Source organism: Pelobates fuscus, chromosome 4 (assembly GCF_036172605.1).
Source record: "Pelobates fuscus isolate aPelFus1 chromosome 4, aPelFus1.pri, whole genome shotgun sequence".
NCBI classification, from domain to species: Eukaryota; Metazoa; Chordata; class Amphibia; order Anura; family Pelobatidae; genus Pelobates; species Pelobates fuscus.
Genome location: NC_086320.1, coordinates 63,639,140 through 63,783,318, shown reverse-complemented (window position 1 = coordinate 63,783,318; position 144,179 = coordinate 63,639,140). Strand labels below are relative to the sequence as shown.

Below are 144,179 nucleotides of genomic sequence, written 5' to 3'. Positions count from 1 at the left end.
TTACCTCAGCACAAGGGAAGCTACACACTCAAGCCCGCCGCCCTCGTTTCCTGTCAGCCAGTTTTTGCCATTTCCGGTCTGGTCTTGGGTGTGTAGCACTCGGTGGGCGGGGCTCTCGCTCGCCAACTGTCGGTTATCTGCGCAGCTCGTGCGTGCCACCACTTCCTCCTAACCCCGCCCCTCCCCTCCCCTCCCCTCTCTGTGAGAAGCTGAGGGCTGGTCATGGTGGTCATTGTGATGAGGGCTGTCCAAATTATATAATACAGTCTGGTAACAGCTCACAGATAGAGTTCAAACTGCAAATGAGGCAGTAATATGGTTAAAGGAAAGTTCTAGAAGACAGTAACCCTCCCTCCCTCCCCCCCCCCCCCCCTGCCCAGGCTTGCTGTTGTGGTTATAGTACTAGGAGACCCTGGGTACATTGGGCACTTTCTGACAGTAATCTCTCAAACATTAGGCACTGACTGTTCAAGACGACCTAATGTGGGACTGTCATGGATGCTTAACCCTACCCACACTGACTTCTCTACATTTTATTGTCCCCGTTAGTCACTGAAATACCTCAAGGTCCCCCATTTCACCTTTTTTGACTGCTTAATGTCTTCTCTGGATCTATGCCCTAGGCTTTGTGTTTCTGGATGAAGTGTACCGCAGGGCCTTGATCTTCCCACACTAACTCGTGCTGTGAAATTCCCGCACATGCCCATTGGAGACTTGGGGCATTCGCTTTTGACCAAATTTCTCACCGGACCAGCTATAAGACGAATAAAAATTACAATGAACGAAAAAAAAATACTGAATTGCAATTCGGTCTATGTTTGTTCGATTCGCTTATTACAAGCTTACTCATTTAAAACTAAAAATATTATGTCAGAGAGTTATGCTCCCGCCACTTCCTAAATCCCCCCCCCCCTCTCACTCTATGGGAGTCAATATGACCCCCATACTAGCATAATGGGGGTTAAAATCAAGAGTTGTCAAAAAGACCATCCCAATCCAATAAAGCTGGAACTATCTCTCTCCAGACGCATGATTAGGGGCTATAGTGTGTGGCCCCTCAGCCTCCAACCATTAGCAGTGGTGGGGGCTGTGGGGAACCAGCCTCGCCACTGGGCATTGGAGAAGACTGATTGCCAGCCTCCTGCCATGTGACTATGGCGTCATTGAAGACTTTTCCATTTTTGAATATCCAGTTGAGGAAGCTGCTACAGCGAAACGCGTCCTGGGAAGTTGGAGATTATTTGTCTTCATGGAAATTGGACCTTTTTTAATGCCTAGTTAAGTGTTTTTATATGTTATATAGTTTTATGTAATAAAGTATTTATATATTTTTTAAACACTACTGGCATTGTTCCTGCTACTTTTATTTGCACAAAGAAGGTTTGTGGTCCTTAACCACATATGCTCCTGATCAGAGCCGATTTGGAAGGCTCTGGGTTTGTAAGTACCCATTTTATTTTATCCTTTTGGGAAGTTTATATCTAAGGTACTGCACCATATACCTCTCCTGATTCTAGAGACCAAGGAAGAGGAAGAATTCCCACCAAAAGAAGGGATTAGGATCGCCTTTACGGATCCTACAGGCGATTTTATTGAGCTATATCTATTAGCTCTCAAAAGTGTGAGTGGGAAATCTATTTCATTTTATATACCTTTTTTATATCATAGGATACACTATTTTGTTTTATTTGTGTTTTATTTTAAGGTACTATATGGCACTTATGGACCTGTATGTATGAATTTAAGGTATTATCCTTGTATTTTTATACCTCACATTGTTTAAAATATCAGCGCTTCACTTCACGTCTCACTGTTTCATGATAGGAATTATGTATTTTATGTGTTTTTACTGTTGTTGTAAATGGAGATATTTTCTGTATGCTGGAGATAATTGGCTTACCACACCCAAGCCATTCTTGCAGTCGGTCAAGAAGGGATTTCCAACTAACTTTTTAACCACTGGACCAATTTGTATGATTTTGACATATGTTTGTATTTGGAGTATGCTGATTCTGAAAATTTATGCGAATGTGATGTATACTTTGAAAGTTACGAATATTGTGTAAAATTGTGTATTTTCCTGCCTGTGATAATTACGTCAGCCTATTGCAGGGGTAGGCAACCTACGGCACTAGTGCCATGCACGGCACTCGAGGTGTTTTCGCACGGCACTCGAGGCTGCTAGAACCAAACAGGCTCTGGCCTATCAGGAGTCCCAGTAAAACTTCAGATATCTGCTAATACGAAGAGGTGGTTAAAGACAATCCTCAATTTATGCATTGCAGCACATAGAGATCACTTCACAGCACATCTGAGATCACTTTCTCCCAGCACTTGTGAATGGGAATCCACACTGTAGTAGAGCAGCCCGCAGCTGGTACTGCAGCTCCTGTCCTTGACCTGTACCTGGCCAGCCTGGTCCCTACTGGAACCCAGGGAAGCCACCCACACTGCTAGATATACACAGAAATGCAGAATAACAGCCCACACACAAACATACACACAATACCCACAAACACAACACCACAAACAATCCACACACATACACACAACCCCACATGCAGGCTCTCACATGCAATACCCCAAACAGCCCCCAGACACTACCAAACACACAATATGACATATCCATCCACACACAATTCCACAAGCAGCCCTCATACACAGCCCACATTCATATGTATCATACACGATACCATAAACTACTAATGAACATTGTAACGGACCGTTTCAGCAGAAAAGGGGTAAAAATCCGTTTAGGCGATAATCCCCTTTTCACAGACAGGCACAGCTTCTGTAAAAGCACCAAAACTCACGAATTTGGATATAAATGAATGCACCAAACTCCCGAACGGCATACAAGGGAATGAGGTAGCACTCCAACTGGAACCTCACGAATAGCTGCCAGCAGACGAACAGGAAAAGCATACATCAGCTTACACTCCTAGCAATCAATCTCCAACAGCATACAGTGAATCCCCCCAAGAACGAGACAAGGCTCCGTGTTGAGGGTCAAGCAGTGGTCTGTTTATTGAGGGCTACGTGCCCCTGTATTTATGCAGGTCTCCCACCTGGTGGACACTCCCCTGGGGGACCAAATGGAAGACTGTAACACAGACAGACATGTATCACATTACAGACTCACAGAAGCAAAACATCCTGGTTTCCTCCCTTCTGCCCTGGAGATAATTGGAGAAGTAATCCAATTATCTCCCAGGACAAAGGAAAAACTCCATTACACACGTGGGGACCCAAATACAGCAATATGCTTTAAAATACTTAAAGCCACTTTTTATACATCAAACATATACATGTCACATATCCCCAGATAGCTCAGGTCTGAGTGCACATTATTAGGTGAATGGCACTCAGACCCCACGAATACAGTTTAATCGCCATGGAGCCAAAGTCTTTAATCACACGAATAGGCTCCATGGCATAGCTATCTGGGTTACTACAGATTCACACAAAACAAAATACAGAATGAACGGCTGTTCGGCTACATCCCCACGAACAGGGACCAGGAGACGGATGGCTCAGCGGTGTTCGTGCAAATAAGTGTCCGTTTATAGTTCCATAGTTTAGGTGCCGAACACCGCTGGCCGTACAGTACTTGTAAAATGGCCGCCGCCACGTGTTCGGTCGATGAACAAAGACCACCCTGCCTTCGTCAATTAAGCTGCGGTTAACCGCAGCTTCAGGGTGGTCAATTGGCGGCACACTCCAGCTCCCACGGGGTCGTGCAATCGGTAGTTTGTTCGGTAGATAAAATCTACCGAACACCCCGGCAGAAAAGGCACGAATAAGCCTTTCTGCAGGGAAAATAAGTCTTTTAAAGTCTGGTCCATAGTCCAAAGGCAGCAGGCGGGCAACCAGGCTCCTCCAATGCAATGTGGCGAGATTGGTCTCGTCACAAACATATACAATATAAAAGGCTCACATATGCACAAATACCACGATACAAAGCAATTACAATAAAAATAACAAGCAGAATACGGCAGCATACACACCTCAATTTAAAAAAATAGGATCGGCACGCTACAGGACATCACAATCCTATATCGGCACAGTGCTGCTAAAAGGTTGCCTACCCCTGGCCTATTGTGTTTAGTAATTATATCACAGGCAGAGGGGAGGATTTTGTGTGTAATTGCTGGGAGTGTCTGAGTGTATTGTACATATTGATTGGTTGTTCTGCAAAACCCCGTGGGCAGTACTATGTGTGTAAAATGTGCATAAAAGCAGAGTGTTGGATTAAAGCTTCAGTTCTACTTCACCCTCAATTTGGAGTTGTCAGGGTTTCTTTGCTGTTTTAAACAGCAACCCTTTTCTGTTTCAGTGATTGAGTTTTCAGCTGCAATTACTATGAGCTCCTTCTGCTTGTTGCCACGGTTACTCACCTGTGAGTAGTAATCAACCCTGCTGCTAATCAGTTCTGCCTATTTAAGCAGCTAAGCCCAGAACCTCCTTGCCCTTGCGTGGTTTCCTGTTTCCCAGAAGTCTCCTTGTTCCTGTGTTTCCTGTTTGTTCCTGGTTCCTGACTCCGGCCTTGTTCCTGACTCCGCTGCTCTCCGTGCTCCTGATCCCTGGCTTGTCTGACTACCCGCTCTGGTGACTGACCCCTGCTTGATTCCTGGACTTTGCTTTTGTTATTTATTTGTTATTTATCAATAAAGGTGTGTTTGCATCTAGTTCCGTCTCTGTCTGGTTCCTGGTCCCTGACATTACGCAAGGGCCATGAATACAGATGGTACAGGCAAGACACCTATACCTAACCTACTTACCTGGTGGGACCAGCAGAACCACCATTTGGACCAGCATGCCCATCTGGATCCAGTACCCGGCCAGCCTGCGATTGCGGCCGCCTCTGCCTCACTTCCTGTTCTAGCACCGGTTGTAGCCTCCAAACCTGTAGCGGCTAGAGAAATGATTGGGTCTGTCCCGCTCCCTCAGTATTTTGGGGGCAACCCAGCTCACTGCAGAGAATTTATAAATCAGGTTAAAGGATACCTTGAAATCCTGCCCCAGGCATTTCCTACAGACAGTGACAAAGTTCACTTCATGATTTCTTTGCTGTCTGAAAAGGCCCTAGCTTGGGCAAAACCTCTCTGGGAGGCAAAGAAGCCTATTATTTACAATTACCCTGAATTTGTTGCGTCCTTCAAAAGGGCTTTTGATATTCCAGCTCGCTCCACCCCTACTGCCGAACTACTCTTGTCTAATGCTCAGGGCACAAAAACTATTGTCGAGTATGCCAGTGAATTCCATACCATGGCAGCAGAGGGTGGCTGGAACAACAAGACTCTCGTGGCTGCCTTTGCACAGGGTCTCCGATGTGTTTAAAAATGAGATTGCAGCCAGAGAATTACCTAAAGGTCTAGAGCAGGGGTAGGCAACCTACGGCACTAGTGCCATGCACGGCACTCGAGGTGTCTTTCCACGGCACTCAAGGCTGCTAGAGCCAAACAGGGTCTGGCCTATCAGGAGTCTCAGTGAAACTTCAGATATCTGCTAATACAAAGAGGTAGTGAAGGACAATCCTCAATTTATGCATTGCAGCACTTAGAGGAAGTGATCTCAGATCACGTCCTCCCAGCACTTGTGAATGGGAATCCACACTGTAGTAGAGCAGCCCACAGCTGAAGTTGCCGCTCCTGTCCTTGACCTGTACCTGCCCAGGCTGGTCCCCACTGGAACCCAGGGAAGCCACCCACACTGCTAGATATACACAGACCTGCAGAATAAGCCTCCCCTCATACAAATACTATGAACAGCCCACACACAAACATACACACAATCCCCACAAACGCATCACCACTAACAATCTACATACATGCACACAATCCCACATGCAGCCTCTCACGTGAAAAACCCCAAACAGCCCCCATACACTACCTAACACACAATGTGACATATCCATCTACACACAATTCCACAAGCAGCCCTCATACACAGCCCACATTCATATGTATCATACACGATACCATAAACTACTAATGAACATATACAGTATAATAGCTCATATACGCACAAATACAATGATACAAAGCAATTACAGTATAAATAACACAAGCAGAATACGGCAGCACACACACCTCAATTTCAAAAAACCTCAATCTCGCCTTCTCCTCACCCCCTCCCTGTGTTCTCCTCATCTCCCCTTCTCCTCACCCCCCTCCCTGTGTTCTCCTCATCTCCCTTTCTCCTCACCCCCCCTCCCTGTGTTCTCCTCATCTCGCCTTCTCCTCACCCCCTCCCTGTGTTCTCCTCATCTCCCCTTCTCCTCACCCCCTCCCTGTGTTCTCCTCATCTTCCCTTCTCCTCACCCCCTCCCTGTGTTCTCCTCATCTCCCCTTCTCCTCACCCCCTCCCTGTGTTCTCCTCACCCCCCCTCCCTGAGTTCTCCTCATCTCCCCTTCTCCTCACCCCCTCCCTGTGTTCTCCTCATCTCCCCTTCTCCTCACCCCCTCCCTGTGTTCTCCTCATCTCCCCTTCTCCTCACCCCCTCCCTGTGTTCTCCTCCTCACCCCCCTCCCTGTGTTCTCCTCATCTCCCCTTCTCCTCACCCCCCCTCCCTGTGTTCTCCTCATCTCGCCTTCTCCTCACCCCCTCCCTGTGTTCTCCTCATCTCCCCTTCTCCTCACCCCCCTCCCTGTGTTCTCCTCATCTTCCCTTCTCCTCACCCCCTCCCTGTGTTCTCCTCATCTCCCCTTCTCCTCACCCCCCTCCCTGTATTCTCCTCATCTCACCTTCTCCTCACCCCCTCCCTGTGTTCTCCTCATCTCCCCTTCTCCTCACTCCCCTCCCTGTGTTCTCCTAATCTCCCCTTCTCCTCACCATCCCCCTCCCTGTGTTCTCCTAATCTCCCCTTCTCCTCACCTCCCCCTCCCTGTGTTCTCCTCATCTCCTCACCCCCCTGTGTTCTTCTTACTCCTCCCCCTCCGTGTTCTTCTTACTCCTTCCCCCTCCCTATGTTCTTCTTTCTGCCCCCATGTTCTTCTTACTCCTCCCCCCTCCCTATGTTCTTCTTACTACTCCCCCCATGTTCTTCTTACTACTCTCCCCCTCCCCATGTTCTTCTTACTCCCCTCCATATGTCCTTTTTACTCCCCTCCCACCCTCCCTGTGTCCTTCTTGTTCCCCTCCCCCTGTGTCCTTCATAGTCCCCTCCCCCTGTGTCCTTCTTACTCCCCTCCCCCGTGTCCTTTTTACTCCCCTCCCCCATGTCCTTCTTACTCCCCCGCCTATGTTCTTTTTACTCCCCCCCTCTCTCCCTCCCTATGTTCTTCTCACCTCCCCTTCCCTGTAGCGTGGCCGAGCTCAGTGTGCACTTCCTGTCAGTTCGGCCGGGAACAGGAAACTAAATCTCCTGTACCGCGTGGTACCCAGCCGGACTGACAGGAGGAAGAGGAGCTCGGCCACGCTACAGGGAAGGGGAGATGACGAGAGAGGCAGTGCTGCAGCCGCCTGAGGCTCTCTATGGAGCGCTCAGGCGGCTGCAGCCTTATAGAAATGGCCGGCCCTGCTTGGGGGCCCAGGCCAGCTCGGGGCCCCAAGCAATTGCTTGGTTAGCTTGCCTGGTAGCAACGGGCCTGAGGATCGGCACGCTACGGGACATCACAATCCTATATCGGCACAGTGCTGCTAAAAGGTTGCCTACCCCTGGTCTAGAGGAACTGATATCATTTGTCACCCTCATTGACATCAGACTCCGAGAGAGATCCTCATCCAGGGAGCGCCTGCGGAGGCCTCTTGTAGATTTGGCACAAAGCTTTTCTAACCCACAGAAACCTCCCTCACCTCCCATGCCTCCTGGTCCTGAGTCCTCTGTCTGTGTGGAGCCAAGGCGGTTAGGCTTCTCACGCCTCTCGGTCGAGGAGAGAGCCTTTAGGAGGAGGGAGGGTCTGTGCCTATATTGCGGACACCACGGTCACATGTTAAAGTTTTGCCCGATTCGTCCGGCAAAGGGCCCGCACCCAAGATACTGTCAGGGGCAGATCTTGGGTGGTCTTTCTGCAGACCCAGAGATATGTGTGGGCAAACCCTTGGTGCCTATTATCCTCTCCTGGCCTGATTCATCCATTAAAACCCAGACATTTCTTGATTCTGGGGCCGCAGGCTTGTTTATAGATTGTGCATTTGCATCAAAGCACTCTATACCCTTACAGTCTCGCAACTTTCCACTAGCCTTCGAAGCCATCGATGGCAGACCAATACAGCCAACCCACGTGACCCAAGAAACCGTGCCCATATCTCTGGCTGTAGGGGCTCTACATCATGAGACGATCCAATTCGAGGTCATTTCCTCTCCATATTACCAGGTTGTTTTGGGATACCCTTGGTTACAGAAGCATAACCCCACAATTGATTGGCGCAAAGCTGAGATATTATCATAGTCCCAGCAATGCACAGTTTCCTGTCTCCAGAAACCGGTCAAAGTTTTGGGCGTATGTTCTGCCTCTTCCTTACCTGCTGAGTACCAAGAATTCCAAGATGTATTCGACAAAGGTCAAGCCAGCGTTCTGCCACCACACCGTCCGTATGACTGTGGTATCGAACTCCAACCTGGTGCCAATCCTCCCCGTGGCCGGATTTACCCACTGTCTGTAGCAGAGAATCGAGCCATGGAGGAGTATGTTACCGATGCACTGTCTAAAGGTTTTATTCGGAAGTCATCTTCTCCTGCCGGGGCCGGCTTTTTCTTTGTAAAAAAAAAAAGATGGCGAGTTGAGACCCTGTATCGTCTATAGGGGTCTCAATCGCATTACTATTAAGAATGCCTACCCCATTCCATTAATCACGGAGTTATTTGACCGCCTCAAGGGAGCAACGGTCTTCACCAAACTTGATCTGAGAGGGGCATATAATCTCGTCCAGATAAAAGAGGACCACGAATGGAAAACCGCATTTAACACCAGGAGCGGCCATTACGAATACCTAGTAATGCCCTTTGGTCTTTGCAATGCTCCGGCGGTTTTCCAAGAATTTATAAATGACGTCCTGCGAGATATGCTGCAGCAATGTGTGGTGGTTTATCTTGATGATATTCTTATCCATTCCACATCTCTCGAGAACCATCACGCAGACGTTTCTCGTGTTCTACAGAGACTTAGAGAAAATAATCTGTTCTGCAAATTGGAAAAATGTGAGTTTAACTGCAAACAGGTCACATTCTTGGGATATGTTATCTCAGATGCTGGATTCTCTATGGATCCTGAGAAACTTTCGGCTGTACTAAAATGGCCTCGACCTACTGGTCTTCGCTCTATACAACGTTTTCTGGGCTTCGCCAATTATTATCGGAAGTTCATACGCAACTTTTCTTCCTTGGTTAAACCTCTCACGGACATGACCAGGAGAGATGCTGATCCACAGCATTGGTCACAAGAAGCCATTACTGCCTTTGAGTCTCTCAAAGTCGCCTTTGCTGCTGCTCCTATACTGGCACACCCTAACCCTGCCTTACCATTCATTCTCGAAGTCGATGCGTCTGAGACAGGAGTAGGCGCCCTCCTGTCTCAACGTCCTAACCCTGAGAGCCCCAGGCATCCGTGCGGGTATTTCTCGAGGAAATTGAACCCGGCGGAATGCAATTACCAGATTGGTGATAGAGAACTTCTAGCCATAATTCTAGCTCTCAAAGAATGGAGGCACCTTCTTGAGGGTACTTCAGTGCCAATCCTCATCCTCACAGACCACAAGAATCTTACATATCTTTCCGAAGCTAAGCGGCTTTTCCCCCGGCAAGCTAGATGGGCTCTATTCCTATCAAGATTCAATTATGTGGTTTCTTACTTGCCCGGTACTAAAAACATTCGGGCTGATGCCTTGTCTCGACAGTTCTCCCCTCCATCTAGAGAGGAGATAACCCCTACTCCTGTGATTCCTCCGGACCATATACTGGCAACCATCCGTACTAACCTCACCTCACCCCTATGCGAGGAGATTCTGGCTGCACAAAGTAATGCTCCTCCAGATAAACCTTATGGCCGTTGTTTTGTACCTATTAACCTCCGTACGAAACTATTGAGTACATACCACGACCCCAAAGCAGCTGGACATCCAGGCAAAAACCAGTTAATCTGGTCCGTCTCCCGGCAATTTTGGTGGCCTAGTCTCCGTTCGGATGTCACCGCTTTTGTAGCTGCCTGTCCTGTGTGCGCGCTCAAAATAAAACCCCACGACGCCCTCCAGTGGGTCTCCTGCAAACCATACCTAATGGTGAACGACCCTGGACCCACTTGTCCATGGATTTTATCGTAGATCTTCCGGTCTCCCGTGGCAATACAGTTGTTCTCATGGTTGTTGACCGATTCTCGAAGATGTCACATTGCATTCCCTTGAAAAAACTACCAACTTCCCAGGAACTTGCAACAATTTTTGCTCGGGAGGTCTTTCGTTTGCATGGGTTACCCAAAGTGATAGTCTCAGATAGGGGTAGCCAGTTTGTGTCCAGATTTTGGAGAGCTTTTTGTACGCAAATGGGAGTTCAGCTTTCCTTCTCCTCGGCGTACCACCCGCAATCCAATGGTGCAGCGGAACGAGCTAACCAAACACTGGAACAGTTTCTGCGTTGCTACATTTCTGACCACCAGAACAACTGGTCTGATCTGCTACCCTGGGCGGAGTTTGCCCACAATAGTGCGATTAATGCCTCCTCCCGGCTATCCCCATTCTTGGCAAACTATGGGTTTCAACCGTCCATGTTGCCTGATACGTTCTTGCCACAGGGGATACCGGCATTGGAGGAACATCTCAGGGAACTCCGTTCCACTTGGGTGCAGGTTCAGAATTCTTTGCAACGCGCAATGCAGAACTACAAACTCCAGGCCGACCGCAGACGCCTTCCTGCACCTACCTATCAGGTCGGAGAGAGGGTCTGGCTGTCTTCCCGCAACCTACGCCTCCGTGTTCCCTCACAAAAACTGGCACCCCGATACGTTGGGCCATTTCGTATACTTCGAAGGGTTAACCCTGTAGCTTACGCACTTGACCTTCCTGCTAACATGCGCATCTCAAATGTCTTCCATGTTTCCCTCTTGAAACCGTTGGTTTGTAATCGCTACACCACCTCAGTGCCACGTCCACGTCCTGTTCTGATTGAAAATCATGAGGAATATGAAATACGCAGCATCATTGACTCACGGGTCTTCAGAGGACAGATCCAATACTTGGTGCACTGGAAAGGATACGGTCCAGAGGAACGCTCCTGGGTTCCAGCCTCTGATGTCCATGCACCATCCCTCCTTCGTTCCTATCACGCCCGCTTCCCCATGAAGCCCGGACCCACCAACAGAGATGGGGGGAGTCGTTGAGGGGGAGGTACTGTCAGGGTTTCTTTGCTGTTTTAAACAGCAACCCTTTTCTGTTTCAGTGATTGAGTTTTCAGCTGCAATTACTATGAGCTCCTTCTGCTTGTTGCCACGGTTACTCACCTGTGAGTAGTAATCAACCCTGCTGCTAATCAGTTCTGCCTATTTAAGCAGCTAAGCCCAGAACCTCCTTGCCCTTGCGTGGTTTCCTGTTTCCCAGAAGTCTCCTTGTTCCTGTTTGTTCCTGGTTCCTGACTCCGGCCTTGTTCCTGACTCCGCTGCTCTCCGTGCTCCTGATCCCTGGCTTGTCTGACTACCCGCTCTGGTGACTGACCCCTGCTTGATTCCTGGACTTTGCTTTTGTTATTTATTTGTTATTTATCAATAAAGGTGTGTTTGCATCTAGTTCCGTCTCTGTCTGGTTCCTGGTCCCTGACAGGAGTGCCGTCTCTTATAGGGGGAATCTGCTACAAGGGATTGCTATGCTTGTCATACTACCTTGCTAAATCACTACTAAGCTCTTGTAAGAGCTTGTTCCTGCCTTACTCTCAGGAGGAGTCTACGGTGGTTATGGTGTTGGCTGGAGTGCTTGGAGTCCTCAGGAAGCGCCAGGAGCCTCCATCAACGGAGGTACCCAGTCGGGGAGCCCGTCGATCCGTTACAGGGGCCATAAGGGAGGGGGATGTATTGTCAAAATTATTAAAAATACCTTGCAGTACCTATGGGTCCGCAAGTAAAAAACAGAGCAGACACTATCTCCCAGAGCTCCTCGTATAACACTGCTAAAAGCCTGATTTTAGGAGATTATTCCACACAACTGGCAAAACTGTCGGTACTTACCTCAGAACACCTACCTGCACTGTCCTATGCCGTTTTTTCAGGCTCCCAAAGTGAAACGGTAGAAATGCAGACCCGGGGCCTACCATTGCCCCCCCAGACTTGACTGGATTAATTTACTTGATGGGCTTGGGACTCCCGGAGCGTCCTGCTCGGGCACAGCATCCAGAGGCTCACAGCCGGAACGCCAGTCCAATATGGGGTGATGATCCCAGCGGACACAATCAGACCTTCCCTCGGGATTGAGGGATATTGGAGCTCTCCTCCAGCAGCAACACCAGCATTAAATGGCGGTGCCGGGAGATCGTGCAAAGCCAGATGACTCCCAGGGCCCCACACAGGCCGAATCCACCCTGGGGACTAAACCAGCTGAAACAGAACGAGCACTAACAGACATACAAGACAGGTCAGCCCCGGTTACCAAACAGGACTTTCACAATCTAGTGGTGGAGATTAAAATCCTACTGGCGGCTGATGTGGCGGTTTTCAAGGCCGACATACAGGCAATTACCTCACTGTAAGAAAAATAAATAATGGAATAAAAGTTAAGTTTGTATGTGTTAGCCAAATAGCCAGTACCCTATGAAAAGCCTTTTCCAATGAACCAGTCAGAGGCCAGAATAGTGGTGGTATGGGATCATGTCTTTATTTCAACAGAAGAGAATATACACATGATATCAGTGAAAGAGAATTAACCCCTTAACGCCGTTACGACGTACCATGCCGTCCCGCATTAAATGGGCTTTAAAGCCTTTGTGGCGGCATGGTACGTCTTAACGGCTTTAAGCCCCTGTTGGAGAGGTGTACTCACCTCCGCCGCGATCCTCTTCTGGGGGGCTGCCTGACAGCCCAGGCAGCCCCCCTCCAGCAAATGAGGTCCCCGGGGGCCATGTGATCGCTCTCAAAGAGCGATCACATGACCCCCTATAGCTGGCTATGGATCTGCCAGCAGGAGGACTGTTTGAAATATCAGACAGTCCCCCTGCTGGTGGGAAAGGAAAAAAATATATATTAAACATGTGTAAAAATAAATTTAAATATTTTTATATATATATAATATGTATATATAATATATATATATAATATATATACATATTATATATATGTAACGTCATACAAAGTGTATTTTAATATTAATATAAAAGTATATATATTAATATTAAAATACACTTAGAATGACGTTACATATATATAATATGTATATATATTATATATATATAATAAATGTACATATATATTATATATAAATACGTATAATTAAAATAATAAATAAATAAAATAATAAAATAAATAAAATTATATATGCATATGTAATTTCATTCTAACTGTATTTTGTTATTAATATATATATATATATATATATATATCGGTAACAAAATACACTTAGAATGACATTCTATATATATCTATCTATATATAAAATACAAATAACCGCAAATATATATATATATATATATAGATAAATACATATAATTACATAAAAGATTACATTAGTATACACGTAGAATTTAAATACCTATAAATGCATATATATTAAAATTCTACGTGTATATTTAAATAATATTTTAACGTAATTATGTGATTTGATGAATTAAAATTTGATTGACATGCCTGACAACACAGGCAGAAAGTGCAGAGAATTTAATTCGCAAGCACTATATTTGACCCTGTAACTCTCCAAGACACCATAAAACCTGTACATAGGGGGTACTGTTTTACTCGGGAGACTTCGCTGAACTCAAATATTAGTGTTTCAAACTGGTAAATTGTATTACAACGATGATATTTTAAGTAAAAGTGACGTTTTTCGCATTTTGTACAAGCGAACGGCACTTTTATGGTCTATATTATTGTTGTAATATGTTTTACTGTTTTAAAACACTAATATTTGTGTTTAGTGAAGTCTCCCGAGAATAACAGTACCCCCCATGTACAGGTTTGATGGTGTTTTGGAAAGTTAGAGAGTCACATATAAGGCTTGCATTTCATTTTTTTCACATTGAAATTTGCCAGATTGGTTATGTTGCCTTTGAGAGCGTATGGTAGCCCAGGAATGAGAATTACCCCCATGATGGCATACCATTTGCAAAAGTAGACAACCCGAGGTATTGCAAGTGGGGTATGTCCAGTCTTTCTTAGTAGCCACTTAGTCACAAACACTGGCCAAATATTCGTTTTTTACTTTTTTCACACAAAAACAAATATGAACGCTAACTTTGGCCAGTGCTTGTGACTAAGTGGCTACTAAAAAAGACTAAACATACCCCACTTTCAATACCTTGGCTTGTCTACTTTTTCAAATGCTATGCCATTATGGGGGTAATTCTCATTCCTGGCTACCACACCGTCTCAAAGGTAACATTACTAATCTGGACAATTTCAATTTGAAAATGGAATGTTCTATATTTGACCCTGTAATTTTCCAAAACAACATAAAACCTATTAATGGGGGGTACTGTTGTACTCGTGACACATCGCTGATTACAAATATGTGCATTTTTTTTGCAGTAAAACTTAACAGTATTATGACATTCACAGTTAAAATGTCAGACGGAAATGCAAATTTTAAAAAAAATCTTATTTTCTCACATTTTTTTAAAATTTTATTCATAATAAATTATGTTCCATATATGAATAGTTAATGATAAATTAAAGCCCTGTTTCTCCTGAACAAAATGATATATAATTGATACCGGAGAAACTGACGGAAGCCAAGCACAGAGAGATGGACACAGGTTTCTTCAGGAAGGAAGAGATTCTTTATTGGATCACCGATCGGGACTCAGAGGGACTAATGTCACCAAAATACAGCAAGTTCTGAGCCCCGGACAATAGTGCAGGCTCCTTATATAGGCACATAACTCCTCCCATATTAAGCTCCACCCGCACATTCTCTTGACCAATCAATACAAATAAGAATTAACTTCCTGCTTGACCGCATGGCCTGTCCAGCACAATGGAGGAGGGGAATACTATATCCTGTATTCTTGCACATGCTCCGTAAACTACTGATCGTATCTTGCCTCGTGCAACCAACTGAGCGATACGTCAGCATATGCACGTACACATGCCACGTGGTAATCTCGGCCTACTAAATTTATTTTTACCGAGATTCCACCACATTCCCCCCTTTGATGCCTCTTGATATTTCACAATTACTTGAGGCATCACTTAACCTTGGTTTGCATACACCGCAAGTTACCTTGAACCAGACCAGACTTATCTTATGATGTGAATCTTCAACACTCATCTTCCTGCATTGGTTCTCCCTGATCTAGAGCCTTATATTTATAAATTGCCATTATCTGTGCAGCAGCCTTCCTCTCTGCTATATTTTCTATCAGGCTTTGCACAGACCTAACTACTAAGGGTATAAGACACGGCAGGAGTAGACACAACATTAAAATCAGTAGGACTCCACCTACCACTGCCTTAAGCCCTCCAAACCACTCATACCAGCTACCAAACCAACTACTTGGATTATACCCTTTCCATACCTGAGTAGGCACATGCGCTAGTTTAACCATATGGCTAGTAAGCTCAGCTATTGCTTGCCCTTCGTCATCTATTTGAAGACAGCAATTGCTCAGGTTAAACTTCCCACATACACCTCCCTCTACTGCCAAAAGGTAATCCAAGGCTAATCTATTTTGGTATACTGCTGTCCTCATCCTGGTATTATGCTTCGCTAGAAGATTGAGCGCTTGTGATGTCTCGTTAGTAATGATCTCAACCACTGCCTGTAATCTTATAATACGGTTGAGCATATAAATTGGGGTTCTATAACCAAAGGTACCGTCCTCTGCCCACGTGGCTGGCCCATAGTAATCTATAATACGCTGGGAAGGCCATTCATTATCTTCCCAGGCGCCTATCTCTATGGGTCCCCTTTTCTTCCTATGATTCACATAATACACTTTAACACCTAAAGTCTCACCTGTTTCAATAGGTAACAAGAAGAAGGATGGTTTGAGCATACCCAACACACATGCCCCTTCCCAGTCCTGTGGCAACTCCGAATAGGCTTTCTTACCACAGATCCAGTACAAATTTGCTGGGGCTCTCCAGGTAGATGTGATGGATAGATCAAACCACACATCCTTTAAATTGGCGTATCTTGCAAACGGGTTAGATGGTTCTGAGACATTTGAAGCCGACCACCAAGTTGTATTCTTTGTATCATCATCATAAGCTTTTTGCCCTAGACAAGTTAATTCTCCTACAGAAGTATTATACATCATTCCTTTCCTCGCTATGCAAACATAACCTATGATGGAGGTCTTTAATCTCCACTCAGATTTACCTCTAACACTCATATGATAATCGGCTTGTGTAGATATTAATTGGTCAACTGCCTCAGAACCGGACATTACCTCCTTTGCTTCCCAAGGCCATTGGTCTCCCATGTTAGTACCTCCACACACATAGCAGTTGGTAACATTAAGACTACCGGCAATACTTTCGGCTAAATCAATAAACAGGTTTTTAGCATTATGGGGGATCTTATTATCTATGCTCATCTCTTCATAAAAGGAATGGTATACATGATGAGTCTGGGAGGATACCGTATCAGTCTCTATCCCTATAAACAATACTGTCCCAGGATCTAAACCCGTCCCATATATTTGAAACCCAAATAAATTACCATATTTATCTAAGAACTTGTCGGGGTTATTTATAAGTATATGGACTGGATTGCATTCCATAGACTTACAATATGGGCTGGTAGGCAACTTAGTCACAATCATGTCCTTGTCTACTGTCTGTCCCCAAGTTGCCCACCCCACACAAGACCAATATGGGCAAAAGTTATAATCTCTATTTGGGCATCTAGGACTCACATATTTATTTTTACTACTGGGACAAATATATTTATCGTTAGACCCATACGTCCTCTCCCATCTAAGATCCCCACATACATTCCACGGCTTTCTACCACTTGATATCGCCTTACACGCATCAAATAGCAGAACACCTGAAGAATGTACGGATTCTAATACCGTCTTATTAATTAGGGTCCCCTGAGGATCTCCATTCCTGAGAGTCAACCAAATTGTACGAGGTTGATACTCTGGACTGAAGCACTCAGGTTCTCCTACTCCTAAATGGCACACACTATATTCTATATTTAGGTATCTGCATCTTGATACATCTCCTTTACACTCGTATTGTGAATGCCAAATTAGGGTTTGGGAAATATGGTTACCTGTTCTTGTAGTCTTAATGCATACCTCACAGCTAGGAGTGTCGGTACCTCTACCTTCCTGAATATAAAAATACACATATAAAAACATTATTAAGAACACATCTTTCGTCGTCATCCTCAGTCTTCGTCCGTGCGAAGGCACCTCAGCTTCCAGGATGTAAGGGCTGCAGGGAATGGAGTTCTGCTCGTCTTCACAGGGGTCCCTTTGGGACTTTTCCTGGCTTATACACTATACGTCGGTGAGCGGACAGGCTTTATTATGGCCTTCTCACTCACTTACCAAATCTCTGAAACAATAAAATTTGTAATCCACAAAGTTCCTCGTCACTCCGACTGAGTCGTGCGCTTTAACCGGATCTTGCAGGGATTCTCTGGATCTACTGTAACTTGCCAAGAATCGACTGCTGCTGGTTTAACCCTGGAGTGATGTATCCACGGAGTCACTTCGGCTACTTTTATCGCTGTAGGGGTAGACAAAAGAACAACATAAGGACCTCTCCACTTGGGCCCTAACGGTACATTATTCCACTCTTTAATCCACACTTGGTCTCCTGGGTGGTAACTATGAACTGGGGGATAAATATTCACAGGTAATCTATCTTGTACCCATTTCTGTACCTCCTCCATAGTCTTACCCAACTCTACAACCTGCTGCCGGGTAATTCCTTCTCCCAACTGACTCAAATCCCCCCTTAAGTTACCAAGTACGGGAGGTAGTCGCCCATACATGATTTCAAAAGGAGAGAGGCCCATCCTTCTGGTAGGTGTACTGCGGATTCGCAATAGAGCTATGGGCAAGAGAACGTTCCACTTAAGTTGGGTTTCCTGACACATTTTAGCCAACTGATTCTTAATAGTTCTATTCATTCTCTCTACCTTACCAGAACTCTGGGGTCTATATGCCGTATGAAGCCTCCACTTTATACCAAGCATATGAGTCAGTTGTTGTAGGCACTGATGAACAAAAGCTGGACCATTGTCCGATCCTATAGAGCAGGGTAGTCCATATCGGGGTATTATTTCTCGTAACAGGAATCTCACAACTTCTCCTGCTTTCTCCGTACGAGTAGGACATGCTTCTACCCAGCCTGAATAGGTACACACAACTACCAGCAGGTAGCGATGTCCACCAGATTTAGGCATCACTGTATAGTCAATTTGTAAATCGGACATGGGGAGTCCCCCCGTAAACTGGACTCCTGGTGGCTTTACTGGTCCTTGCCTTGCATTATTTTTAGCACACGTTACACATCTTCGTACAATGGCCTGAGTCAAGTTGGACAATCTTGGTATGTAGAAATGTTTTCTGAGAGATTCTTCTGTGCTGTCTCTCCCAGAATGTGTCCCGTTGTGATAGTTCTGGACAATTTCTACCGCTAGTGATGCTGGAATGACTATTCTTCCATCTTCTAACTGATACCATTTGTTCTCCAAATACTTTCCAGGTTCAGTCTTTAACCACTCCTCTTCTTGAGCTGTATAAACTGGAGTGCATTGAGACAGTGGAGTTGGTATAAGAGCAGCTATATGCCCCACATACTCTTGTCTTCCCGATTCAGCGGCACGCTTAGCTGCACTATCTGCCATCCGATTTCCATTTACAGTCTCTAAATGCACTCTTGGGTTTTCACACAACATTGCTTGATACTTGGTCATACGGCTGTTACTAAACCAATGATTTCCTTTGTAATCCAACAACGTCTGTACTGCATGTGGGACTCGTACATAAAGTTCTTGACCCAGAGTGAGTTTATCGGCTTCAGCTACTAGCAGGGCGGCTGCAGCTACGGCTCTTAGACAAGGTGGAAGTCCGCTGGCCACTGCATCCAGTTGCTTAGACATGTAGGCGACAGGTCTTTGCCATGATCCCAAGTACTGTGTCAATACTCCCACAGCCATTCTTCTTTGCTCATGTACATACAGGTAGAATGGTCGTGTGTGATCAGGTAGACCTAATGCTGGGGCACTCATCAAAGCCTTCTTCACATCTTCAAATGCCGTTTGCTGTTCTTGAGTCCATAAGAAGGGGTCGTGCTCTGTACCTTTGATAGCTGCATACAGAGGTTTTGCCAGTATCGCGTAGCTGGGAATCCATATCCTACAGAAGCCTGCTGCCCCCAAGAATTCTCGCACTTGTCTTCTTTTCTTGGGTATCGGTATTTGGCACACAGCTTCTTTTCTCTCTGGCCCCATAATTCTTTGACCTTCAGAGATATGGAATCCCAGATATTTGACAGTTGGCAAACACAACTGAGCCTTCTTTCTAGACACTTTGTATCCTGCCTTCCAGAGAATGTGTAGTAGATCGTGCGTTGCTTGCTGACATATTTCCTTTGTAACTGCTGCTATCAACAAGTCATCTACATATTGTAACAATACACACTCTCCTGGGATGGACTCGAAATCCAATAAATCTTGACTTAGAGCTGAACCAAATAGGGTAGGTGGGCCGCATCAACGCGGTGAACATGACTCTTCTCCCAAAATTCTTATTTGTTTTCCAAACCGTACCGGTCGCGGCACCAAACAGCTTCTTCACATCCATCCAAGCGGCAGTCAGGCACTTCATCTGGAAAGGCAAAACCCCCCGAATAGCCCACTCCCAATTGACTCTCCCGAAACTCAAAGGGGGCCTAGCCCTCCCTGATTTCAAGAAGTATTACATCGCAACCCACCTCACAAGGATCATTAACTGGTCAACCAAGCCGCGAGGAAAACCATGGATCCAACTGGAAGAGGACAGCACTAACTGCGACCTGCGAGCCCTACCCTGGCTCACTAAGGAAGCTAGCCGACACGTACAACACGTGAACCCGTTTGTGAAGACCACACTCAGGATCTGGCACCAGACAGGGCCCAAATTCTATCTTACGACGGACCCGAGTCCCCTACTTCCCCTCAGAGGTAACCCGGATTTCCCAGCAGGGGACATGGGCCCAACCCTGCAATCAGGGCTCAATAACGCGCTGCCTCGGATAGGAGATGTGCTAACATCCACGGGCGCAATACACCCAATAACCACCCTATTTCCGGACCAAAGACATACCCTATTGCACACTATGGCGCGTGAACAACTACGGCGCTACACACGCTCAATCCCCCAACAACCGAGCCTTATACGGGAATGTACGGAGTTCGAAACCCTATGCAGAATGGACACACCGCCCCCCAGGGCGATCTCTCAAATATACACCTCGCTGGCAACCGGACGGTACCTCCTGGCACCGCCATGCATTAGGAGATGGGAAGAGGACCTTGAGGAGCCACTCACAGACACAGACTGGGATAAAATAATTGCACTCATCCAGAAGACCCCCGGCTCAGCGAGGCTCCAGGAAACCTCATATAAAATATTCACGAGGTGGTACGTCACTCCAGCAGACATTCACACCAAAGACAGCTCAAAATCAGACACATGCTGGAGATGTGGAAGAGAGGCCGGGACGTTCTTACACCTCTGGTGGGACTGCACTCTCATTAGACCATTCTGGGAAACGGTGGGACGAGTGATCACCGAAACTACGGAGGAATGCCTCCCAATGACGCCGGCCCCCTTCTTGCTGCACCACACGACGATGCCCATGCAGGTATATAAACGATCAGTGATACCCAGGCTCCTCAATGCAGCGAAAACAACAGTCCCTATCTTTTGGAAACAACCACGCACCCCCCCACTCTGACGATGGGTGGAAGAGGTGGAGGACACCCGGAAATATGAGGACTTGAAGGCAACCACAGCAGCGACAAAGGAAAGGTACACGAAGAGGTGGTTCTACTGGATGAAATATGTCACCTCAGACGACTTCGTAGCCCTTTTGACTACATCAGACTCTAGGGAGGAGCAGACAAGGAACCAAGGAGAGCCGGCCACCGGTGATGCGGACGGGGCGGGGCGGTCTGGGGCGGAGAATGGGGATACAGATAGGCGAGGCGGCAGGGATGCCCGCACGCCCTGATGTCACTATCTCTTCCAGCCCCCCCCCCCCCCCCCACATGCCTTGCCTCCCTACTTCACTATGTTTCTCGACCCATCCCCTTTCCCAAATCCCAGACCCTCACACCCACAAACACGACATAACTTGGACTCACATAGCCACCCAGATACTGGAATCGGAACCGAACTCTACGACAACTATGCTACGTATGATTAAGGCACACACACAGACACACACAAGACAAACGTTTCTCATTTTGTTTATATAATGATCACCTATAAGGCTCTTATACAATGGCAAGTTTCAGAATACAAGTACCTGACTCTACCTGTGTTGCTCACTAGAGGGGGCTGAGAGAACACATGCTCTCGCGCAACCTATGCTCAAAGAGCTTTTACTACTAACTTCCACAGCATTGTCATCAGCCAACATATGATTGTTAACTGTACAGAGTTCACTTTGTTACCGCTTTGTTACTGTTATATTGTAACTGTTGATTAGACCTGTTGCACTGGACGGCTCACCGTCATACAACGCTTTTCCATCTGAGCTAAGCCTCTACGTAGGCATACACAGTCATAAATGTAAAGTACTTGACTATACGCACTGTTCACAAAAATAAAAACCATTTAAAACAAATAGGGTAGGTGAATTTTTAAACCCTTGGGGCAGTCTTGTCCAGGTCATTTGGCGTTTCGAGCCCGTTACAGCGTTTTCCCATTGGAAAGCGAAGATACATTGACTTTCTGCAGCAATTCGGAGGCAAAAGAAGGCATCTTTGAGGTCTAGGACTGTAAAGTAAGTAGCCCCGCCCGGAATTAAAGCAAGCAGGTTATATGGATTGGGCACAACTGGATGTATACTAACAACCGCATCATTGACTGCTCTCAAGTCCTGCACAGGTCGATACTCATCTGTACCGGGCTTTTGAACAGGCAGCAATGGGGTGTTCCAGGGGGAAGTACAGAATTTTAGGATACCATACCGTATGAACTTATCCAGATAAGATTGGATGTTCTTCTTAGCCTTCTGCGGGATGTGATATTGTCTTAGGCTCACTGGATAAACCCCAAGTTTTAGTTCGATTTTAATAGGTGGAATATTGCGGGCCAGTCCTGGTGGGTTGTTCTCTGCCCAAACTCCTGGTATGTTGAATAAGGATTCATCACTCCTAGGGTTTTGGCTAGTCAACGCTGTATAAAGTCGCCACTCTTCTTCCTTTGGTACGGATAATGTCATAATACCTGAAGGTCCATTAAACTTTAAGGATGTTGTTCCATTTGGTAGGAACGTAATCTGCGCTTGTAACTTAGATAGCATATCACGTCCCAGCAATTGGACTGGACATTCAGGCATATAAAGGAATTGATGTTTTACTACGTGGCCTCCCAATGTACAGAGTCGACTTTTAAGAACCGGTTTTGCAGCACTTCTTCCAGTTGCTCCTATTACAGTAATAGTTCTTCCAGATGGAGGAGCAACTAGGTCAGTCACCACCGAATGTTCAGCACCAGTGTCGATCATGAACGCACTCCTTTTTCCCCCTATTGATACATCGACCATAGGCTCCGCTCGACCAAGAGGGATGGAGCCCGGTCGGTATCAATAGTCCTCCATGACCGTGTCAGCCAATCCTACAAAGTCCCTACCTTCTCTATCGCGGGACCTTTGCGCTGCTGGATAGTACCTATCTTCCCTTACACATCCTCTGTTCCCATTACTCCCTCTATTACCATTGCTCCCTCCGGGGCCTCCTCTACCTCTCGCTCTGCCTCTAAAGTTTCCGTAACCTGCCCTGGGTCTGTCTCTCTCATACTGTTCTCTTCGCGGACACTCACTCCTCCAATGCCCTTCTTCCCTACAGTATGCGCACTGATTTCTACTCAGAGGTTCCTCATTCCACTTACTATCGCCTCTATCTGGGCCCCGTCTATCTACGCCTGCGATCGCTACCGCTAACATATCAGCCTTTTTACGCATCTTGCGCTCTTCCTCTTTCTTAGTCTCTGTTTCCCTGTTCATATATACTTTATTTGCTACCTCCATTAGTTGGGTGATAGACATTCCTGCAAACCCTTCTAACTTTTGTAGCTTGCGCTTAATATCTCCGTAAGCTTGGCTGACAAAGGCGGAGTTCACCATTCGGGAATTATTTGCGTCTTCCGGATTAAAGGGGGTATACAAGCGGTATGCCTCCAATAATCGGTCATAAAAGACACTGGGCGCTTCATCACTTTTCTGAATCACCTCAACTGTCTTCGACATATTAATAGCTTTCTTTCCTCCGGCTTTCATGCCAGCAATTATAGCGTCTCTATAGGCTTTAAGTTGGACCATATCTGCGCCATTAACATTCCAGTCGGGATCGGTGTTAGGATAATGTGTTGCGGCCCATGCTGCCGGATTGCACGGGCTCTATCCTCTAGCGCTTTAATGGCCGCTTGATTAATCCTTGTCCTTTCCTCATTATTAAACAAAGTCATTAATAACTGCTGGCAATCAGCCCATGTCGGATTATGTGTCTGAACTATCGAGGTGAACAGATCGGTCATAGCTTGTGGTTTCTCAGTGTACGAGGAATTGTGGGTCTTCCAATTCAAGAGATCGGTAGTAGTGAACGGGACATATACGAAGACTGGGTCAGCATGTGCCATTTGACCTGCGGCATCGAGATAGGCTGACCCGGGATTCAGACGAAGAGGCATCTGATAATGTCTAAGTTGTTGGGTACCGGTCAGTTGTCGGGTTAGTATATGGCTACGTGGAGGGGCGTCAGTTATGGGTTCCAGTCGGGGGGAAATAGGGCATGAGGATGTGGGAGCTTGATTTTGGGAAAAGTTGGTAAATAGAGCTAGAAGAAGCTTGACCGGAAGTTTGAAGTGGCGCCAAATCAGGATATTCAGATCTAACGGGGGTTGGTTCTGGTTCCGGAAGGGGAGGTTTAATACGAGGGGGGGTGGATTCTGTACTGGAGGAGGAAGCGGAAGTGGATGAGGGCAATGAGGGGAGGGGTATAGAACTTCCTGCACTCGCGTCACCTCTTCCTGTAGGGAAGTAAGGGGGCGGCAAAGGGATCTCGGACTCAGGGGGCGTGTCCAAAATGGGCCTAACCACAGTCCTAGTGGACAAACAAGTCCTGGCCACCATGAGGCGACATTGCTCCTCGTGGCATATCTGAATCCATTTTGGCGAGTCGTTTACGGCCTGTCTCCAACAATCAATATATGGAAACTGTCCGTAAAGTTCAGGCCTACCTGACACAGCCACGTGTACACGCTGTATCAGGGTTGGATCCAAACTACCACGTGGCGGCCATGCCGCAACCAAAATAGGCCACTCCCTAGTGCACAAAGTGACCAAACGTACAGGAGACATTTTAACCCCAAAATCACATGTTTTAAATCCCTTTTTAAAATGTTTTACCATACAACCTAAGGGATCCAAAATCGTTGACTCCGACGCGCCCATACTTATCAATGGAACGTCGTTGACAACGAATACTATGCACGCGTACTATTCAACAGTCACACCCGTTTCCTCTGGCAACAGCACCACGTGGTACGGTTACCAAGTGAAACGTACACAATAACACAATAAACACTCAGGGAATTCCCGTACACACACAGCTGTTACACCAGTCACTAAATAATCAATATTATGCCCTTTGGCGAAACTATACAGTCACCCACGCTATAATTCTCTATATACGAATTACCCGTCTATAACACACCCCAGTAACATCGTCTTTTACAAATAGCGGTTACAATACGGTTAGCATAGGTCAAAGCACAATTTAAGGTCACAATACAATTATTAGTGGTTATGGTGTTAAACATGCAATGGACGACAATGATTAGTACTTATATACAGTGTCAGTAAATATACAGGGTTATGGTACCGTGCACTATGATACAGCAACACACTATTAACACTCTCGCTAGACGGCTGAGCTCGCGCTATCTAACAAGATATACACGCTACTAAACAATCTTTAACACATTTACAATCCCAACTAAACTATTGGCCAGTACCTTGAATGGACTACCTAAAACTATCTACATCCGTTTTGGTTAGCCACACTGCCCAAGCACCACATATAGCGAACTAGAGGACCGAATTTACACAGACGCCTCTTAGTCTATTACTCTATCAAAAATCTAGTGGGTTCCAAATTTACACGCCTTCCCACTTAGCCAAGATAGGTTGAGAGCTAGCGGACCGAATTTACACAGACGCCGCTTAGTCTCCCGGTCCCTCCGACCTAGCGAACGAAATATACACCCTAGAACGCTAGTCTAGACAAGACACCGGTGTCCGGCTAGGGCTATTTACACAGAACCCCGCCTGACTCCAAACCAAATCAAACGGTCTTACTAAAGAGCGTTCGATTGAGCGGTGCGCCTTCGCTCCTTCCCTCCGACAGAGGGGGCAGATTCCATACACAATTCAAACCCCTTATGGGCCTACCGCACAATCGGTATACCCCTAGTGGGTCTGCCGTCTAAAACAGCAGTCGTCTTACCTCCTCGTTCCTGAACCTGGGTTCACACTCATCGACGGGGACACCCCAGCACTTCTTACGTAGAGGCCGATGATCTCCTGGACAACAGACCAGTGGCGCCGAGACGAAGGGAGGTCCACGCAGAAGTTCAGGGGTGCAGCCGTAGAGAACGTGGGCAAAGATAGACCGTCTCACGCCTCTGCCTCTCAGCTACCGTTGAACGATGAGCTTCCCGGCCAATGCACCAAATGATACCGGAGAAACTGACGGAAGCCAAGCACAGAGAGATGGACACAGGTTTCTTCAGGAAGGAAGAGATTCTTTATTGGATCACCGATCGGGACTCAGAGGGACTAATGTCACCAAAATACAGCAAGTTCTGAGCCCCGGACAATAGTGCAGGCTCCTTATATAGGCACATAACTCCTCCCATATTAAGCTCCACCCGCACATTCTCTTGACCAATCAATACAAATAAGAATTAACTTCCTGCTTGACCGCATGGCCTGTCCAGCACAATGGAGGAGGGGAATACTATATCCTGTATTCTTGCACATGCTCCGTACACTACTGATCGTATCTTGCCTCGTGCAACCAACTGATCGATACGTCAGCATATGCACGTACACATGCCACGTGGTAATCTCGGCCTACTAAATTTATTTTTACCGAGATTCCACCACATAATAAGTGTTGGTGCATATAATTTGAAAGAGGGGAACTACGGGTGAACAGACATATAGCGCAAATTCTAGATTTTGTTTACGTTTTGTTTTGATCAGAACGTGCACTATTGACTCCGTCCTGAAGGGGTTAAATATATATATATATATATATAGCATCCTGGACTTGGGCTATCAATCTGTTACTGGAGTTTAAAGGAGCACTATAGTGCCAGGAAAACAAACGATTTCCTGGCACTATAGGGTTGTTAGGTCCCCCCCGCCCTCATGGCCCCTCTCCCGCTGGGCTGAAGGGGTTAAAACCCCTTCAGCCACTTACCTTTCTCCAGTGCCCTGACAAACATACCGACACAGACACACATTAACAGACGTAACAGACATACTGACACACAGACATACACTGACAGACATACTCACACACAGACACATACACTGACAGATATACTGACACAGACACTGGCAGACATAGTGACAAACATACACACACACATAGTGACACAAACACACACACACTTACATATACATACTGACACCAGTTTTCTACCTGGGAGGGTGGTTTCCCCACTGTCCAGAGTCTGTTGGGACTTGGGGTTTGGCTCTCCAAGCCCAGCCCAGCCCCCTGCCTCCTCCATTTCTCCCGTGCGGCTCCTCTCCTTCTTTGTGGGAGGAAGTGACTCTTCCTTCCAGGCTGCCGAAAAGCAAGGGGCCCGGTTGCGCTGTTAAAGGGTCACAGTGTGCAACCGAACTCCAACTTACAAATGCCCACTACCTGATGGGCCTACTTAGTGTGCGGGCCACAAGTTGCATCGGCGGGCCCATGGGAAAAAAATGTGGAGGGCAGCAGGGTCCTCGGGGCAGCTGCTTTGGGCTCCCCAAGAGTAACTGGGCCTGGGGCAGCTGCCCTGTTTGCCCTGCATTAAAGACGGCCCTGACTGACAGACACACATACATTTATTGATAAACACACACACACATTCTCTCACACACACCCGCAAATTATAATTTTTATTTAATTCTACTCAGCCTCCCTACCTTTTTGGAGAGCTGGAGTGGATCCTTTCCCTGGGGTCTAGTGTAATCTTCACGCTCGCAGGGCCAGATAAAGAGCCCAGTGGGCCTGGTGCTGACAATTATGAGGGGCCTAATTATAGAATCTTATCGACTAAAAACACTAAAACAGTCATACCTATCAAGCGTTATGTATCTGGTGGAGATGGTGCCAGAGGGAAACTCATAGGATGCAGCTATAAGAAAACGCAGATTCTCTTAAAATATGCTAATCTCTCTCTAATTAATGCTTTCATCTTTCAAGTAAATCCATTCCCCCTAACAGAAGTGTCCAGTGACGCAGGAAGTAAATGGGTGGTGTAAAAGGGTGGGCCACTGACACGAATCACGTGACTAGAACTGCCAAAAGGAGCAAAAATGACCAAAAAGGGGGCATGTCTGCCCAAAGAATTGGAAGGCCAGCCTGGCATCAGTGTCCCTATGTATCACAGTGTCAGTGTCCCCTTGTCACCCAGTCCACTAGTCTCCCAGTGTCTGTGTCCTCATTGCTCCCAGTGTCCCCATGTCTCAGTGTGTCCTGTGTCACTAGGATACTAAGGGACACTGAGAGAAATGGGGACACAGTGAGACATGGGGACACTGAGACACTTGGGGACACTGGGAGACATGGAGACACAGACACTAGGGACACAGCGACATGGGGACACAGACATTTGGGGACACTAAGACACTAGGGACACTGAGAAACATGGGAACACAAACACTGGGAGACTAGAGGACACTAGGAGACATGGGGACACTGAGACACTAGGGACACTGGCTGGGAGGCATGGGGACACAGACACTTAGGAACACTGTGAGACAGGGGGACACTGAAACATTTGTGAACAGTGGGAGACATGGGGACACTACAGATACTGAGAGACATGGGGAAACTGAGACACTAGGGACACTTGCTGGGAGACATGTGGACATTGGGAGCCATTGGGACACTGGGAGCCATAGGCGCACTGGGAGCCATGGGGACACTGAGAAACTAGGGACACTGGCTGGGAGACATGGAGACACTGGAAGACATGGAGGCACTGTGTCATTAGTGTCTCCGTGTCCCAATGTGTCTCTCAATGTAGACAGAAGAAAAGAAAATGGGAGAAAGGAAATCCGCCCACTAAAAGTGGGTGGAGTCCATTCCCATTTGCTGACTACTCCCTTTAAGTAAAAAAGTCACATAAATATGGTAGTAAATCTTTATTCAAAAAATTAAAGTAATGATCGTTGGTAGCAAATCTACCCGAAAAAATAAATAAATTTTAATAGTAAATACACCCTACAAGTGTTTAAAGTGAAAATAAAAAACCACCTATTAAAAACCTGGGAAGTTGCTCCTATATAAACCCCCAAATATGTATAAGGGAGCAAAAAAATGGATGGGTATAAAGAGACCTTTAAAAAGGATCAAATGAGCGACGTCGACATCTCCTAAGTGGGGTAAAAACACGGTCTAATCAGGTTCTAGCAAAAATAAGAAATTATTAGAAAGTAAATAATATGGATACTTGCTGCAATGGCAGTGGGTAAAGTGTGGAAAAGTGGGATATGCAGTAGTTGCTTAGTCTGGACGTACAGGAGAATTAGAAATAACCTACTGTGAGTCTGTGAGGTTACCCCTCCATGTAGTGAACATCACTAGGAGAAAACGAAAGAAAACCTCCCAGCAAGGACTAAAGGTTACAAAGTAGCATGCCTGTAAACGCCCTGAAACTAACTGTCTAGTCCACCGTCAGCTGAACTGCTGCTTCGAGGCAGCTTAATAGTATCCCTCAAAATTGCATAATAGAACCGGCATAGACATCGTGGGAGCCCAGGTAAGTAAAATAAGAAATGAATCAAAAAGAATGCATCGGCAAAAGTAAGCCCACACGGTCTAATCAGGTTCTAGCAAAAATAGGAAATTAATAGAAAGTAAATAGTATGGATACTTGCTGCGATGGCAGTGGGTAAAGTGTGGAAAAGTGGGATATGCAGTAGTGGTTTAGTCTGGACGTACAGGAGAATTAGAAATAACCTACTGTGAGTCTTTGAGGTTACCCCTCCATGTAGTGAACAGCACTAGGAGAAAACGAAAGAAAACCTCCCAGCAAGGAACACTTGGGAACACTGTGAGACAGGGGGACACTGAAACATTTGTGGACACTGGGAGACATGGGGACACTACAGATACTGAGAGACATGGGGAAACTGAGACACTAGGGACACTTGCTGGGAGACATGTGGACATTGGGAGACATGGGGACACTGGGAGCCATGGGGACACTGGGAGCCATGGGCGCACTGGGAGCCATGGGGACACTGAGAAACTAGGGACACTGCCTGGGAGACATGGAGACACTGGAAGACATGGAGGCACTGTGTCATTAGTGTCTCCGTGTCCCAATGTGTCTCTCAATGTCCCTATGTCTCACAGTGCCCCCTAGTGTCTCAGTGTCCCCAGGTCTGCTGTCTGAACTCTCTGTGCTGTGTAGCTGCTCCCACGCGGATCAGTGAGTAGAGAGAGGCAGGGGGGGATGTAACGGATCCACTGGCACCCCGACTGGGTACCTCCGTTGCAAGATGCTCCTAGCGCTTCCAGAGGACTCCAAGCACTCCACCAGACACCATAAGCACCGCAGGCTGCAGCTATCTCCCTTCAGAACGAAGCAGGAACAAGCTCTTACAAGAGCTCAGTGATTATAGCAAGGGAATATGTCTAGCATAGCAATCCCTTGTAGCAGATTCCCCCAATAAGAGACAGGACTCAAGTTGAGGGTAAAGATAGAACTCTCTGGCTGCTAGCTTGCAGCCCTTTTTATTAGGTGCTCCCATGAAGGGGAGGGACACACACAGTACATTAACCAATCACACAATAGTTACATCCCACACATAGCCCTCCCCTCTACCTGTAAACTAATTATCTGTACACACAGGAAAATACAATTATCATAGGTAGGGAAAATACAGTTTTTACACAACATTCATAACTCCCAAAATATACATATTCCCAATCAATCCATTCGGGGGAACAACATACTCAAAAATCATACGAATTGGACCAGGGGTTCAAAAGTTAGTACAAATGTTCATTTGACCTTCTGGAAGCATGGTTTTTCAGCTCAAACGAGTTCCCCAGAATCCTCTATCCTGGAGACAATGGAGAAGCTGATTTAATTATATCCAGGGACAAACACAGCCTCCATTAAGCACATGTTACCAGCAACCACCAAAAGACATAAAAATACATATCTCCTGTTATACTAAACAGAACCCCCACATTCAACCCATCCCCAGATGGCTTGGATCTGTGCGCTCAACATATCCAAACAGCGCTCAGATGCCACAAACACAGTTCAAACGCCATGGGGTTTAAGTTTCGTATGGGCTGATGAGAGGGCCCATAATCCTGGGGCAGCCCAATAACCCACAGTATGCCCAAATACCGTGCATAAAGGGCCAAATCGCCCAGGGACCGTAGTCGCAGGGTAAGAGGCGGGCAAGCAGCCCCCTCCAAAACACAGTGGCGAAGTGGCTTTCGCTACAGGGGATATGCTGTAACTTTCTATCCCTGCCTCTCTCCACACACACTGGCCCCTATTGGCCGGCGCTGGTATTGCAGAGTAATCTCTGTTTATACTGAGAAAAATATCTGCATTTGTATTGCGATATTATTGCAATACTGGCACGGCCAGGCAGCCTCAAATACCATCTGGGCCAGTAAAATACCTGTCAGGAGGAAAACCTAAGAGTAGGGTGTAAAAAAAAAATTAAAAAAGTAAAAAACATTTTTTTTTTTTTTTTTAAATGGGCCTATTCCATGGGCCAGGGCCTGGAGCTGCAGCTCCATCAGCCCCTATGTTAATCCGGCCCTGCACGCTCGTCCAGAACGACTCCCTCACATGCGAGGGAGCAGTGCTGGAAGAGCACAGACATCAGCATTCCACTGCTGCCCACCTTCATTCCCCTCTCCAGACACAGCACAATTGTGAGCAGGCACCTGTTTCAAGCCACATCTCCAAGCCCTCTGCTTTCGTATTCTCAGGTGCCTGCGCGAGTAATTGCTCCCTTGCATTCCTGCGCTCTCTAATGAGTCAGTGCGCAGTCTCCAGGATTCTCATACATTCTGACCCCCCACCCTTGTAAGCAGTCAAACTGTTTTAAAATGGTTTTACTTATTACCTTGGGTCCACCAGGCACCGCTCTTGGCCTCCACTTACCCACCACAGCAGCACAGGATTTAACTCAAGAGAGTTACTGCTTAGGAGTAGTGCAGGCGGGAGCGGCGGCCGTCAGGCAAGAATTAAAACCATTCTAACAGTTCAACTCTGCACAATGGTGGTGAGTAGCACAGTGGTTATGGTGCGTGGAGAGTTCTTTTAAATTATATTTAGAATTTTGTATTATATACGTATATATATATATTTTTTCTGATTAGTCATTAAACTCTCTGCATTCATACAGTACTCCCCATCACGTTGTAATGTACTATGTAATAAGATGCCATTGGATGTAATGCGAGCAGACCAGCGGACACACTGTGTCTGGGCTCACATTAACCCCATTAATAGCGGCGTCACACAAGGCGGCTCTGCGCATGCGCACAGCGGCCGCCAACTCCGAGCGCTCGGCGCCATTTCTCCCAGTTCTCGTCGGAAGAGGGAGGCGGCGGTTTTTGCTCTCCGTGGAAACGAACATCGCTCAGTTGGAAACAGACCGGTTACCGAGTGTCGATCGTTCCTGGCTGGTAATACACCTTGTCTTGTTTGTGGGGTGGCGGGGCTCGCTCCCCTCCCGGGGGGGAAGGTGGTTTGTCCCTCAGAGCGGGAAGGCCTGGGGCCTGCGAACACAGCGGCCTTCTGTGGGGGTGGAGAGATGGGAGGCCGAGGGGCCGACACGGGGGCTGCTGTGGGCTCAGGCCTGCTAGGCCTCGGGATCAAGGGAGCATGTGTGTGGTGATTCGGGGAGCATGCAGCCGGCAGTGTGCCTCCATTGCCGGACCTACCGTGTTATGTGGTGATTCGGGGAGCATGCAGCCGGCAGTGTGCCTCCATTGCCGGACCTACCGTGTTATGTGGTGATTCGGGGAGCATGCAGCCGGCAGTGTGCCTCCATTGCCGGACCTACCGTGTTATGTGGTGATTCGGGGAGCATGCAGCCGGCAGTGTGCCTCCATTACCGGACCTACCGTGTTATGTGGTGATTCGGGAAGCATGCAGCCGGCAGTGTGCCTCCATTACCGGACCTACCGTGTTATGTGGTGATTCGGGAAGCATGCAGCCGGCAGTGTGCCTCCATTGCCGGACCTACCGTGTTATGTGGTGATTCGGGGAGCATGCAGCCGGCAGTGTACCGTGTTATATTGGACCTACATCATCCCCCGCAGCATAGAAGTGCTGCCCTGCAGTATGTAGATATTTATTTTAAATAACTCGATTCATTATTTCTTCCCCCCAGCTTTTGAATTTCTAGATACTGCAGGTTTGTATCTTATTCGTTAAATCTTTTACCACCAAGAATAATTTGAGCTCTCACGTTCTTCTAATATATCGTAAAGCATGGCTTAATATGTAAAGTACTATGCTACTTGCCAGGTATTTTATATTAGTATTATGATCTTTTATATATCGCCAAATTATTCCCCGGCGCTTTAGGATATTATAAAAGGGGTAAGTAAACAGTGAGTAATTTGGAAAATGTTAAAGGGGCACTATAGTCACTAGAACAACTGCAGCTTAATGTAGTTCTTATGGTGAGTATACTAGTTCCCTGCAGGCATTTTCATGTAAACACAGTGTTTACATTGCCCTAGGGACACCTTCAAATGGCCACTCCTTAGATGGCGACTGGATGGGGCTTCCTGGCTCAGGGCTGCACAGTAAGCATTTTCCTCATAGAGATCCTGATTGGCAAAAACGGCATTTGGCCCGGCCCTGTGCCGATTTTAGCCAATAATCGGCCATTTTGATGTCACACAGGGGGCAGACCCACACGGCGCTGGAAATAAGGTGAGTTTTACATTTGGGGGGGGGGGGGGCGCAGGAATACATGTTTGTGTTCCTGACCCTATAGTGATCCTTTAACATGAACTATAGATTGATGAGAACTTTGCTCAAAAGAGTTTACGGTCTAGAGGAGGTTGGGTATAAAACTCGAAAGGAAGGGCAGTGTGGGGCATTGCCGCCCAGTAACAAGGTGGAAAAGTAGCAGAATTGGAAGGTGAGAGTGTAGTGGCGCTTTAAGAGGGAGAGCGGGAGACAGGTTTGTAAAATACAATTTGCTCTTGGAGGCCATAGGCTATTCTGAAGAGATGGGTTTTGGTGGACTTTTTAAAGGAACTACTTAGTCAGAATTAAGTAGATATGATGCAAGGTTGTCCCTGGTGCATCCTTACTTGAAGGGGCCAAGTTTGCCTCCAGCTCCATATCCCCCATCCCACCAGTAGCTTCAGGCATCTGCAATTGACTTTGACAAAGCAAGGAATGCTGCCAGCCATTCATTCACCTTTTTTATCAATAGTGAGCTACAGATTGGCTGAGAGTATCAGCTGATCAGTCCAGCCAATCAGCAGTACCCCTGCCGAGTGGCATTTTGCACTTTCTGAAAGATATCTACAGAAGCTAGGTGTTGATGGGGGCAAACAGATCCAGGGCTGGAGGCATCCTTTGGGGTTAGACGGCTTAACCCCTTAAGATAAGAGCCAGGGATATCCTGGCACTGTAACAATGTAATTTTAGTGAAGTTATGGTGCCCAGCATGTGCATTTTAAGGAACTAGAGGAAAGGCTGATGGTAGAAGGCAGGAAGTGGAGCACCCCGTGAGGAGTCCTGCGTGCGCGACTTGGCACAAGCCGACGCCAGGCGAAGGACTCTGGCAGAGCGGCGTTACTAGGAAGGCATGTAACTACAAATTAGGGAAGAAATGTAGTGGGGAGTACAGTTGTTGAGAGATTTATAGGTAAGGGTTATTATTTTAATTGAATTCTTTAGGATACATGAACCCAATGGAAAATCCACCTGGCATCCGCATTCCTTACGCACTGTAGTGAGACAGTATGGTTACTGGGGAGACCAATTGGGAGAAAATTACAGTAAGCAGAGAAATTACAAGAACCTGAACAATTTCTTAGTAGAATTATGCGTAAGAAAAAGTCGGATGCAGGCAATTATTTTTTTTTTTTTTATATGGTGGAACTGGCATGATTTGTCAACAGACTGGATGTGAAGCCTAAAGGTTAGGCTAGAATCAAAGATGGTACAAAGAGAGAGAGCTTGAAAGGATGGTCTGGTGTGTGCAGGGAGAGTGAAAGACGAGGTTAGTACAGGACCTGACAAATCCCAGGCGCCGTGACGATTAGGAATTTTGTCCTGAGGCATGGATGTTTGTCATCCCGCTCAGCACTGGCCACCTTAGGGACCCCTTTTGGCAAGAGGTTGTGTGGAATAGATGCTGCAAGGGAGCTGTTATCGTCTTGCTCTGCTCCCTCGCACGCCCAGCTGTGATGCCGGGAGCCAGAATATGACGTTGCCCCAGCATCACTAAAAAGTGCGCAAGGGAGCAGAGCAAAAAAAGCTGTAAGATTATGGGATCACAGCTGCCACACTACCCACTGGACCCCACGAAGAGGATCCACTCCAGCTCTTCCAAAAGTAGGAAGGCTGGGTAGACTTAAATTAAAATACAACAAATCTTAAGAATTTGTGTGTCTGTCAGAGTAATTTTTTATGGTTGGTACTTTAATTTTCAAAATTACAAGGCATGTTCATAAAAAACAAATGTGTTTAACTATTTAGGTAATTGACCCACCTTTGATCGAATGGGAAGGGTGTTTTTACTCGCCTTTTTGTTCCCCACGCCTTGCCAAGGATGGCCCCCATAACTCTTGATGATCTTCGGTTCAATTCCCAGCAGTGTTGACTCAGCCCTTCATCCTTTCAAGTTAGATAAAATGAGGACCATTAAATTGGGTAATAGTAACGTGCCTAGGATGTTGGGCAAAAGTAGCATCTCCAACATGTAATTGGAAACCAGAGAAATCTGAATGTACATTTCCTAGTTAAAGGAACACTATAGGGTCAGGAATATAAACCTGTAGTGTTAAAACCACCATCTGGCCCTCCTAAATATAGTAGAATATTACTTTTGTTAAAGTGCAGCTACTGCCTCTCCCACTGATCTCCCTGCTTTGCTGACATCATTAGAAGTGATTCTCTGAGCCAATCACAAATCACTGAGCCAATCACAAAGCCTTCCCATATGATTGGCTGAGACTGTCAAGGAGGCAGAGCCAGCACAAGCCAAACACAGCCCTGGCCAATTAGCATCTATTTATAGAGATGAATTAAATCAATGCATTTCTATGAAGAAAGTTCAGTGTCTACATGCAGAGGGTAGAGACAATGAATGGCAGAGCTGCACACTGTGCAGCACTGCCCCAGGAAGCACATACTGCCATCTGAGTGGCCGCCAGTGGAGTTAGTCCCTATGCTATAATGTAAACACTGAAAAAAACAGGTTTACTGCAAAAAGACTGAAGGGAACAATTATACTCACCAGAACAAATACAATAAGTTGTAGTTGTTCTTGTGGCTATAGTGTTCCTTTAAAGAGAAATTATAGTGCCAGGATAACAAACTTGTTCTCCTGGCACAATAGATTACCCTCTGTCAAGGCCCCCTCCCGCGGCGCTTAAGGGGTTAATAACCCCTTAGGTCACTTAACGGAGTTCAATGCCGATGTCCCTTACCGCTGGGTTAGGTTCTGTCATGTCGGCGCGGGATGCCTAATGCGCATGTGCGGCAATGGCTGTGCTCGCACTAGGATTTACCAATAGGAAAATCTGACGCTAGAGGTCCACACACACAGCTTAAGAACGTCCATCGTCCGTTAACGGACCAAAAGTCAGTTTCCAATCAAGAAATCCCTCCAGTGGCTGTCTGCTAGGCAGCCACTAGAGGAGGAGCTTGCCCTCAGAGGTACCGTATATACTCTAGTACAGGGGTAGGCAACCTACAGCAATAGTGCCATGCACGGCACTCAAGGCTGCTACAGCCAAACAGGCTCTGGCCTATCAGGAGTCCCAGTGAAACTTCAGATATCTGCTAATATGAAAAGGTGGTGAAGGTCAATCCTCAATTTATGCATTGCAGCACATAGAGTAAGTGATCTCAGATCACTTCCTCCCAGCACTTGTGAATGGGAATCCACACTGTGGTAGAGCACCCCACAGCGGATATTGCAGCTCCTGCCCTTCACCTGTACCTGGCCAGCCTGGTCCCCACTGGAACCCATGGAAGCCACCCACACTGCTAGATTTACACGGAAATGCACAATAACCCTCCCCTCATACAAATAATATGAACAGCCCACATACACACAATCCACACAAACGTAACCCGCTAACAATCCACATACATGCACACAACCCCACATGCAGCCTCTCACATGCAATACCACAAACAGCCCCCACACATACACACACTACCAAACACACAATGTGGCGCATCCATCCACACACACAATTCCACAAGCAGCCCCCATACACCACCCACATTCATATGTATCATACACAATACCACAAACTACTCCTGAACATATACAATATAATAGCTCATATACGCACAAATACAACGATACAAAGCAATTACAGTATAAATAACACAAGCAGAATACGGCAGCATACACACCCCAATTTAAACAAAATGGGACCGGCACGCTACGGGACATCACAATCCTATATCGGCACAGTGCTGCTAAAAGGTTGCATACCCCTGCTCTAGTATAAGTCGAGTTTTTCAGCACATTTTTTGTGCTGAAAAACCCCAACTCAACTTATACTCGAGTCAATGTCTGTATTATGGAAATTTACATTGCCATAATACAGACAGGGGGCTGTGTAGGAGGGGGGCTGGCAGGAAGCTCTTACTTACCTCTCCTGCAGCTTCTGTCAGCTCCCTCCTCCTCCGTGCCAGTCCGGTCAGCTCCCAGTGTAAGTCTCGTGAGAGCCGCGGGGTCCGAGCGCGGCCGCGGGACTTACACTGTGACTTGCAGAGGGAGCTGACCGGACCGGCGCGGAGGAGGAGGGAGCTGACAGGAGCTGCAGGAAAGGTAAGTGAAAGCCCCCCTCCCTGCCATGTATCAAGCAGGGAGGGGGGACGAAAAAATATAAATAATAAAATATAAAAAAATAATAATAATAATAAAAAAAATTAAAACAAAATAATTAATATTAAAATAATTAAAAAATAATAAAAATGCCCGCCACCCACCAAGGCTCTGCATCACACTCTGCATCACTCATACACACACGCACTCATACACACACACACACACACTGCACTCATACACACACTGCACTCATACACACACTGCACTCATACACACACTGCACTCATACACACACTGCACTCATACACACACTGCACTCATACACACACTGCACTCATACACACACTGCACTCATACACACACACTGCACTCATACACACACACTGCACTCATACACACACACTGCACTCATACACACACTGCACTCATACACACACACGCACTCATACACACACACGCACTCATACACACACACGCACTCATACACACACACGCACTCATACACACACACGCACTCATACACACACACGCACTCATACACACACGCACTCATACACACACACGCACTCATACACACACACGCACTCATACACACACACGCACTCACACACACGCACTCACACACACACACGCACTCACACACACACACGCACTCACACACACACACGCACTCACACACACACACGCACTCACACACACGCACTCACACACACACACGCACTCATACACACACACGCACTCATACACACACACGCACTCATACACACACACGCACTCATACACACACACGCACTCATACACACACACGCACTCATACACACACACGCACTCATACACACACACGCACTCATACACACACACGCACTCATACACACACACGCACTCATACACACACACGCACTCATACACACACACGCACTCATACACACACACGCACTCATGCACACACGCACTCATGCACACACGCACTCATGCACACACGCACTCATGCACACGCACTCATGCACACGCACTCATGCACACGCACTCATGCACACGCACGCATGCACACGCACTCATGCACACGCACTCATACACACACGCACTCATACACACACGCACTCATACACACACACACGCACTCATACACACACACACGCACTCATACACACACACACGCACTCATACACACACACACGCACTCATACATACACACACACACGCACTCATACACACACACGCACTCATACACACACACGCACTCATACACACACACGCACTCATACACACACGCACTCATACACACACGCACTCATACACACACACACGCACTCATACACACACACACGCACTCATACACACACACACGCACTCATACACACACACGCACTCATACACACACGCACTCATACACACACACGCACTCATACACACACACGCACTCATACACACACACGCACTCATACACACACGCACTCATACACACACGCACTCATACACGCACGCACTCATACACGCACGCACTCATACACACACACGCACGCCCTCATACACACACACACGCACGCACTCATACACACACACGCACGCACTCATACACACACACACACGCACGCACTCACTCATACACACACGCACGCACTCACTCATACACACACACGCACTCACTCATACACACGCACTCACTCATACACACACACGCACTCATACACACACACGCACTCATACACACACACGCACTCATACACACACACGCACTCATACACACACACGCACTCATACACACACACGCACTCATACACACACACGCACTCATACACACACGCACTCATACACACACGCACTCATACACACACGCACTCATACACACACGCACTCATACACACACACACACACTGCACACACACACACACACACTGCACACACACACACACACACACTGCACACACACACACACACACACACTGCACTCACACACACACACACACACACTGCACTCACACACACACACACACACACTGCACACACACACACACACACACTGCACTCATACACACACACACACACACACTGCACTCATACACACACACACACACTGCACTCACACACACACACACACACACTGCACTCATACACACACACACACACACTGCACTCATACACACACACACACACACTGCACTCATACACACACACACACACACACTGTACTCATACACACACACACACTGTACTCATACACACACACACACTGCACACACACACGCACTCATACACACACACACACTGCACTCATACACACACACACTGCACTCATACACACACACACACACACTGCACTCATACACACACACACTGCACTCATATATACACACACACACACACTGCACTCATATATACACACACACACACACTGCACTCATATATACACACACACACACACTGCACTCATATACACACACACACACACACTGCACTCATATACACACACACACACACACACTGCACTCATATATACACACACACACACACACACACTGCACTCATATATACACACACACACACACACACACTGCACTCATATACACACACACACACACACACACTGCACTCATATACACACACACACACACTGCACTCATATACACACACACACACACACACACTGCACTCATACACTGAGGCTTGTGCTCCATATTTTGGAGCCGAATTTAGCTTAAAGGGATACTACAGTGTTAGGGATTCAAATTTGTATCCCTAACACTTTAGCGCCCTCTGATCCATCCTCCCTCATGACGCCCCTTCCGGAAGATGAGGGATTAAAAAAAGCTTTTTTTTTACACAACCTATTCCAGCATCAATATCCTTCTATGATGGGGGACCTTAATGCGCATAAAAGGCATGCGCATTAGCCCTACCCATAGGAAAGCATTGTTTCAATGCTTTCCTTTGGGGATTTCACTTACGCTGGATGTCCTCATTCAAAGCTTGAGAATGTCAAAAGTTGTTTAAGTCTTAGTACTGCAGGGTAATTATTTTGATTACATTGTAAGGATAAGTGGGACAGAGACACTGTACCCAGACCACTTCTATGAGATGAAGTGGTCTGGGTGCCTATAGGATTGGTGAGATGACTGAGCTCTGCGCAGCTTGCCCAGAGCCTTTTAAAATGTCCCCAGCTGACTTGCAGGAGCCCCAGGTATCTGTTAATGTCTGAGGTTAGTGGTATTAACCCTGCTCGGTCCAATCTCTCTAGAGGCATTTAAATGCCTTCCTTTGTAAAGAATCGCTTCCAGCGGTGCAAGTAGCTCATCTAAAGGTCTGGGGCCAATAAAAATGCAGACAGACCGGAGCCTATGTAGGATAGCATAGAATGCCAAACAGAGTTAAGAGGTTTAAACAAACTGCCTGCTACCAATTTTATCTATTTCTTGAGTTATTGATAAATAAAAAGCTTCATATATTGCAAAGACCCCTACTGATGACTACTCTGCTTACAGCGCAGTGGCTGGGGGTGCAGGGTATGGTATGTTCTACTTACCTGAATCTGTCTCTCTCTGCCTCCACCTTCTTGATCCAGTGCATTCTTTTTAACTCCTGGTACTTCATCTGCCAGGAGCTAACATCAGTGCTGTAGTCTCACACAAGAGCAAAAGTGCAATACTGTCTATGGAGAACACCGTGGGAGTCTTTATAGACTTTTTCCCTAGTCTCTTCCATTTTTTTCAAGTGTAGGAAAAATGCATAAGACATAGTACTTTATCTTATATCTTTTGGTTGGGATATAATTCCAGTGACATTCCAACACTGTTTTTATGAGAGAAAATCTTTATGAAATGTTCATTGGGAGCTGGGGGGCTGACAGAGCCACTTTTAATAATTATTTGTTTAAAAACATGGGAATTCCTACTAGATGTGCTGCATTTAGTTAAGATTTGGAACACTTTTCCATTTATATCAGGTGTACATATGTTTTTTTTTTTTTTTATGTATTGTCTGTTTATTTTTTATTTGAGATTTCAAAGTCTTATTTTTACTGTCATTAGCACGTTGAGTGTAGATCTACATGTAAAAAGAAAACCACATAATGATGTAAACCATTATAGCATAAGCTTGCAGCATAAAAATATAAAGGGTTCTGCTTGTAGTGTGTGTGTATCTATGTATGTTCTATTTTTTTCCTCAATGATACAGCTGTATACAGGGAGTTTCTACATTTTAAAACTGACAATTTAAATTTAAATTTCCAGGAATCTCATGATGTGTCCGTAAAACTGTGCAAGGACTTGCATGATGAGCTCTCTGGTGCTAAATGCTGTACTGGTGACAATGATTGTTATCAAAACATGCATTTTATAGTACCAGTCTGGTCCTATCTACTGGAATGCTGTGTTCTACTCTATCATTGGCGTGCTAAATAAACTCTGAAATACTTTTGATTGCCATCATTTTCCTTAGAATGATGTTGCATACCTATTTGCAATACAAAATGCAGAATGTTCAGTTTGTCACGTTAATGCATTGTTATAATCAAGGTAAATATATTAATTTATTTTTCTTCTTCTTCTTCTTCTGTAGGTAAACTGTGTTTAGCACAGACTTAAAATGACGGTATTTGTCCGGTTACGTGGGCTTCCTGTTGTGGCAAATTCTATGGATGTTCGACAATTCTTTTTTGGACTGAGCATCCCCAGAGGTGGTGTTTATATAATTGGTGGAGTATATGGTGAGGCTTTTATTACCTTTGGAAGTTTTGAAGATGCTCGGTGTGCCCTAAACCTTTCTGGCCGACCATTAAAAAATTCTATTGTTCACCTCTCACTCAGCAGTGAAGCCGAAATGAGATACGCTTTTGAAATAAACCGAATAACTGCAAATCAGCCTATGCAAAGCATTCCATACCCAGGCTTTGGTAACGGAGCAGATAGAAATGGGATCCATCCATATTCTCGTTTAAGAAGTGAAGAAAGGGCTGGGCCTTCATATTTATATTTACATTCGTTGCCACTTAAAGCTACAAAAGTTGAAATCAAAGAATATTTTAAGGAACTTTATGTTGAAGATGTAATTTTCTTAAAATTTCAAAATGGTGTTCGAAATGGAAATGCTGTGGTAAAATTTAGTAGGAGTAATGATGCCATAGAAGCACTTCAACGGCCGAGGCTTTTCATGGGTTCATGTCAAATTAATATGATGGTATCAGATGAGCTTGAGTGGATCAGAGCTGGTGGAATTCGTAAAAAAGAGCTTTCTCCACGCAGGTCTCTAAGTTCTGGAAGAAAGCGGTCCCGTTCCAGATCTCCAGTGAGAAAGAGACGTCATGCTGTATACACTAATGAGTTTTATGTGCATCTTGTACACCTGCCTACCAGTGCTGCGAAAAAAGATGTGCAGCAGCATTTCTCTTTTGCTAGTCTTTCAGAGTCCCAAATTACATTCCTAACTGATAAATCGGGGAAAAGGACAAGAGAAGGTTTTGTGATGTTCAAATGTGGAAGGGATTATAAAAGAGCTCTTGATTTGCACAAGGAACCATTTTTGGGACGATCCTTATCTATATATTCTATCCCTAAAAGAGCTATGCAAGACTTATTATCCCACAAAGAGGGCAAATCTTCCAACTCTAGGGAGCGCTCAGCTCAAATAGATTTTCCTAGAAGAAATGCTAAAGAGTCTCCCAGTTGGAAAGCAAACTGTGTATATTTACGGAACTTTTCATTTGATGTAACCAAAGCAGATGTTCAGAAATTTTTGACTGGGTTCACAGTAAAGGAAGAAGATATTTTTGTGTTAGTTGATGATAAAGGAGTTGGTCTAGGGGAAGCCCTAGTAAAGTTTGAAACCGAAAAGGAAGCCGCTAGTGTTGGAAAACTCCACCGTGAAAAGTACAATGGTACAGAAATCCTGTTAAGATGCATCACTGAAGAACAGATGAAAGCTTTTGGAGCAGGCAACAGAAAGCTGAAAGATGCAGGGGAGGCGATTGCTACGGACGCCGCAGCGGGGGAGCCTGCCACAGACGCCGCAGCGGGGGCGATTGCTACGGACACCGCAGCGGGGGAGCCTGCCACAGACACCGCCGCGGGGGCGATTGCTACGGACACCGCCGCGGGGGAGCCTGCTACGGACACCGCCGCGGGGGAGCCTGCTACGGACACCGCAGCGGGGGAGCCTGCTACGGACACCGCAGCGGGGGAGCCTGCTACGGACACCACAGCGGGGGAGCCTGCTACGGACACCGCAGCGGGGGAGCCTGCTACGGACACCGCAGCGGGGGAGCCTGCTACGGACCCAGAAGAAATTGAATCCATGGAGGTAACCACAGATACTCAAGTACCTTCACCAGACCTTTCTCAGATGGTCGCTCCATCTGACGTAACAAATATTGAGGATGAATCCGCTTGTGAAGTAGATAATAATGAAACAAATGCTAAAGAATCTTTAGAGGAAGAAGGAACCTGTGAGAATAGTCATGATGGAAAACAAAATGAAACCACTGTATTTATTCGAAATGTGCCCAATACTGTAACTGTTCCTGAAATTCAGGATTTCTTTGTTGCTTACAAAGTCTTCTCTGTTAACCTTACCCAGATTGATACAGGGACTGCCACAGTATGTCTACAAACATATGAGGAAGCGCTGTGTGCTGTGAATGAACTTGATAATCGACCAATTGGCAACAATACAGTGACTCTTAGTTTAGTTTAAATACTGTGTTGTTGTTTACCCCTTCCCCCCCCCCCCCCCCTTTTTATTTTTTTATTTTTTATTTTTTTCATGTTTTGTGTCACAGCCCATCACCTTTCTGTTGAAGGTATGGTAGGAAAAGTCTTTGGTATTGATGCCTAATAGGATTTCTCCTGTTTTGTAAATAATTACTTTGTATATTGTGCAAGGATCTTTTAGTAATTCAAAAACTTGGCAATTTTTTCCCCCTGTTTGTGTCATGTTGCTTGTATACATAATTCTCCTAATATGCATTTAGTACTGTGCTAAATGTTTCAGCAGAAATATGTGCTTAGAATCTGACACTTTTCACAAAATTTACTTGAAATTAAATTGCATTAACCACCATACCATTTTGTTTAAAACCACACAATAGTTCTGTTTATCAGATAGAAATCAGTAACAATTGATTTATTTAGACATAAAAAAAAGTAATTGCTTTCAAACTAGGTTCACCCCTTTTCATAGAAAACAAAAATGTGCAGAAACTTTTCTGTAGCAAATTACCTTTTGTAAGAAATGCCTTTGAATGAACACTCTCTGATATAATTCTGCACAGTTTGAGTGCTTTTCATGGTAATGCATTGTCCTAATTATAGGACAGTGAAGCACTTGATTTAGAAATGTGTAGGTGTGACATGGAAGACTGAGACAAAATGAGTGCATGGAGGAACCTGGTACATGCTGACACGACAACTAGAAGCGTTGGAATGCCACAGCACTGTTATTAGTTGCATCCAGTAGACTTTGTGCAGTCTGATGCAGTGCACCTTACAGGTATTTAGGGAAGTAATGGTAGAATTACTGGAGTCCTGCAAACTAACAAATTCAGCAGATTAGGATGGGGGTGGTTATGACTGGAAAAACAAAAGATTAAGATTTTTTTTTTCCTTTAACACAAATGTAAGGGGGTGACCTATAATCCGTAGATATTTTCAAATAATCACATGCTTCTATGTATGATTGAAGTTGTGTATTTAATAAAGAAATTATTCTGAATTTTTTTAATTTTTTTTTTCTTCTTCCAAATTTCCATGTCTTTGTTTTATGCTTCTTTTATCTAATCTTGGAGCAGTTAAATCACTTACTGATGGAGAGTGATAAAATCAATTTTATTTTATTTTTTTTAAATGCAGCACTAACCACACCTCCCCTGCCTGTGAGTTATACAGCCTCCCTACACATTTCCTATAAAGAGCTCTAATTTTAAACTTTCATTACTGCACAGTATGTTTAACAGAGCATGAGCGAAGACACTCTAAATTAATCACCTTCTAGAGTATGCAGGAGCCTCAAATGCTTTTAAGTTCAGTTGACACCTTAATGTAATTAGGACATGTGATTACATATTCAAAAGAACTTGCTTTAAGTATGTTAGGAGGGAATGTCCTTGCACTCCCCCTCACTCACACAAAATCTGGCAACCAAAGTAGTCACCCAGGATCCAATCGCAGTGGTCTGCGTTAGATGATTATAGTTATAGCCTATAACTGCCATCACAGATTTCATAGGTCAGCCAGTACATTTCAACATTGGTGGTTCATTAACTGTCAATAAATGATTTAAAACTTTTTATAACTGACATTTTGCAGGATATGGCTGCTCAAACCAGTATGTATGGCATCCAGTGTCTGTAAGCTAGTTGAGGTTCATACTTAATAGAAATTAAAAGTGTTTTGGGTACTTATGTTATTGGTAATATAAAAAGGAGAAAAAAAAATGCATTCATTCTTACTGACAAAAGCACCTCATTCTGGCGATCACTTGATCGTAACCCAAAGCTGGGCTTTGTTCCCCATGTGCATCAATGAGAATTGGGCACCCATTACCCTGATGCAAGTTCACCGGTTGTCCTTTCTTGTACCACTTTTGGTAGGTACCACTGTATATCAGGAACACCCCACAAGACATGCTGTTTTGCATTATTGCAGTTTTCACAAACACTGCACCCTTGCAATTTGTCCTTAATAGGTTTACTGTAATAAAACACCCATATGTTCAGTGATATCCCACATGTACAACAATACTTTTTTTGAAAGTAGACAACACAGGTTATTTCAAACAGGGTACTTTTAATTGTTTGGTGTAGTCACCTGATCACAAATACTAACCACATTTAGTTCTTTCATTTGTGGTTTTCATACTCATGAATTCCATTTTCACAGGGCATTTTATAATCCTGATGTGTTATTGTAGTAATGTACCAATGTTTTTATTTAGCGAATATAATAGTGCCCCCCTCTGGCTCAGAAAGGGCGTTCCACAGTTGGCTGGTGGTGAGATCAAAGATCTCACTTATCTACCAGGCCACACTAATAAGGACAGTAGGGGGGAGAACTTGAGCTGAACCAACTCTTTCATTTCAGTTACAAAGTATTGTTGAGAGTTGCCACGGCAACAATCTAATACTTTCCCACTGTACCAGCCAGAAGTAACTGTCTATCCATTAGGGGTGCAGAGAAATCACTTATCCTGCTGTACCACCAGGGATCAAGATCTCCACTTTTTGGTCTAAAGCAGTGGTTCCCCACCCAGACCTCAAGTACCCCCTAACAGTCCAGGATTTAGGAATTACCCAGTTGTGTCTAAGGTGTTTTTAGAAGAGAAAAAAAGTCAGACACAACATGGTAATCCCTAAATCCTGTACCGGTAGGGGGTACTTGAGGAATGGGTTGGGAACCCTTGGTCTAAGGTAAGCCTCTTTCAGGGGGTAAAAACTGGTTAATAGGCGGGGAGGGGGTTGGTCTCGCTGTACTTTTTCTTCAGCCCCTACCACCAATTTCTGTCCATTTCCCACACACTCAGTTTCTATTACACCACTACATCCTGCCACCAGTGCAATAAATGTTGGTGGAATGTAACTGAAAACACCAATTGATATTTTATAAATGCTCACGATTACAAAATAGGTACGCCAAAGTTTGCTGTTTAGGTTTACACTTCATACGGCTGCTGTACAGCTTTTGTTCATGGAAACCGGAGTACTTTTATTTGCATCTACCGTATGCGCCACGAACCAGAGACCAAAGACCTTTTGTATCACAGCGTAACTGTACCTAAAGGAGAGTGTTTGTTTATTGTTGCTTAATTATAACCAAAAACTATTGTATAGAAATATTGATATTGTTAGTAAAGCATTTATTGCAGATCAATAGCTCCTAGCATTTATTTAACCCCTTAAGGACGGTTGACGGTCCTGAACCGTCATAACGGAAATAATTACTTACCTGATCGCTGCCGTTCCCTCGCCAGCAATCGGCGTTGCTCCCGGTCTGGTGGGGACTGCTGGACAGCCCAGACAATCCGCTTTGAGAATTAGGCCCCCAGGGCCATGTGATTGCTCTGCAAGAGCAGTCACATGGCCACAAAAGGCGTCCGTGAATCTGCCTGAACTGACAGGCAGTCCCCCTGTTGGTGGGAAAAAAACCTAAAATAAAGTTTATAAAAAGCAGTCCGTGGTAAAAAAAAAAATAAAATATATATATATATATATATGTCAAACTAAGTGTATTTATATATACATATATTAATATAAAAATACACTTATAATTAAATTACACGTGTGTGTGTGTGTGTGTGTGTATATATATATATATATATATATATATATGACTATATTGTGTATCTACATATAAAAAAAATTAAATTATATATGTAATTTTATTTAAACTGTATATTGATAGTAATATATATTTATAGCAAAATACACTTTGAATATACATAATTTCATAAATATACATGTGGACTTCATTTAAATTCTACATGCATATTTATATAATATTTTTTACATAATTAAGTAATTTTTTTGATTGCAATTTGAGGGACCTGCCTGACAACTCAGGCCAAAAGTCCAGAGAATTTAATTTGCTAGTACTGTATTTAACCCTGTAACTTTCCATAACACCCTAAAACCTGTACATGGGGGTACTGTTTTACTCGCATGACTTCGCTGAACACAAATATTAGTGTTTCAAAACAGTAAAACATATCACAGCGATGATATTGTCCGTGAAAGTTGCGGTTTTTGCATTTGTCATACACAAATGGCACTTTCACTGATTTATATAATTGTTGTGATACGTTTTTACTGTTTTGAAACCCTAATATTTGTGTTCAGCGAAGTCTCCCGAGTACCCCCTATTTACAGGTTTTATAATGTTTTTGAATGTTACAAGGTTAAATATAAGGCTTGATATTATTTTATTTTTTTACATTGAAATTTGCCAGATTGTGCCGTTCTATGTCTTTAAGGAACTGGCTCTAAACGCCAGAGGGCGGCCTAGAACCAGGGCCGGACTGCCCCACCAGGATACCGGGAAATTTCCCGGTGGGCCGTCGGCACCTGGGGCCGGACAGACACCTGGGTCTGCTGGCGGCCACTGGGGGAGGTCTGCTGGCGCCCGTGTGGGGACCTGCGCTGGCTCTGCTCCCCCAGCGTGCAGCTGAATGAGACCGGGATTCCGGCCCCGGTCTCATTCAGCAGCGCGCGAGGGCGGGAGAGCCAGCAGGCCTTCCCCAGCGGCCGCCAGCAGACCTCCCCAGCAGCCTCCTGCACTGCACGACCCCCTGGCAGGTAGGAGTAATGTGTGTCATGGTGTGTGTCTGTCTGTGTTATGGTGTGTGTCTGTGTCATGGTGTATGTCTGTGTCATGGTATATGTGGGTCTGTCTGTGTCATGGTGTCTGTATGGTGTGTGTCTGTCTTTCTGTCATGGTGTGTCTATCCGTCATGGGGTGTGTGTCTGTCTGTGTCATGGTGTGTGTGGGTCTGTCTGCGTCATGGTCTGTCATGGGGTGTGTATCTGTCATGGTATATGTGTGTTTCTGTGTCTGTCATGGTGTATATGTGTGTTTAAAAATAGTGTTTTTGCTCACCTTTTTTTCCCCACGCAGCGAGCTGGTCTCCTCTCGACTGGCCTTGCCTCTATGGCTGATATCATCAAGCTTGATGATCTCAGCCATTCCAATGCTTTGCCATTGGATTGGCTGCAAAACGTTACACCAATCAGCCTCTCCTCATAGAGATGCATTGAATCAATGTATCTCTATGGGTAACGTTTAGAACCTACAGAGTGTAGAGGCCCTGAATGTAGGTGCACTGACACAGGAAGCACCTCTAGTGACCGTCTGAGTGACTGTCACTAGCGGTGTCACTTTGAAGCAATGTAAACACTGCCTTTTCTCTGAAAAGTCAGTGTTTACGTTGAAAAGCCTGTAGGGACATGCGCATATATATATATATATTACTCAATCATCTGTCATGGCAAGACATAGCCTTACATGTTACACGCGACAATATATGGCGCAGTGAGTTATGGGGCTGGCATAATTTTTTTTTTTATCCAGGGCTGCTTTGTATCCCCAGTCCGGCCCTGCCTAGAACGCCCAAACCGTCCTTTCTACTTACCCAGTCGCCGACGATCGCGGTATGGGGACTCACCTGGGAGCCCAGGGAGTCCCCCTCCGTCCTCTTCGGGCCATGTGATCGTGAGGTCCTGGACGGCATAGCCGTCCATGTCAGTGCCAGCAGGGGGAGGGCCTGTAGTGACAGGTACTCCCCCTGCTGTCTGAAAAATAAAATAATTCAAGTTTAAAACAGTGTAAAATTAAATATATACTTAGATCATATATATATATATATATTTACTATATATATGATCTAAATAAATATATATACCGTATTTATCGGCGTATAACACGCACTTTTTCTCCCTGAAAATAGGGGGCAAATGATGTGTGCGTGTTATACGCCGATATACCGTATTTTTCGCTCCATAAGACGCACTTTTTCCCCCTCAAAAGTGAGGGGAAATGTCTGCGTCTTATGGAGCGAATGTGAAGGTTTACTTACCTGTCTTGAAGCGTGGGCCGGTGTTCAGTGCGCACCGCGGTACTGAACCTTCAATTTCAGGTTCCGGTTTCCGGCGGGACTGAAAGGAAGTGCGCACTCAGTGTGCACACTTCCTTTCAGTCCCGCCGGAAACCGGAACCTGAAATTGAAGTTCCTGTACCGCGGTGCGCGCTGTGAAGCCGGCCCACGCTTCAAGACAGGTAAGTAATTATGGGACAAGGGGGGGGACACTATGGGATGAGAGGGGGGGGGAACACTATGGGATGAGAGGGGGGGAGGGGAACACTATGGGATGAGAGGGGGGGGAGGGGAACACTATGGGATGAGAGGGGGGGGAGGGGAACACTATGGGATGAGAGGGGGGGGGAGGGGAACACTATGGGATGAGGAGGGGGGGAGGGGAACACTATGGGATGAGAGGGGGGGGAGGGGAACACTATGGGATGAGAGGGGGGGAGGGGAACACTATGGGATGAGAGGGGGGGAGGGGAACACTATGGGATGAGAGGGGGGGGAGGGGAACACTATGGGATGAGAGGGGGGGAGGGGAACACTATGGGATGAGAGGGGGGGGAGGGGAACACTATGGGATGAGAGGGGGGAGGGGAACACTATGGGATGAGAGGGGGGGAGGGGAACACTATGGGATGAGAGGGGGGGAGGGGAACACTATGGGATGAGAGGGGGGGAGGGGAACACTATGGGATGAGAGGGGGGGAGGGGAATACTATGGAAAGGGGGGGGGGACACTATGGGAAGGGGGGAGAATACTATGGGAGGGGGGGAAATTTCCTGAAATTTCCTTCTTAAAATGAGGTGTGTGTATATATTATTACAAATACATATATATCAAAATACACGTACAATGATATTGATTAAATATATATAATTTTCATTAATATAATATAAAATAAATCTGTAAATACGTTAAAAATTTCAATTAAAAAAATTGTGCCTTTTTTATTTTTGTTTGTTTTATGTGATGGTATGTATATTTGTGCTTGTATGTGCCAGTTGTATATCTGACAGACAGATACATGCACAAAGATACACACACCTTGACACACTGTGTGTGTCTATGTGTGTATGTATCTGTGTTTCTATGTGTCTGTATCAAAGTGTGTGTTTCTGTGTTTGTATGTGTCTGTGTATCAAGGTGTATGTATCTGTGTTTGTATGTGCCAGTGTGTATGAATCTGACACTCAGATACACACACACACACACACACACTGGCAGATAGTGGCACACAAATACACACACCTTGACACACAGTGTGTGTGTGCCGGTGTGTGTCAAGGTGTGTATATCTGTGTTTGTATGCGCCAGTGTGTGTATCTCTGTGTCAGTATGTATCTGACACATAGATATATACACACACAATGGCACACAAATGCACACACTTATACACACCGACACACACATCTTGACTCACAAATACACACACTCAGATACACACAGTGACATACACACACTTGCACCCACAGATACACATTGACACACTCCGATACACAGGCACCTACAAACACACTGATACATACTGGCTCATACACACACACACACACACACTTAGATACACACAGTGACACATACACAAACCTTGACACAGATTCACCCACTGACACACTCAGACACACACTCTTTGACAAACACACATACACTCTCACTGACAAACACATATACTCATTTACAGACACATATACACTCTCATTGACAAGAACAGATACATTCTTACTGACAAACACATACACTCACTGACAAGCACATACAAACTCACTAACAGACACACATATAATTATTTGTGGTTTTTTTTTTTTACATTTTACTCCACCCAGCCCCCCCCCCCCTTACCTTTAGGAGTGCTGGCATGGAGTCCCTGGGGTCCAGTGAGGCTGCTGGCGGCTGGCATGAAGTCCATGTGGTCCAGTGGGGCTGATGAGCGGCTGGCGTGCGAGTGGACTGCCTGACAATTGAGGCAGTCCGCTGGAAGCAAATACCGCTCGTTTGAGTCATGTGATTGCGATTTCACCATGATCACATGACTCTGATCGGCCCGATTACAAAATTGCCTGCACGGGGACTGCCTAGGTTGACAGGCAGATGACCCAATATAGAATTAATAAACACACATAATTATGGAAAAATCATATGTAAATATACATTTAAAATAAAATTAGATTTTATATTAAATTTTTAGTGCATTTTGATATATTAACTTAAGTACAATGTGTACAATAGTACAGTTCTAATCAAAACAAAACTTGGAATTTGTGCTATAAGTTTGTTCATATTTTATATTAAGTGCACCCACACTTATTTTATATCATTTTGTTAAGGACAAACAGGGCTTTCATTTCACATCAAATATTCATATACAGGGAGTGCAGAATTATTAGGCAAGTTGTATTTTTGAGGATTAATTTTATTATTGAACAACAACCATGTTCTCAATGAACCCAAAAAACTCATTAATATCAAAGCTGAATATTTTTGGAAGTAGTTTTTAGTTTGTTTTTAGTTATAGCTATTTTAGGGGTATATCTGTGTGTGCAGGTGACTATTACTGTGCATAATTATTAGGCATTTTAACAAAAAACAAATATATACCCATTTCAATTATTTATTTTTACCAGTGAAACCAATATAACATCTCAACATTCACAAATATAAATTTCTGACATTCAAAAACATAACAAAAACAAATCAGTGACCAATATAGCCACCTTTCTTTGCAAGGACACTCAAAAGCCTGCCATCCATGGATTCTGTCAGTGTTTTGATCTGTTCACCATCAACATTGCGTGCAGCAGCAACCACAGCCTCCCAGACACTGTTCAGAGAGGTGTACTGTTTTCCCTCCTTGTAAATCTCACATTTGATGATGGACCACAGGTTCTCAATGGGGTTCAGATCAGGTGAACAAGGAGGCCATGTCATTAGATTTTCTTCTTTTATACCCTTTCTTGCCAGCCACGCTGTGGAGTACTTGGACGCGTGTGATGGAGCATTGTCCTGCATGAAAATCATGTTTCCTGAAGGATGCAGACTTCTTCCTGTACCAATGCTTGAAGAAGGTGTCTTCCAGAAACTGGCAGTAGGACTGGGAGTTGAGCTTGACTCCATCCTCAACCCGAAAAGGCCCCACAAGCTCATCTTTGATGATACCAGCCCAAACCAGTACTCCACCTCCACCTTGCTGGCGTCTGAGTCGGACTGGAGCTCTCTGCCCTTTACCAATCCATCCATCTGGCCCATCAAGACTCACTCTCATTTCATCAGTCCATAAAACCTTAGAAAAATCAGTCTTGAGATATTTCTTGGCCCAGTCTTGACGTTTCAGCTTGTGTGTCTTGTTCAGTGGTGGTCGTCTTTCAGCCTTTCTTACCTTGGCCATGTCTCTGAGTATTGCACACCTTGTGCTTTTGGGCACTCCAGTGATGTTGCAGCTCTGAAATATGGCCAAACTGGTGGCAAGTGGCATCTTGGCAGCTGCACGCTTGACTTTTCTCAGTTCATGGGCAGTTATTTTGCGCCTTGGTTTCTCCACACGTTTCTTGCGACCCTGTTGACTATTTTGAATGAAACGTTTGATTGTTTGATGATCACGCTTCAGAAGCTTTGCAATTTTAAGAGTGCTGCATCCCTCTATTGCATCTCACTATTTTTGACTTTTCTGAGCCTGTCAAGTCCTTCTTTTGACCCATTTTGCCAAAGGAAAGGAAGTTGCCTAATAATTATGCACACCTGATATAGGGTGTTGATGTCATTAGACCACACCCCTTCTCATTACAGAGATGCACATCACCTAAAATGCTTAATTGGTAGTAGGCTTTCGAGCCTATACAGCTTGGAGTAAGACAACATGCATAAAGAGGATGATGTGGTCAAAATATTAATTTGCCTAATAATTCTGCACTGCCTGTATGAAACAATTTAATAAGAATAACTAACGCAAGTTCTATGTGACATTTTAACTGTGAATATCATAATACTATTAGCTTTTACTGCAATAAATTACACATATTTGTGTTCAGTGATGTCTCGTTAGTACAACAGTAACTCCCCCCCCCCCCCCCCCAATGTACAGGTTTTATGGGGTTTTGGAAAGTTACAGAGTTAAATATAGGGCTTCTCCCGTTTTTCATTTTTTACACATTGAAAGTTGCCAGATTGGTTTACTGAGCCTATGTTGCCTTTGAGACCGTATGACAGCCCAAGTATGCAAATTACCCCTGTCACGGCATACCATTTGTAAAAGTAGACAACACAGGGTATTCAAAATGGGGTATGTCCAGTTTTAGTAGCTTTTTCACACAAAAACTGCACTTTCACTGATGTCATTGTTTCAATGTGATAAAACAGAAAATCAAGCCTTATATTTGACCCTGTAACTTTCAAAAACACTATAAAACCTGTACAGGGTACTGTTATCAGGGCCGTTTGAAGGAATTTGGGGGCCCCAAGCTATGGTTTTTTTTTTACTCCCCCCCCAAGTTTGCCTACCTGGTAGCTATGGGCCTGACTGTTATACTCGTGAGACTTTGCTGAACACAAAAATTAGTTTTTCAAAACAGTAAAACATATCACAACAATGATATCATCAGTGAAAGTGACGATTGTGTGTGAAAAATGCAAATAACTTCACTTTCACTGACAATATCATCGCTATATGTTTTACAGTTTTGAAACAAATATTTGTGTTCATCAAAGTCTCCTGAGTACAACAGTACCCCCTATGTACAGGTTGTATGGTGTTTTGGAAATGTACAGGGTTAAAAAATAGTGCTAGCAAATGAAATTCTCTGGACTTGGGTGGTCAGGCAGTCCCTCAAATTGTAATTAATAAAATCACTTAATTATGTAAAAAGTTTACATAAATATACACATCGAATTTAAATAGATATATATATGTGTATATATATATATATATATATATATATATATATATATATATATATATATATATATATATACCAGTGGAAAGAGTGCACTCGAGAGGTCTTCGTAAAAAAATATAAACAGTTTATTGTGCCAAAGTTCAAAGACATATAAGTCGACGTTTCAGTCCCCGTAGGACTTTTTTCAAGACAATGAAAAGCGGGAAAAGTAGTGATTTAAATATACCATACGTGTAATCTGATTGGAGAGTGGGATGTGTGAGAGAGGCTATATTAACGTGAATGAAATGCCTGTGTGTGAAATAGGAGTTAACCCCATGAGTGCCTATTGGTAGGGCCGGTAAGTGAGTGTAGTTACGGCCAAGTGAATAATCTGCTCTCGCAAACATGTTAGAATACAAGGATATGAGAAATAATAGAAGGTATCGAAGCCACCGTAGCATGTCTGTGTATATTAAGTTTCTACTTAGGCGTTTAAGCAAACTTGTTAATTAAACTTTAAACAAAGAAATAAATTAAGGTGGCTACATTTCTGTTTTGGAGTTCCAATGGCCAAGCGGTTGCAGATCTACTTATAGATACATTGTAATATAGATATCGGGACCATCATTATTCAGCTACCTATATACATTATGAATACTGTACTAAGATACAAACTAGCAACTGATTTGTCTATGTAGTATTTCGGGAATTCCCCTTAACCAATGTACAAAAATAAATAAATAAATATATATAGATAACTTGACGGTAGTCCCGTAGGATAACCTCGAATCTGAGCTTCTCTATGACACTTTATATACATATATACTAATTACTTCTATATACATAAATGTTAGAGCCTATGACGTCCTTATCTTTTCGGGATGAAGCAGTTTAATGGGTTGATCTCATTGAGTCCCCCCGGGGATAATGTCCCTAGTGTGAAGATCCAAAAGGCTTCTCTTTGAAGAAGTAGAACATCTCTGTCACCCCCTCTCAACGGGGCCGGAACATGTTCAATGCCCATAAATTTCAATGTTGGCAAGGTATGCCCCATTTCAAGGAAATATTTGGCTATGGGAGTAGTCCAGACCCAGGAGAGACACATTATCTACAAGGATTTGATTTATGGAGGAGTTCCTGACCAGAGCCGGAGCGTATGCAGATCACGCAGAGGTGCTGCAATACACAGAAGCAGAAGCCGCGGCGATACTGTGGCCGCAAACTGATTCGGACTTACCAGTTTCAACTGAACCTCGGGACATCATTAGAAATTTGCTTAAACTTAAACAAAGACAAATTGACCTTGAATTACATGCCACTTATCTATCCGACTATTACCGCATGAAAAAAATCCCCAGAGGCTTTCGGATTAAAAACGTTCCAACTATCGGAAGAAATAACCCTGAAGTTTGTCGGAAATGGATCGGTATACTAAACAAGTGTTCCCTGGACCTGATGCTGGTGGTTATTGAGGAGGTAGGTCGTGAATTAAAAATCACTAAATTTAAAATCTCAGACTATGAAGTATTGCATTCTACAACTATAACAGCTCCTAATTGTGATACATTGATTCAGAAACTGACCGAAGACTTGAAACAATATAAAAACGACCTGGTCAGATTCAAGAGAGAAAAGCTTACTAAAGTACAAGCAGATTACTCAGAACATAGAGTATACAGGTGGCTATCGGGAGATAACACCAGACCCACATATAGAACCTACAAGCCTAGAATCAGAAAACCTATTGCATCTACTGTCGATTTTACCTCCGGAGAGTCGGCATCGGATTCTGAATACAAGGACCCGCAAAGGGAGGGAGCCTACTCTAATACCACAGCATCATACAATTCGTCTTTTTTAGAACCAGGACTTGGCCTGGTGAGAGAAACAACAAGTGGGGTTCACCAAGGCACAGAGCACCCTCCAAACACCAAAACTATACCAGGAGGGGACAGAAAGGGAAAAGGCACTGGACACAGGGGACGGCCGCCACGGAGACGGTAATTAATCCCATTATTAATCTGTCGACTAGAATCCTCACCACTACAGAAATTATGCTTTTAAACAAAGGACTTTCATTTGTTCCGACTGCTAATATCAATAAATTCCAATGGGAAGTTGAGCAATTTCAATTTAACAGAAAACTCCGTTTAGCAGACTATTTCAAAAACTCCAATCAACAACACCAAACGAAGGAGAATATTGAAAAATTCAAAATGCGAAGTACCTTTGACCCCCCTACCTCAAATCCTACATTAAAAACATTTTCACAGATGCTAAAATTTGATACAATGAAGGTTACAACTACTCAAAACCAACGTCGCTCGAATTTGTCTAAATCTGAAAGAGAAGCCTTAAATAGCTTGGCTAATGATATGTCCATCATCATACGTCCAGCGGACAAGGGGGGGGCCATAGTCGTCCAACAATATGACGACTACAGAGCGGAAATCCTCAAACAACTTATGGATACTAGAGTCTATGAATACACGGAAATAGACCCCACTCATGAATTCAGCAAAGTTGTCCAGCAGACACTACAAAGGGGCCTAGACGCAGGTTTCCTTACCACCACGGAATATGAGTATCTATTTGAAATCCACCCTCGGTGCCCGATCATATATACAGTGCCTAAGGTTCACAAAAACCTGGAGCGCCCACCAGGACGACCGATTGTATCGGCAATCGGGGGGTTGTTAGAACCCATTGGAAAATGGTTAGATACAAAATTTAAAAAAACGGTAATGTCATTACCCACCTATGTCAAGGACTCTGCGCAAGTCATAGCAGCTTTAAACTCAATTGAACTCCCCCCACAAGGGGTCTACCTAGCAGCCATTGATGTAAGCAGCTTATACACCATAATTCCCCACGAGGAGGGAATCCAGGCGATGCGCCAAGTATTAACACAGTACCAAGAGCGCATAGAGCCCCCGATTGAATATATACTTGAGTTACTGGAATTATGTCTTACACTGAATTATTTTAGATTCGAGAAATCATTCTACATCCAAATATCTGGGACTTCGATGGGTGGCCCCATGGCACCCATGTATGCTAATGCATACATGCATGGATACGAACAAATACATATTCTCCAAAAATATGGTCAGCATATCTTGAAGTACCTGAGATACATCGATGATGTGTTCATCATTTGGTCAGGCAATGAACAAAGTCTACATGACATGATACGGTCATTAAATCAGCTGGACTCACCAGTAAGACTTACCCATCAAATCAACAACAAACAAATTGATTTTCTAGATCTTCGTATCTTTATAGAAAACAATAGTCTGGGGTATACTCTATTTGCAAAGGAGACTGACCGCAACACGCTATTACATGCCAGTAGCCACCATCCCCCCAATCTCATCAAATCTTTACCGGTATCCCAATTCGTGAGGGTACTGAGGAACAACTCTGACTCCATGAAAGCTGCAAGCCAGGTGCAAGAAATGTTTGAAAAATTTACACAACGCGGATATCCAAGACATACATTGGAGGGTGCATATTTGAAAGCACTTAAAAACTACACTGATGGCCCTAAAACCAAGAATAACCAAACTAGAATGATTTTTCCTCAAACATTCCATTCACTATCGGGTGAGATGTCCCAAAAGATACGGTACAACTGGGAGGTACTTAAAAAAGATAAGACGCTACCGGCAACATTCCAGAATACCCCTATGATTAGCTATAGGAGGAACAGGAACCTGAGAGATTATCTGGTTCATACCGATATACAAACAGCGCATCGTCCTGTTCAAAACCCAGGCTGCTACCGTTGTTTAAAGTAGACAGCCTGCAACAGTATGACTCCAGGTAAAGCGTTCTACCACCCTCGCTCAGGTAAAGAATACAAGATACGACAAAGGATCACGTGTACCACTACACACGTAGTGTATCGTATTACCTGCTCTTGCGGACTCATGTACATTGGGAAAACGTCCAATGACCTCAGGGAACGCATGAGGGGACATAGATCCACAATCAGGACAGCATTATCCAGCGGCATTGCAACTACTCCCATAGCCAAACATTTCCTTGAAATGGGGCATACCTTGCCAACATTGAAATTTATGGGCATTGAACATGTTCCGGCCCCGTTGAGAGGGGGTGACAGAGATGTTCTACTTCTTCAAAGAGAAGCCTTTTGGATCTTCACACTAGGGACATTATCCCCGGGGGGACTCAATGAGATCAACCCATTAACCCCTTAAGGACACATGACGTGTGTGACACGTCATGATTCCCTTTTATTCCAGACGTTTGGTCCTTAAGGGGTTAAACTGCTTCATCCCGAAAAGATAAGGACGTCATAGGCTCTAACATTTATGTATATAGAAGTAATTAGTATATATGTATATAAAGTGTCATAAAGAAGCTCAGATTCGAGGTTATCCTACGGGACTACCGTCAAGTTATCTATATATATTTATTTATTTATTTTTGTACATTGGTTAAGGGGAATTCCCGAAATACTACATAGACAAATCAATTGCTAGTTTGTATCTTAGTACAGTATTCATAATGTATATAGGTAGCTGAATAATGATGGTCCCGATATCTATATTACAATGTATCTATAAGTAGATCTGCAACCGCTTGGCCATTGGAACTCCAAAACAGAAATGTAGCCACCTTAATTTATTTCTTAATTTATTTCTTTGTTTAAAGTTTAATTAACAAGTTTGCTTAAACGCCTAAGTAGAAACTTAATATACACAGACATGCTACGGTGGCTTCGATACCTTCTATCATTTCTCATATCCTTGTATTTTAACATGTTTGCGAGAGCAGATTATTCACTTGGCCGTAACTACACTCACTTACCGGCCCTACCAATAGGCACTCATGGGGTTAACTCCTATTTCACACACAGGCATTTCATTCACGTTAATATAGCCTCTCTCACACATCCCACTCTCCAATCAGATTACACGTATGGTATATTTAAATCACTACTTTTCCCGCTTTTCATTGTCTTGAAAAAAGTCCTACGGGGACTGAAACGTCGACTTATATGTCTTTGAACTTTGGCACAATAAACTGTTTATATTTTTTTACGAAGACCTCTCGAGTGCACTCTTTCCACTGGTATATATTGAAGGCTGAGGCAGCACCGAGGCAAGTACAAGACCGGTACATTGAGTGCGGGACATTTGCAGTTTATATATATATATATATATATATATATATATTGAAATGCTATGTTTATATTTATTTAAATATCTATATCTATATATATATATATATACATATATATATATATAATTTCATTCTAAGTGTATTTTGATGCCTTTATCTATCATGAAATTACATTGCCTGACAGCCCAGGCAGTCCCCCTGCAGACAGCTCCATTGCCACCTATTGTGGCCATGTGAGAGCAATCACATGGCCGGGGGGGGGGGGGGGGGGGACTGCCTGGGCTGTTAGGCAGTCCCCCTGAAGCAGATCTCTGTGGAGGTTAGTATTGCGGAGGCTCTAGGGTTCAAAACCGTTACAGTGTTCTATGCCGCCACATGGCTTTTACGCCCATTTAAATTATTGCTGTAATGGGGTTAACGGGTTTACAGCAAAATACACTTAGAACTAAATTACATATACTGCACATATACATTAGCAGATGAAGCACACTCAGTGGACTTGTTTTCAATAAATCAAAATAATTTTTATTTACATACGATGTTTTGTCAATGTTTCAATCCTTGAACGGACTTTCATCAGGACACTATATATATATATATATATATATATATATAAAGTGCAACAATAGTGGAGAGACCAACTGATCAATCCACTAGAGTTGTAAATGGTTGAAGGGTAAGTAGGGCATAACCCAAAAGCAACAGTAACATAAGAAAAAACTGAGATGGGTGAAAGAAAATCAATGCACCCATAATCAGAATTTTACCCCAGAGAGAGTTAGCTCCGTTAGCAAATTGCACAAATTGCCAGTAATGGAGCTTGAAATTGAACTTAATAATAGAAATTAAAAAACCTTTATTGGTCCCTCTTGAGGGAAAGAAACGAGCACCACAAAAAAATAGTAATAAATAAGTAAATAGAAAATGTGAAGTATATGTACAGTGATAAATGTGTAAGTCGTCTAGCCCCACCTAGGATACTGGTATATGTAGTCCTAGGAGACTACCGTAGTAAAGTAAGTACTGACCAGTCCCTAAAACAAGGCTTCGTTACAAACCATGAGCCGAGTATGCAGTGAATGCATGTGGCCATTCACTATTCTGAACAGCTGGAACAAGGCTGTTCTATAGCAGCTCATAAGCGGATAAAAGTTCCGCCGGTCTAATTCTACGAGGTGTGACTGGACAAAGCCTGTTACAAAAGTTAAATAGGAGCAAAAATGTAACAAAAAAATATATATAATAGTATCAACCCAGGAACGATACACACTAGGCTGGTAATTTCCAGTTGCAGAGGGTGTATAGGGAAATAGAGGGGGTAGCGTACGCCCAACTTAGTGGTCAAGTGGGTAAGTAACCCTGACTCCCCGGTTCATAATATTCCCAGTGACCTTCCAATAGCACCCTGGACTGTCATACGAGCCAAATTGGGCTAAAACCCTGGTTAGTTAGTTGCAGAGGGTGCACAGGAATATATGGGGGCAGTGTACGCCAAACTTAATGATAAAGTTGGTAAGTAACCCTGCCTCCCCAATTAATAATATTCCGAATGGCCTTCCTAGAGCAACCTGGACTCCCAGAGAGTAAAGGCGGAGAGTGAACGGCAGGTGAAGATATAAGTATATCGAAATTATAAGCCTAGACCTCTCTTAGTATCCTCATTTTCTGGAGCCCCAGTGGTATTGAAATCCTCCCAGCTCCCACTGGGTTAGATGTCCAGGGTTCACGTCCCCGGTGTCCCCATACCAAATGAGTGTACGTGATTACCAGGGGAACTGAGGGTTAATACGACAGGGTTGTATGTACGGCATATAAGCCGTGAGACAGCAAGGTATCTAAGTATAGAGTAGAGTAGCCCTTAAATTAAACCTGGATTGAAACTAAGTAGCAACGGCACCGTGCGAACGGGACGTGCTTCGTAGATTGAGTATTTTTCTTAGATAAAACAGCACTTAGAAACTGAAGTAGTTAACCAAAATACGGCATACTTGTTAGAAATGCTTTTGAATAAATAAACTTGCTATCCTGAAATAGGACACATTGTAGATAGCACTCGTGAGTTGATTAGCTATCCTGAATAAAGCGGTATGGTTAATTACGCTAGAAAGCTAAATGCTCAGGACTTTCTTAGATAGAACATGCAGCTGACTGTCTATCCTAAATAGGACAAAGAAGAACTGCTCTTACGTTAAATAGTTTGCTTAAGTAAGACATAACGCTAGGTGCTCAGAACTTTCCTCGATAGAACACAAAGCTGACTAGCTATCCTAGGTAGGACCAAAGAGAATTGCTCGTAAGTTAAATACTTTCCTAAATAGGACATACTGAAAATGACGCTCGTAAGCTAAATAATTATCCTAAGTAGGACAAGGTTTGTCGGTTAACGCTCAACGCGCGTTTCGGCGCAGCATGCGCCTTTGTCAAGAGCTGAGCCGACTGTGGGGTTGGCGCTTCTTTTTAAACCCTCATAGGGCCAGCCCCTCAGGGAAAGTGACGTCAGTGAGTGTGTCAGGCTGTCCAAATTCTGGGCGGAGCCTTAGACGTAACTGGCAGCCTGCTCAGGGGAATTAACCCCTTGTACGTCAGTAGGTATAAAGATATGAGGTGAATAAATTTCATAAGAACATAAAGTGCACCAAATTGTACGACCAAGAGGTGTCATTGGTATCAAATGCATAGTAGCCAGTAGGTTATTAACCAAAGGGTTATAAGTAGTATATTTATGATAATGTTAAAGTTAGAGTTACACACACTTAATGTGTGTGATATATCAGGTCAGGTCAGACCTGTAGAGATTAGAGTGTATTTACTATTTACATACTGCTCCAATGTTGTAGATAAGTGCAGGAGATATAGAAAAGATTTTTTTGAGTAGATTATTAACCAAAAACTTATTAGTTAGTATACTTATGATAGTTTAAAATTCATAGATGGAATTACACACAATTAATGTGTGTGGTGTATCAGGTCAGAACCGACCTGTGGAAATTAGAGTATATTTATTATACTGCTCAAATGCTGCAGGTAAGTGCAGAAGATGATATTGTTGAGATATAGGAAAGTTGCATTAGATGAATGGTGCAAAAGAGAACCCTTCATTGAGTCCTCTTGGTTGTAGAGTCTTCAGCCTATATATCCAAAAACTTTCCCGTTGTCTTAAAAACTTATCATAGTCACCCCTTCGCTTGTCCCGTTTTACGAGTTCTATCCCACAAAAGCGTAAGCCATGCGATTTTCCTGAGTGGTGTTCTTTGAGGTGCGGCTAATGGGAGTTTCAACGCTCAGTTTAGGCGATCGGACATGTTCTTTAATTCTTTCTTTGAAGGGGCGGAAAGTTTTGCCTACATACTTGAAATCACACTCGCAGGTAAGGAGATATACTAGACCTGCAGTGTTGCAGTTAAAAAATGAGGTGATGTTAAAAGATTGTTGGTTTTCACTATCAGAGATTTTTTTGGAGTCACGTTTAATATATTTGCATGCGACACATCGTCCACATTGGAATGTCCCGGTAATAGATGTGCTCAGCCAGGTTCGAGTTTGAGGTCGTTGTGCTTGGTAGTGACTTGGTACTAGAAGGTCTCTCAAGTTTTTGCCTCTTCTTGCTGTCATGTCAATGTTTGGACCTAAAATCTTCTTGAGATGTGTGTCTCTCGTGAGTAGAGGCCAGTATTTTTGGATCCCTGACTTTACTGTGTCCCATCCAGCGTCATAAGTAGCAATCATGCGTGGTGGAGGATTGGTGGAAATAATAGGTGCGTTTTTTGCCAATAGTGTCCCTCTATCCGATTCAATGGCTCTCCTATAGGCTCTCTTAAGGCACCTGTTAGGGTAGCCCTTGTCCTTGAAATGTTGTCGCAGGATATCGGCTTGGGTTTTAAATTCCTGCACAGAGCTGCAGTTCCTACGAGCCCTTAAGTATTGGCCGATTGGGATGCCTTGCTTCAGGGACTTTGGATGGAAGCTGTCCCAATATAGTAAGCTATTAGATGCTGTAGGTTTTTTGAAAAGGGTCGTCTGCAAGGATTGTTGATTGTCAATAGAGACAGTCAAGTCTAGAAAGTTCAGAGTCTTTCCACCGAACTCTGAAGTGAACCTCAGGTTGAGATCATTCTCATTGAGGAGAGCTACAAAGAGATCAAATTCCATAGATGTTCCTTTCCATACTATTATGATATCATCTATGTACCTAGCCCATAGATGTATCATTGGGGTAAAAGATGAGAATTTGGATGATCTTACTACTACTTCCTCCCACCAACCCAGTTGCAGGTTGGCGTATGATGGGGCACAAGCCGTCCCCATAGCGGTTCCCTGCACCTGGTGGTAGAACTTATCGTTAAAGAGGAAGTAGTTGTGTGTTAGAATGAATCTCAGTAGGTCTAAGACAAACTCGGAGTGAGCTGTGTAGCTAGTTCCTCTTTTTTCCAAGTAGTGCTGGACGTGTCGTAAACCCCCCTCATGGGGTATAGAGGAATAAAGGGCTTCCACATCCAGGCTACATAGGTTTACGGGTTCAGGAAGCTTGAGGTTGGACAGGAGTGCCAAAGTCTGTTTTGTATCCTGAATAAAGGAAGGGAGAGATTCAACAAAGGGGCGTAGAATTTTGTCTAGGTAGATGCTCCCATTTTGCGTGAGGTTATTTACACCTGACACAATTGGGCGTCCTGGAGGGTCCTTTTGATTTTTATGGATCTTTGGTAAGCAGTAGAAGGTTGCTATCCTAGGGTATCTGTTCAGGATGAATTCATATTCATCCCTAGATAGCAACCCTCCACTGCGACCCATGTCTAAAATTCGTTTATATTCTTCTAAGAAGATATTTGTCGGATCCTTTTGGAGCACACAATAGGTTTTATTATCATCAAGTATTTTCAGTGCCATTTTTACATAATTGGATGATTGCATGATGACGATGTTTCCACCCTTGTCTGCGGGTTTAGTAACAATTTCCCTATCATCTTTTAGGGACTTCAGGGCCTTCCGTTCCTGTTTGGTCAAGTTCATCTTTGGATAGAGGTCAAGGTCTCTCTAGAGGTCACTTCCTGGGTTCTAGCACAGGTTTCCTGTGCTAGAGCGTCGCTGGACGTCCTCACGCTGTGTGAGGACCTCCAGCGTCGCTCAAAACCCCATTGGAAAGCATTGAAATGATTTTTCAATGCTTTCCTATGGGGAGACGTAATGCGCATGCGCGGCATTTCCGCGCATGCGCATTAGGTCTCCTCGGCCGGTGAGCGAGATTAGTCTCGCCCACCGGCCGACGTAATCATTAGGAGGAGCGTTGCGGAGGCAGAGACAGCGGCGAGGGACATCGCCGCTGTCCCAGGTAAGTGACTGAAGGGGTTTTCACCCCTTCAGTAACCGGGGATTGGTGTGTGGGAGGGAGAGGGACCCTCCAGTGCCAGAAAAACGGATCGTTTTTCTGGCACTGGAGTTTCCCTTTAACATTAGTCCTCTCCAAAAACCAGTGGCGAAATTACTTTCGTCACACACACTGACAGACACACACATTTAAACATTCTTGCACTCACATCATTTAATTTATTGATCCCTACCTTTGGAAGCTGGTGTGGGGATCTTCTGTCTGGAGATCTCCTTCCTGGTCCTCACTGCTCGCTCGCGCAGTTTAGTGATGCCGGAATATGACTTCATATTCCGGCGCCCGGCTTCAATACAGACGGCGCGGGTGTGGGAGCAGTGAGGAACAGCAAGGCTGCCGCAAGAACCTCTCCTCCCCGACCGGGTAGGTGTTATGGGGGGAAAGTAGGTGCCTACTCTGCTATAACACCAGCATGTAATTGCGGCTCGCCGGGCCGCAAAGATGGTCCTTGTGGGCCTCATTCGGCCCGTGGGCCGCATTCGGCCCGTGGGCCACGAGTTTGACATGCTTGCTCTAACCATAAGCTAAATAATCCCAAACACTAAATTAATTCCCATCCTAACTCTAAACACCTTTTATACTGCAATGGAAAGACTTTTCAGTTTCAGTTTGGTTTGATAATTTCTGTATGTATTCAAAACGTCGTAAAACGTTTATTTGATTTCTGAATTTCACTTGGCCATTATTCTCCAGTGGGGATGAATCCAAGAGGTGGCAGTCACAACAAAGCCCTAAAGAAGATAATTCACCAAATAAAAATAAGTGTACTATATATAATCTTTATTTTGACAGTGTGATGATCAACATGTGTAATATTTACATGGTGCAAGCACTAAACTTGCCTGGTTGAACATGTGGAAGAGCGAGTATTAGTGAGTGTGATTTTTAGTTGCATTTGAAAAAAAGAAGAAATGGCTGTACGCTCCATGTAATTACTAGAGTAGCAGCTGATCACCAAAATGAATGAATGGCATCTACCAACATTCGGTTGGCAGTCCATTCGGTTATATATTAACCGATACTAGGATTTGTCTGAAATTAACAAAAAACAAAATTTTGTTATATTTTCAATTCGTCCAAATTCATCAAAAGAAACAATAAAAATCTGTGACAACAGTGATAAGCCGAGTTAATAATTTATTGGGTAGTAAAGAATGTTTTTTATAAATATGCCATAATGTGAATAATGTATATGTAAGAAGGAGTGTATGAAATATTAATCTGAAGTACAAAAGTCACAAAATGACAATATAGTACACACAATAGTTACACACGGATGATACTGGCACACACACTGATACAGATACACACACTTACACACAGAGGACAATTACACAAACACATTTACACAAAGAGGACACTTAACACATTTACATACATAAGAAAATGACACACTCACTGATTTCATATACACTGAAACACACTTTCCATGATTTGACACACACTCTTACTGATGGACACACTCATTTACTGACAGACACATACACATTGTCGCACACATACTCACAAATGATTATGTTGTAATTATGTCCATTGTGATGGACCGCCTTGTACCCTAACCGGGTGCCTCCGCCAGCCGATGCACTGGCACCGTTAAAATTCAGTTCCTGTTTTACCCTCAACACAGAGCATTGTCTCATGCTTGTAGGGGAGAGCTATATCTGCTATAATCCCTGCTCTTGGGATTGCTCTTTGGTGTGCTATAATCACTATCTCTTTTAAGAGCTGTTCCTGCTACGCTCTCTGGAGTAGGAGAGGGCTCCCCACTGGAAGCTGGATCCTGGTCTAGGGTCCAGGGTGGGTGGAGGACGGCAAGTTCCCAGCCAAGCTGTAACGCTGGACGTGGGGACTACAGTGCTGATGGTGTCTAGGCCCCTATGCTCTGCCAGAGACCTACGTCTAACCTCTGTTCGTACTCCTACCTCAGATGCTCACCTTAAAGACTTCTCTAGGGCTGACCGTTCCTAAGGAATGCCCTTCCCCTCTCTGTTAGACTCTCACCCAATCTCCACTCCTTCAAAAAATCTCTGAACACTTACCGTATTTTTCACTCCATAAGACGCACCTGCCCATAAGAAGCACCTAGTTTTTAGAGAAGGAAAAAAAAAAAGTGTTCCTTACCACCCACTCCACTCCCCTGTCCCATAGTGTTCTCCACCCCCCCCCGTCCAATAGTGTTCCTTACCCCCACTTCCCTCCCCTGTACAATAGTGTTCTCACCCCCCTCCCGTCCGATAGTGTTGCTTACCACCCACTCCCCTCCCGTGTCCCATAGTGTTCCTTACCACACACTCCCCTCCCCTCAGGGCCGGTGCAAGGATTTTTGGGTACTCCCCCCCCCATTCAAAAATAACATCTTCACCTATGTGCCTCTTAACCAGCCCCTCTCCCCGTCCATTATTGGTCCCCTCCCTTCCCTGTCCCTTAGTGTTCTTCTGACAGTCACACACACTCAATGACAAACACAGAGACTCACTGATCTGACACACACACACACTGATTGACACTCATTGACAGACACACTGATAGTCACACACAGACTCAATGACAAAGATACTCTCACTGATTTGACAGACACTCACAAACACACACTGACAGACACACACATACACTGACACACTCACATGCAACACTCATACAATCACTCACAGACACACATACACTCACTCACGCACACACTCACAGTCACTCACAGACACATACACTCACTCACGCACACACTCACAGACACACATACACTCACTCATGCACACACTCACAGTCACTCACAGACACACATACACTCACTCACGCACACACTCACAGACACACATACACTCACTCATGCACACACTCACAGTTACTCACAGACACACATACACTCACGCACACACTCACAGACACACATACACTCACTCACGCACACACTCACAGACACACATACACTCACACACAGTCACTCACAGTAACACATACACTCACTCACGCAAACACACACACACACACACACAGAGACACATACTCACAGACACTCACTCACACACAGACACTCACACAGACACACACACACTCACAGACACTCACTCACACAGAGACACATACACACTCAGACATACAGACACTCACTCACACAGAGACACATACACACTCACAGACACACACTCACTCACACACACAGTCACTCACAGACACACAGTCACTCACAGTAACACATACACTCACTCACGCACACACACACACACACACACACACACACACACACATACTCACATACACTCACTCACACACACACACACACACACACAGACACATACTCACACACACACACTGACACACACACAGACACACACTCACAGACACTCACTCACACAGAGACACATACACACTCAGACACACAGACACTCACTCACACACTCACTCACACAGAGACACACACACTCACAGACACACAGACACTCACACACACACAGACACTCACACACACAGACACTCTCACACACAGACACTCTCACACACAGACACATCACATGCATTCACAAATTATTTTAATACATAAATAATATCCACCCAGCCTCCCTACCTGGAGAGCTGGTGTGGATCATTCCCTGGGGTCCAGTGGGGGTGCTGGGCGGCGTGCGGCAGGGCTGCGATCAGGCGCTGCGAGGGAGCTCTAACCTCTCTGCTCTGCTCCCTCGCGCGCTGTCTAGTGATGCCGCGGGAGCCGGAATATGACGTCATATTCCGGCTCCCGCGGCATCACTAGACAGCGCGCGAGGGAGCAGAGCAGAGAGGTTAGAGCTCCCTCACAGCGCCTGATCGCAGCCCTGCCGCACTGGGGGCGGAGATGGTGGCCGGCAGGAGGGAGAGCTTCCCTCCTGCCGGTTACTGAAATCTTGCGCCCCCGGAGCCGGTGCGCCCTAAGGCGGCCGCCTGTGCCGCCTTATGGACGCGCCGGCCCTGCCTCCCCTGTCCTATAGTGTTCTCCCTCCCCCTCCCCTGTCACATAGTGTTTTTCCACCCACCCCCGTCCCATAGTGTTCTTTACCACCCCTCTCCTCGTCCCTTAGTGCCCCTCTCTCTCCCTCCCATGGTCCCTGGTAAGTCTCCTACCTTTATTGTAGCGTGGCTGAGCGCAGCAGTGCGCACCGCGGTACAGGAGATTCAGTTTCCTGTACCCGGTCGGACTGAAAGGAAGTGCTCTCAGTGAGCACATCCATTTAGTCCGGCCTGGTACAGGAAACAGAAGTTCCTGTACCGCGGTGCGCACACATTCGCTCCATAAGACGCACAGATATTTCCCCTTTCTTTTGAGAAGGAAAAAGTATGTCTTATAGAGCGGAAAATACGGTACTTCCTTAGGAAAGCATATCAATTAAACTGTGAACAGCGTTCCCTCCCTGCACCCTGATATCTCTCCTGAAACTGTCATCAAAACACTAAGCCCTCAATGACTACTATCCTAGCAACCTTCTTTTCTACCCTACCCTTACCTTTTGTGTCACTATACCCCACTCTCTCTAGCATGTAAGCTCATTGAGCAGGGCTCTCAATCCCTCTGTTCCTGTGCGTTAAACTTGTCTGATTACAAATACATGTTAGTCCACCCATTGAACAGCGCTACGGAACTTGTTGGTGCTTTATAAATAATAATAATAATAATAATTAGGAAAGCATTGTATAATGCAGAGGCGTAACTAGAAACCACGCGGCCCCTGTGCGAAAATTGCCCTGGGGCCCCCCATATGTCTACCCTCCCATACGTTACCCCCCCACACATGCAGACAAACAGATACACATACATACAGGCAGGCACGCATATACAGACACACACATATACATACAGACATACACATTGACATACAAACACACATACACACACACACAGACAGGCACACATACAGAGAAACATTCATACAGACACACATACACAAACACATACATACAAACAAACACACACATATATAAAATGTTTTAGTCACCCTCCTGTTTTCTACCTTTTAGATGCAGGAGGGTGACTTTCCCTTATATCCAGTGGTGGCTCAGCCTGATAGGAGTCAGAGTTCTCACTTTGACTCCCTCCTCTTCTTCCTCCCGCGCTGTCCCGGTTGTTGCTGGGAGGAAGTGACTGGGGCTGTCACTTCCCCCCCAGCGTTTGACCTCATTACAGGGGGCCCGGTGGTGCTGTTAAAGCACTGCAGCGCTGACTGTGCCGCCTGTAAATAAATTTCCATCGGGTGGCCCTAACAGCATGGGCCACCCGATGGGCCCGTGTACATGCAGCCCGGGCAGCTCTACCGCTGTGGGCCGCAACATATTGCAGAGGACACAGCGGTAGCAGGGGTCCGCAGGGCAGCTGGGCCCAGTCGCAGCTGCGACCCCCAATAGTTCTGCAACTGGTTTAATGATTTCCTATGGGGTTATGGGTGACACTGGATGTCCTCATGAAAAGCGTGAGGTCGTCCAGCGTCATTTAGGCAACCAAAAGTTGTCAGAGGTAGGTAATTATTGCATTTTATAAAAAACTGCAATAATTACAATTGCAGGGTTAAGGGGTCATGTGACACTGCATCCAGACCACTGCAATGAGCTGAAGTTGCCTGGGTGCCTATAGTGTCACTTAAATAAAATTCTCATCCTAATGGTCTAGAACCTCTACTATTTTGAAGAAATCATTTAAACTATGACAGAGTAGACTGGTTAGCAGTGCATTACATAGCACCCTGCACCCACTTAGCACTGCTAGAAGTTCAAACCATGCTCTACCCTGTGTGCCTGGTCCCCTCTCTACTTCCTTGCCCCCTGTGTACCTGGCAAACATGGCCCCCTCTTCCTTCTTTCCCCTGTGTCCCTGGTTAGCCTGGCCCCCTCTTCCTCCTTCCCCCTTCGTCCCTGGCTAGCCTTGTCCCCTCCTTTACCCTGTGTCCCTGGCTAGCCTGGTCCCCACTTCCCCCATTCCCCTGTGTCCCTGGCTAGCCTGGACCCCTCTTCCTCCTTTCCCCCTGTGCCCCTGGCTAGCCTGGTCCCCTCTTCCTCCTTCCCCCTTTGTCTCTGGCTAGCCTGGTCCCCTCTTCTTCCTTTCCCCCTGTGTCCCTGGCTGGCCCAGTCGCCTCTTCTTCCTTTCCCCTGTTTCCCTGGCTAGCCTGGTTTCCTCTCTTCCTCTTTTCCCCTGGCCAGCCTGTTCCCCTCTTCTTCCTTTCCCCCTGTGTCCCCCTGGCTAGCCTGGTTTCCTCTCTTCATCCTTTCCCCTGTGTCCCTGGTTAGCCTGGTCCCCTCTTCTTCCTTTCCCCCTGTGTCCCTGGCTAGCCTGGTTTCCTCTCTTCCTCCTTTCCCCTGTGTCCCTGGCCAGCCTGGTCCCCTCTTCTTCCTTTCCCCCTGTGTCCCTGGCTAGCCTGGTCCCTCTCTTCTTCCTTTCCCCCTGTGTCTCTGGTTAGCCTGGTCCCCTCTTCCCATGTGTCCCTGGCTAGCCTGGTCCCCTCTTCCTCCTTCCCCCTTCGTCCCTGGCTAGCCTTGTCCCCTCTTCCTCCTTTCCCCTGTGTCCCAGGCTAGCCTGGTCCCCTCTTCCTCCTTTTCCCCTGTGTCCCTGGCCAAGCTGGTCCCCTCTTCCTACTTTCCCGTGTCCCTGGCTAGCCTGGTTTCCTCTCTTCCTCCTTTCCCCTGTGTCCCTGGCCAGCCTGGTCCCCTCTGCCTCCTTTCCCCCTGTGTCCCTGGCTAGCCTGGTCCCCTCTTCCTCCTTTCCCCTGTGTCCCTGGCTAGCCTGGTCCCCTCTTCCTCCTTCCCCCTTTGTCCCTGGCTAGCCTGGGACAAAGGCTTTCCCATGTGTCCCTGGCTAGCCTGGTCCCCTCTTGTTCCTTTCCCCCTGGCTAGCCTGGTTTCCTCTCTTCATCCTTTCCCCTGTGTCCCTGGTTAGCCTGGTCCCCGCTTCTTCCTTTCCCCCTGTGTCCCTGGCAAGCCTGGTTTCCTCTCTTCCTCCTTTCCCTTGTGTCCCTGGCCAGCCTGGTCCCCTCTTCCTCCTTTCCCCCTGTGTCCCTGGCTAGCCTGGTCCCCTCTTCTTCCTTTCCCCGTGTCACTGGGTAGTCTGGTCCCTCTCTTCTTCCTTTCACCCTGTGTCTCTGGTTAGCCTGGTTCCCCTCTTCCTCCTTTCCCCTGTGTCCCTGGCTAGCCAGGTCCCCTCTTCCTCCTTTTCCCCTGTGTCCCTGGCCAGCCTGGTCCCCTCTTCCTACTTTCCCGGGTCCCTGGCTAGTCTGGTTTCCTCTCTTCCTCCTTTCCCCTGTGTCCCTGGCCAGCATGGTCCCCTCTTCCTCCTTTCCACTGTGTCCCTGGCCAGCCTGGTCCCCTCTTCCTCCTTTCCACTGTGTCCCTGGCTAGCCTGGTCCCCTCTTCCTCCTTTCCCCCTGTGCCCCTGGACAGCCTGGTCCCCTCTTCCTCCTTTCCACTGTGTCCCTGGCCAGCCTGGTCCCCTCTTCCTCCTTTCCACTGTGTCCCTGGCTAGCCTGGTCCCCTCTTCCTCCTTTCCCCCTGTATCCCTGGCCAGCCTGGTCCCCTCTTCCTACTTTCCCGTGTCCCTGGCTAGCCTGGTTTCCCCTCTTCCTCCTTTCTCTGGCTAGCCTGGTCTCCTCTTCTTCCTTTACCCCTGTGTCCCTGGCTAGCCTGGTCCCCTCTTCCTCCTTTCCCCCTGTGTCCCTGGCAAGCCTGGTCCCCTCTTCCTACTTTCCCGTGTCCCTGGCTAGCCTGGTTCCCCCTCTTTCTCCTTTCCCCTGTGTCCCTGGCTAGCCTGGTTCCCTCTTCTTCCTTTCCCCCTGTGTCCCTGGCTAGCCTGGTCCCCTCTTCCTCCTTTCCCCTGTGTCCCTGGCTAGTCTGGTCCCCTCTTCCTCCTTTTCCCCTGTGTCCCTGGCCAGCCTGGTCCCCTCTTCCTACTTTCCCGTGTCCCTGGCTAGCTTGGTTTCCTCTCTTCCTCCTTTCCCCTGTGTCCCTGGCCAGCCTGGTCCCCTCTTCCTCCTTTCCCCCTGTGTCCCTGGCTAGCCTGGTCCCCTCTTCCTCCTTTCCCCTGTGTCCCTGGCTAGCCTGGTCCCCTCTTCCTCCTTCACCCTTTGTCCCTGGCTAGCCTGGGACAAAGGCTTTCCCATGCCTTTCCCATGTGTCCCTGGCTAGCCTGGTCCCCTCTTGTTCCTTTCCCCCTGGCTAGCCTGGTTTCCTCTCTTCATCCTTTCCCCTGTGTCCCTGGTTAGCCTGGTCCCCGCTTCTTCCTTTCCCCCTGTGTCCCTGGCTAGCCTGGATTCCTCTCTTCCTCCTTTCCCTTGTGTCCCTGGCCAGCCTGGTCCCCTCTTCCTCCTTTCCCCCTGTGTCCCTGGCTAGCCTGGTCCCCTCTTCTTCCTTTCCCCGTGTCCCTGGGTAGTCTGGTCCCTCTCTTCTTCCTTTCACCCTCTGTCTCTGGTTAGACTGGTCCCCTCTTCCTCCTTTCCCCTGTGTCCCTGGCTAGCCAGGTCCCCTCTTCTTCCTTTCCCCGTGTCCCTGGGTAGTCTGGTCCCTCTCTTCTTCCTTTCACCCTGTGTCTCTGGTTAGCCTGGTCCCCTCTTCCTCCTTTACCCTGTGTCCCTGGCTAGCCAGGTCCCCTCTTCCTCCTTTTCCCCTGTGTCCCTGGCCAGCCTGGTCCCCTCTTCCTACTTTCCCGTGTCCCTGGCTAGCCTGGTTTCCTCTCTTCCTCCTTTCCCCTGTGTCCCTGGCCAGCCTGGTCCCCTCTTCCTCCTTTCCCCCTGTGTCCCTGGCCAGCCTGGTCCCCTCTTCCTACTTTCCCGTGTCCCTGGCTAGCCTGGTTTCCCCTCTTCCTCCTTTCTCTGGCTAGCCTGGTCCCCTCTTCTTCCTTTCCCCCTGTGTCCCTGGCTAGCCTGGTCCCCTCTTCCTCCTTTCCCCCTGTGTCCCTGGCCAGCCTGGTCCCCTCTTCCTCCTTTCCCGTGTCCCTGGCTAGCCTGGTCCCCCCTCTTCCTCCTTTCCCCTGTGTCCCTGGCTAGCCTGGTTCCCTCTTCTTCCTTTCCCCCTGTGTCCCTGGCTAGCCTGGTCCCCTCTTCCTCTTTTCCCCTGTGTCCCTGGCTAGTCTGGTCCCCTCTTCCTCCTTTTCCCCTGTGTCCCTGGTCAGCCTGGTCCCCTCTTCCTACTTTCCCGTGTCCCTGGCTAGCCTGGTTCCCCCTCTTCCTCCTTTCCCCTGTTTCCCTGGCTAGTCTGGTCCCCTCTTCCTCCTTTTCCCCTGTGTCCCTGGCCAGCCTGGTCCCCTCTTCCTACTTTCCCATGTCCCTGGCTAGCCTGGTTCCCCCTCTTCCTCCTTTCCCCTGTGTCACTGGCCCCCTCTTCTTCCTTTCCCCCTGTGTCCCTGGCTAGCCTGTTTTCCCCTCTTCCTCCTTTCTCTGGCTAGCCTGGTCCCCTCTTCTTCCTTTCTCCCTGTGTCCCTGGCTAGCCTGGTCCCCTCTTCTTCCTTTCCCCCTGTGTCCCTGGCTAGCCTGGTCCCCTCTTCCTCCTTTCCCCCTGTGTCCCTGGCCAGCCTGGTCCCCTCTTCCTACTTTCCCGTGTCCCTGGCTAGCCTGGTTCCCTCTTCTTCCTTTCCCCCTGTGTCCCTGGCTAGCCTGGTCCCCTCTTCCTCTTTTCCCCTGGCTAGTCTGGTCCCCTCTTCCTCCTTTTCCCCTGTGTCCCTGGCCAGCCTGGTCCCCTCTTCCTACTTTCCCGTGTCCCTGGCTAGCCTGGTTCCCCCTCTTCCTCCTTTCCCCTGTGTCCCTGGCTAGCCTGGTTTCCTCTCTTCCTCCTTTCCCCTGTGTCCCTGGCCCCCTCTTCTCCCTTTCCCCCTGTGTCCCTGGCTAGCCTGGTCCCCTCTTCCTCCTTTCTACTGTGTCCCTGGCCAGCCTGGTCCCCTCTTCCTCCTTTCCACTGTGTCCCTGGCTAGCCTGGTCCCCTCTTCCTCCTGTCCCCCTGTGTCCCTGGCCAGCCTGGTCCCCTCTTCCTACTTTCCCGTGTCCCTTGCTAGCCTGGTTTCCCATCATCCTCCTTTCCCCTGTGTCCCTGGCTAGCCTGGTCCCCTCTTCTTCCTTTCCCCCTGTGGCCCTGGACAGCCTGGTCCCCTCTTCCTCCTTTCCACTGTGTCCCTGGCTAGCCTGGTCCCCTCTTCCTCCTTTCCCCCTGTGTCCCTGGTCAGCCTGGTCCCCTCTTCCTACTTTCCCGCGTCCCTGGCTAGCCTGGTTTTCCCTCTTCCTCCTTTCTCTGGCTAGCCTGGTCCCCTCTTCTTCCTTTCCCCCTGTGTCCCTGGCTAGCCTGGTCCCCTCTTCCTCCTTTCCCCCTGTGTCACTGGCCAGCCTGGTCCCCTCTTCCTACTTTCCCGTGTCCCTGGCTAGCCTGGTTTCCCCTCTTCCTCCTTTCCCCTGTGTCCCTGGCTAGCCTGGTTCCCTCTTCTTCCTTTCCCCCTGTGTCCCTGGCTAGCCTGGTCCCCTCTTCCTCTTTTCCCCTGTGTCCCTGGCTAGTCTGGTCCCCTCTTCCTCCTTTTCCCCTTTGTCCCTGGCTAGCCTGGTCCCCTCTTCCTACTTTCCCGTGTCCCTGGCTAGCCTGGTTTCCCCTCTTCCTCCTTTCCCCTGTGTCCCTGGCTAGCCTGGTTTCCTCTCTTCCTCCTTTCCCCTGTGTCCCTGGCCCCCTCTTCTTCCTTTCCCCCTGTGTCCCTGGCTAACCTGGTTTCCTCTCTTCCTCCTTTCCCCCTGTGTCCCTGGCCAGCCTGGTCCCCTCTTCCTCCTTTCCCCGTGTCCCTGGCCAGCCTGGTCCCCTCTTCCTCCTTTCCACTGTGTCCCTGGCCAGCCTGGTCCCCTCTTCCTCCTTTCCACTGTGTCCCTGGCTAGCCTGGTCCCCTCTTCCTCCTTTCCCCTGTGTCCCTGGCTAGCCTGGTCCCCTCTTCTTCCTTTTCCCCTGTGTCCCTGGCTAGCCTGGTCCCCTCTTCCTCCTTTCCCCTGTGTCCCTGGCTAGTCTGGTCCCCTCTTCCTCCTTTCCACCTGGCTAGCCTGGTTTCCTCTCTTCCTCCTTTCCACTGTGTCCCTGGCCAGCCTGGTCCCCTCTTCCTCCTTTCCCCCTGTGTCCCTGGCCAGCCTGGTCCCCTCTTCCTCCTTTCCCCGTGTCCCTGGCCAGCCTGGTCCCCTCTTCCTCCTTTCCACTGTGTCCCTGGCCAGCCTGGTCCCCTCTTCCTCCTCGCCATACAGCCCCCCCCCCCCCCCCCCATGGTGGGCACCAGGTGCATTGTGGGAGTCCGTGCCATGGAGACGGGGAAGCCTGTGTTGTTCGCGGTGTCCCCGGTGCGGGAGCTGGGGCACGGGATCTCCCTCGTGTCATTCTTGCTGTGCATCACGTGCCCCGGACACAGCTTCTCCATCCCCTTCCAGCGGCCCGGGGACTGCGGCCTCCGGCAATACTATGACCGAGCCAGCCTGTCCTGCGAGCAGTGCCCGGACACCATGCAGCCCGGCCCGGGGGGTAAATAACATCCACCGCCGTGTACCTACCGCCATGTACCTACCGCCATATACCGGCTATCCACCTACCATCCTGTACCAGTCACCAGGGAGGGTATAATATCCACCCACCATCCTGTACCAGTCACCGGGGAGGGTATAATACCCACCCACCATCCTGTACCAGTCACCAGGGAGGGTATAATATCCCCCCACCATCCTGTACCAGTCACCAGGGAGGGTATAATATCCCCCCACCATCCTGTACCAGTTACCAGGGAGGGTATAATATCCACCTACCATCCTGCACCAGTCACCAGGGAGGGTATAATATCCACTTACCATCCTGTACCAGTCACCAGGGAGGGTATACTATCCACCTACCATCCTGCACCAGTCACCAGGGAGGGTATAATATCCACCTACCATCCTGCACCAGTCACCAGGGAGGGTATAATATCCACCTACCATCCTGCACCAGTCACCAGGGAGGGTATAATATCCACCTACCATCCTGTACCAGTCACCAGGGAGGGTATAATATCCACCTACCATCCTGTACCAGTCACCAGGGAGGGTATAATATCCACCTACCATCCTGCACCAGTCACCAGGGAGGGTATAATATCCACCTACCATCCTGCACCAGTCACCAGGGAGGGTATAATATCCACCTACCATCCTGTACCAGTCACCAGGGAGGGTATAATATCCACCCATCCTGTACCAGTCACCGGGGAGGGTATAATATCCACCCACCATCCTGTACCAGTCACCAGGGAGGGTATAATATCCACCCACCATCCTGTACCAGTCACCAGGGAGGGTATAATATCCACCCACCATCCTGTACCAGTCACCAGGGAGGGTATAATATCCACTTACCATCCTGTACCAGTCACCAGGGAGGGTATAATATCCACCCACCATCCTGTACCAGTCACCAGGGAGGGTATAATATCCACCTACCATCCTGCACCAGTCACCAGGGAGGGTATAATATCCACCTACCATCCTGCACCAGTCACCAGGGAGGGTATAATATCCACCTACCATCCTGTACCAGTCACCAGGGAGGGTATAATATCCACCCACCATCCTGTACCAGTCACCAGGGAGGGTATAATATCCACCTACCATCCTGCACCAGTCACCAGGGAGGGTATAATATCCACCTACCATCCTGCACCAGTCACCAGGGATGGTATAATATCCACCTACCATCCTGTACCAGTCACCAGGGAGGGTATAATATCCACCCACCATCCTGTACCAGTCACCAGGGAGGGTATAATATCCACTTACCATCCTGCACCAGTCACCGGGGAGGGTATAATATCCACCTACCATCCTGTTCCAGTCACCGGGGAGGCCACCTACCATCCTGTACCAGGCACCAGGGAGGGTTTAATATCCACCTACCATCCTGTACCAGGCACCGGGGAGGATATAATATCCACCCACCATCCTGTTCCAGTCACAGGGGAGGGCATAATGTCCACCTACCATCCTGTACCAGTCACCAGGGAGGGTATAATATCCACCTACTATCATGTACCAGGCATCAAGGATGGTATAGTAACCATGTATTCTGCTTTGAAGTGGTGGCTATATTAATGCCAAATGGGGCATTACATGAATGACTTAATGACTACTGGAGTGTTTAGATCTGTGCAAAACAAAGATGCATGCACTCATGAAATGGTGATCTGTGCCAACCATGGCTAAAGGCACACTGTAGGTGGGAGGTTTTTTATATACCATTACTGCAGTTATTCTAAGTACTAAAATAGTTCAATAAAAAGTATGGCAATCCATTCAAATTTAACTATATCTAAAGAACCCATTGGCACTATTTTCACTCATTATGGGAGTGTTATACAAGTCTATGCAAGCCATGGATCTAGGCACTGAAGTTATGGGAGTGTAGTATAGATCTATGCAAACCATGACTACATACCTCCTAACATTTCAAATGGGCAAAGAAGGACACTTTATTTTTACTTGTGTGAGTAGCGGTGTGGTCAGGGGCAACTCTTTTTTATAGACATTTTAGGTGATTTACTAATAATAATGTATTCGGCTAAAATTTAGATCAAATGCAATGTATCTTATTTACATAGACTGATTTCTAAACATAGTTATTGTGGTCTAAAGACACATTGCTGGGCGTATTATTGCTGTGGAGCTCTGTTTTACACTCAGATACACAAACAATATGGATCTCCTAGAAAAGAGGGACATTAGGATATAAAAGATGGACAGAGGGATTTGTGCCTAAAATAGGGACACTCAGAGGGTATGTGAATATAGACACTCAGAGAATGGTCATTTTATATAGGCACCCAGAGTTTGGGCATGCTATATAGATCTCTGCCAACCATGGATATATTCATTCAGAGTCTTGAAGTGATGTATAGATGTATGCAAACCATTTGTATAGACACCAATATTATGAAAGTATTATATAGATCTCTGCCAACCATGACTATAGACACCAAGATTATGAGGGTGTTATATATACATGCCAACCATGACTTATAGGCACTTAGAGTTTGGGAGTGATATATAGATTCATGCAAATCATGGCAGTATTGTACATATGCCTGCCAGCCATAACATTAAGCATTCAGCGTGTGGGAGTGTTATACATTCAGATCTGAAACATTTCAATAGAAAACATGGAATTTATTTGAAGTTATTGAATAGAGTAGCTCTATACACTCATTATATATGAGTGAAATGCATAGTATACAGAAACCGCTATATGTAAAACATGGCTAGTGTATAATAGTGTAATAGGCAGTACTAAAGTTAAAGGCTCACTCCATTGCTCAAATTTAAATAAAAATCACTATTTCGTAGATATACTCCGAGAGAAGCCATGTATGCATTTAATAATGCATTTTATTTCCATCCCATTGTACAGCGCTACAGAATTTTGCTGGCGCTATATAAATAATAATATAATAATAATAATAATTTGGGGCATATCTAAAACAGCTTGCAAAAGCTGCATTTCTCTTGTCCTCCCATTCTAACCCAGCCTAGACTTTATGTGCCTTTCCTATCATGGGCCCTATGCAGCTCAATGAGAAGTCTTTGCAATGTGCTCTGGGGAATGCCTGCCTCTTGAGTTAGATCTGATGAGATAAACTATCAGGGATTTACAAGACCAGTTGTCTGATTGACAGCCAAGGAAGTGTAATAAGATCAATTTAAAAAAAGTACCAATTTCTATTAAAACCTGCACTTCTACACTTTTTGCAAATTGAAAAGGAGGACTGAAGAGCTTTAGGTGTTTAGACTGTTCCTTTAGGATAATTTTCAACAGTATTACATTTCATTATATTGACATCAGCTAAAACTTTATGTTTTTATCAGGTACTTCATGTGTGTGTCTTCCTGGATACAAGTTAATGTCTAGTCATGGCCCTGTGGGGACCTGTCAAAAGTGCCCTGAGAATATGGTAAGCATTTTACTTTCAGGGCTACCAAATAAGTTGTGAATTGCTGGGAATTTAAAGTGAATTTAAAATTTTAAGCCAAAAAATCTGTTACCCTGTTGCCACCACTACCCCACCCCTGTTAAAAATGAGCATTTCATAAAGCAGCGATCGACAAATCCCAGGCGCCATGTCGACTAGAGATTTCACCCTGGCGCCTGGGATTTGTCAGCCCTAAGGTGGCCTCCGAGGGAGCTTTGAAGGCGGCCGCTGCAGGGACTAATCAAGCCACCGGAGCATAGAGGAGGCCGTCAGAGAGAGCATTGGAGCCAGCACGCGAGGATGCAGTAATCTTCCTGCGGCTCCTATCAGCTCCTTCACGCGCTGTTTAGGAAAACCGGAGCCAGAATATGACGTCACTCCAGCCCCAGCATTACTACTGAGAGCGCGGAGAGGAGCAAAGAGAAACAGCTGTAAGATTAGAGAGCATCCCCACTGGACCCCAGTGAAGATCCACTCAGCTCTCCCAAAGGTAGGACAGCTAGGTGAATTTAAATTAAAACAAAAATGTCAGTCTGTGAGTGTGTGAGAAAATGTGTGTATGTGTGAATGTCAGTAAGTGGTGTGTATGTGTCTCTGTCAGAGAGTGTGTCTACATCAGTCAGCGAGTGTATGCTTGTCAGTGTGTGTGTCTGCCTCTGTCAGAGAGTGTGAGCCTTTCAGTGTGTCTGAGCTGTGAGCCTGTCAGTGTGTGTGCGTCTGTCTGTCAGTGTGTATCTATGTAGGTACCTGCCCCCTCCAATCGCATGAGAAAGGTGTTTTTACTCACATGCTGTGCCAGTTTTGCTGCGGCTGATTCCGTCTCTATGGCTGAGATTCTTTCTATGAAGGTCTCCCAGGATCCTCCATAAACATCAGTGTTATACTCGTACACATGCGCGAGAGTACAGCACTGAAGTCGGCTTCTGGTAATTGATAATATTAGACTGGTCCCACCCGTACGGGCAATCTAGATCCAAAATGCCAGCAAATTACCTCTGCACGAGAGATACAGCAACCCCAGACGATCGTTTCAACCTTGTAAGGCATCATCAGTGAGGTAAAGCCAATATCCATCTAGGCACCGTGAGCAAGGGGTACCATGTCTGGATTGCCCTTTAAACTTATGGAGAGAAAAACAAGTAGCAAGAGAGGTGAGAACGGAAAACAACTCAATTAGCCTGCCCTTCGGTGGATCTCCGCTCAGATCTCAAGCTGGTCTTAGCTCATCTTGTGCCATTACAGAAAGAACATATCTGAAGCATATCAGACTGGTCCCACCCGTACGGGCAGTCCAGATCCGAAATGCCCCAGATCCGAAATGCCAGCAAGTTCCCTCTGCACGAGACATACAGCAACCCCAGACGATCGTTTCAATCTTATAAGGTATCATCAGTGAGGTATAACCAATATCCATCTAGGGTCCACGTCTGGACTGCCCTTTAAACTCAAGGAGAGAAAAATAAGAAGCAAGAGAGGTGAGAACGGACAACAGCTCAATTAGCCTGCATTTTGGTGCGTCCCCGCTTAGATCTCAAGCTGGTTTTAGCTCATCTTGTGCCATTATAGGGAGATATCTGAAGCATATCAGACTGGTTCCAACCATACTGTTAGTTCAGATCCGAAATGCCAGCAAGTTCCCTCTGCATGATAGATACAGCAACCCCAGACAATTGTTTCAACCTTGTATCATCAGTGAGGTATAGCCAATATCCCTCTAGGCACCGTGAGCAAGGGGTCCACATCTGGATTGTCCTTTAAACGTAAGGAGAGATAAACAAGTAGCAAGAGAGGTGAGAACGGACAACAGCTAAATTAGCCTGCCCTTCGGTGGCTCAGATCTCAAGCTGGTTTTAGCTCATCTTGAGCCATTACAGAGAGAACATATCTAAAGCATATCAGACTGGTCCCACCCATACAAGCAGTCCAGATCCGAAATACCAGCAAGTTCCCTCTGCATGAGAGATACAGCAACCCCAGACGATCGTTTCAACCTTGTACCAGGCCATGCTGTTTTCTTTACTGTATCTTTGCTGTGGCAGCAAAGACTTTCCTAAAATGACTTGGATTTTTAACAGCTGCAGTCCAGGTGGATATTGTTTGAGGTGACCACAAGTGCGTAACCTATGACATTGCTGACGTTCATTCATAAATCTCTACACCAAATTATAGTGAATTGAAATCCAAACTGCAAATATTGCTGACATTCTCCAATTTGGCTTAAGAAACAGATTGACTACTACTTTAGCCTAAATTCAGATTTCAGTTTGCTATAATTGGTAGTTTCATGAATAGCAAACCTCTTTGTCTTTTCTTACCTGTTGATATTTTAGGGTGTTACGTCAGATGGCTGGGATTGTATTCACTGTCCCAGTGGACTAACCCTCAGTGGAAACTGCCAGTGCTCACCAGGATACATTTTAAGTAAGTAATATATTTACTGACATGATACATTACTGCAGTAAAGTGGAGGATGTCATTTAACTACTCTTGTATAGTTATAGCCTTAGAGTATGCATATTTATAGGCAAAACATGCACATCTGATTGTTTTTAAAGGAGCACTATAGTGCCAGGAAAACAAACTCATTTTCCTGGCACTATAGGGTCATTAGGTTCCCCCCCCCACCCTAAGGGCCCCCTCCTGCTGGGCTGCAGGGTTAAAACTAGAAGGACCTGGCACCCAGACCACTTCATTGAGCTGACTTGGTCTGGGTGCCTATAGTGGTCCTAACCCCTTAAGGACACATTTATTGCAGAAGTTTGGTGGTCCTAACCCCTTAAGGACACATTTATTGCAGAAGTTTGGTCCTTAAGGGGTTAAGCATATTTGCATTTTAGAGATTTGTAGAGTTATTTACTAAATGTGAATTTTCAGGAAATCAAATGGATTTTTTTCCAATTCTGCTGTTTTCGCCTAAAATATTTAACTCGTATAACAAAATATCCAAATTCCCCAAAATTTTCACTTTAGTAGATAACCCTGTCGGTTTCCATTTTTTATGGCCTTTTTGTAATCTTTTGCTTGTAATTATGTTGCAACATATCAATAGCTGAAAATGCTTCACACTTGTATCTAAAATAAATACATGTGTAATAGGTGAGGTCATTTGGTTAATATGCTGACTGCTGTGCCTGATCGAGTCTCACAATCACAAGTCAAAGTCGTCAGCCATCTTTTTTTCTGTGTTTCGTAAAATGAGAGCTGTAAAATGTTTAAATTCTGCAAGTGGAGAAATGTAAACCAATTTGAATTTTATTGATAAATAAGGATATTACATTTAAACCTCAGATCTTAATATTTATTTTCAGTTGAAAGAGATTTTAATGGTACCTTGCTAAATAAGGCTGTGTGTGTTGATTGTGACGAGAACGAGCCATCTTTCACATCCTCCAATGCATTTGGACACAGGTAAATGCAGAACACCTATGCATTTAATTCACATTTTCTAAAGAAAGGGAGTTTGTTAGTGCTCTAGCTTTTTCTATCCCTTTTTACCCAATAATGCCAAGAGTAGGATCATATACGTATTATATACTGAGAACTGTTTATTATACTCCTATCAGGTGCAAAGTAGTTTTATCCAGTGGTCTAATGCACAGTTAGCTTGTCAGTGCACAAATAAATCATTATATTGCTATATTAGAACACAAAGTTAAAATGGCTTGTTACCTGCGGGAATTTAATTAACAAGTACCTGTGAATGCATATAGTGTAAATTACAATGCCAAGCTATATAATAATAATCATTAAATCTAAGGAAATAGCACTTGTTTGCTGCAGAATCAAATTCAGTTTTCACATACAGCATGTGTTAGCTTTAGGCTACCTCTGATTACCTCAGTTACTCTGTGCTAGCATTGCTAATATTTTGTCTGCTTCTTTAGGTGTGAAAGATGCCATGACACCTTTATCAACAGGAGTAACTCCTGCAGCTGTCAACAACCAAATATTTTGGTAAGAGCTGTTTTCATCTGCAAAAACAATGCTGATATCTATGTTACGTGTTTGCTAGACTTAGATAGACATCTGGTAATTATTTTCAGTTGCAAATATAAAAAAATAACTGTTTCTGTTTGCCATTTTTATTACTATTATGACTCGACTGAATAGTCGACACAATGATCTCTACAGCATTAGATCTACAGAAGTAGATCCCCGGATGATTTAGTAATGTAACCTTTAACTGGCAAAGAACAATGGTCGTTCTAGTACCACAGCATCTTGTGATTTACCTTTTGGGAAACCAATAATCTATAGAATACTGGACTATCTTAATATTCCATACTTGTTGAATCTTACATTGTTCTGCCTCTAGTGGTTACATGATTCTTATTGCCTTCACTGTTTTTTTTCTAGGCTGGAGGCATATGTTTCAGCAGAGCAAACAATTTTCTCTCTAGAGTTCTCCCTACTATTCGATTTGGACACTTGGTGAGTTTTCATTATTTGCTTAAAAATATCCTGAATGTTTCTTATATTATCTGTGTCCAACTATTATTTTTTTTCTTTTATTCTGCCAGGGTGTAATGTTGAGATCCGAATGGCTTTCTCTTCATTTACAGGCATCAGCGGCAGCTTGTTTGGTAAGGCTGTTTGTATTTTTTTCCCATATCATTTTTTTAAATTTTCATCGTAGAATCGAGTGACCGGCAGGAAGGAAGAGCAGAGCACTCCCCCTACCAGTCACTCAGTGTAGCGTGGTCGAGAGGAAGAGTGTGAACCGTGGTAAAGGAGCTTTAGTTTCCTGTACCCGGCAAGACTGACAGGAAGTGCTCACAGAGAGAAACTGAAGCTCCTGTACCGTGCTCCGCTCGGCTATGCTACAAGAAAAGCAATGAGGCACCCCAGCAAGGGGAGAGGACCACTAAGGGGGAGGGTAGGAGAGAGGGGAGAGGAACACTAAGGGACAGGGAGGGGAGAGGTACACTAAGGGACAGGGAGGGGAGAGGAACACTAAGGGACAGGGAAAGGAGAGGAACACTAAATATTCTTGAAAACAAAAAAACATGACTGGCTTGTATATTTTGTGCATTTACCACTTAATTAAAAAAAGATTTACAAAAATAGATAAATAATAAACATGTTCAGTTAAATGTAGATTTGTGTAGAAATTGTTTCTTCTTTTCAAAATGGTAAATGTACAGAATATATGTAAGTCATCGGCTATCGGTCTGGAAGTTCACAGATTATCGATATCGGCTCTAAAAAATCAATATCGGTTGATCCCTACTCTAGATACATTTGTTATCCGGAGCTTGTTTCCGAACAACAGTATCCGTTTATTCTGTTGGGCTGTTGAATATGGTTGTCAATTATATCACCCCTGCTTAAAATCGTTGTGTTACTTACCTTTGTTGTAAAAACTAAAGAATCAACAAGCTTTCTACAAAACAGCAGATGTTATATCAAATGAATGTGTTCCTTTGTTTAATTTGCTGCATGCAATTTGTACTGTATATGATATTGGAGATGGTTCCTGATTCTTGTGCATTTATATCCTGTGTGCATTTTGAGAGATGAATGTTGTATATGACATCTTTGTCTCAGATACTGTTCATCCTATGGAGGATTGTGATTGACAGTTTGAAACAATTTAGGTGCAATATGTTGCTTCATACCAGGCTTTTAAATTTTGGAGCTGGTTTTAACAACAAGTAAAATAATTTTACTAATACACTGTGCTTATTTTTGTAGCTGTACTCCAATCAAACAGCGTGCCAGGCTTTGGGGAACATGTGTGTGATGAATATGCATTCCTTGGGGTCCCCAGATTCAGACGCATGCTTTATCTTCCGCTATATATTCACAAACACAGCCAGACTGGGATCTCTTCATTCCATTGCTTTCTGGTAAAATGGAAATGATTGCAAGTTATTTTAGTAATGCCATTAGTAATAGCCAAGATAAAAGGAAACTATCACTTCTCTGGGAATTACATCATTTAATAAATTATTTAAAGTTACCTATAACTTATGTTAAACTTTTTCATGATCCTTTTTCTTTTAAATGAATGTGAAAGATTTAGCAAATTACATCACATTCCAGTTCTGTCCACGGACAGCCAGGGCAAACATTGCAAATGAGGAGAAATAGAGACAATGTTTAATGTCAGCACTGAGGGACATCGGCGCTGGACCCAGGCGAGTGACAGAAGGGTTTTTTAACGGGGGAGGAGGGGCTTGGCGGTGGAGGAAGCTATAGTGCCAGGAAAGCGAGTTTGTTTTCCTGGCACTATAGTTTCCCTTTAAGTCTGTTTATTAGTACAGAACACTTGTATATTGTGTCATTGCTGTATAATAATACGATTAATATAATCTCTTCTAGGAGACCCAATCTACCATGGCTTTATTATGATGATCAACCAGGCTTAGCATCTCGAGTTCTTACAACTTCTCCATTTCCTTCAAGCTTCTCTTTTAAATCAAGGGAACAGGTATGTACAATAAGGGCAGCAGACTCGCTAAACTGGAATATTATTTTCCTAGCAGTAAAATGGTTATGGTTGGAGCATTGCCAAAAATGTAGAAATTTAATTCCCTTAATCAAGAATACTACTAATCAAATGTAGGTGTAAACAGTTCTACTTGGAGAAAAGATTAGGATCATCAGCTATATCTGACAAATAACTTGGGCCCATACCTCTTCCAGGAACACAGCTCAAAGCTTCCATTCGTAGCAGCTCTATATGATGTGCGAGGGAATTTCTTGAAATGGCACACTTTGGATGGAGGTCTACTACAGGTAAATGTTCTGCTCCTGAACCGTCACCATCCTTTCCTTTCCTTTCCTCGCTCCATCTTACTTCCCCTAAGTAAGGGACTCTCCAAATGAGCCAAGAAGGATTGGGCTAAGGGAGGATGCACACAGTGATGGAATGGAGGTAAGTATTAGATTTCCTTTTTCTTTTTTTTGGTGGGGAGGTGGGGAAGGGAGATTGATCACTTCAGAAAGGGTTACTCTACCCAAAACCAGTGAGAGTGCAACAAGCTGATCTTGACTAATATACACAATTCCTGTACTGGTGGCATTTATGACATAAGAATGTGGTATAAATACACAAATAGGAAATCCTAATAGAATAATGCATGTCACATGGTCGTTTATCATGCGTTCAAGGCCTTTTTCGGTCAGTGTGCAGCCACTTTCTACTGACACCCTACTAAAAGATATTCAGATTTTTTTCTGCATCTTTGACTAAAGTAGCATCTGTAGATTTTGTATATTCTGTGTGTGTATATGTGCTGCAGAAAGTAATATTATACGCAGGCTGGGCAATACAGTCCTGTAAGAATAGTGCATGCAAGGTGTACATGGGTCACTTGATCTTTAACACCCTGTAAGTTGATATTTACTAAAGCAATACAGGGGTTTCACAAACAGTGCTTGCAAAATGTCTAATGTAGACTGTATTTGGTATGTTCTTTCCTACACATATTTGTATTATATATTAGTAATCACCTGATTCATGTGTTTCCTTTGAATAGCTTTGTCCTGACATTGTGACACGGTTGGATGCTGCATACACATTTGGCACAACATATGAGCAAAATGTAAGTCTTGTGTTTTGTGATTTTACAAATGCACTATATGCTGTAGAAACATGAAGAGAAATAGTTTTTCATTTTGTTTGTGTTTTTTTTTTTAATTCATCCATGCTGTGGACAGGTGTCTTTTATAAAGGTAACAAGCTGAGATTAGAAGCACTCCCTTTAAGAGAGTGGTCCTAATCTCAGCTCGTTACCTGTATAAAAGACACCTGGGAGCCAGAAATCTTGCTGATTGATAGGAGATCAAATACTTATTTCACTCAATGACATGCAAATCAATTTACAACTTTTTTGACATGAGTTTTTCTGGATTTTTTTGTTTTGTTATTCTGGCAGACGTTCAAAATCAGCAGGTGATCACATACTTTTTTCTCTCACTGTAGCTACTTACAGACACCTCCCTCATCAGGAATAGATGTTTCAATCAGGAGCATCCCAAACTGGTGTGGTCTATTCTTGTCCCATAAACGCTAGTCCAGGACACCACATGCACAGAATGACAGAATTCATATCAGGCAGACGGCACTCAGTGATCCAACTGGTTTAGGGTTTCAGCAGTTTCTATACATTTCTGCAGTCACTGTCAGACCTGGGAACTCATACAGGGTACTCTCTGTACAATCTACTTTTCAATTAGGCAAAGTTGGAATGATGATATAAAAACTTTATTTTGTTTTCGTGAAACAAGATGATGACTGCTCCAGATTTTTTTTCCATGTGATATTTTTTGTATATATTGTTTTCAGTGATACTAAATAAACTTTGCAATGTATGAAGAGAAATCACGGTTTGTTTTATGGAATAGACAACACTGATGTCTCGATGTGTATGCTTCCCCTATGATAGCATGAAGCTGGGGTTGAAAAAATAAAAGCAGCAACACAATAGTACCATTTCAAGTACCCATACTAAGATCATTTTGTTCATATTTCCCATAAAATGGTTTTAAATAATAAATGTGAACAGCCTTGCCAACAGCCCTTTAAATGCCTCTAAAGTCAGTTAAAGTACGTGTGTCATGCATGTAAGACATGGTAACACTTTAAAGTATCATACATCAGCTACTAACTGTACAAGCCAAATTGCTAGCAAATGTATAAATATTATTTTTTTTAATCTATACTTTATTTGGTGCATTGTATATTAATTCTAAAGCTTGACTAACACATTCCCTGTCATGCACACATCAGTTACAAGTCTACATTAAAGGAGCGTCCCAAGCACCATAGCTGTACAGCCTTCTGTAGTGGTCATGGTGCCAGTAGTAACCTGATGCCATCTCACGGCAAGGTATCAAACCGTATTAGCATGGCCTGCCTGCGACCTCCTCCCCTGCATCCAGTCTTCTCTAGCAGGAGAATCCAGATTGCTCTATAAAGCAATCCAGGCCCAGGCATTATCTTGCTCACTGGCTGAGTGAAGGGGAAGACTGGATGTAGGGTATGTAGCCACATCCGGCGGGACCCAGGTAAGTGTCAGATTGTGCTAACATAGTCTGACATTTTACAGTGGGACCGCACCAGGGCACACTGCAACCACTAGCAAACTTTAAAGATATGATTATGAATTAGGAATAAATAAGTAAATATTAGGTTTTCATTAAGGTTTGAAATATTCAGGTTCGTTCATTTGAAATTATGCTCAATTCAGAGAGTCACTGCAATTTTGCACCTTACAATTAATAGCTTTCTGAAGATTATTATTTTTTTTAATTACATTTGTTTATGACTTTGCATAGTGTGATTTGTCCTTGGCCAAGATTCTTGCGGATTACCCGGAGCCCGTATTTTATGATGTGTACCTTTCTCACCCAGGGAGTGATGGACACAGGCACATTTGGCCGGTTCCAGTTCTAAATCTAAACCTCCGGTATAATGAATTGTTTGTGAATCAAGGTAAACCTCCTGGAACTAGTTTATTTGAGACACTAAAAGCATTACGTAAAAATATTTATGGATATTGCTGAAATCACACATATATATGTATATGATCAAAAATGGTATAGTTGTTGAAGGACTAAAAAAAAATCCGATTTAAAGTGGCACTGTCACATTAGAGTTTTTCCTACAGGCTAAATCTTAATGAAAAACTCATCAAAACTGCACTGGAATTTCAAGTAGTCCTCAAGTAGTCCAATTTTTATCATAATGTGGCAATGAACGGAGCTTTGTCCATAACATTCTGTTGTTTCCATAAACAGTTGCTTGTAAGGAATGCAGGGAACAGGTATCTTGTCCCACATTGTGCAGTAGAAGCCTTCAGAATCTTATGGTAGAGCAGCATGATATTATATAGAATATCCTGCAGTAATAACTACATTTAGTTTACTAGTTACTATATAAATACAACAATCCGTCACTTACACTTCTTTTCCATACATTTGTTTTTTATCTTAGCTTTTGCATTATTATTTATTATTTTGTGTTATACTGGGTGCAGCAGTGGTTGTAAACCAGTGTGCCATTGCACTCTACTATGCGGTTGTTATAGTTTGAATCCAGTCCTTTAAATTTGGCTAATAGTATTCATAGCTCTCCAGTAAAGCTGTGAGTAAATGTGGCATTCATAAAGTCATGATAAAGGTGGAAAAAACAAAGTTGATATGTCTTGGAAATGTTTTCTCATTGAAATATGCCTTTTTTTCCAACAAAGGTTGGAGTTTATTTTCCTGGTTGTTGGCTGATGAATCCTTAAAGTTATTTTTTGATATCTGTGATTTAAAAAAATAATTTTTCTCTTCATTTCCTAAAGCTAATCCATTACATGTTGTGAATTTGTAAAACATCTCCAAATATTAATTTTTGTATTTCCTATTAATATTACTTAGGAAACAATATTAATAACTGGCTATTAACTCGTCGCATATTCCTGGTTGATACTCTAAGCGGGAGAGAAACTACTCTGACTAACCTTCCCAGAGTCATTAGAATTGCTAGCAAAATCACAATAAGGTAATATAACTTTTTAAATTATCAATATTAGTTATACAAAATAGCATTATTAAATATTAGATGCCCTGAGGCTGCTATTAAAGGGACATTTTGGGCACCATATCAACTTAAAGGACCACTATAGTGCCAGGAAAACATACTCGTCTTCCTGGCACTATAGTGCCCTGAGGGTGCCCCCACCGTAGCGCTGAGGGGGGAGGAAGGGGTTAATTGCTTACCTCTTTTCCAGCGCTGGGACTCTCCTCCCTTTTCTTCCGTCGTCGGCTGAATGCGCATGCGTGGCAAGAGCTGTGCGCGCATTCAGCCTGTCCATAGGAAAGCATTCTCAATGTTTTCCTATGGATGCTGGCGTCTTCTCACTGTGAAAATCACAGTGAGAAGCGCGGAAGCGCTTCTAGCGGCTGTCAATGAGACAGCCACTAGAGGCTGGATTAACCCTATTGCAAACATATCCGTTTCTCTGAAACTGCGATGTTTACAGAAAAAAGGGTTAAACCTAGCTGGACCTGGCACCCAGACCACTTCATTAAGCTGAAGTGGTCTGGGTGCCTATAGTGGTCCTTTAATCACAATTAAGTTTTTATGGTGCATGTATGTCCCAGGCACCATCTTACCTTAATGGATTAAACTGTTAATGAATGGTTTAATCCCAACCCTAAACTTATGAAGATGGCACCCAATCGCTCTGCCAAGCTACTTCCTTCATAGATGAAGCCTTGGACCTCTGAAGCATGTAGCTGGGCAGAGAGAACAGGTGCAGTCTTCGGAAGTTTGGGATTGGGATTAAACCATTGCTTACTGTTTAATCCCTTAAAGTTAGATGGCACCCATGACATACTTGCGCCATGTAAGGTTCCATACCCTGCCGCTACATCACTCACTCATCACTTCATGGTGCTCCTACCTCTCCAAGTAGGCACCACATCGATTTCACACCCTCAGACACCTTTGCCAGTGTTTCTGACGCCAAGCACTGTAGCTGTACTGTCATCCAACCCCATGTATTTCTATTGTAAAGGCATGAAACTGTGGCTTAAAGCCAGACTCCGTGCCCTCTGAATCGGAGATCTGGGATTGTTACTTCCCGCTTCTCATACCAGTTCATAACGTGATGTCACGCATGCCTGCACAGTGTTATTCACAGCTTCTCATAGAAAATTCTAGTGTTCAATAATTCTGCATGAGAGGAATTTCATTAGTGGATGACTGCGCGAGCCATGTATGCGCCTTGGGTCTACAAAGCTTCTAAATGAGAAGCATCAGATTAGACCATTGTCTAGTGACCACATGACGTCAGAGCGGGCATAACACAATACAGTTAGGGAGTTCCTCAGTACACTGGAATAAAGGTAAGTAGCTGGTTTATTTTAGACATTTGTCTTAAAGCAGTTGCCTTAATGCTCGAGTATACATTTGAGACAAAGGACTTATTTAAAATTAATGTACGAACAAAATACAGTGTTCCTTTAAAGAAACACTTTAGGCATCAAAACAATGTACCGTAAGTGCATTTTGCTAAGTTTATCCTCATATTCATGCTTTATATTTCTCCCTATTCTTATCTCAGTTTTAGAAAAAATAAAACGTTTTGCTGCTTTCCTCAAAGTAGCTATAGCCCTACAGCCATGCATCCATTTTTTTTTTTACAAAAGTCTTCCTGATTGGATAGTGCTTAGTGTAGCTCAGCCATTGACACATCATTGTGAGCTGAGATGCTGACTTGACTTTGCCCCAAAGCTAATCACAGTCTTCCTGTTATCTGTATAATAAATAAATAATCTGCAAAGAAATCCTTGGAGATCGGGTTTAGATAAAAAGAGAAGAGTGATAGGGGGTGGAGTTATGTGAACATTTCAGCTCACAATTATCTATTATTGGATGAGCTGATTACTTATTCTGAGTACTTGCAACAAGGAAGATGTCTTTAGAAATGATAAGACATGGCAAAGTGGGCAGGGTTACGATACAGAAAGTTACAAATATATTCTAATTTTTAGCAAAACTAAAGTGACTTGGATGCACTGAAGTTGTTTTGGTGCCTTTAATTTCTGCCTATTTAACATGCATGTATGTATATATATATTTATATAATCTCAGTGTTGTTCATTGTAAATATGTCTATGCAGCATCTGTCTTGTGCCCAACACTTACAAAGGACTAATCTATCCACCTCTGATGACTGTTGAGTACACAGATGTACAAATTCAAAATCCAAACACCCAGACTGTAAAGGTAGGTTTTTTTTATTTACAGCAGTGTATTCATAAACTATCATTGGGCTAGTGCCTCTAGTAAGAACCCCCTTTTCCACCCCATCCCTCTACATTAGAGATCCCCTTCCTAACCCTCCCCCTTTACACTAGAGTCCCCCCCCCACCCTCTATGTTAGAGATCCCCCTTCCTGTCCATATCCTCTACATCAGAGATCCCTCTTCCCCACTCCTCTTCTCCACATTAAATATCCCTCCTTCCCTCCCCTCTACTCTCCTCTCCTGTATGTTGGAGATCCCGCTTTTTCATCCTCTTCTTTACTCTAGAGATCTCCACCCTACTTCCCCTTCACCATTTGCGTTAGAGATCCCATTTCCTCCCATCCCCTCCCTTCTGCCGTAACATTCCCTCCCCTTCCATCTTATTTGAATTAGAGATTGCCCTTTGCACCCCTCTTCCCATCCTCAATATAGATCCCCATTCCCTTCTCTCCTCCATCCTTTAGAGATCCCATCTTCATTACCATCTCATTGCCATTAGAGAGCTCACCTTCCCTTTCCTCTTCGTCATTCAAAGTCCCATTACTCTCTTCCCTCTCTTGTAAATTAGAGATTCCCTTGCCTTACAGCCCCCTCAACATTAGAGATTCCCCATTGCCCTCCTTTCACATTAGAAATCCTCACTCCACTCACCTCTACATTAGAGATTCCCCTCCACCTATCTGCATTATGCAGATCCACCCATCCTCCTTACTTCCCCACCCATGACTTCTGCCGTGGAGCTCCATTCCCCTCTCTTCTCCTCTGCATTAGAGATTCCACTCTAACCCACCCCCTCTTAATTGCAGATCCCACTCTCAATTATAGATCTGCCCTTCTACCCACCTTTCATTTGAGTTTCCTGTTCAGTTGTCTCTCTATTAGAGATCTCTTCCATTTTTCATTAGAAGTCCCCGTTTTCCACTCCTCTCTAATAAGAGGTGTCTTTTTATAGAAGAGGGGAGGCCTCTTCTTAACCGAGGAGAAGGCTTTGTGAGGAGCAAGGCAGACCCTGCCTGCAGTGTCAGTTTCATTATGCTCTGCCTTTTATTTGCACCTACTGACATCATCAATTCAGGGATGGTGTCAGTTACTGATTCCAAATGTCTGCTAGCTGTAGTATTTGTCTTTGCTGTCTTTTATACAGCTGTACAAAATACATTTAGATATATATATCTATATATAGAGATTTATAAATGTTACACTTAGACAAAGAATGATAAACAATCATTCTAAACAGAAATGAAGCAAACAATCTTTTTTGTTGTGAAATATCATATCATTTTTGATGATGTCTCAATTTTTCGTTTCAGGTTTCATTTTCAGTAAATTATGAAATGAGACAATCTGATTCTCTCGTTCAGACTAATGTAAGTTACCGTATATCATTAGGTCTGTGATCTGTTTGTAAGATAGTATGATACTTACTAACACTCTCCTCATATTCCCAGGTGGCAGTTGGAGTGCTGGGGGCGCTGGCAGTTCTTTGGTCAATTCTGAAAACTGCAGCTTGGAAAAGGAGAATAGGAAGCCCATTTGTAGATTTGACGGTAGAAGAAAATCTTTTTCCTTTCTCTTCCATCTTTTATATACAAGAAACCTTTAGTCTATTAGTATTTAGAAAGTCATTTAACATAAAGTTCATTTTCAAGTAGCTCTGTCACTATCTGGGGTCTTTGCATATTTTATCGCTTTGTATCCTGCTGCCAGTTTGTCCTGGTACATCCTAGCTTCTGACGCTTCATCTACGCTTCATCTACCAGGAACTGATGTGGGAGCCTCCAGAAACAAAGCCTTTTCTTGCCTCGGATGTCACTAGTGATGGTTGAGGCATGGTAAAGCTTGACAGTGGTAGCGCTGCCTTTTGGTATTATGTCTATTCTTTGTAGACATAATACCAGTTGTGAGGGTGTCCGGACTTATTTATCTATTTATAAAATATTTTACCAGGATGCATACGTTGAGATTTCTCTCGTTTTCCAGTATGTCTTGGGTCCACAAAACATTGCATTGTTACACTACAGAATTCCTCTGAGAACTAAGAGGCAAACAATGACCAGAAACCAACCGAAAGACAGGTACTAGACATGTGCCACACTGTTAAACTAACTAGGTCAGCAATTCCAAAACTTAGAATAAACAAGAAACTATCCGTGTCAAACAAAATAAAAGCAAGCAACCAGAAACAGTTCATTGCTAAAAAACGGATCCTGGATATACACCCAAGGAAATATTTAAGGTCTATACCTCATCTTGTCCTGCACCAGTTTGTATTTTTATTGTTTTCAATTTTAAACTAATTATATTGGCAGTTATTGAATGCCTGCAATCAGTGTTTGTGAATTGTCTGACGCCATCAATCTTTCCAACAGTAATCTCTAACCAGCAGTTTCAGTTTAGATTCAGTCTAACCTGCTGACCTTAAACAGGTGATTAAACTGTGTATATATATATATATATATATATATATATATATATATATATATATATATACGGGTATACATACAACTTTGACTTAAAACACCTGTTTTTTTTTTTTAAATTCTTTATTTTTGTTGTGCATAAGCTTTTAACAATCGGTTGTGAGGTACCCCAACGGCATTCCTCCAACGCATAGTAGACAGTTTAACAGAGAGGTACATGCAATATCTAGCACAAATTTTGTGTTTAAAGGTAGTTGAGTATGGACATGGTAGGAGGCAAGCTTAGTTAACATTAAACTTTGTGTCGCTATTGTGTTCAGGCCTCTGAGTGCATATCTGTGGAGTGTATGAGTAAAGTGAGGTGAGATGCTATGCTGGGATGCACAATGTGTAATTATGCTAGGTCTAGACGATTTTCTTTAAAAGTGATTAGAGTTAAAAACAACAAAAAACTACAAAGGGTCATCCGGCCAGGTGTCGCTCGGTACAGTGAGTAGTCTCGCTGTGCTACTGCCTGAGCTATACATGAGCAGTTGCCTTTTCCCCTTTTTTCTTTTTTAAGAGATTAAACATTTATCGCAATACAGTAACCTATCCATTAGTATGTGCGTTCGGGTGCTGAGTAATACAAAGGTCTAATCATGCGAGGCAAACTTCTCAGAACAATATATGCTGGCTATCAGCGATACTGTCTATACCTGAGGAGGATTAAGTATACATATGGAAAGCACAGTGCATATAAAAACAGAAAGAAAAAAGATTAAACAAAAATAGGGTCATCTGCATCAGGAGTAACTATAACTGAGAGTGACCCCTCGGAGGTCCCTAAGACTCTTCATTTGTGAGTCCAACTCGTGCAAGACACAAAAAAAAAAACAGAAAGCTTCTGAGTCTGTTGCGGGTGCCTTTGGAACAACTTGCCAGGAGTGGGACAGTCCTCAGCTCTTCTTTGGAGCTAGCCAATTCCCTGTTGGAGCCAGACGAAGTTTTGCCATGAGAGTCCCGGTGTCAGGCCTAGCAGCCCGCAGGAGTGGAAGCAGGTAAGCTCAGAGTAGCATTCCGGCAAGGTGTTCGACGTCTGTCTGATCTTTGCTAGTGGCAGCAGTGACTTACTTGGTTTGTGGTGCAGCGCAGTCGTGCTGCGCCTTGATGGGTCACCAACCCTTCGCTCCACCTTGGGTCTCCTCCTGCATTGTTGTGCCACTCTAGCTTGATTGGCAACATCTGCAGCTTGGGAAGCTTCTCTGCACTGTTGTCCCATAGCTGCTTGGTGCAACGGGTCTCATACGCGCTTGTAACTGCGTCCCCCTCAATGGCTCCTTCTTCCGTGCTGCCTTGCACTGATGTTTAGATGGGGGATGCCACGCGCCTCTCTGCCATTTTGGGGCCTGCTCCACCGTATTTGACTCTGTCTTGGTATTCCTTCTAGGGGCTCTCTGCCCAGGTGGGCTTGTAGCGCATGGGTGAATCGCTTGTGGTGTCCGGTGGAAAGAAGACCTGGGTGGCCTCTGTGTTTGTTTCCGCGCTGCCCCGCACTTGGATGGGGTTTGCCTCCCGAGTGCCCCTGCTGCTTGTGGGGTTACGGGCTTTGGCAGGAAGCGATCCTGTGTTTGTGGCGGTGCCAATGGTCGGAGCCTGTATTCAAGTTGCTGCCAGAAATTATAGAAGTGCCTGTCCAGCCGGGTGAGTATGTCGTTGGGGTCGCTGTTTGCAGATGGGAGCCATGCTTCCTCCGCCATCTTGAGTGGGTCGTGTGTCGGTAGGCCCGAGTTTGTGGTTTGTCCACCTTAGCGTGTGCAAATCAGCTCACCGGTGGGGACCGGGATAACCCCCTCCGGTCCTATGGGGGGGGGACGGAGTTGCGGTAAGGTTTCTTGCCAGGTGTGCTCTCCGGATTGGGAGATCGGCCGTCTCCCCCACTTGCCCGGCACGCTAGGCCGCAGGTTTCTGTCGAGGTTAGTGCGTGTCAGACTGTTACGCTCCGGGCCCAGAACGGTACCAGGGGTGAGAGTGTCGGTCTGCAGCTGCAATAAGATTATTTCTGCGTTGCTTTTAGGCTATTTAGCACAGATTTCAGGCCTGAAGAGCCGGAGCTATTTGAAAGTGCGTCCAGCCATGGTGAGTGTCAGGCCCCGCCCCCCTTAAAACACCTGTTTATGCTACACTCCTTTGTTCAGATCTTTTGCAAAATATTAACTTGTACTATTTAATTTACAGACCGTCATCCACTTCTTGATATTTTACGCCGGAGCCTTGGCTAACGTATTTATTGTTGTGACAGTTGGTTCTGCATTTTATTGGCTTATCTTATTCAAAGTAAGTGCACATCAATTTTTGTACTAATAAAACACATTTCCTCTATTTTTATTTTTAACTAAATTATTTTCATGTGATTTGAGCTACGTCAATCATTGGGTGAGGAGGTATAACATAAAAAATGCATGAAAATTGTACATTTAGAATTTGCTAAATATTGAATGCCAAGAAAACAAATGGGTTTGGTAAACATGTTTTTTAAAGAAAATATATCAGTAATAAAGGTGCAACATATTTCTAACCTGCACATGTGCAAATAAATTTTGGCAGCTGGCTAAAACGATGCAATAACATAGGTAGGCAGATAATGTAATAGAGCAGCAGGAAATGCTAGCAGAATGCTTGGTTGTATAGGGAGAGGTATTAGCAGTAGAAAGAGGGAAGTGCTCATGCCATTGTACAGAACACTGGTGAGACCTCACTTGGAGTGTTGTACGCAGTACTGGAGACCGTATCTCCAGAAGGATATTGATACCTTAGAGAGAGTTCAGAGAAGGGCTACTAAACTAGTTCATGGATTAAAGGATGAAACTTACAAGGAAAGGTTAAGGAACTTAACATGTATAGCTTGGAGGAAAGACGAGACAGGGGGGATATGATAGAAACATTTAAATACATAAAGGGAATCAACACAGTAAAGGAGGAGACCATATTTAAAAGAAGAAAAGCTACCACAACAAGAGGATATAGTCTTAAATTAGAGGGGCAAAGGTTTAAAAATAATATCAGGAAGTATTACTTTACTGAGAGGGTAGTGGATGCATGGAATAGCCTTCCAGCTGAAGTGGTAAAGGGTTAACACAGTAAAGGAGTTTAAGCATGCGTGGGATAGGCATAAGGCTCTCCGAACTATAAGATGAGACCAGGGACTAATGCAAGTATTTAAAAAATTAGGCAGACTAGATGGGCCGAATGGTTCTCATCTGCCATCACATTCTATGTTTCTGTTTCTCACCCACTGAGGTTGTAGGATGGGGGTTCCTAGAGTGAAAGTGTCCCATGGGATCCACAACTCTCAGGCCAATAAGGAGAAATGCTATATTTAATGTGCTGAAAGCCACACTGAGTAAACAAGGTAGACAGGTTATTGTGGAAGACACGTTGAGAGAGATGAGAGATGAGCTACAGAAGAGATGATGAGTTAATGATGAAGGAGTCATCAAAGCATATAAAAAAAAATGAACTAAACGTTCATGTGACAAAGCACAGCAATACAAACAATGACAGCTGGGATTACACGTAGACTCATTAAGCCACATAACAGAAAGCAATGCCAGGCAGAAATTTACAGCTTTTGAACCTTAGCAATTCCCAGGTTGACGTATTCCCTGGATTAGAATGATATGGATCATATATGGTCACAGAGTTAGATGACAATGGATATAACATCCTCCTAAAACACTGCACCTCACTATTGACCTTTACTATTAGATTAATCAGTCTGTGTCCCAGCCATGGACACCCATACTCACACCTGCACCCGACATTTATGATTCCCTGGAAGAGAAGTATCCAGAAGATTCAAGGTGGTCACTGTTGCATGAATAATATTTGGTCATGGTCATTAACCCCATTACCCAAATACAGTGCTGCTTAACCCTTCAGCTGCCGAGTGGGCTCAGAGTTAGAGTATTGAATATGGTAAAACGTGTTTAGAGCTGTAATGAAGACCACCAGTCGAACTGAAAAACCAAGGAGTCTATTCACTAAAGCAAAATGAGGCCATCTTGGAGAGTCGATGGCCTGTAAAAATGCAACATGGTGACAATCATTTAAAGCAGCTAATTTCACTTACTAAATCTGTAAACCAGCTAATGTGGCTCAGGCTCAGTACCAGAGAATAGAATAGGTTATAAAAATATATATATTTATTATAGAAAAGACATGGATAAGATAGAAAGTGATAGCCGTTTAACTTTAAATAGGACAATTACAAGAAAACTTACAGGAACGATAGGTTGAGGAGGACCCTGCTCAAACAAGCTTACATTCTATAGTGTAAAACACATTAGAACAGGAAATAGCAATCAAATAAGGTGGGAGTGAAGCAGAGCAGGAGGAGAAAGTAGAGTGCTGCCCTTTAGAAGAGAGCAAGAGACGGTTGTGTAAGGTACAGGTTACTCTGGGAGGCCATAAGCTTTCCTAAAGAGATGGTTTTAAGACACTTCTTAAACGGTTGAAGACTAGGGGAGAGTCTGATGGCGGTAGGCAGGCTATTCCATAGGAAGGGATCCGCCCGCGAGAAGTCTTGCAAGCGTGAGTTGGCTGTACGGGTGTGAACAACGGACAGGAGAAGGTCACAGGCAGAGCGGAGAGACCGAGAAAGGACATACCTATGGATATGTGAGGAGATATAAGAGGGACTAGAATTGTTCAGTGCCTTATAGGTGTGCATTAGTACATTGAATTGACTCCTGTAGGATACAGGAAGCCAATGTAAGGACTGCTAGAGGGGTGAGGTGTGAGAGAACCAACTAGAGAGGAAAATCAGTCTGGCGGCAGTATTCATTACTGACTGTAGCGGTGCAATACGGCTTTTGGGAGGACCAATTAGGAGAGGGTTACAATAATCCATGCGTGAAGTTACTAGAGCATGGACAGGTTCCTTGGTAGCATCTTTTGTAAGAAAGGGGGGGATGCAGGCTATGTTTTTAAGATGGAATCTACAGGATTTGGCAACATACTGGGTGTGTGAATCAAAGGTGAGGCCAGAATCAAGTATGACGCCAAGACAGCATGCATGCAAGGATGGACATATGTGGATACCACTCACTTGAAGGGATCTTAAGGAGAAATTCAATATATCTGCACGTACACTCTGAATTTTCTCCAATAATACTATATGCACACATACACTGTGCATTTGTCAATAATTAAGTTAAATAGCTTGCCTGGCAACTTATGTAAGTAGAAATAAGATAGAAATAAAATAAAAAAAATAGCACAACCAGTAGGTACCCTTTAGTCAGCTATTTGTTAGAACTAAAATCAGTTGTTCCTCTTTAAAGAATGATTCATGTTTGTTAATTATTCATTATTGTAATTTATAAAGCGCCAACAAATTCCCAGTGCCGACTAACAGACAAGTGTTTGCAACAAGACAAGGTGGACCAATGAGCTTACTTTCTGGAGATTGGTGATATTCATTGAAATTGTCTGGTTTACTCCACAGGGGCAGCAGTATGTCTCTGTTTTCCTGCCTTTACCAGTGGAGGAAGAAAACTTTGTTACTTATGTCGGTTGTGCTTTTGGTCTAAAGGTGCGTATTGATTTCTATATATCTTGTAGTTGTAAATGTTTGACGGTAATTACATTGTTATTAAATCATACTTGTAAAATATCTTGCTTTATATACTTGTTTATTAGGTAGTTAACATTAGGGGACTATTTACTCCTTTTGTTAAATCTACTAGCACAAATATTTCTCCCTCTCTAATTTCCTTTTTAATTGATTGTATAACATTATATAGTTTTAAGTAGGCCCAAGACCACCACACAAATAAATAAATAAATTGTGGGTGGTAAAGTATACATTGATTCCCGGACTAGACTAAAGGTAGCTCAATATGCAATACTTTGCATTGATTTCCATTATGAAAGCTTTAAAACCTTAACCCCCAAATTGCTTTTTTTGTATCACAACTGTCTAACTTATTTACTCTGAGACTTTACATCCCGTGACGTAGCTGTGACGCAATGTACTATGGAGTATGGTGCACAGTGTCTCCAGAATTCTTTGTCTTTGAGCAGAATCAGTGGTGCTGCACTGTACCTGTCTCTAGACTAGCACATGCATGCTTATCTATGGAGGAAATATTAATTATCATATTCTGCATTTGTCTTTTATTAATTCTAGGCTCTGCATTTTCTATACAAACTTGTCTCACAGCTCTCAATAGACATCTTCTTTATTGACTGGGAAAGACCTAAAGGCAAAACTATAAAATCTGATGGTGAGATTATGTATTTATTATTGTTTATTTGTTTATATTTACTACATACAGTTTAAGTTTGTTTTATCTAGTTATTTTTTTATTTTCCACGCCTCTAACATTTGTCATTTAGACAGCTACTAAAGGCTTAAGGCTAAAAGAGATTTTTTTATTGAACCTATTTTTATTTGTATTATTATTATTCAGATTAAGTGAACAATTACGCATTCTGATATGTTACAGCTTAAGACAAAAGACAATTCATGATACATTACAGAGTAAAAAGGTGAACAGTAGAACGTGTGTCAGGTGTACATATATAGCATATGGATCTGTTAAGTTACAGTTTATAGGTGGTTAAAGAGAGGCGCCGCTGCTCGGATCGCCTTGTGTTACATGGCCCTCGGTCACTTGGGTCATTGGACACCGCTTAACGTCACTAGTGTGAGGGTCGCCTCTGGTGGTGGGTACACCCACTGTAGGTAGGCAGCCCACCGCTGGAGGTAAATAGGCAACATTATCTGTTTTATTGAACCTCTTTTATGTTCAGCATCAGCAAGCAAAATATGCTTACGTTGTACACTGGGTGTGCATTTGAGAAGGGCAAGATTGGACACATTTTCCATGTCAAATGCTCATTGAGAAGCACTGGATTGGCAGATTGTAGTGATAGCCATGCATGTACCATATGTCCACAATGCTTCTCTGTGAAAACCGTTTGATTGGAAAACAGCCATCAGTGTAACTTCACAGAAGTAGGATCAGGCTGCTGTGAGATGTCAGTCTCGATGGTGGCTGGATTACAGGTAATATTAATGGCAATTTAAAAGGATTAAATAAAATAAGTCCAGTAGGCTAAACGGATAAAGCTACATAGATAAAAAAAAAAAAATGATTTATTATGCTGTTCCTTTAAGATGGAACATAATAAAAAAAATAGAACAGCATTAACAAATATCCCTTAATAAGTGGAAAGATTGTATGGATCCCGTCGGTCCAATTTCAGACTTTAAAAATCCTTTGGTGAAGGTAATCACACAGCAGTGGTGTACTAAGGGGGAAGAGGATGTCGGCTTTAGGTGGCAGGTGTTTGGGGGTGCACAGAGAAACCCCCTTCCTCCAGAGCAAGCTCCTGCCTATCATCACGTTGCTTGCATGGGTGCCGCATGGCAGGTGCCTGTTATGTTGCTTTGCTGTCACTACTTGCAGTGCGGGTGGCAGAGTGGCTTCCGGGATCTCACTGTACTAATTTCCCAGCTCCCTTGCGTGCACTGCACTGTGGCTGGAGCCAGAATATGATGTCACCCCAGCACCAGCATCAGTACAGAGAGGCAGGGAGCTGGACTATCAGCACAGAGACTGATTTCAGGAGCTCCCCACTGGACCCCAGGAATGAAATTCCACTATAGCTTCCTTCAAAGATAAGAAAATCGAAGCTGGATTGCTTTCACTGTAAAATTATAAATAAACTAACAGTAAATAAATAATACAATTAAGTGTGTGTACATGAGTATGTGTACATGAATGTGTGTATATAAGCCTGTGTGTGAGTATATGAATGTGTGTGTATATGAATATCTGTGTGAATATGAATGTGTATATAATACACATTAGTACATAACAAAAGGGGGGACTGGGATGGTATAGAAGGAGAACCAAATTGTATTATTATTTTTGTTTGTTTTTACATTTTGTGGGGTGTCTGGGTGTCATGTAACCAATGTACTTTCCTGTCACACAGCATGTGACAGCTCACTATCAACCTGGCTTCAATGACCAGTGCCAGGGATTGATACAATGTGGTGCATTGACTTTACACTGAGGCAGCGGGCAGTATGAGTATGAGTGGAACCAATATCCATTGGCTGGGATTTAGTCCACTTATTAAAAGGAGCAACTGCATTCACGATTTAGAAACAGATTGAAAACACATTAGGCACACAGGATCAGGCAGGATTAAGACCCATAAACTGTATGTAACCTTATTCTAAAATGACTCATTAGATGCCTCCTTGTGCACACCTACCATCCCCCACTTCATACTTACACAGGTATGTGTAGGCAACCAATTGCCAACTGTTTGTTTGTTTTGTTGATTGGCTTTTTGGGTATAGAATGGTTTTGGTGAGAAAGCATTCCAAAATTCTCTTCATGCATTATACTCTGATATACAGACATCCACAGCGACTAAATAACAGCCAGCAGTGAAGGATCAGGTCATTCACCAGACTAAACAAAATATGAATGCTGTTAAATCATTCCGGCTTACATAAGGCAGAGTGACATTTCATTTATAAATAACATACATTCAACCTATATATCCCTTGGTTTTATTGTTTTTTGCTAACCTTACCATTATCTCATTTTGAAATGTATTGCATGTTTAATATCAATGGCAAATTAAAATGAAAAAAAAAAATGACTACTGGAACATTATAATTTATTGTCTGCATTTTTGTTTAATGCTCATGATAATGGAAAATCTCGGAATTAACCTCATTCTTTAATAATTTATTTTAAAAAAACACGGGGAAGTTAATGCTGACATGTTCAGCATGCTGTATGGGGGACACTTTATAGGTTTTATAGAGAACTGACAGATTCATTGCAAAATTTAAACTAAAATAACCCAGCTGACGATAGCCAAGTTGGACTTTTTTTTTCTGAAGAACTATCTTCGCTTTAATTTGTCATTTGGGTTTCAGTTTACTCTGATTCAGGTTCAGTGGATAAATCCCAGAGCATTTTGGGTGACAAGAGGGAGAGAAAGAAAGGTCGAGCTATCAGGGAGACACAGGAAACAAAATGAGATGGGTTTTATGTCATATTTTGTATATAAAGAGAGATTGAAAAATAAAGCAAATGGGTCAGTTTCTGCTATAGATAGAAAATTAGACTTTAGGAAAGATAAAATGTAAATTGGTTTGTAGAAATGAAGTGGATACCATTAACATAACGGGGAGCGATGTTTGGGCTGAGAACTGGGAAAATTTGATGCTGTCTGCATATGGGATATATGAGTATTCTATATTTGATTAGTGGTTGCAGATTGCTAAGATATTCCTTTTTCTAATGTCTTTGAAGATGGCCTGAAGAGCGATCTTGCACCTGTGAGCATTTGGAGGACTTACTTTGTGGGAAATGAATGGAACGAAATTCAGACTGTGCGAAAAACCAATCCGCTCTTTCAAGTCATCGCTGTGCTATTCTTATTAGAGGTCATATTTCTTACCTTCTTATCACGTTATTTAATTCAAGACAGGTCCATCCAGTACTCTGAAGAATCATCTATTCTTATCCTAATAATAAGAAAGATGGCCTACTCTCTTATTGATATATATTTTATTAACAAAAACATAAAAGCTACACATGCATTTAACGTTAAGGGACACCATAGGCACCCAGAACACATCATCTCATTGAAGTGGTCTGTGTGCAGCATCCCTGTTTCCTTAACCCTGCAATGTAAAACATGCTTACATTCCTGTGTTAAGACCGCGTATAGTGGTTGGCTACCAGACATCCACTAGAGACGCTTCCTGCAGTTTCACAGAGTTTTACTCCATGAAACAATGCAGGATGTCCTCACGCTTTGTATGAGTACACCCAGCGTCTTGCAAACCCCCATAGGAAAGCATTGATTCATTGCTTTCCTATGGGGAAGGCCTAATGCGCAGTGCTCGCCACGCATTAGGTTACCCCGTCGGCTGACATCGGAGGAAGAGAAGCCCAATCCGGCGCAGAGAGACCTCAGTCTCGGGTAAGTGTTTAACCCCTTAAGGACACATGACGTGTGACATGTCATGATTCCCTTTTATTCCAGAAGTTTGGTCCTTAAGTGGGTTATTTAACCCATTACATGCCTGGGAGAAACACATTATAGTGTTCCTTTAATCTCAATAATTAAAGATAATAAGACATAAACCTTTAGTGGTGAATTCTTATATATGCTACTCTGTGGAATGTATAATTTACTCTAAGGAAAGTTGCAATAGGCAAATTGATTGATTGATATATTGATATACTTAAAGTTTGATGTGTGATTACACCCATTTCTGGGCACTCTCAGTGTTAAGTGCAATCGCGCAATGCTTAGCATAAAAATGCTGGTCATAGTGTGGTCCATTTACTAAACAGTGAATTGTGCTGAATTGACTTCCAAGCTGCAAAATGAAAAAGATTCTATAACACTACCATTGTAGCACATATTTTACACTCTAGTTGTCCATTTGTCAAAATTCATAGTGTAGTGTATATAACTATGCTGTGTCCTCTTATTGTTGATTTGTAGAATATGTGGCACACACCATGTTAGCACATTCTAAAATGTTTATTCACTTCTCAGATCGCTGGTTTTAAAAACCTAGCATTAATGGACCCCTCATCTAGTCTCTTAAAAAGTGAGGATGATTACATAGCACCATGGAGTCAGACACTAAGATATGGAGTGGTTACCGCACTCTGGCTCGCCATTGGATTATTGCAGGTACTGTGTGCTTTGTTCAAATATTGGAATATCTAATTAGTTCTTACTATATTAAAAATGTTTCTCAAAAGACCTAACACTCTTTAGCATTTCCATAAGACACTTTGTTTGCTTTTTTTCAGGCTTTGTTCTTTTCTGTAGTTTATGAAAGATTTGTAGAAGACAAAATCAGACAGTTTGTTGATTTATGTTCCATGAGCAATGTAAGTACATTTGACAATGTGTGTGTCTCAACCTTAACCCATACAAAATGACTGAGCCTACCAATTGCTGCCTATGCCATCAAATACGGTTCACTATCCTCATATATAAAGTTATCAATGATTCTGCCCCTAATCCATTTCTCACCTTACACCTCTTTTGGCATGAGCCATATACACCCCCTAAGCAGACCCTTCAATTATTTATAGTTACATAAACGGACTCTCTGTGGGGCCACATGGGCATTAACTACTGTTTAATGTCTAGATCAGAAACCGCCAATCCTTAACTTTCTTACTGCTGTTGGCTGAATATCGTGGGGATTATAGTCCAACAACAGATGGATAGTTACTAGTGTTACTAGTGAGCTATCTGTATCTACCGTAACTCATATAACAAATTAAAGGAACTCTGCAGAGCTAGGAATACAAACCTATATTTCTAAAGCTATATTGTCCCTGTCCCTAACTAGTTTATTACCTCATCATAGATAATATAAAAATTTAAAGGACCATTGCATCCAGACCCCTTCATTGAGATAAAGTAGACTGGGTGACTTTAATGATCCTTTAACAATATGTACTGCAAAATGTCTGAAAGGCTCATGTCAAGTAAGCCCTACATTATATTAGAAAACACTTGCGCAAATTTCTGTTTCCCAGCTACATATAAATGTTTGTGTGACCGATTTTCAGCATACTCGTTAGTTCTAAGCTACGTTTATGCAATCTGCATTGCAGTCTGCCTCTTCTACTTATTACACAGTTACATGTTAATTTGCTTTGGAACATTTACAACCTGATCAGCAGTTCTAGATATTTTCCCATATATATTGGAAAGGATATGCAGGATATAGATTTAGTTTAATAAATATTTAACCCCTTAAAGGACCACTATAGTGCCAGGAGAACAAACTTGTTTTCCTGGAACTATAGGGTCTTTGGGTCGCTCCCCACCCTCAGGGTCCCGCTCCTGCCGGGCTGGAGGGGGAGGAAGGGGTTAAATTGTTACCTTTCTCCAGCACCGGGCTCCCTCAACGCTGGGGACTCTCCTCCCTCTTCCGACGTCATCCGCCGAATACGCATGCGTGGCAAGAGCCGCGCAACGCATTCAATCAGTCCATAGGAAAGCATTACTCAATGCTTTCCTATGGACGTTGGCGTCTTTTCACTGTGAAAAGCGCCTCTAGTGGCTGTCAATGAGGCAGCCACCAGAGGCTGGATTAACCCTAATGTAAACATAGCAGTTTCTTTGAAACTGCTATGTTTACAGCTGCAGGGTTAACCCTAGATGGACCTGGCACCCAGACCACTTCATTGAGCTGAAGTGGTCTGGGTGCCTATAGTGGTCCTTTAAGGACACATGATGGAAATATTCCTCCACGATTCCCTTTTATTCCAGAAGTTGTGTCCTTAAGGGGTTAAATGTTAAAGGCACAGTTTTGTGCGTATATACATCTTCCCCTAACCTTTTGTGTTTCTTCCTGTTTGTAGATATCTGTCTTCATATTGTCACACAGATGTTATGGATATTATATTCACGGTCGCTCTGTGCACGGCCACGCAGATACCAACATGGAAGAAATTAATATGAATTTAAAGAGAGAGGCGGTGAGATGTACATTCCTTTTCATTTTATCCTTTTCCTGTTTTCTTTTCTTTTCTTTTTTACATTTTTTATTGATAAATTATACTACTCTTACACGTAGTCATAAAGTAATGGCTACGTATATAATGGATACAGGGCAAGCTCCTGCAAAAACTTTAACATTTTGAGATATAAAACCATTTTTCATAATGTGGATTCCTATAACTAAATAACAGTATAGGCATTTATTGTTTTCCAAGTGGACTAGAATACCAAACTATTTACGTACTTGGATACGATAAGCTCAAAACATGTACAGCTTATTGTAATGGTTATTGGAAATGCAGTCTTTGGCTGCAGTCTACCAGTTTTTGTGAAATTGTTTTTGAGCAGTTTGACAAAAATCTGTGAATTCAAGGTGAGTTTCAAATTAAAGGCCAAAGTAGCTGAACACAGAGAATATCATTGCCATGCAGATTTGGGCACTTCTCGTTTCCCTGTTGAAGCTGGTGATTTCGATCATCTCCTGGTATATGCTTAGTTTCCTTTGAAACAGAAATTCTATTTGGGTTGATTTTATTGGCCCCCTATTTTCTTAAAGCTTTAATGCCATTTCCGGGGCGAGCAACACACCCACCACAGTCGTTATTTGCCCCTATCACTATTATCCATAAGAAAGGGTATTACCCAACTGATAGTGGAAGCTACCGCCCAATCTTCCTCCTCAATGAGGACTTAAAATTATTAGCAAAAATCCTGACTACTCAATTAAAGCCTCATATCCCAACTCAGACCAGTTATGGTTTTTGCATGGAATGAAAGCTTGCTGCAGTACGATGAGGGCAGTGGGCCTGCTTTCGGGGTTGGTCCCTGGGACTCCTCCATCACTCTAACTCTCTACTGACACAGATAAAGCATTTGACAGAGTGGATTGGGGCTACCTCAGGGAGTCCTCCTAAATAAGCAGCTTGGGCCCATATGTAAGAAATTGTCCTGATATGGCATACCACAGACATCATTCAAAGTAAAGGGATATCACTCTGCCCCGTTCTCCCTCTGGGTACAGACCTGCCCCATGTCACCCTCGCTGTTCATCTTGGTGTTGGAGCCTTTTCTTAATGCAAACAAGTCCAGCGAGAGCTTCAGGGGTTCTGCACAGGCAGTGTCTAAAATAAGGTGGCTGCCTTTGTGGACGATTTATTGTTCATCCACCCTGCCAGACCTTATCTCTTCTGTCCTTGAACTCATGGTTAAGCAGAGAACGAGGGAAAATTGCTAACATACAAACATCAAATGTTTTTGTTATGCACACACTATACTATAGAAGTATAGTCTTACAGACACCTTTATTTTACCTTAATTGATCTTTCATTTCTATTTTTACTGCTAGAGAAAGACGAACACATTCTAAAAAAAACTATCTGATTGGAATTATGGGGTCAAGGAGGATTTTTTTCTCCTTTTTGTGGCATAATTGGAAAAGGCTAAAACATTGCCTTCTTTTGGATCGACACCATAAATCAAGGTTGAACTCGATGGACTTTGGGCTTTTTAACTATAACTGTAACTATGCAACTAAATGTACGTCTACATGTATTCACGTTAATCTTTAATTTACCAATGTGCACATAATTATAATAAGGTTATTATGTCATTCTGTGACTTGCAGGAGAATATGTGCAGTCAACGAGGTTTACAACCCAATAATGATATCCAGACGTTCCAGATTTCAATTTGTAACAGAATGAGAATACAGTTCGACCGCGTGCATGCCAATATAACAAAGGTAGTATTACGGAGATACGTATAGAAACAGAAAAATATCTTAAGTAAATATCTGAAGTAATCTGACAGGGAAATTAATTTAATACATTTATTGTTTTGCTTTGTTTTATTTTTTACTTTAGTGAACCTGTCATGGTAGGTTCGCTTCAACAGAAATCCACCCGAATGCATTAAATACCTGATATATCACAGAAAATCATAATACATTTATTGTAAAATTCCAAGATATTAACTCAACTCACCTCTGATCCAGCATCACCATGTTCTCATGTTCATGGGTGTTTCACTTCTGTAACACGGACTTCCAATCCGACTGCACTCCATCCACTCTTTTCTTTCTTGCACTCTCATTATCCTCTCATTTCCCTGCTTGATGACGTTTGAAAGAGTAAGCCTCTTTCATGACGCTGAAATGCTGGCTTTCATTACCAGTGTACCATCATTTGATGATAGTAACGTCAGCTACTCCATTCATTTACTCACTAGCCAGCGCTAGCAGTGTAGGCTAGGGAGATACATAGCAACCACAGAGCATGTGAGGTTACTTATATGCTTGGAGAACAGCGGGACCACCTATGGGATGTTTCTTCTGCTCTCCTTGTCACTTAATTCCTAAGAACAGGAATCTATGCCAAAGAATTGATTGACAGATGTGTGAAAGACCATTTTTTAAAGAGTATTTGTTCCGATCTATACATTTGCTAGCAATGTATAGATAGCATTATGAGCTTTCTCATTTGAGCCATAGTTTATACCATAGTACCATGACAATTACACTTTGATATATATATAATTATTATTAATAATTTTTTTAAGAGCTAATTTTATTTATAGTTAGATTTTCGTAAATTTAAAATCTATGTATACCCAAACAAAGGAGAAAACAAAGTATTCATGACAAGAACTGTTTTGTTCAAGAGCATCCTTAAAATTTTTTAAAGGATACTGAAAGCTCTCTTTTCAAGACATACATAAATGTATAGTAAATACAAAGAGAAAGTTACCTGTGCTCTGGCCCAAATCCCTATGTACATTTAAACAAAATGGAGGCTCTTTAGTTTTATTCCAATGGCCATTTGAATATAAGCTCACCTGCCACGTCAAGGCAAGCCTCAAAAGGTGAGTCCTACACTAGCCATTAGATGTGCTGATATTATTTCAGAATCTCCAATGAGACAGGAAGGGGTATTTTATAAACCCTTTTCACATTTAACTCTTTATAGGGCTTCTACACATACAATAAACTTTGCTGATATCAGACAAAGGTAAATGTCTCTAATGAGACATGAAGGGGTGTTTTATAAACCCCTACATACTTATTATTCAAAGCTGAAAAATATAAAAACAAATTATGTTGGGTATCCAAGTTTAACAGTAATAAACCCAAAGTTTCTAAACAAAAGTTTCCAATGTTTCCAATACATACACCACAACTTATTTAGTTGGCGTCTTTAGTTTTGAAAGATGGAAACATGATGCTTGGCTTTTGTCTCACTTTTTGGCGGGTGAGTAGACCACCGCTTTACATTTCTATCATAGCAGGTTTGTTTTTAATGGGGTATGTTCCAGATTTACCCTTATATTTCACTAAATCAAGAAGGGAGATTTTGAACCCTTAAAAAACAAGCTAACTCTTTGTTCACTGTGTTATACAGACCAATTGGTTGACTTGTTTTTTTTTTCGTATGTTTTTTTGTGGAAATAGCATTAGAGGAAGAGGTATAGGCTCCTTATTATAATGTAAGCCTTCCTGCTCACTCACTGCAAGTGAGCAGAGAGTCTGGGGAGCAGGCTGTGTGCGCCTGTAAGCATTTCTTGACATGTCTTTTGAAATTTTGAAAAAGCGACTTACAGCTGCTCCTAGAATCTGTGTCTTATTAATTAGAATAACCTAAATCTGTATTTAGACATTCCAAAAACAAATTACATGTGAAAATGAGATGCATTTAACCCCTTAAGGACCAAACTTCTGGAATAAAAAGGAATCATGACATGTCACACATGTCATGTGTCCTTAAGGGGTTAAAAATGTTGTTTTTCTATTTTGTTAAAAAGGATAAATACAGGGCTATAAAATGAATGTAAAAGTAATTGCTTACTCATCCACCGTAATGTATATAGCCCTTTCCATAATTATGTCGTTAGTTCTTCAGTACACATTAATAATATCTTGGGATGTCACAAAATAGCCTGATAGTGGTTAATACTAAGGATTCTGGCAAGCAAGCACATAAAATGTTCTAATGCATGGATTCTTCCACCAGAGGTCATCAGACGCACCCATAATATGACATGTAGTGACTTTATATATTAAATTGGACTGTTTTCAAAGTTTAACAAAAGCTTTAGTCGAGCCTTAATTAAAGGGTGAGCAATCTAGTGGTAGTAGGAGAAAATGGGGGGTAGCCCTTAATAAATATATCTCAAACAGCAAAAAAATTGGAAATAGAACAAAAATAAAAAATTGTAGTAACAAAAACATCCTGGCGAAACGCGTGCCTCAGGGGCTCAGGACATCTAATCGGTAATTGCCGAGATCTGCACTGACAGAATACTAATCTGGTGTATAGATGTCCTGCACATTTTTAGGGATATAGCAGTCCAAAGATCGACTATTTACCCTTACTTATTACTAATTTGAAGTGGTGGGCATAAGACAGAATAGACAGTTTTTTTTATTAAGGGGTGCCCTCAAAGGCACATGAGACAAGAATCTTTTACCTTGAATGTTCCCTCCAAAGAACTATAGACCAGCTAAAAGATAAGCATTAGTTTACTGATTTTAGTACCCTTGTGTTGCTTCTTACAACGTTAACAATACAATAGGAGCTCAGAAACACAGCAGGTCTGTTCTAAAGAATAAAACCCGTTTTTTTCTTTTACTGATACATTTTTCTGATCTGTCTGCACTATTCTATGTAAGAGATTCAGGTCTATTTAGAACCAACCTGACAGGTGAACGGTGTAGGAATTACAAGTTTGTATATGTGCCTCCCACTTTTTAAGGGACCAAAAGTAATGGGACAGATTAACAGTCATAAATCAAACTTTCACTTTTTAATACATGGTTGCAAATCCTTTGCAGTCAATTACATCCTGAAGTCTGGAACGCATAGACATCACCAGACGCTGGGTTTTATCACTGGTGATGCTCTGCCAGGCCTCTACTGCAACTGTCTTCAGTTCCTGCTTGTTCTTGGGGCGTTGTCCCTTCAGTTTTGTCTTCATCAAGTGAAATGCATGCTCAATCGGATTCAGGTCAGGTGATTGACTTGGCCATTGCATAACATTCCACTTCTTTCCCTTAAAAAACTCATTGGTTGCTTTTGCAGTATGCTTCGGGTCATTGTCCATCTGCACTGTGATTCGCCGTCCAATGAGTTCTGAAGCATTTGGCTGAATATGAGCAGATAATATTGCCTGAAACACTTCAGAATTCATCCTGCTGCTTTTGTCAGCAGTCACATCATCAATAAATACCAGTTCTATTGGCAGCCATACATGCCCACGCCATGACACTACCACCACCATGCTTCACTGATGAGGTGGTATGCTTTGGATCATGAGCAGTTCCTTTCCTTCTCCATACTCTTCTCTTTCCATCACTCTGGTACAAGTTGATCTTGGTCTCATCTGTCCATAGGATGTTGTTCCAGAACTGTGAAGGCTTTTTTAGATGTTGTTTGGCAAACTCTAATCTGGCCTTCCTGTTTTTGAGGCTCACCAATGGTTTACATCTTGTGGTGAACCCTCTGTATTCACTCTGGTGAAGTATTCTCTTGTTTGTTGACTTTGACACACATACACCTACCTCTTGGAGAGTGTTCTTGATCTGGCCAACTGTTGTGAAGGGTGTTTTCTTCACCAGGGAAAGAATTCTTCGGTCATCCACCACAGTTGTTTTCCGTGGTCTTCCGGGTCTTTTGGTGTTGCTGAGCTCACCGGTGCGTTCTTTCTTTTTAACCCCTTAAGGACACATGACATGTGTGACATGTCATGATTCGCTTTTATTCCAGAAGTTTGGTCCTTAAGGGGTTAAGAATGTTCCAAACAGTTGATTTGGCCACACCTAATGTTTTGCTATTGCTCTGATGGGTTTGTTTTGTTTTTGCAGCCTAATGATGGCTTGCTTCACTGATAGTGGCAGCTCTTTGGATCTCATATTGAGAGTTGACAGCAACAGATTCCAAATGCAAATAGCACACTTTAAATGAACTCTGGACCTTTTATTTGCTCCTTGTAAATGGGATAATGAGGGAATAACACACACCTGGCCATGGAACAGCTGAGCAGCCAATTGCCCCATTACTTTTGGTCCCTTGAAAAGTGGCAGGCACATATACAAACTGTTGTAATACCTACACCGTTCACTTGATTTGGATGTAAATACCCTCAAATTAAAGCTGAAAGTCTGCAGTTAAAGCACATCTTGTTAATTTCATTTCAAATCCATTGTGTTGGTGTATAGAGTCAAAAAGATTAGAATTGTGTCGATGTCCCAATATTTATGGACCTGACTGTATACTATACGATGCACTTTGTAAATAGGATCTGTACTGGTATCTTACAGACAGATTTGGGACCACTTACCCTATTTTAATATTGCTTGTCACACTTGCTATATTTTATGCATTAACATATTAAAAGTTAACTTTTATTAATAGACATGTTAAGACTCAATTTCGATATATTTTTTTCCTAACCTCTGGTGACACCTACTGGTAGTTTTTTGTTACTACAATTTTTTATTTTTGTTTTATTTCCAATTTTTTTGCTGTTTGTGTTTTCAAAGTTTTTTTTTTTTTCATTTGTTTTAGAGGAACGGCCCTTCTAGGTTTTTGCAATCATCTTCAACTACTTCTGAACAGAGCACAAAGGCATACCATACCATGAATAAATTCCTTAGCTCCTTTATTGATCATGTAAGTACCAAATAATTTATAAAACAAGCAAATTTTTCCCCTAAAAGGAGAAAAAAGTGTAGGTGGATTGGCGCTAAATAGTACAAGACAGCAACTACCCCCAGTGTCTAAAAATCACTAAAAGACACTAACAAACAGTGAAATAATAATAAAACAATGTGGAGGGTGCAAACCAGAGGAAAACACTCAATATATATATATATATACTTAATAGTGGTAAGTCTTGAGGTTAACCTGAAAAAATATAATGATGCATACATAGCATAATACTGTATATAAATCATCAAATATATATGACACAGGTAATGGGTCACTCACGATGTATAGAGCCTAAAATAGCAGGCTCTAGCTGTAATCACGTTTGAAAAATAAGCTTTTTCAAGCTATCCCCACGATCTTCATATATTAGCTGATGTCCTTCCCCAGCAAACCAGGATTAATAAGATATCAATCAATAAAATCAATAAAAGAATCGCAGTAAAAATAAACATAGGTAAAGCACAACGCGTTTCGACTTTCAGTCTTTTTCAAGTGCATAAATTGACCTTCTCTCGGCTTCTTCTTAAATCATTCATCCGGAAATTGAATTTCCCGCCGGGTGTCTCGCCGTGTTCCACTTCCGCACGTCCCGTCATTGCGTCATTTCCGGTACGTCCGTTTCGGGTCTCTCGGCGGTGGCAATCTCAATAGTGTGGGACACTCCATTTTTGTTATGGGCAAAGTCCATATAACCATAAAGACCAACGATATCATAAAATGTGTACATTTTAAAATAAGAATAAACAGTATTATCAATAAAAATATAAATAATTATACATATAAATCAGAATTATATAGATAGAGGCAAACAGTGGCATCAATATATCACAGGAGGTTTTTCAAAAAGTGTAAACAATCATTAGAAAAATACAAGTCATAATTACCGTATATACTCGAGTATAAGCCGACCCGAATATAAGCCGAGGCCCCTAATTTTATCCCAAAAAACTGGGAAAACTTATTGACTCGAGTATAAGACTAGGGTGGGAAATGCAGCAGCTACTGGTAAATTTCTAAATAAAATTAGATCCTAAAAAAAATTTATTAATTGAATATTTATTTACAGTGTGTGTATAATGAATGCAGTGTGTGCGTATGTGTGTGTGTATGAGTGCAGTGTGTGTGTGCATGAATGCAGTGTGTGTGTGCATGCATGAATGCAGTGTGTGAATGCAGTGTGTGCAGGGCCGGTGCAAGGATATTTGCCGCCGTAGGCAAAAAAAATTTTGCCGCCCCCTCCCCCCCCCATATGTCCTGACTTCCCCTCCTCCTCCCTCAGTGGTCCTTACCTCCCCACCCCCGTGTTCCTTCACTCCCCCCCCCAGTGGTCCTGACTCACCCCTCCCCCAGTGGTCCTTACCCTCCCCTCCCCTAGTGGTCCTTACTTCCCCCTCCCCTCCCATAGTGGTCCTTATCCCACCCCCTCCCTCCCATAGTGGTCCTTATCCCCCTTCTCCCTCCCATAGTGTTCCTTATCCCCCCCCATCCCTCCCATAGTGGTCCATATACCCCCCCCTCCCTCCCATAATGGTCCTTATACCCCCCTCCCTCCCATAGTGGTCCTTATCCCACCCCCTCCCATAGTGGTCCTTATCCCACCCCCTCCCATAGTGGTCCTTATACCCCCCCTCCCTCCCATAGTGGTCCTTATACCCCCCTCCCTCCAATAGTGGTCCTTATACCCCCCCCTCCCTCCCATAGTGGTCCTTATCCCCCCCTCCCTCCCATAGTGGTCCTTATCCCCCCCTCCCTCCCATAGTGGTCCTTATACCCCCCCTCCCTCCCATAGTGGTCCTTATCCCCCCCTCCCTCCCATAGTGGTCCTTATCCCCCCCTCCCTCCCATAGTGGTCCTTATACCCCCCCTCCCTCCCATAGTGGTCCTTATACCCCCCTCCACCCCATAGTGGTCCTTATACCCCCCCTCCCTCCCATAGTGGTCCTTATCCCCCCCCTCCCTCCCATAGTGGTCCTTATCCCCCCCCTCCCTCCCATAGTGGTCCTTACCCCCCCCCCTCCCTCCCATAGTGGTCCTTATACCCCCCCTCCCTCCCATAGCGGTCCTTATACCCCCCTCCCTCCCATAGTGGTCCTTAACCCACCCCCTCCCTCCCATAGTGGTCCTTATACCCCCCCCCCCCTCCCATAGTGGTCCTTATACCCCTTTTTTTTATTATTATTATTTTTATTATTTTTTTTTATTTCTTTTTTTATTTTTTTTTCGTCCCCCCTCCCTGCTTGATATATGGCAGGGAGGGGGGCTCTCCTTCCCTGGTGGTCCAGTGGCAGTTCAGTGGGGGGAGAGGGGGGCTGGCAGAGCTGTACTTACCTGTTCTGCAGCTCCTGTCAGCTCTCTCCTCCTCTGCGCCGTCCGTGCATCTCCTTCTGTCAGCTCACAGTGTAAGTCTCGCGAGAGCCGCGGCTCTCGCGAGACTTACACTGGGAGCTGACCGAGGTGCTGAACGGACGGCGCGGAGGAGGAGAGAGCTGACAGGAGCTGCAGGAGAGGTAAGTACAGCTCTGCCAGCCCCCCTCTCCCCCAGTCTGTATTATGGCAATGCAAATTGCCATAATACAGACTCTGACTCGAGTATAAGCCGAGTTGGGGTTTTTCAGCCCAAAAAATGGGCTGAAAAACTCGGCTTATACTCGAGTATATACGGTAATAGAATTCTCTAAAACTTCAAAGTAAAATTACATAAAACTTATATAAGTGCTGCCATCTCAAAGTCCACGTTGAGACCACCAGGAGACAAGGTGTCTAAATTAAAAATCCACCTCATCTCACAGCGGCTTAACGTGGACTCCACATGGCCACCCCTCCAGTGAGTTTTCATTAACTGGATGCCATGAAAAGTGAGCCCAGTGGGATCTCCTCCATGGACCTTCAAGAAGTGTAAAGAGACGTTATGTTTCAAAAAAACCCTTTTAATGTTGTAGATATGCTCATGTATCCTTGTCTTAAGTGCCCTTGATGTTTTCCCAACATATTGTAACCCACAAGGACACGTGAGCATATATACCACATTTGTGGAATGACAGGTGATAAATGAGTCAATCCTAAAAGTAGAGGATCCTGTTCTTGAGTTGAAGTTTTCTAACTTCCTGGGTTTATTTTTAAAATTCCTACATCCCATACAGTCTCCACAGTAATAAAAACCTTTATTATTCTCTCTATAAGTATTTTAAAAAAAATACTTTTATCCAAGTAAAGATTTTTTATATCTTATTAATCCTGGTTTGCTACTCATCTCTTATGCATCTGGGGAAGGACATCAGCTGATATATGAAGATCGTGGGGATAGCTTGAAAAAGCTTATTTTTCAAACGTGATTACAGCTAGAGCCTGCTATTTTAGGCTCTACACATCGTGAGTGACCCATTACCTGTGTCATATATATTTAATGATTTATATACAGTATTATGCTATGTATGCATCATTATATTTTTCAGGTTAACCTCAAGACTTACCACTATTAAGTATATATATATATTGAGTGTTTTCCTCTGGTTTGCAACCCCCACATTGTTTTATTGTTATTTCACCAAATAATTTATGCCTGAATATAACGCAAACAAAGAAACCGCTTGATGCCTTAGCAACAGTATTGTTTGTTGATAACAATGATCTAAAAAACATTTTATACAGATTAGAGTGCCAGAGGATTGGACTTCAGAATGAGTAGAAATGATTATACACAAATATTGATCATAAATGATATATTGTCATAAATTAAGAGGCCTTGTAACTATCAGTAAAGCTACTCTATTTCAATTTATCTGCTATGTTATTTTAACAGTGATGTCAATTTGTGTGTGTGTGTGTATGTCTTGGTTTACTAAGGTTATGCAGGTGCATATTAGTCTATGCCTTTCTAAAATATAGTAATATATCTGCAGTATGTATCTTGCCAACACAGAGAGGTGGTATTTTAGACACGATTGAAGGTCTGTTGTTCCTCACTTGATGCTCGGGGTATTAAATACATAATATATGTAGATGCTGACCCTCAATCTAGTTACGGTACATATTTTTTCATCCAAATGTAGTACAAGTGGAAGTGCAGTTAGCGACTCGTAAAGTACTCAATATGGCATATGGTCTTTGCAGTAAAGGGTTCTCTTCTAGTCCCAGTATAACTAAATTGCATCTGAACGTACATGTATAAATGACCAAGGATGTAATTGTCCTACAAGTCACATACAATTTTACCTGAAAAATGACAAGTACATTTTATTTATTCATTTTTTTTTTTTTTTTTTTTACTAGTCCACAAGTTTGTCCAATACAATTTATGCACTCTATTAACATTTTGTTTATAAAATGCAGGCGTTTAAGGATATGGACTACTTTGTAAAAGATAAATTATTTCTGGAACGAATGCTCAGCATGGAATTTATGGAACCTATGGATAAAAGCATCTTCTATAATGGTACAGTACAGATCTTTCTACTGCAATTTTGCTATGAGCGTGTATGCTCAAATCTCATTTAATTAAAGAATGAGCTAAGACATTCTGCTTGAGAATTATATGTGTCACTCGCATTACTGAATTAATTTAGTTACTCTCTCATTAGCAAATGATTGCACGTGCATTAATTACATAATGCAAATGGGAATCAGCACGTTCCATAGATCTCATTTTATAGCTTTTACCATTCCTCTTGCAACAAAGCACTTGGGATTTGCAGCTCTGATATTAATCTGTATAAATGTAAACTATTTTGCAGTTCTGTTTCTTACAGTAAAGGTCATTCTACATCCTCATACGCTACAAAGATGTATGGTCCCAGCTGCACTCCAGCAGTGAGGAGCAGTTGTTTGTTTTATAAGCAGTGTGCTGATTCTTTTATGTATCATGTATAATCTTTGTCATTTTAAGAGCACCCTATTAATATACTCTTGTTCAGCAAGGGCTTTATTTTACATATTTTTTAATAAAGACTTAAAATTAGTGGGTGGTACCAAATGTAGTTAGTAACTAACACCTTGATATATAGGCACACAACAGACACACGCTATTTTGCAGTAAGGGCAATGTTTACATTGCAGGGTTAACAAGCCTCTAGTAGCTCTCACACTGGCAGCTATTAGAGGTGCTTTCACCCCAAAGGCCCGGTTAAATCATCTATTCAAGCAGATGGTCTCATAGAGATCATTTATTTTCTTACAGTAAAGGTCATTCTACATCCTCATACGCTACAAAGATGTATGGTCCCAGCTGCACTCCAGCAGTGAGGAGCAGTTGTTTGTTTTATAAGCAGTGTGCTGATTCTTTTATGTATCATGTATAATCTTTGTCATTTTAAGAGCACCCTATTAATATACTCTTGTTCAGCAAGGGCTTTATTTTACATATTTTTTAATAAAGACTTAAAATTAGTGGGTGGTACCAAATGTAGTTAGTAACTAACACCTTGATATATAGGCACACAACAGACACACGCTATTTTGCAGTAAGGGCAATGTTTACATTGCAGGGTTAACAAGCCTCTAGTAGCTCTCACACTGGCAGCTATTAGAGGTGCTTTCACCCCAAAGGCCCGGTTAAATCATCTATTCAAGCAGATGGTCTCATAGAGATCATTTATTGGCCGTGCATGCGCACTAGCCTCCTAATGTTTTCCTACTGCTATAGTGTTCCTTTAATAAGCTTTCCAGATGATTCAATGCTGTGAGCAAAACTTTCCAAATTATTTATTTATTTATGGTAATTTTTCTAGATAAATCATTTGGAATATTTTTCTAACAGTATTAAATTATTTGGAAAGCTTATTAAATTGATATCTAAATAGCAGGCTGCTCAGATAAAGCAGAAAATATACTTCCACTTGTCCACATAAACTCGATGGCAATAAAAGACTGTGATCTCTGGTAGCGGGTTAGTCCAGTGCTTATAGCCTTTTATTGCCTTTTATGGTTGGACCCAAAGACTTATTGCATCATTGCAGCCTTACTGCTTATTTTAAACCATCACCCTTATTTAGTCACAATAACATTCAGATTATGGAACGGCCATGCTGCATACAGGCCATGTTTAAAGCTTTTTGCAGCAATAGCTGCGTATGCATAAGAAAATATCAACACTTTTTTCCCTAGCACAACTCTATTGGTATGTACTTTACAAGTAACGCCAAGCCTCCCTAGCAAGACAGTAATCAACCTCATGCTGATGAGTTGCATTAACAACAAAAAGGCTGTCCACGAGTGGTTCACTGGCTTTGCTCCTCTTCCTGAGTTGTGTTTCAAAGCCATTGTATACAGCAGACACATACTCCGAGGAATCCATTTTTAAAGTGGAATTTGAGGCACAAATGTGGTTCTTTGTTGAACTCATTTGCACACGCCTACCCAGAATCCCTTGCAGTAGTGAGAGCACTGTTAAAGTGAGATTTCGGTGGGAAAAGGAATAAACCACTGGTAACTATAACAATACAATAATGTGGGCAGCTACATACAGAAACAAGCGACTTGAAGAGAAGAAACTCAAAATATAAAGTATGTAGTATGTGCACTCCTAAATTATATACAAAACGAAAACAACTGTTTCTATAGAAAAACAGATATATCTTAAATAGAAAATAAAACCAACATATAACGAGATAAAATAACGAGATTCTGCTAAAATCCTTACTTCTCTCTAAAGCACTCAGTCTCTGTATAGAGACACTTCTCATATACAAGTGAATTCTAATAGTTCTAAATAGGTAGATGTTGAATACCCCAATCACAGCATACTGTGGCAACAGATTGTGCTCAATAATCAAAATACAAGGCTTATTTTATAGGACAAACAGACACATTTTGATATTTAGATATACCAAATTACAAGTAGTACAGTCTCTATAGATGTCACCTTAAACAGAAAAATCTGTTAAAGATATGTCTCCTCCAAAAAGACAGGAGAGACATATACTTTAGAGACTAAAGAACGAGAGATAACTCTAAAGACCACAATCCCATAGGATGTCAAAACTATTAACGAAAAAAACAAACAATAAATAAATAAATAAATAAAAATGAATAGTTAGGTCACCAGAACACTTCAAGCCGGGAATGTTGCAACAGTATAATTAAATGAAGATGGGTGTAGGAACCCAGCGCGAAGAGTTAAAAAGTGTAACTATGAAACACCTAAATGTAATAACAATAAGCCAAGTGATGGAAACTAAGAAGAAACTAGTTGTTTCAGTGAGGGCTGATAGTCATTGCTGAGCGCTCAGTAGTGATGTAACACTTGTAAATGGCCAGACATACTTTATATTTCGAGTTTCTGTGGGAAAAGCAAGCTTAACTGGTGTGTGTATTTGTGTTTAGCAATTTATTAACTATCCATTTACTTCAGGTGGAAGGGGTTTTCATCCACACTTTTCTCCCCACCACAACTCTTTTGGTATGCATGAAAAATACCAAAATAGATTCCAATGCCAAGAAAAGTGTATCCTTTCAAAAAAAAGGTTTAGTTACTAGTGTATAAAAGGGTGCGAAAATATCGAAAATATATATAAATATGTAATATAATAAAAATATATATAAATATATATTTATTTTCCTCCTTACAGATCTGAAACATTCTTTCAGCAATGTTCTGTTCTATGGGAATGAGTCAACTCTTCTTGTCTTTGACATGCTGTTTTTCTGTGTAGTTGATATTGCAGCGCAAAATTTTGTTTTGGCAGCGATACTCACATATCTTCAAAGTGAGGTAAGTTTTGTTTGTTAGGGGGTGGGGTTGGGTGAAGGGTTGACTGTTGTATTGCAACCTTTATCTTTTTTTAAGTAAAATTCTGAAATAATTAGCATAACGTTGATATACCATTAAATGCAATAAAACATAATCCTCCTCTGTAATGTAGTTTGCCTGTACAGCAAAACTATTACTCAAGCCAATTTTCAAATTATAGCAATCAACCTTTCCTTTTGTGTTTTTTATGTATATTTTTTTTAAATGTGCTGTTTCCTTGGACTGTTTATGTTCAGTGTATAAGCAGTACCAAAGGTTTTGATATGTAACTAATTTAGGCAGTGTTAGGTATTCTGTGTCCTTCATATATATATATGAGGAACTACAGTTCATTGAGGGAACCATGAATGCCAGCATGTTCTGTGACATACGGAAGCAGAGCATGATCCCCTCCCTTCGGAGACTGGGCTGCAGGGCAGTATTCCAACATGGTAACGACTCCAAACACAACTCAAACACAACCAATGCCTTGCTAAAGAAGCTGAAGGTAAAGGTGATGGACTCGCCAAGCATGTCTCCATACCTAAACCCTATTGAGCATCAGTTGGGCATCCTCAAACGAAAGGTGGGTGAGCGCAAGGTCTCTAACATCCACTAACTCCGTGATGTCGTCATGAAGGAGTGGAAGAGGACTCCAGTGGCAACCTGTGAAGCTCTGGTAAACACCATGCCCATGAGGGTTTAGGCAGTGCTGGAAAATAATGGTGGTCACACAAAATATTGACACTTTGGGCCCAATTTGGACATTTCCACTTAGGGGTGTACTCACTTTAGTTGCCAACGGTTTAGACATTAATGGCTGTGTGTTGAGTTATTTTGAGAGGACAGCAAATTTACACTGTTATACAGGCTGTACACGTACTACTTTACATTATAGCAGAGTGTCATTTCTTCAGTGTTGTCACATGAAAAAATATAATAAAATATTTACAAAAATGTAAGGGGTGTACTCACTTTTGTGAGATACTGTGTATGTATACATATATTTATATTCTACAAAACGTCAATGACTTTAATGAAAAATATAAGAATAACAGCAGAAAATCCTACCAACAAAAGTATTACATGCATTATAAATGTGTGTATTTGTATATGTGTGTGCGTATAAATGTATTTATTGTATGTCTTCTTTTTGCATTTTTTTATAAAAAAATAAAATCATCATAATTTTCTCTTTTAAGTGTTTCCGGCTCATCCGTGCCACGGCAGGGCAGAAGAATTTGGCATCAAAAACTCTAATAGACAAACGGTTCCTTATTTAGAAAGACAGATGTTGTATACCAGCCCCAGCCATTGGACCAGTGTTCAGGACATTTTGTAAATGTTCTTTTTGTATTTAAAATTAGAATAGTTTTGTTAATTATATGGAAATGTATTTTTGGAAGCAAAATACACTTTGATTGTTCAATCTTTAATTTTTTGAAGGTTAGGTGCGGATATTGTCACATACATTTTGTTTATTTTTGACTTGCTGAAGTAGAATTTACAATGTTTTTCTACAATTTCAAGGGACTGACTTGTGCATAACATGGCAACGTTCTGTTGTCTTAATCTGCTATAATTCTCTATAAACCGCTATAAAAAAAACTCATCCCTACCTTTATTATAGGACAGGTCCGTCAGCCATTTACATACACCTTGGGTCAGACAGTGTTTGAAAACGTCTATATAGTCTCTATGGTATTTGCTGCTTCACTCCCTGCACAGCACAGTGACGTTATCAGACTGACTAACTGTTACATTCAAACACTGTCTGACCCAAGGTGTATGTATATGGCTAAAGGATCCTGTCATATAATAAAAATAGGGATTTGTTTTTCTTATTTATTTTTATTTATTTTTTTAAACATACTTAACCCCTTAAGGACACATGACATGTGTGACATGTCATGATTCCCTTTTATTCCAAAAGTTTGGTCCTTAAGGGGTTAGTTTAACACAGAATCTATTTCCTTTCAAGACTTGATGAAAATATATTTAAAAATGGTGTTGAGGTGACAGTTTTCTTTTGAAGCACACTCACCATCCGATAATGACATCACCACTGGGGGTCCGGTGGCCATGGAGTGCAGAGAAAGGGGAGATTTACTTACTTGAACCTGGCCGACATGGGCGCTGCCATCCTCTTCCATCCGCTTTTCTTCAGCCCTTGGCACTTCAGCTGCCAGTAGCCGATTTCAGCTCTGTACTCTTGATTCAGTGAAATTCCAGCACAGTCAATCTGAGTATTTCATAAACATTTAATCTTTACTCATTTTTGATATTGGGGTGGCATAGCCACTTTAGCAAGCGACTGGAAGCTCACTTTGTATTCTGTTAACTCGTTCATTCATTTTTTTGTCTTGAAGTAGGAGCTGTAAATGGCTCTTTGCCATGGATATGAATGAGAAAGTACTTTGAGAAACATTCTACTGTACATTCCTCGCTATCTGTCTTATCATTTATTTTCAGAAGTTAAACACAAAGTTGGTAGACCTGTGTCGAAAGGGGATTTTGCATTTTTTTAATGGTTGGCATCGTGCAAAAAAAAAAAAAAAATCAGGGTGATTCTTTTGTTCTGTGATAACTGTTCACCTTTAATGTCAGATTTCCATATTTAATGCTTACTTTAACCAAGACATGATTTTCCTGGCAGTCAAAATTCATATATTCAACATACAGAGCTTTGTGACAACCTTACAATACCTGCACTATAATTGCTGCTATATTAATTCAACCATTATAAAAACAGCTCTGTAACAGGAGGCATGTCTCCAATATGAAAATCCACTTAAAAACAGCACCAGTTAATATGATTTCTTTAAAATAGGAAGTTAAGCTGTTTAATACCATTTTTGTATTTATACTTGTAGGGGGTGAAAATGTCCTAATTCAAATGTGTTGAGGATTTTGTTTACAAACAAATATTATATAAAATATTTTTTTTAATGTTGAATTAAACCACATTAGTGATGTTAAGGTTCTATTGATGTTTTAGTATTTTTAATATAGAATTACATGTTTTTATAAACCTGAATACATTGTGATTTTTTATTTCCAATCTTTATTTTTGCAATGGAAGGAGTAACAATCATGCAGACAATAACATATCTAGGAGAATTCGACAAAGTGTTACTTGACATGTAGAGAATATGCACTATTTTTATATAAGAGAAACAAGAATATTCCGGCAGTTGTGTCAAGGGCATTCCAAATAGTTAAACAATGGAGCTAGGTCAGTGGACCACACTGCTTGGGATTTGTACGGTAGAACTAATTAAAAGCATAATGCCATGATTTTTTACTGAGGTTGGGTGAGCAAAATATACGAACAAGGTCATGACATTTTTTTTATTACATATTTATTTAACAACATATTGCAACTATTTACACACACGTTGATACACATACATACATACATACACATCAACACTGGCATATGCTCACCTTGGCACACAGATATACATACTGGCACATACACACTCAGTTACACACAGATACAGGCACATTGGCACACACTGGCAAGCAGATACACACACACACACACACACACTGGCACTGACACACAGATACACCTACTGGCACATACACAAACTGACACACAGATACCCACACTGATACACAGGTACACACACTGACACACACACTCGGATACACACTGGCACATACACTCTGATACACACACTGGCACACGCACAAAGATACACACACTGGCACACGCACACTCAAATACACACACTGGCGCACACACAGAAACCATTGCCAGAAACCAAAATGTAGAAATTCCATAATCAATTCTTGACCATTCCAGTTTAGAAAATAACCATGAATGAGAGGTTTTAGATATATGATTTAGCAAAAAAAAAAAATATTTCTGTGGAATAAATCAAGGTTTTACATTTTGTTATATATTAATGGATTTATTTGCTAAACACCACATTAAAGTGAATGAAAAACCAAACTGCATTTTTTAAAAACTAAAATAGCCATGTTGTTACTCTAGTGGAATTGGAGAGTTAATCTAAATCTGTTGTTTTGGTCTTCATATTGCAAGTTGGATTTCAGTTCAAAATAATTTGGTGTTTAGTGGATAAGCCCTGACATTCACCTAATGTAATGCATGCACAGTAAATACTTTTAGTAACAAACGGTAATGTAATCTCGGGTAGGCACCAGTCAAACCTTTACCAAATATATCCTATGGTGCCTGGGTCCCCCCGCTCAGTGTAAGTAGTCAAACCATTTGGTAACAGATTGACTTCTTACCTGATGTGTGCCAGGTGTCACTGTCAACCGGAAGCTATTTCACTCATTGGATGATCCTTTTAGCCAATGAACTGTCCTTGAATTGCATGGCTTAGCTGAGGAGAGGTAATGGAAGCCAGAGTCAGATTAAGGGGGCCCTAGGTGGCTATCTAGGGCCATGTCTGGGCATGGCACGTTAGCTCTGTCTGTGAGGTTGCCCTAGAAAAGCATCTTTCTGCTCGGCATTCCCTCCCCCCCCTCACTACATCATGGCAGTGGTGTGGTCGGCACCTCAATTGAGTGCAGATCACTTTAATAACTACCGCGTGGTCTTGGTACACTTTGAATGCCCTCCACCGGACTAGAGAGATTATACACCCTCCTGCCAAAAGGCAAGCTGGATCGGGGCAAGTGAACACATACAATGACATACACAGCGCAGACTCCCCCATACACAACACAGCCTTCTCTCCATAAACAAATTCAGCCACCCCACACACCTTACTCATACTACAACACACAGCTGCCCCCATTTACACAACAGAGCAAGGAGCCACAAATTGACATCCTGTATAAGGCCCTGGGCATTTTTAATCTTGTTCTAATGTAAGCTCTGTGTAGGATCTTCCAGCTCTCACTATCAGTGAATGGAAGGGAGCAGCGCTTGGTGGACTGTAGGTAGAAATTGAAACCTTTCCTTGTTTGACTAATTACGGTACATTGGGTGATGCCAGGGTCCCCCTGGTACCATAATGAATACTGCACCCTGTAGTGATTAGGGTTCTTGGAGAGTTATTTTTATACATGCACTGTCAGTGTTCAGAATGTTGTACATTATGTAATTCAGAATATGAGAAATAATGATATGTTGTTTAACAAACAGAAGGGTGACTTCTGGGTTTGTGCACTCCAGTTCTGTTGGATCAGAGCTAGCTGCCCACCAGACTGGCAGATATAGATGGCGTGTTATTGTCAAAGAAAGGAGCAGAGGAAAATGAGACCACTGCTTGCAGGACCAGACTGAAACAAAAAGGATTAAAGGCAAAGGAACGGGTGTGGCAAAAAAAAAAAAACATTTAAAGAAATCCAGGAGACTGGGAATCCCAGGAAAGGAATAAAGAAATTAACCCAGAAAACCCAGCATAAAGAAAACTAGACATAGAATAGAAACCCAGAAAAAAAAACAAGAAAAACAAAACAAGAATTGTAAAAAGAATACTGGATACCAGAAGCCAAGGTCAGACATCTCCGCAAAAACAGAACAGGATGTACAGTGTATTTGTGAGTTTGTATGTGTATAATGGAATTTGTGTGTGTGTGATGCTGTGTGTGTATTTGTGAGTTTGTGTGTGTATATTGGAATTTGTGAGTGATGCTGTGTGTGTATTTGTGAGTTTGTATGTGTATATTGGAATTTGTGTGTATGATGCTGTGTGTGTATTTGTGAGTTTGTGTGTATGATGCTGTGTGTGTATTTGTGAGTTTGTGTGTGTATATTGGAATTTGTGAGTGATGCTGTGTGTGTATTTGTGAGTTTGTGTGTATGATGCTGTGTGTGTATTTGTGAGTTTGTGTGTGTATATTGGAATTTGTGTGTGTGATGCTGTGTGTGTATTTGTGAGTTTGTATGTGTATATTGGAATTTGTGTGGATGATGCTGTGTGTGTATTTGTGAGTTTGTGTGTGTATATTGGAATTTGTGAGTGATGCTGTGTGTGTATTTGTGAGTTTGTGTGTGTATATTGGAATTTGTGAGTGATGCTGTGTGTGTATTTGTGAGTTTGTGTGTGTATATTGGAATTTGTGAGTGATGCTGTGTGTGTATTTGTGAGTTTGTATGTGTATATTGGAATTTGTGTGGATGATGCTGTGTGTGTATTTGTGAGTTTGTGTGTATGATGCTGTGAGTGTATTTGAGAGTTTGTGTGTGTATATTGGAATTTGTGAGTGATGCTGTGTGTGTATTTGTGAGTGTGTGTATGATGCTGTGTGTGTATTTGTGAGTTTGTGTGTGTATATTGGAATTTGTGTGTGTGATGCTGTGTGTGTATTTGTGAGTTTGTATGTGTATATTGGAATTTGTGTGGATGATGCTGTGTGTGTATTTGTGAGTTTGTGTGTGTATATTGGAATTTGTGAGTGATGCTGTGTGTGTATTTGTGAGTTTGTGTGTATGATGCTGTGTGTGTATTTGTGAGTTTGTGTGTGTATATTGGAATTTGTGAGTGATGCTGTGTGTGTATTTGTGAGTTTGTATGTGTATATTGGAATTTGTGTGGATGATGCTGTGTGTGTATTTGTGAGTTTGTGTGTATGATGCTATGTGTGTATTTGTGAGTTTGTGTGTGTGTATTGGAATTTGTGAGTGATGCTGTGTGTGTATTTGTGAGTTTGTGTGTATGATGCTGTGTGTGTATTTGTGAGTTTGTGTGTGTATATTGGAATTTGTGTGTGATGCTGTGTGTGTATTTGTGAGTTTGTATGTGTATATTGGAATTTGTGTGTATGATGCTGTGTGTGTATTTGTGAGTTTGTGTGTCTATATTGGAATTTGTGAGTGATGCTGTGTGTGTATTTGTGAGTTTGTGTGTATGATGCTGTGTGTGTATTTGTGAGTTTGTGTGTGTATATTGGAATTTGTGAGTGTGATGCTGTGTGTGTATTTGTGAGTTTGTACGTGTATGATGCTGTGTGTATCAGTAGATCAGTTAGCAGTAGGTTGCCGTGGCGACTACACCACTTTAAAAACGTTAATTCAGAATTACTCTTGATATATAACTCCAATTATTTTTATTTATCCCCTCTCTCTATGCTCATGTTTTGCTGAATGCCAAGTACCATGGCTGTTGTCATAATTGACAGAGAGACAAATTGGATGTGCTCATTTCAGAATAGACGTACATAGCACAGTGTGGATTCTACATTTAATTCCATTTTTTTTTACTAACACAATCAAAAATATAGAGGGATATGGTCAATTCAAGTACTGAATATCCATTTAATTAGCAGTGTTTTTTCTATTGGTTGAATAACAAACTGGCACTGATTTGTTGTTTGCTTGTGGATGCTGAATAAATCTCCATATGGTAAGAAAATTCACCGCTAACAGAGAAGATAAAATGCTAAACCTGTACACATTTCCTTTTCTCCTTTAAACTGACTTGCCATTGTGCCAGCTCAATTTCCGGAATCAACGTCTACTCAATACTTTATCAGAAGCATTACATTGCAACTCTTGTAAATATGTAATTTTCTAAAAAGCGTCTGACTATCTGTCTTAACAAACATCCCATGCTAATTACATGGCCACATGTTCTACTGCATGCTAGCTATGGTAGAGTAGGGGAGCTATGTAAGATAACAGATATTAAACTTATACGGATCATAATTTATATGTGACTTTAAAGCCGCCATTGCTCCGTGTGATATTTGTATAATTCTTGTCTATAAGAAGTTGTATGCTTGTAATGAAGCCCATGTGTCGGAAGCTGCAATGCCTGTTCTGGCAGTTGTATATGTATAGGGGTCTGTTAGTGATAAGAGCTGTGCTTGTGTGATGTGAGTTATATATTTAAGAGTGCTGTGCGTAATGGGAGTTATATGTATTTGATATTTGTCTGTATGTGTGTAACGTGTGATGGGAGTTTGCATTAGCTTTTGTGGTGGGACTTTTATACGTGTAAAATTAGGCTGTCTGCAGTCACAGTGTTTAGAAATCAGTCAGTGTAAATAGGATACATTGTTCTTGTTCGAAATTCCGTTTTAGGTCCACGAATTGTTATTAGTACGTAATCAAGAATTTCTCAGAACAGCCCTGCCCCTGGGAGATTGGTCACGATATCCGGCCTAGGGGACTGTGCCCGCTACAATGTACCTCTGGTACCGAATTTACATCGGCAGGAGGCCTTGCCTTCAATGATCATAAATCTGTTATTAAATTGGACCCTGGAATGCCAAACATCCCACCAAGGGAGCCATTATCACATGTTTTAAAGGTGGGGCTAATAAGTAAAGTGTGAACATTTTTTATTGGCCACAATAGCCAAACCAAATACACAGCTAACGTGGAGGTTTCTCCAGTACAACAAACTAATTCAGTTAGCCATTAAAATTAAGGTTAGAAAAAAGAAAGGGAAATGGGGGCACACCCGGAACATGCATTTCTCAGCAATGCAATTTACAGACTAAGAAACAGCGCACATATAAAAATACAGTTTAAAGGAACACTATAGTCACCTAAATTACTTTAGCTAAATAAAGCAGTTTTCGTGTATAGATCATTCCACTGCAATTTTACTGCTCAATTCACTGTCATTTAGGAGTTAAATCACTTTGTTTCTGTTTATGCAGCCCTAGCCACACCTCCCCTGGCTATGATTGACAGAGCCTGCATGAAAAAAAAACTGGTTTCACTTTCAAACAGATGTAATTTACCTTAACCCCTTCACGACGGGTGACGGACGAGGTCCGTCATCCAGGGGATACCCTTAACGACGGGTGACGGACCTCGTCCGTCACGCGGTAAAATTAACCCCAGATCGCCGCAATCGCGGCGATCGTGGGGTTAATGGTGCTCCGGTCTGCCTCTGCATTAGAGGCAGACCGGGAGCACCGGATCGGGCTGTCCCAGTACATGTGCCCGCTCTGACAGCATGTCTGAGCGGGCACATGTGCTCTGCATACTCACCTCCGCCTCCCTGCACTTCCGGGTTCAGTGTGAAGTGCAGGGAGACGGATCAGTGCTGATCCTGCCCCCTGGTGTTCAAAAAATAAAGTTTATTTAAAATCCCACCCCCCTTTACCCCCCCTTTACCATTTTAATAAAAAATTAACCCCTTCCCTGCCAATTGATCACTGACTACAGTGATCAATTGGCAGGGATTACATTTTAATATGATCTGATTTTTTTTTTAACCCCTGAGGGTTAATTCTTTTTTTTTTTTAACCCTCAGGGGTTAAATTTATTTTATTAATTAATTTAAATATTTTAAAATTATAAATTTAGCTAGCTGGGGAGGGTGGAAGTTAGTGGGGAATTGGGGGATTTAGTGTTAGGCTAACTAGGGGTTAACGTTAAAAAAAGTTTTAAAATAAGCTTTAAAAAGTTAAAAAATTAAGTTAAAAAAAGTTTTAATAACGTTTAAGTAAAAAATTAAAAAAAAAAAAAACCCTTTACCCAGTCCAAATAAAAATTAACCCCTTCCCTGCCAGTCTATCACTACCTACAGTGATCAAAATACAGATCACAGTATTATACTGTGATCTAATTTTTTTTTAACCCCTGACGATTAACTTTTATTTATTTTTTAACCCTCAGGGGTTAAATTAATTTAATTAACTAATTTAAATATTGTATAATTAAATATTTTGCTAGCTGGGGTGGGTGGGAGTTATGGGAAAATGGGGAATTTACTGTTAGTGCTGCTTACTGCTAGTTAGGGGTTAACGGTAAAAGAAAAAGCTTAGAAAAATGTTAAATCTGTAAAAAAAAGTTTTACGAAAGTTTAGGAAACTTTAAAAAAATGAATAAGCAAAACAAAAGTTGAAAAAATAGTTTTAAAAAGTAAAAAAGTTTGAAAAAGTTAAAAAATTAATTTAATAACGCTCATTACCACTACACCTGGTACAAGCTAGCGGAAAAATGATCCCACACTAAGGTTCAAAATATGCCTTTTGAAATACCCTGGGATGTCTTCTTTAAGAAATGGTATGGCTTTATGGGGTATTTGGATTATATAGCCTGGTAAAATACTCTAAAATGGGACATGGGCACAGCGTAAAAATTTAAAGTTTGAAAAATAATGGAATGGCTGTGTCCCAAATGTGCCCCTCCGATGTCCACATATACCTGGCAAAGGTACATACGGGGGTATTTTTGTACTCAGCCGACATAACTGAGCAACATATAAAGTATTATAGAGTGGTGGTACACATAAGGTTTGCAAAATATACTGTGCAAACTCACTTTGTGTGTCAAAAAGGCAGAAAAAACGCTTATTACCACTACACCTGGTACAAGCTAGCGGAAAAATGATCCCACACTAAGGTTCAAAATATGCCTTTTGAAATACCCTGGGATGTCTTCTTTAAGAAATGGTATGGCTTTATGGGGTATTTGGATTATATAGCCTGGTAAAATACTCTAAAATGGGACATGGGCACAGCGTAAAAATTTAAAGTTTGAAAAAAAAATGGAATGGCTGTGTCCCAAATGTGCCCCTCCGATGTCCACATATACCTGGCAAAGGTACATACGGGGGTATTTTTGTACTCAGCCGACATAGCTGAGCAACATATAAAGTATTATAGAGTGGTGGTACACATAAGGTTTGCAAAATATACTGTGCAAACTCACTTTGTGTGTCAAAAAGGCAGAAAAAACGCTTATTACCACTACACCTGGTACAAGCTAGCGGAAAAATGATCCCACACTAAGGTTCAAAATATGCCTTTTGAAATACCCTGGGATGTCTTCTTTAAGAAATGGTATGGCTTTATGGGGTATTTGGATTATATAGCCTGGTAAAATACTCTAAAATGGGACATGGGCACAGCGTAAAAATTTAAAGTTTGAAAAAAAATGGAATGGCTGTGTCCCAAATGTGCCCCTCCGATGTCCACATATACCTGGCAAAGGTACATACGGGGGTATTTTTATACTCAGCTGACATAGCTGAGCAACATATGAAGTATTATACAGTCGTAGCACACATAAGGTTTGCAAAATATACTGTGCAAACTCACTTTGTGTGTCAAAAAGGCAGAAAAAACGCTCATTACCACTACACCTGGTACAAGCTAGCGGAAAAATTATCCCACGCTAAGGTTCAAAATATGCCTTTTGAAATACCCTGGGGTGTCTACTTTAAGAAATGGTAGGCCTTTGTGGGGTAGTTTGAATTCAAAACTTACGAAGATGCTTGGAAATTGCACATAGGCCCAGCGTCAAAATTCAAAGTTCTGTAAAAACTGATATGGCTTGGTCTCCAATATGCCACTGTAGCTTCACAAAATAGTGCCAAAGACATTCATTGGGGATGTCTTTTTACTCAGAAGACTTAGCTGAGCATAATTTGGAGGTTTTGAACTTAGTGGCACATATGAAATATACAAAATGCCCAGCAAAAATGCAATCCGTATGTCAAAAAATGCACAAAATTATTTTTTACCACATACTTTGGCATATATTGGTGAAAAAATGGGGGCATGCTAAGGCACAATATGCACCTTATGAGATACCCTGGAGTGTCTACTTTTACAAATGGTAGGACTTTGTGGGGGGTTTTGAACAGTCAAACTGTTATAATACCCCAAATGGAAGCATAGGCTCATTAAATCCGTCTCTCAAAATTCTACTGTGAATACTGAAAAGGACAGGTCTCCTGTATGGCACTGTAGCTTCACGAAATAGTGCCATAGACATACAATGGGGGTGTCCTTTTACTCAGAAGACTTAGCTGAGCATAATTTGGGGGGTTTGAACTTAGTGGCACATATGAAATATACAAAATGCCCAGCAAAAATGCAATCCGTATGTAAAAAATGCACAAAATTATTTTTTACCACATACTTTGGCATGTAATGGTAAAAAAATGGGGGCATGTTAAGGCACAATATGCACCTTATGAGATACCCTGGAGTGTCTACTTTTACAAATGGTAGGACTTTGTGGGGGGTTTTGAACAGTCAAACTGTTATAATACCCCAAATGGAAGCATAGGCTCATTAAATCCGTCTCTCAAAATTCTACTGTGAATACTGAAAAGGACAGGTCTCCTGTATGGCACTGTAGCTTCACGAAATAGTGCCATAGACATACAATGGGGGTGTCCTTTTACTCAGAAGACTTAGCTGAGCATAATTTGGGGGGTTTGAACTTAGTGGCACATATGAAATATACAAAATGCCCAGCAAAAATGCAATCCGTATGTAAAAAATGCACAAAATTATTTTTTACCACATACTTTGGCATGTAATGGTAAAAAAATGGGGGCATGTTAAGGCACAATATGCACCTTATGAGATACCGTGGAGTGTCTACTTTTACAAATGGTAGGCCTTTGTGGGGGTTTTTGAACAGTCAAACTGTTATAATACCCCAAATGGAAGCATAGGCTCATTAAATCCGTCTCTCAAAATTCTACTGTGAATACTGAAAAGGACAGGTCTCCTATATGGCACTGTAGCTTCACGAAATAGTGCCAAAGACATACAATGGGGGTACCGTTGTACTCAGCAGAAGTAACTGAACACATAATAAAACTTTGTACAGGAATAGCACACACCAACTTTACAAAATACACATGAGAAGTTCTTTGTTATACGTTTGTGTGCGAAAACCCCCAAAAAACACAATTTTACTCCAATATTTAGCAGAGGTTGGCGGTAAAATGGCTACGTAGAAAGTGTCAAAACAACCTTAGGTAAATAGCCTGTGATGTCTACTTTATATAAATATATACTTTTGTGTGGCAATTTTGTTTTATTTTATGGCTATTAGGCTTACAAGACAAACATACCAAATTCTAAAATCGCTCCACATTAAAATTTTATTTTACTCCTTGTGCTTTGTGACCTGTAACTACCAAAAAAAACTTAAAATCCCAGACACATTATATATTCTGTAAATCAGAACAAATAAATGAATTTATTTTTAATTACTTTCCTTAACCTGCACTAATTATGCACACATTATGATTGCAAAAACTGTAAAAAAAAAACAATATTTTTCTTTTTTTTGCATTTTTCTGTATTTTTTTTATAATAAGTAAGCATTTATATATATATACGTTATATCAAATTAAAGCCCTTTCTGTCCTTTAAAAAACAGTATATAATATGTGTCGGTGCAATAAATGAGAGAGATGCAAATTGCAGTTGAACGCAAACAGCAAGAAAATGCAAAAATTGCTTGTGTCATTAAGCGTAAGTCAAGCTTCTGAAGCTCTGTCCTTAAGGGGTTAAATAATTGTATCTCAATCTCTAAATTGAACTTTAATCACACACAGGAGGCTCTTGCAGGGTCTAGCAAGCTATTAGCATAGCAGGGGATAAGAAAATCTTAATTAAACAGACCTTGAAATAAAGAAAGCCTAAATAGGTCTCTCTTTACAGGAAGTGTTTATGGAAGGCTGTGCAAGTCACATGCAGGGAGGTGTGACTAGGGTTCATAAACAAAGGGATTTAACTCCTACATGGCAGAGGATTGAGCAGTGAGGCTGCAGGGGCATGTTCTATACAACAAAACTGTTTCATTAAGCTAAAGTTGTTCAGGTGACTATAGTGTCCCTTTAATATTTTATATGGCAAATTAAAATCACTTTAAGCACATGTTTAGTGAGTTAGAAGACTTTAAAATGTTACACTGTGTTTTACAATCAAGGCTGACATGCAGCACACATTTTGCAGCCCATCATTAGATACAATGCTGTATTATCCCTCCCTGTGGCAGAGCCCAGCCTCATGTGATCCTCCCTGCTCAGAGCACATGCTCTGTCTGCCAAGCAATCACTGAGACCACAACACAACAAGGCCACGCCCACCAACAAACCCCGCCCATACATCAACCGCCTGCAGCCCTCGAGCTTCAAAGGCGGTTGAAAAAAAAAAAAAACAAGCCGTGGTCAGCGTTAGCCAATCAGAGCAGCGATGGGCGTGGCTTCCACCCTCGACACATAAGGCCTCCTGTCATTGACAAGCGGGAAAGGCGTGGCCACTTGGATCCGAGCTGGCTGGTTCCCCTCCGCCGTTGCTGTTGAAGGACGGGCGCACGCCGTTACGTCACGGGCGGGGATCGGTTCTCCTCAGCAGGCGGCAGAGCACAGTGTGTGACAGCAGGTACACCCCCCATCCTCCCACCCCCAGTCTGTCTCTGTCTGTCTGTCCGCCCCATGTCGGACCGTCCAACCCCCGCCTCTCCTGCCTGGACCGGTCCTGTCCGCCGGGCGGCTGCCGGGAGTGGATGTTCGCGGCTGGCTGTGACAGGAGACTGTGTGTGTGCCGCGGGCCCAGGCGGGTCGGTAAGTAGGAGTCCGTCCGTCCTCTCTATGGGTGGGAGGGGGTGGCAGGCCCGCTCGGGCCCTCTCTGGAGAGAGCTCTGGACAGGAAAGGGTTAACGTCCTGTTTAACCACTCAGTGGCTGCAGAGCTCCCGATGGCACATCGTGTGTTCAACAATCCTAAAACTACAAGTTACCAATGGGCTGCTCCTATTATTAATTATAAGCCAGTCCATGCCATGTAGGTGTATTACCCCATTACATGTAACAGAACATGCCATGTAGGAGTATTACTCCATTACATGTAACAGAACATGCCATGTAGGAGTATTACTCCATTACATGTAACAGAACATGCCATGTAGGAGTATTACTCCATTACATGTAACAGAACATGCCATGTAGGAGTATTACCCCATTACATGTAACAGAACATGCCATGTAGGAGTATTACCCCATTACATGTAACAGAACATGCCCCATTACATGTAACAGAACATGCCATGTAGGAGCATTACCCCATGGTGCCAGGCTTGTGATGGCTGTGAGGGCACGTTGGTGCATTCAATGAGTAGAAGGGGTTTTGGTGCCCGGAGTGTCCCTTTTTTTTTTTTTTTTTTTTTTTTTTTTTAGTAATCCTTGTGTTGTGTCAGCGTACCCTTCTCCTAAACAACTGTCACCGATTGGGGACCTTGATGAAGTTCCAAAGTCCCCCGACTGTGACATCGCTGCTGCTGGGGGGGGGGGGGGGGGCAGGTGCTGGTAAAGATGAGTTTACTTGTCCCTGGTGTGCGCTGCCATCTTGGTCTGGTAGGGTCCACTTCGGCGCCAATGTCACTGCTGTACTCTCGTGCATAGTTACATAGCTGAAAAGAGACTTGCGTTCATCAAGTTCAGCCTTCCTCACACTAGTTTTTTGCTGTTGATCCAAAAGAAGACGAATAAACCCAGTTTGAAGCACTTCCCATTTTGCAACAAACTAAGGGGGGAAAAAATCCTTCTTGACCCCAGAATGCATGCGTGAGAGTATAGCATTGAGATCTATGAAGAATCTCACAAGGTCTTGGGTGATGGCTGGGGGTATTGACTCGTGGACTCTGCCTTGTGTCAAAGAAGGTGAAATACAGAGACCATCATTCCTACTTGTCTCTATATAGACCTGACTGTAGTGGAATTCCAACACAGTCATAAGTATTTCATAAAGATTCTATCTGTATTAAATACTCCTTTTTTAATGAGGTTGACAGTGCCACATTAACACATTAGGAAATGTTGTATCTTCATACTTCGTTTAGGGGCATTAAGGAGAAATCAAGACTTTCATAATGGCACTGAGCTCCAAACGTGGATTTCTTGTGTGTATAATTTTATTGCAGCCTTAAAGGGACATGCAAAGCACTATAACCATTTGAGTGCACTGTAGTGGTTATGGTGCCTGGAGAGCCCTTGTATTGTCCAGCCATAAGAAGCTAAATGTTGGAGGGTTTGTGTTTTTTTTTTTTTTTTTTCACTTCACATGGTGACTAAAGCGCACAGCTGATGAATTAAAGGGACACGTCAAACCACTTAACAAGTGCATGTTAATGTAGTGATTTCTGTGCACAGATGCTGTCCATGTGAAACCCCAGTGTTTAAATGTGGCAGACTGACAGCTGCTAGAAGAACATACTTCAATTGCGTTCAGCACCATCATGCATGGCATGATGCAGAACATGTCCAGTGCTTCTCATAGACAAACATTGAATTAATGCAACTTTCTTTGAAGCATCAGATTGCTGGAATGTGGTACTTTGTCTCCATTGCGACTCTAAGGACTGGATTGTCCATAATTGATCATGGCTTCCTTAAGGAGACTGTTAGTGCTGGAACACATGCTAGTTTTAAGGAGTCTTTACAAGGAGAGAAGAACCCTCTAACTTAAACAAAATTAATTTCTAATGTTAAAGATATTTTTTGAACATTGGAATGTTCTGTTAAGTTCAAATGGGGAGAAAACTGATATTGCTAAAGTGGAACATAAGTTTGCAGTATTGCAATATCACAGAATTCTGAATGGACCCAGGGGGATTCATGTAAGTATAAGGGGACCAATAGAAAATAAAAAGAATCTTAAATGATCACCTTTGGATGACACTTGACCTTTCTTTATTATTGTGTGTGTGCCCATTCCAGTCTATAGAATATTGTGGAAATGTGGATATGCATCGTTTTATGTATGTATCAGATAAAATTCGTATCCTTTTTTTTTTTTTTTTTTCTTTTTATTGGACTAACGTTTTTTTAATAAGCTTTTGGGAGGACCCCCCCCCTTCTCAAGTCTGACGCTTTTCTGAGCAAGACAACACATAGAATTCAAAGTTGAGTTCTGATACAGGGATTTAAAGGATCATACCCATTCACATCCAGCAATGTGGTATACATGATTCATTGTACCAAAAATCTATGCATTTCTTTGGCTGCTGAACTGCTCTCACTATTGTACAGTTATTATCAAATGGTTTATATGGAAGATCATGCAAGCTCACACACAGAATGCCCATAGATAATATGCTTTCATTACAAGGTACAATAGGTATCTCTTGTGCCATGTGATGCTAGTTAACGGAAAATGTTCATGTGGAGGCACTTGCAGAAGAAGAAAATAGCCTGTTATTTCTATGCAATCCCAACATGGTCAACAACAATATTATGTATGTATGTATGACTGTCACACTTAAGCATCCGATAATACTGATATATCTCTATCAGTGACATATGTATATGTATATGTATGTGTGTGTGTGTGTATATATATATATATATATATATATATATATATATATATATATATATATATATATATATATATATATATATATATATATATGTATATGTGTGTGTGTGTGTATATGTCACACTTAACTGTCACACTTAAGCATTCGATAATACTGATATATCTATCTATCTATCAGTATTATCGGATGCTTAAGTGTGACAGTGCCACTTTAAACCTAGCTGAAACTGCTGGCATATTTATAACTCAAAGAAGAGTACGCTGACCTTTAGGAGAGACCTTCAGCTACACACGAGACACTTGAGTTTCATTAGAGGTTACTCTGTTTAAATGTGCTTCATACAAGTCTATGTCTTTACTTCTTTTGAGCCTATATTTATCCTCTTGTTTCTGTTTGTACTTAAGACTACTATTGATACAAACTGTCTTGGATTTAATAAAAGCTGTATAGCAAAATATAAACACACTCCTCTATTTTTAGCTATGCTATTCGGTTAACTAAAATGCAGTGTTTTGTGAAGAAACCCTTTTGTGTTTCAACTATGAGAATTTAAGTCTTTAGTAAAATATTTGCTTGTTTTGTGTCGTGTGTGTGTGTTTATTTTATTTTGTAAAAAAAAAAATATATATTTTCAAGTGTTCAGTGCTAGTTTTCATGGTGTCTGATAAATTATGTATCAATTTTTAACTTTTCTTCTTATGCCTCTCTAGGTATCTCAGACCGAAGCTGCTATCCGGCGTTCCTTTTGGATGCAATGTCGGTACCAAGTCAACTTCTCTATCCTCTTATAAGACACTGTGATCTTGGAAGAATATGCCGCTCCATATGCTCTTGCCACCATAAACATCTTTGCTGCTTGCCAAGCCAGCCTCCTGCAAATCCTTTCTGGTATGGATGTGGAAAAAGGTTTGCCTCAGCCTTTCACCATCCCAAAGAATGTATTCAAATAAGAAAATATGTCACCACTCCACAGAGGTTTTATCTAACCCCACCACAAGTCAACAGTATATTGAAAGCCAATGAATACAATTTCAAAGTTCCTGAGTTTGATGGGAAAAATCTAAGTTCAATCCTTGGGTTTGATAGTAATCAGTTGCCAGCCAATGCTCCAATTGAAGATCGCAGAAGTGCAGCTACATGTCTTCAGACCAGGGGGATGTTGCTTGGTGTGTTTGATGGCCATGCTGGATGTGCATGTGCACAGGCAGTTAGTGAAAGACTGTTTTATTATATTGCAGTTTCCCTTTTACCTCATGAAACCCTCCTTGAGATTGAGAATGCTGTGGAAAGTGGCAGAGCTCTTTTGCCCATTCTGCAGTGGCACAAGCATCCAAACGATTACTTTAGCAAAGAAGCTTCCAAGCTGTACTTCAACAGTTTAAGGACCTACTGGCAGGAATTGATTGACCTGTATACGGGGGAGACTACTGATGTTAGGGAGGCATTAATTAATGCATTTAAAAGACTTGATAATGATTTGTCTCTGGAAGCTCAAGTTGGAAATCCTAACTCCTTTCTCAATTACTGGGTCCTTAGAGTGGCTTTTTCAGGAGCTACAGCTTGTGTGGCTCATATAGATGGTGTGGACTTGCATGTTGCCAACACTGGTGACAGTAGGGCTTTGCTTGGTGTACAGGAGGAAGATGGTTCTTGGTCTGCAGTGACAATGTCTCACGATCATAACGCCCAAAATGAGTCTGAAATAAAACGTATCAAATCTGAACACCCTAAAGAAGAAGAAAAGAGTGTTGTCAAGCAAGAAAGGCTACTTGGCCTATTAATGCCTTTCAGAGCTTTTGGAGATGTTAAGTTCAAATGGAGCATTGACCTTCAAAAGAGAGTTGTGGAGTCTGGTCCTGATCAGTTAAATGACAACGAGTACACAAAATTCATCCCTCCTAACTACCATAGCCCACCTTATTTAACTGCTAAACCTGAGGTTATTTATCACAAGTTAAGACCCAAAGATAAATTTCTCATATTGGCTACAGATGGCCTTTGGGAAACCATGCATAGACAAGATGTGGTGAAAATTGTTGGAGAGTACCTGACAGGGGTCCACCATCAGCAGCCAATAGCTGTAGGTGGATACAAGGTCACCTTAGGACAAATGCAAGGGCTCCTTATGGAAAGGAGAGCAAGAATTTCCTCTGCGTTTGAAGATCAAAATGCAGCCACCCACCTTATACGGCATGCAGTGGGCAATAACGAATTTGGAGCTGTTGATCACGAACGTCTTTCAAAGATGCTTAGTCTTCCAGAAGAACTGGCTCGCATGTACAGAGATGACATTACAATTATAGTGGTTCAGTTTAATTCTCATGTAATTGGATCATGTCAAAATCAGGAGCAGTAAATTAAACATCTCTTCTGTTTACCAAAGAGGTGCAGGAGAAGGACTATAGTAAAGTTGAGTTACCTGAAGTCTGCTTTGAGATTAATACTCTAATCATAACGTAATAATTTGAAAAGGGGACAATATTGAAACAGCATGATTATAAATTATTTTTCTTCTAAAGCACTGTTTTGCCTACTGAAAGCTCAACACTATAACTGCAAGTTATGCAACTTTGACACTACAGTTAATATTTGCAAGCAGTTTTATTCCAGACTAGTTCTTTTTAGGATCAGGTAACCGGATGAATGAAATAAACCAACCTGGGGAATTACGCAGTCTAGAATTCTTTAAATTCACCCCCAGCCTTTATTTAATGTCAACAATGTTCAGCTGCAGCCACTTGGTCTCCACAGTCCCATTGCTGTGACTCTTTACACTTAACCTTTCAGAGTACTTCTGATTGTATTGGTGTAAAAAGAAAATAAGCTGCAGTATAACTTCTTTGGGTTCAGCCAGCACCATTACACCTTCTGAAAATCCATATTAAAATTTGTACTTCTGCTTATTAATCGTACATATCCAATCTTTAAACTGCGTTTCAAATATATTCTTATAAACCATGTTAAGTCTGTAAATTTAAGGATGACTCAATTTTCAGTTCTTTATGTAGTCTTTCTTTTGTTCCAGAGAATACATCGTTTTCATCTGTACTTTTTATACTGCGATTTAACCGTATATATCTTGAGATTTTAATGGTTTTGGTTTCCCTCTTCCATATGCACTACTCAAGCCATAGGTCAAATGGGAAATTGTTTCAGGATAAGAGTCCCAGAACAAATCTTTGGTCTGCAACAGGTCTGTTGTATCTCAGCGGCTTAATCTGTCATAAAGAGGGCTTGTGTTAAGGGGTACAGATAAGCTGTTTATGTATTGTACTTTACATATGTCTTTGGGTGTAAGATGGAGAGCAAACTAGTTCAGTATTTTGTTCCTTACTGCTGCCAACACCAATGGTAGTGACTTGAGGTTTTCTGAGTATTCTACTGGAAAAAAAAAATCAGCGTGTGCTTAAAAAAGCTATAGATCTGTCACTAAACCCAGGAAGATTTTTGACATGGAAAATTCTCAATTCCCTGTCCAGTTAATAAAGTTCATTGGGACTTGTCTAATCACCCCATTACACATGGAAGAGTTAATTTGGGACCCTTGGTTTTACTGCTTAATGCATTGTGTAATGTATATTTCTAACTTGTGATAACAATTTTATCTTAGGCTTGTGGGACAACTCCCCACCTCCCCCTCCCAGCATCCCTGTATTTTCTAATATTGGTTGATTTACAAGTGTGTTGGTCAAATGACTTGTACAGTACCACAGTTAAGAAAACAGTCTAACTCAGTTGTTGAGTTAAAACTTATTTTATATTTGTTACATGTCACATTGCTGTAGACTATGCTATAAAGCCAATCTTAACTTTGACAATGGCCTGCTGTTTGTAAATTTCATTGCAGATAACGGAGTCTGGTCATCTTAATGACAAACTATAGCAATCTTGAGCTATGATTGCAAGCTTTATCATATTAGACTGTTTATATTTGATAATGGTACTTTGAAGTTCAGCACTGCATGAACCAATGCAAACTACTTTTGGCATGGTCCCTATATTCAGATATATGTAAAGGAATATTATAGAATCTACCCCTCTGCAAAAGCAAATGCATAGGAATGTCTCCTGTTTTTGGTTGCATTATTGGAGATTTTTAATTGAACTATACATTTTGATTGCTCAACCAGAACATCTCTAACTGCATGTAATCTGTGTTAAGGTATACATTTTGCGTTTAAGAGCATAACTATCCACTAGAAACAGGGTACATAAATCCTGTGGGTGAATGGGCTTTTGTAAATATCCTTTTAAAATGTGTGTATATATATACCCGTCGTATGTGTGTAATGTCTACAGCTTTGGAAACCTTTCTGTGCCCTCCATAAGCGTGTCTACCCCGGCAACACAATCCTCTTTCCAACTCTTTGCATCATTGCTTGCATTCTTGCATATGCATTAGAATACCTATACTGAAAAGCCTGTTCAGATGACTGTTAACATTGTCTTCCATGAACATTCTCCTGGATATTCTCGCTCACTTGCATTTATCT

At 43.0% G+C, this 144,179-nt stretch overlaps 3 protein-coding genes across 5 annotated transcripts; all 3 read left to right on the top strand.

The window, feature by feature from the left end:
- The first annotated feature begins 32,118 nt into the window (after positions 1-32,118).
- Positions 32,119-44,328, top strand: LOC134608444 (RNA-binding protein 12-like). 2 transcript variants are annotated; one of them, XM_063451249.1, is made up of 2 exons: positions 32,119-32,253; positions 42,171-44,328. In XM_063451249.1, the coding sequence occupies exon 2, from the start codon at positions 42,198-42,200 to the stop codon at positions 44,298-44,300; it is 2,103 nt and encodes a 700-aa protein (XP_063307319.1). In that variant the 5' UTR covers positions 32,119-32,253; positions 42,171-42,197; the 3' UTR covers positions 44,301-44,328. The 2 variants fall into 2 exon arrangements, with proteins under 2 accessions (XP_063307319.1, XP_063307320.1); XM_063451250.1 differs by having other exon boundaries at positions 32,119-32,270; positions 42,186-44,328.
- Positions 44,329-76,790: 32,462 nt separating this feature from the next.
- TMEM67 (transmembrane protein 67) lies at positions 76,791-124,495 on the top strand. Its single transcript, XM_063450321.1, has 28 exons — positions 76,791-77,043; positions 80,406-80,491; positions 82,840-82,930; positions 83,818-83,917; positions 84,394-84,463; positions 84,866-84,940; positions 85,030-85,092; positions 86,204-86,358; positions 86,834-86,942; positions 87,158-87,250; positions 87,994-88,059; positions 89,795-89,951; positions 90,884-91,007; positions 93,134-93,239; positions 94,570-94,626; positions 94,708-94,806; positions 97,897-97,995; positions 101,168-101,254; positions 101,852-101,948; positions 105,012-105,145; positions 106,273-106,413; positions 106,536-106,616; positions 108,108-108,224; positions 109,871-109,987; positions 114,804-114,908; positions 119,277-119,379; positions 122,510-122,652; positions 123,873-124,495. Exons 1-28 carry the CDS (start codon positions 76,791-76,793, stop codon positions 123,951-123,953), a joined length of 3,009 nt encoding a protein of 1,002 aa, XP_063306391.1. The 3' UTR covers positions 123,954-124,495.
- Positions 124,496-136,626: 12,131 nt separating this feature from the next.
- On the top strand, positions 136,627-143,512 carry PDP1 (pyruvate dehydrogenase phosphatase catalytic subunit 1). 2 transcript variants are annotated; one of them, XM_063451253.1, is made up of 2 exons: positions 136,627-136,752; positions 140,397-143,512. In XM_063451253.1, the coding sequence occupies exon 2, from the start codon at positions 140,441-140,443 to the stop codon at positions 142,040-142,042; it is 1,602 nt and encodes a 533-aa protein (XP_063307323.1). In that variant the 5' UTR covers positions 136,627-136,752; positions 140,397-140,440; the 3' UTR covers positions 142,043-143,512. The 2 variants fall into 2 exon arrangements, with proteins under 2 accessions (XP_063307323.1, XP_063307322.1); XM_063451252.1 differs by lacking the exon at positions 136,627-136,752 and adding an exon at positions 136,778-136,934.
- The last annotated feature ends 667 nt before the right edge of the window (positions 143,513-144,179 follow it).

Coding starts and splice junctions, on each gene's coding strand:
- PDP1 (XM_063451252.1), top strand. CDS start 136,877: ATGTTCGCGGCTGGCTGTGACAGGAGACTGTGTGTGTGCCGCGGGCCC. Junction 136,935..140,396: donor CCGCGGGCCCAGGCGGGTCG/GTAAGTAGGAGT, acceptor ATGCCTCTCTAG/GTATCTCAGACCGAAGCTGC.
- TMEM67 (XM_063450321.1), top strand. CDS start 76,791: ATGGTGGGCACCAGGTGCATTGTGGGAGTCCGTGCCATGGAGACGGGG. Junction 87,251..87,993: donor TGGATGGAGGTCTACTACAG/GTAAATGTTCTG, acceptor TCCTTTGAATAG/CTTTGTCCTGACATTGTGAC. Junction 119,380..122,509: donor TAAAAGCATCTTCTATAATG/GTACAGTACAGA, acceptor TCCTCCTTACAG/ATCTGAAACATTCTTTCAGC.
- LOC134608444 (XM_063451249.1), top strand. CDS start 42,198: ATGACGGTATTTGTCCGGTTACGTGGGCTTCCTGTTGTGGCAAATTCT.